This window comes from Carettochelys insculpta, chromosome 28, assembly GCF_033958435.1.
Source record: "Carettochelys insculpta isolate YL-2023 chromosome 28, ASM3395843v1, whole genome shotgun sequence".
Taxonomy (NCBI): Eukaryota; Metazoa; Chordata; order Testudines; family Carettochelyidae; genus Carettochelys; species Carettochelys insculpta.
In genome coordinates this window covers 16,717,746-16,856,177 of record NC_134164.1, presented here as the reverse complement: position 1 = coordinate 16,856,177, position 138,432 = coordinate 16,717,746, and the positions used below count along the sequence as shown (strand labels likewise).

General features: G+C 53.3%; 2 protein-coding genes across 6 annotated transcripts; both read right to left on the bottom strand.

Annotated features, from left to right (window-relative positions):
• Window positions 1-24,481: 24,481 nt before the first annotated feature.
• On the bottom strand, window positions 24,482-47,325 carry TMEM98 (transmembrane protein 98). 2 transcript variants are annotated; one of them, XM_074978998.1, is made up of 7 exons: window positions 46,793-47,325; window positions 35,416-35,616; window positions 33,942-34,073; window positions 28,802-28,835; window positions 27,378-27,493; window positions 26,734-26,793; window positions 24,482-24,918 (listed from the first exon to the last, which is right to left on the bottom strand). In XM_074978998.1, the coding sequence occupies exons 2-7, from the start codon at window positions 35,544-35,546 to the stop codon at window positions 24,708-24,710; spliced, it is 684 nt and encodes a 227-aa protein (XP_074835099.1). In that variant the 5' UTR covers window positions 35,547-35,616; window positions 46,793-47,325; the 3' UTR covers window positions 24,482-24,707. The 2 variants fall into 2 exon arrangements, with proteins under 2 accessions (XP_074835099.1, XP_074835100.1); XM_074978999.1 differs by lacking the exon at window positions 46,793-47,325 and adding an exon at window positions 40,810-40,882.
• Window positions 47,326-54,075: 6,750 nt separating this feature from the next.
• Window positions 54,076-135,467, bottom strand: ARHGAP27 (Rho GTPase activating protein 27). 4 transcript variants are annotated; one of them, XM_074978860.1, is made up of 16 exons: window positions 135,028-135,467; window positions 114,796-115,659; window positions 78,810-79,241; window positions 78,278-78,505; window positions 77,241-77,354; window positions 76,096-76,163; window positions 72,499-72,586; window positions 67,897-68,001; window positions 65,337-65,435; window positions 64,518-64,623; window positions 63,799-63,924; window positions 63,520-63,618; window positions 62,742-62,819; window positions 60,196-60,330; window positions 59,519-59,624; window positions 54,076-58,618 (listed from the first exon to the last, which is right to left on the bottom strand). In XM_074978860.1, exons 2-16 carry the CDS (start codon window positions 115,597-115,599, stop codon window positions 58,441-58,443), a joined length of 2,766 nt encoding a protein of 921 aa, XP_074834961.1. In that variant the 5' UTR covers window positions 115,600-115,659; window positions 135,028-135,467; the 3' UTR covers window positions 54,076-58,440. The 4 variants fall into 4 exon arrangements, with proteins under 4 accessions (XP_074834961.1, XP_074834964.1, XP_074834963.1 ...); XM_074978863.1 differs by lacking the exons at window positions 114,796-115,659; window positions 135,028-135,467 and adding an exon at window positions 89,438-89,526 and having other exon boundaries at window positions 78,810-78,904; window positions 79,020-79,241; XM_074978862.1 differs by lacking the exons at window positions 114,796-115,659; window positions 135,028-135,467 and adding an exon at window positions 114,134-114,646.
• Between the last annotated feature and the right edge of the window lie 2,965 nt (window positions 135,468-138,432).

The window sequence follows — 138,432 nt, the reverse complement described above, 5'->3', positions numbered from 1 at the left end:
TGTGGCACCTTATAGACTAATAGATATTTTGGAGTATAAGGTTTCGCGGGCAAAGACCCACTTCATCAGATGCGTGAGACATGCATCTGATGAAGCGGGTCTTTGCCCAGGAAAGCTTATGTTCCAAAATATCTGTTAGTCTATAAAATGCCACAGGACTTCTTGTTGTTCCAGAATAATAGGGCTGGAAGGGACCTCAGCAGGTCATCCAGTCCAGCCCTCTGCTCCAAGCAGGATCAACCCCCCACTGCCTCATCCCAACCAGGACCCTGTCAAGCCAGGACTTAAAAACCTCTAGGGACAGAGAATCCACCACCCGTCTAGGCAACTCATTCCAGTGTTTCAACGCCTCCATCCAACCTACACCTCTCCCTCTTCAACTTCAGACCATTGCTCCTTGTTCTGCCATCTGACACCACTGAGAACAGTTTCTCACCATCCTCTTTAGAGCTCCCTTTCAGAAAGTTGAAGGCTGCTATTAAATCACCCCTAAGTCTTCTTTTCTGTAAACTAAACAAGACCAAATCCCTCAGCCGCTCCTCATAGGTCATGTGCTCTAGCCTCTTAATCATTTTTGTTGCCCTCTGCTGAACCTGCTCCAGCACATCCACATCCTTTTTATACTGCGGGGCCCAAAACTGGACACAATATTCCAGATGTGGCCTCACCAGTGGCGAACAGAGGAGAACAACCACTTCTCTAGATCTGCTCCAAATGCTCCTCCTAATGCACTCTAGTATGCCATTAGCCTTCTTGGCTACAAGGACACACTGTTTACTCATATCCAGCCTTTCATCCACCATAATCCTGCTTGAAACCAACCACCATTCAGATATTGAGCCACTCACCACCACCTCTTGGGCCAGACAGTTAAGCCAGCTTTCTATCCGTCTTACAGTTCAAGGAGCCAAACCATATTTCCTTAACTTATGGACAAGAATGTTGTGGGAGACTGTATCAAAAGCTCTGCTGAAGTCAAGGTATATCACATCCACTGACTTCCCCATGTCCACAGAGCTTGTTTCTTCATCACAGAAGCTAATCAGATTGGTCAGGCAGGACTTGCCCTTGGTGAATCCATGTTGGCTACTTTTGATCACTTTCCCCTCTTCCAAGTGCTTCAAAATGTATTCCTTGGTGATTCCCTCCATGATTTTCCCAGGGACTGAGGTAAGGGTGACTGTAAGGTAAGGCTGAGATAAGGTCAGAGCACATGGATGGAGAGAAGGGAAATCAGCGCTAGTGCCATGCCCGCCCTGAGGCCAGCCCCTCCCTCCACAGCCCAGGCACCCACAGCTCTGGTGGGAGAAACTGGGAGACACCTCCGCCTCCAGCCTGCCCCTGCCAGCCTGGTCTGTGCCCCTGGGCTGCCCTATTCCCCAGCCCCACAGAGCCTCACCCCTGATGGTTGTGGGGGGGTGCATCCACCTGCCTGATCACAGGTCTGAGCTCTGCCCACCTGACTCCTGATCCTTGGTCATGGGGCTGTGACTATGTGCTGTCTGACCCGCAGGCAAGGGCATGGTGCCCACCTGCTGCACCACCCACAGCCATGCTGAGAGGCAGCTGCCTCGATAAACAGGACCTACCTGACACACCCATGGACTTTGTCCAGTGTGATGCACTGAATCCACCCCCAGGCTGCCCATTGGCAGACAGCACACTCTGGTTCACAGGCCCTGTTAAACCCTCCGCCAGCTGAACCCCTCCCACCACCCCCACACCCATGGCCCCAGATCACCCTCCTGCATGACCCAGCTCTCCTCCCCCAGCAGGGGTCTCCAGCCGCACACCTGGTGTTCACCTCCAACCCCAGCAGACCCAGCTCCTACTCCCATGCCTCCCCTGTGGCCCCAACTCAGTGCACACGGGGCTCCAACCCTCCCCCACTCAAACACCCCATCCCACTGCACCCCGTTCAACCCCTCCCCCTCCTGGCTCAAGCCCCGCCCCTGTGGACCCAGCTCACCCCCTTGCATGGTGGCTTTGGCTTCAGCCCACACACAGGGCTCCAGCTTGAGCCCCCGGCATGCTGCATGGGGCTCCAACCCCCCACCACTCAGCCATCCCACCCCAGTGCACCCTCCTGTTCAACTCCCCCGCCTAGCTCAACCCCTTCACCCTGTGCCCCAGCTCATCCCCTCCTTCACACAAGGGGCTCCAGCTGCTGGTATGTGCACGTGCTGTAAGCCCCATTGCCACGTCAACCCATCCCCCGCCCTGGTTCACCCCCATTCAATCCCTTTCCACCTGGCTCAACCCCACCCTGGTCCCCAGGTAACATCCCTGGTACACATGGGACTGTGGCTGTCAGCCACTGCAGGCGCATAAGGCTCTATCCCCCCCAGCTAAGTCTCCTTGCCCCGGTTCACCCCATTCAACACCCCCCATGGCCCACAGCTGATTGTGTCCAGTATTTTTGTGGAGGACATCTGCAACCCTAGGCTGCAGCAGCAGAGACAAAACAAAATCCCAGTACAGTGCAGTGCAGCGCAGCACTGTGTTAAATGCAAAGTACTAAAAAAAAGGTTGGGGGTTGAAAGGAAACTGGCTCCATGTCTGTTTCATTTACATTATTGATGGTTTACAGCTGCTTTTTCCTTCCAGGCAGTGTCTTGTGGAGGGCTCTGAACACTTCCCCATTGGTTTCAGCCCACCTTCCAGAGGGCTTGGCCGCTCAAGCTCCATTGCAATCAGGAAGGAACCAGCTCTGCTGTTGCTAACTCCTGCCAATTTACCACCAGGGATGCAGTTTGGGGAGCCAGATTCTTCTGTTTCCATGTGACCAGAGAACAGGCTGGGAACCTGGCATTGCTCCTGCCCTGATGGAGAGCCCTGGAGCTCCAGTTACTGCTGTCACAAGGCTCCTCTGGCTGGGATGGGGGGTGGGGCAGGGGCCGACTATCAGTATCTTGCAAACAGCTAAGATGCCGCATTGGCTCATTGCAGGTATGGCTAGGAACAGAGCCCAGTTTGCTAATATAGTCAAGCTGAACAGTGCTGGTGCAGTGCCCCTGTGCTCCCATTGTTGGTGTCATTCCCCCACACCCCTAGTGCTGGCAGTCCCTCTCCCTGCCTCCTGCCCAGCAGCCCCTCAACCTGGCAGCAACGCTTCCCTCCACCTCCAGGCTCCCCACCTGGCAGCATGCCCCCCAGCTCCCTGCCTAGCAGCCCTCCTTCCCCTCCCCACACCCTGGCAGTGTCCAGCCTGGCAGCAGTCCCTTCCTCTCTTGCCAGACACCCAGCCCAGCAGCGCTCACCCACACCTGAGGCCACACTTCCTGATTCTGGCCTGACAGCTCTCAACCAGCTGTAGCACAAAGGCCACTCCAGCCTCCCTCCAATCTCCAGCCCCATCCACCTAGTGGTGCCCCCCCACCCCCACTGCTGGTGCCCTCTGCCCCTGCAAGATGCCTCCATTCACCTCCCATGTGCTCCCCACCCTGACAGTTGCCTGATTTGAACCTTTTCTCTCCCCAGAGAGCTGATAAGTTGGGTGCTGAACCTTCAGAGATCTAGCCTGGGGTCTGGCCCCCGCATGGCATTTCCCACAATCTGACACCCTCAGGTCCATTCCAATGGCCTGGTCCCCTTTGGGCCATCCCCATGGTCTGGCCACCTTGGGGCCTACTCTTTTGCTTGCTCAGCCTTCTCTACATGCATTAGAACTGAAAGGCTCTCCTGCTTCCACAAACACACACCCCTACCAGAAACCTACGGGCACCAGCCACAGGGCAGGGGCTGCAATCTCTGTGGGTGCATCTACGCGAGCCTCATGTTTCAAAAGCAATTTCAAAAGAGGGTCCAATTTCGAAAGAACCTGTGGAGCATCTACACACACAACGGCCTCTTTTGAAATTATTGTTGGTGAAAAGGGACACAAATTTTGAAACCGCTCTTCCTATCTGTGTTCAGGAAGAATGGCCCCTTTCAAAACCAAATTTTGAAATAGGACATGCTGACGCTCCGGGCCCGCTATTTCAAAATAGCAGGTCCACCATGGCGGTGGCCGCAGGGAGTGCAGATTCACCCTAGTAAGCCCCACCAGGGCTCTCTGGTCCCCGGGTCCAGCCCCTTAAAGTCACACAGCCCCCGAAACCCTGTGCAGGAAGCTGAGAGCATGCCCAGGGCCTCATGAATACAAGCTCTGCCTAGCAAACACTTCAGCAGCCCAGACAGATGTGCCACACAGCCCGCCAGCTGGAGGGTGAGCCGCCCACACCCAGGGACCCCCAGGAGGCCTCCACCTCCCAATCTAAGGGGTCACTGGGGGAGAGCCAGGGCCAGAAGAGGAGGGCCCCGTCCTGGACAGAGGCCGTGGTTAAAGACCTCCTTGGCCTCTGGGCGGAGGAGGAGGTGCTGCTGCACAGCACCAGCTGGCCCTGCGATGCAGCAGCCTTCGAAAAGCTGTTACTGGGGCTGCGGAAGCAGGGACACCCCCAGCATACAGCTGATCAGGTCAGATCAAAGGTGAAGGAGCTGAGGCAGGCCTATAGCTGGGCCAGGGACGCCCGCAGGCGATCGGGGGCAGGGTCTGCCCCAAGGTACTAGCATTACCGGGCACTGGAACAGCTCCTTGGCCCGAAGGATGCCCCCAAGCCAGCAGCGGTGGTTGACACAGCCAGGTCCAACACTGAAAGGGATATGGACCCACATGACCAGCCAGGACCACTGAGCCCAGACCACACCAGTGGAGCTAGGGACGACTCGGAGGGGGAGGGCCCCCTCGTAATCGCTGTCAGCTCTGGTGCCTCCAACCAGGCCCCCTCAAGGCTGGTGTCCCTGGACCTGTTCTCCAGAGCCCCAGGTAGGTAACGGGTGGATTGGGCAGCCAGGGGAGGGGCCTGTTCCATGTTTCCCCATCCTGTCCCAGACCCAGGCACAGTGCCATCCAGCACCCATGCCTGACTTGAAAGGGATGCGGGGGCTGGACCGCAGCCAGCGGTTGCCCCACAGATGCAGTCCTAGTGGGCACACAGGAGCCACAAAGGGGCGTTAGCATAAGAACATAAGAATGGTCATACTGTGTCAGACCAAAGGTCCATCTAGCCCAGCCTCCCGTCTGCCGACAGTGGTCAATGCCAGGTGCCCCAGAGGAGGAGAACAGAAGACAATGATCAAGTGATTTATCTCCTGCCATCCATCTCCTGCCCTTGTACTGAAGGTGAGGGCAACATACTTTACCCCTGGCTAATAGCCATTTATGGACCTAACCTGCAAAAATTTATCGAGCTCTTTTTTAAACCCTAATAGAGTCCTGGCCTTCACAGCCTCCTCCGGCAAGGAGTTCCACAGGTTGACTGTGCGCTGTGTGAAGAAAAATTTCCTTTTATTAGTTTTGAACCTACTACCCATCAATTTCATTTGGTGTCCCCTAGTTCTTGTATTATGGGAAAAGGTAAATAATTTTTCTATATTCACTTTCTCCACACCAGTCATGATTTTATATACCTCTATCATATCACCCCTCAATCGCCTCTTTTCCAGACTGAAAAGTCCCAGTCTCTCTAGCCTCTCCCCATATGGGACCCGTTCCAAACCCCTAATCATCTTAGTCGCCCTTTTCTGAACCTTTTCTAATGCCAATATATCTTTTTTGAGGTGAGGAGACCACATCTGCATGCAGTACTCAAGATGTGGTCATACCATAGTTTTCTTTAGGGGAAGTATGATATCTTTTGTCTTATTATCTATCCCTTTTTTAATAATTCCTAACATCCTATTTTTTTTACTAACTGCCGCTGCACACTGCGTGGGTGTCTTCAGAGAACTATCCACTATAACTCCAAGATCCCTTTCCTGATCTGTCGTAGCTAAATTTGACCCCATCATGTTGTACGTGTAATTTGGGTTATTTTTTCCAATGTGCATTACCTTACACTTACCCACATTAAATTTCATTTGCCATTTTGCTGCTCAATCACTCAGTTTGCTGAGATCTTTTTGTAGTTCTTCACAATCCCTTTTGGTTTCGACTGTCCTGAACAATTTGGTGTCATCTGCAAACTTTGCCACCTCACTGCTTACCTCATTTTCTAGATCATTGATGAACAAGTTGAACAGGATTGGTCCAAGGACTGACCCCTGGGGAACACCACTAGTTACCCCCCTCCATTGTGAAAATTTACCATTTATTCCAACCCTTTGTTCTCTGTCTTTTAACCTATTCCCGATCCATGAAAGGATCTTTCCTCCTATCCCATGACCGCCTAATTTACATAAAAGCCTTTGGTGTGGGACTGTGTCAAAGGCTTTCTGGAAATCTAGGTATATTATGTCCACTGGGTGCCCCTTGTCCGCATGTTTATTAACCCCTTCAAATAATTCTAATAGATTAGTTAGACACGACTTCCCTCTGCAGAAACCATGCTGACTTTTGCCCAACAATTCGTGCTCTTCTACGTGCCTTGCAATTTTATTCTTTACTATTGTTTCTACTAATTTGCCTGGTACTGATGTTAGACTTATCGGTCTATAATTGCCAGGGTCTCCTCTAGAGCCTTTTTTAAATATTGGTGTTATATTGGCCGTCTTCCAGTCATTGGGTACCGAAGCGGATTTAAAGGATAGGTTACAAACCACTGTTAATAACTCCGCAATTTCACATTTGAGTTCTTTCAGAACCCCTGGGTGAATACCATCTGGTCCTGGAGACTTGTTACTATGCAGCTTATCAATTAACTCCAAAACCTCCTCTAATGTCACTTCAATCTGGGAGAGTTCCTCAGATTTGTCACCTAAAAAGGCTGGCTCAGATTTAGGAACCTCTGTAACATCCTCAGCCGTGAAGACTGAAGCAAAAGACTGAAGCAAAGGAGGCATCATCTCGGGGGATGGTCGGGGGATAGTGGGGGTGGTGCGGGTGGAGCCCCCAGGCACAGGCGACAGCACTGACTGGTGGCCTCTCTCCCCCTTGAGTCTCCATAGCATTATCCTCTGAGGGCCAGACCAGTCCTGTGTCAGCCGCCAGCACACCTGCTCCGCCATCCAACAAGACCAGGGAAACCTCCTCCTTGCCGCTCAGGCTGCTGTCCACCCAACCCCAGAGGGCCCAATGGCTCCAGTGTTATGACCCTCAGGAGGCAGCCGAGGCCCACACTGCAGCCATCCGAGAGCAGATGGCCGTGCTCCGGGAGTGGCTGCAAAAGGAGCGGGAGGGTAGGGCCTGATGGAGGAAGGACAGGGACGAGGCGGCCATGGCCCTCAGATGGCTGGCCCCCCTGCCCGCCCTCCCTGCTGCCTCCTCCACTCTCATCGCACCTCCCGCCACCCCTGAACCCGCTCCTGCCACCCCCGAACTCACCACCCTTATCCCACCCACCATCACCCCATCCATCCGTCTTGCCCCGGGCCACTGGCTGATTGCCAGTGCAAGCCAGGAGGAGGTTCTCCTGCTGCCCCTCCCAGCACTCCATCCCCCCCACCTCATCCAGTCCACCATGTCAGGCTCCCCTAGGCCCTGCCTGATCCTACCTCCCCGTCCTGCCAGCACCCTCCCAGCCCTGACAGGGCCCCTGCAATCAGGGGCAGCAGGAGCCCCCGTACCCACCAAGGGTCTCGCCCCCTCCACCCCCGTGGGGAACTAGGCCCGCCCATGCCTGTGGCCCCAGCTACAGAGGCATGCCCCCACCGCTTTGTATATAGCTCTCCCCCATTCTCCTCCATATTTAGCTCCTGGTCAGGAAGACCCCACACCATTATGTTTTCCAGTGCTGTTTATTTATATGTGTATCGCTGGCTCCCAGTTATTAACCCCTTTGTTCTGCACCTCAGTGTCCCCTGTGTGGGGTGGGGGACATGATGCAGGGTGGGTGTGAGCCAGAAGGTGCCAGGTGGAGGTCAGCGTGGCTCCCACTCAAAGGCCTCCCAGAGGGCTTCCCAGACCCTACACCCATTGGGATGTGATTGGTGGCACGGGGCCATGGGCGGCTGCTCATAGCCAGAGACACAGTCCACATTCCACCCTGGCATTTAGCACTCATGCTTGCCCTCCACTATATTGTGCAGAGCACATCAGGCTGTGACCACCCCAGGGATGTTGGGCAGGCTGACGTCCAGCCATGCATTCAGGCATCGGAAACACCCCTTGAGGTGTCCAAAGGCCCGCTCTACAGTGTTGCAGGAGTGGTTCAGTTGGTTGTTAAAAGTGTCCTGGCTGGCGGTGGTGTGCCCTGTGTAGGGGCACATCAGCCATAGCTGCAAAGGTTACGCAGCATCAGCCACTATACATGGTGGCATCGTTGTGTCCCACACAGGCAGCTCCCGAACAGGGATGTAGGTGCCCTCCTCCATGCGCTGCCCCAGCCAGGAGTTGCATAGTACTCGGGCATTGTGGGCTCACCTGAGCCAGCCCATGAAAATGTCAGAGAACCGGCCCCGGGCATCAACAAGCACTTGGAGCACCACTGAGTGGTACCCCTTGTGGTTTATGTAGCGTCCCGCGCTGTGGTCTGGGGCACAGATAGCTATACAGGTGCCATCGAGTGCACCTAAGCAGTTTGCGAAACCGAGGGCTGCAAACCCCACAATGGCATCGTCCAAGTCGCTGAGGCAGACGGCTTTCTGCAGGATGGTGCGATTGATGGCCTGGACCACCTGTGGATGGGGGCACCCATGTGGGGCCTGCACATCAGGGAGCCCTCCTCCCTTCTCCTGCAGGCCCCCCACCCAGGGTCCCCCCACCCCTCGCTTCCCCTTCCCCTGCAGGCTCCCCACCCAGGGGCCTGCCCCCTCATTCCCGGGGTGGGTTTGGGGCCCTGGTCTGACTTACCTCCATGAGGACGGCTCCAACGGTGGCCTTGGCCACCCCAAGTTGGTGCCCCACTGAACGGTGGCTGTCCAGGGTGGCCAGCTTCCAGAGGGCGATCCCCACATACTTCTCAACTGAGAGCATGGGCCACATGCAGGTGTTCACATGCTGCAGGGTGGGTGTGAGCCACTGACACAGCTCCATGAATGTCTGCTTTGTCATTCTAAAGTTCTGGAGCCACCTTTCATCATCCCACAGGCCCAATACCAGCCTCTCCCTCCAGTCGCCACTGCTTGGGTGGCTCCAGAGGCGCCGTGGGGGACGGGGAATGGGGAGCGGTGGGTGCCCTGTTGCCATGGCCTGCAGGACCCTGGTGGCGGGAGGTGCACCCCAGGGCATCCACCACACCCGGAATGGCAATCACCACCTGGGTCCTGGTGTGGGTGGGGACATCGGCCTCAGGCAGCTGTTGTTACTCCATTCTCTCCTCCTGTGCTCAGAGCACAGTCCACACAGTGCTGTGTGCTGCTCTGCAGTGCTCTGTGTGTGCAGAGTGAGTTTGTTTGGGAGGGGGCCTTTAAGGGAGCTGCTGGCTGTGGGACCCGGAAGGGTCTGTCGGCCATGTGACCCCATGCGTGGTGTTTTCTGGCTGGTTATTTTGAAAGAGCTCGCATTCCCATGTGGATGCTCCTTTTCAAAGCATGGGGGGTTTCTTTTGAAATAGCAGATCAGTGCAGCAATCTGCTTTGTGTGTGTAGCTGCACTACTTCGAATTCCCTTATCTTGATTTTGATTTTCAATATTCTCCCTTTCAAAGTTTCTTTGTAGTGTGGACACAGCCTCTAAGAGAAAGCAGAAGTGCAGGAGGTGACAGCAGTGGCTGGCCTGGGACGCTCCTGGCCGCTCTGCTGCTGGGAACAGACTGAAGGACCAGAGAGAACCAGAGCTCATCAGGACCCTGCTCTGAGCCTCAGCCAAACCTCCCTGCAGCACGGCTCTGGGAAGACAGGTGGGAAGTAGTGAGGTGTGGTGCTCCCCTATGGCAAGGTGTGGAAGAGGGCACCTCACCTAGAGGGATTTCCAAGGCGGAGTATTCATGTCCTGAGTTTCCAGCAAGAGCTCTTTGTGTAACTAACATAATGGGGGCCAAGGGATCACATGTAACCAGCATGATGTGGGGGGGCAGGGGTCACATGTAACTAGCGTGCCGTGAGATATTGGTGTGACATATCATGTTGTTCCAAGTGGCCTGTAAGCATCTGCCTCAGAAAACAGGACAGATGTCTCCAGCTGGTTGTAATTAGTAACAGAGAGAAAGCTGTGCTAGTCTATATAATATGAAAACAAAAAGGCAGCCCAGTAGCACTTTAAAGACTAATAAAATAATTTATTAGGTGATGAGCTTTTGTGGGACAGACCCACTTCTTCAGATCATAGCCATACCAGAACAGGCTCAATATTTAAGGCACAGAGAACCAAAAATAGTAATCAAGGTTGACAAATCAGAAAAATATTATTAAGGTAAGCAAATCAGAGAGTAGTGGGGCAGAAGGTGGGGGGGTCAAGAATTAGATTAAGCCAAGCATGCAAAAGACCCCCTATAATGACCTAATAAAATCCCATCCCGGTTCAAACCATGTGTTAATGTGTTGAATTTGAATATAAAAGAGAGTTCAGCAGCCTCTCTTTCCAATCTGTTGTGAAGATTCCTTTTCAGTAAGATGCAAACCTTCAGGTCATTAACAGAATGGCCCACTCCATTAAAATGTTGGCTGACCGGTTTGTGGATCAGGAGTGTTTTCATGTCTGTTTTGTGCCCATTAATTCTTTGTCTAAGAGAGTTTGAAGTCTGTCCAATATACAAAGCATCTGGGCATTGTTGTCACATGATGGCATATATGATGTTAGTTGAAGAACATGAGAATGTGTCTGTGGTTCTGTGAATAACCTGGTTAGGTCCAGTGATGGTATCTCCAGAATAGATATGTGGACAAAGCGGGCAACGGGCTTTGTTGCAAGGAAGAGTTCCAGGACTGGTGCTCCTGCGGTATAGACTGGGATTGTTGGTGAGAATCCTCATAAGGTTGGGAGGTTGTCTGTAGGAGAGAACAGGCCTGTCACTTAGGGCCTTCTGGAGTGTGGCATCCTGATTACAGATAGGTTGTAGGTCTTTAATAATGCATTGCAGTGGTTTGAGTTGGGGGCTGTAGGTAATGACCAGTGGTGTTCTGTTCCTGGCATTTTTGGGCCTATCTTGGAGTAGCTGGTCTCTGGGTATTCATATGGCCCTGTCGATTTGTTTTTTTATTTCTCCTGGTGGGTAATTCAGGTTTATGAATATTTGATAAAGATCTTGTAGTTTTTGGTCTCTGTTAGTTGGATCAGAGCAAATGCAATTGTACCTAAGGGCTTGACAGTAAACAATGGATCTAGTTACGTGTGCAGGATGGAAGCTAGAAGCATGTAGGTAAGTATAGCGATCAGTGGGTTTCCAGTTGAGTGTAGTACCAATCAGGCCATCCTTGATTTGTACTGTAGTGTCCAGGAAATGTATCTCTCGTGTGGAGTAGTCGAGGCATAAGTTGATGGTGGGGTGCAGATTGTTAAAGTCTCTGGGGAATTCTTCCAGAGTCTCTATATCATGGGTCCAAATCATCAAGATGTCATCAATGTATTGTAAGTAGAGGAGGGGTAATAGGGGACGAGAGCTGAGGAATCATTGTTCCAGGTCAGCCATAAATATATTAGCATATTGTGGGGCCATTTGGGTGCCTATAGCAGTTCCACTAATCTGGAGGTATAAGATGTCTCCAAATCAGAAATAATTGTGAGTGAAGACAAAGTTACAGAGGTCAGACACCGGACTGGCTGTGGTGACATCAGGGATGGTATTCCCGATTGCTTGTAATCTGTCTTCATGTGGAATATTAGTGTACAGAGGCTCTACATCCAAGGTGGCAAGGATGGCGTTGTCAGGAACTTTTCTAATGTTTTGTAATTTCCTCAGAAAGTCAGTGGTATCTCGTAGATAGCTGGGAGTGTGGGCGGCATAGGGTATGATGAGGGAGTCCACATAACTGGATAGTCCGGTGGTGAGGTTTCCAATACCTGAAATAATAGGACATCTGGGGTTTCCAGGTTTGTGGATTTTGGGAAGTAAATGGAATAAGCCAGGTTGGGGCTCAGATGGTGTGTCTGAGTGAATAAGGTCCTGGGTAGCAGCAAGGAGTTCCTAAAGTAGTAGTTGTAATTACTTTTGGAATTCCAAAGTGGGATCAGCGAAGAGAGGTCTATAAAATTTGGGCTACGTCTACACGTGCAGCCAACATCGAAATAGCTTATTTCGATGTTGCGACATCGAAATAGTCTATTTCGATGAATAACGTCTACACGTCCTCCAGGGCCAGCAACGTCGATGTTCAACTTCGACGTTGCTCAGCCCAACATCGAAATAGGCGCAGCGAGGGAACGTCTACACGTCAAAGTAGCACACATCGAAATAGGGATGCCAGGCACAGCTGCAGACAGGGTCACAGGGCGGACTCAACAGCAAGCTGCTCCCTTAAAGGGCCCCTCCCAGACACAGTTGCACTAAACAACACAAGATACACAGAGCTGACAACTGGTTGCAGACCCTGTGCCTGCAGCATAGATCCCCAGCTGCCGCAGAAGCAGCCAGAAGCCCTGGGCTAAGGGCTGCTGCCCACGGTGACCATAGAGCACCGCAGGGGCTGGAGAGAGAGCATCTCTCAACCCCCCAGCTGATGGCCGCCATGGAGGACCCAGCAATTTCGACGTTGCGGGACGCGGATCGTCTACACGGTCCCTACTTCGACGTTGAACGTCGAAGTAGGGCGCTATTCCTATCTCCTCATGAGGTTAGCGACTTCGACGTCTCGCCGCCTAACGTCGAAGTTGGTGCCGCTACTTCGAAGTAGCGTGCACGTGTAGACGCAGCTTTGGTGTTGGAGAGTTGTCTGGCTGCCTCCTGTTCATAGTCTGACTTATTCATGACGACAACAGCACCCCCTTTGTCAGCTGGTATGATTATGACGTCTGGGTTATTTTTGAGACTCTGGACAGCATAGCATTGTCATGAAAGGGTACAAATTGTTCAGGAACAACAGGCAAGGGAGAAAAGGAGGAGGACTTGCACTGTATGTAAGACAGCACTATGATTGCTTGGAACTCCAGTACATAAAGGGAAAAAAGCCTATTGAGAATCTATGGGTCAAGCTTAGTGGTCTAGGCAGCACTGGAGATGTGGCGGTTAGTGTCTGCTACAGGCCACCAAATTAGTATAATGAGGTAGATGAGGCTTTTTTTGGACAACTGAGACAAGTTTCTGGATCGCAGGCTATTAGCCATGTCTACACGTGCACGCTACTTCGAAGTAGCAGCAATAACTTCAAAATAGCGCCCGTCATGGCTACACGTGTTGGGCACTATTTCGATGTTAATATCGACATTAGGCGGCGAGACGTCGAAGCCGCTAACCCCATGAGGGGATGGGAATAGCGCCCTACTTCAACGTTCAATGTCGAAGTAGGGACCGTGTAGTCGTTGCGTGTCCCACAACATCAAAATTGCGGGGTCCTCCATGGCGGCCATCAGCTGAGGGGTTGAGAGACACTCTCTCCAGCCCCTCAGCTCAATGGTGGCCGCGTGGAGCGGCCCCTTAAAGGTCCCCACCCCCTCCCTTCCTGTGCAGGAAGCTGAGAGAACATGCAGGCAGCAGCCCAGACATGTGGCCAGCCTGCACGTCTCTGAGTGCCACAGGCACGCACCCCAGCTGTGATGGCCGCACGGCAGCCCCCCCAGCACCCCAGGGGACCCCCCCACAAGGGGAGCCAGGGCAGCCAGCGCTCCCAGGCTGGCAGCCAGGCCGGGAAACAGCAGCGGGGCCCCTCCTGGACGGGGGCCGAGCTTCATGACCTGCTGGGGCTCTGGAGCGAGGAGGATGTGCTCCAGGTAATGGGGAGCAAGAGGCAGAACGCGGATGCGTTCGCTTGTCTGGCCGAGGGCCTGGCTGCCCGGGGTCACCCTGCCTGCACTCCGGGTCATGTACGCAGTAAAGTGAAGGAGCTGCAGCAGGGTTACACTCGGGCCCGGGATGCAGCCAGCCGATCTGGGGCCGCCCCCGTCACTTGCCCCTTTTACAGGGAGCTCAGGGACATCCTGGGCCCCCGGCACACCTCCTCCCCTCCGGCCACGCTTGATACCTCGGCTGAGGAGCCTCAGCAGGCACCGGAGCCAGAGTCCGCCCCGGAGGTAAGCCCCGCACCCCAGGGGCCCCCCCTGGAGCCCACCCCCAGGGCACCGGAGCAGGAGGAGGAGGAGGAGGGGGACTCCTCCTCTACTGACACCGGCCTGCACATCCTCCTGCCATCCCGGAGCAGCAGCCAGGCGTCCGCCCCCCGGGTGTCCCCCAACCGTGGGAGTGGACCTACAGGTATGTACCCCCCCCGGTGTACACCCCCGGTGTTGAGGTGCGGGGGTAATAGATATGTGGCCAGGGCCCTCCACATGTCCAGATGGCCATGGCCCCAAGGACAGCAGTGCCATGTCCCTCACAGGAGTGCATCAGCCCCTGCCGCCCACCCCCCAGCACGACAGTGCCATGCCCCATCCCTGGGGCTGGGGGGAGCGGAACCTCTAGGGTCCCCCGGGAGGAGGGGGTGGGACACCCCGCAGCAGCAGCAGCAGCAGCAGCAGCAGCATGTGATGGAGTGGGGGGGAGTGCAAATACGAGTCTCAGGCTAGATATGAGCAACCAGCTGAATAGCTCCCAGTGGCTAAGGATGATCCTGGGGCTACACCTGGCAGGTTACACCTCTGCCCTGGACAACGAGGAGGGAGGAGCCGAGCTGGCTTTGAATCAGGGGCCGCAGGTAGAGGCTAGGGGAAGGGAGAGCTGGAAGGCAGCCAGCCTGAGGAGGGGGAAAGCTACACCCCAGAGGGGCATCCCTTAGGGTCTTCTCCCCAGGACGGGTTGGAAGGACTGTCTCTGACTGCTGTACTGTCACTTCTGGGAGAAACTGGGCATCTGTTGCCTAAGAAACCTCTCCTGTCAGAGACCCTGCTGAGTGAAGTGAGAGTCACTCCCGCCGGGGGACGGGGTGCAGTGCAGGGGGACTCTTGAACCCCATCACAGCAGCATCTCCCGGGGACGGGGATGGGGAACCTGCAGCACAGGGGTGGGGGGACAAGGGCCACGGCTCGGGGCCCACACTAACGCCTGTCTCCACTCTTCTTCCCCCCCTCCTGTGTTCTGCAGCTGCACCATTGGAAGGACTGGAGAGCGCCGGCGAGGCTTCAGTGGTCCCGGAATCCCCTCCGGGGCCATCGCTCCAGGCCAGCCCCTTGGCGCAGGACCGACTGGCCCCATGGCAGGCAAGACGGCGGACCCAGCACCAGCCGCCGGCGACGGACCCCCAGCTGCTGGCCCTCCGCCGCCGGCAGGTGGAGGTCGCAGAGCAGCACCTGCGGGTGGAGCAATGCCGCCTCCACCTCCAGGAGCGGGCGCTGGCCTGGCGCCAAGAGGCATGGGGGGCCTACATGGAGACATTCAACCGCAGAGCGGACTACCTGGCCCCCCCGTGCCGCGCCAGCCGCCGCTGCGCCCGTCCTGACTGCTCCACCCGCTGCGCCACCCGCTGCTCCGCTCGTCGCCGTGCCATCCGCCGTCACCCCGCCACCAAGGGCCGTTCCGCCGAGGGAGACCTGAGGCCAGCTGACACTTGCCGGACGTATCTGCCGGTCCGCCCGGCCCCCAGCCAGCCCCGGACAGGGCTGCGGCCGAGGCAGGGCTCCCGGACGCCCACCCCCAGTGCCGGACTATAGGCGCGTGGGGCCCAGGACGTGCCCCCCCCTTGTATATAGCTGGTATTTATTTACTTGTGCCCCCCGTTTGCCCAGTCCCTCCCCATGTAAATAGTTCTCCCCTTCCTTGTTATCCCTGTTTTTTTTTGTTAATATATACGTACACTTTTCATATTTAAGTTAGTTAGAAGTTCCTGTATATAGTTTGTATTAGTTCGTTATAGAACAGAGTTGAAAGTAAACCAGTTTGATTTCACAAACAAGTGTCTGCTTTTATTTGTGCAGGAAAAGTGGCGGGGGGGGTGTGCTGTTGGGTGTTCCGTGGTGTGGGCGTAGGGGCAGGGAGTGTTGTGGAGGATGGGGGGGGGGCGCAGTGGGGGGCCTGGCAGCGTTCACCCCGCGGCCTCATCGAAGTGGGCCCGCAGGGCCTCCCGGACCCGGGTCCCTTCGGGGTCCACCTGGCAACTGGGGGCAGCGGGTGGCTGCACGTTGGCCCTGCCGGCCTCCACAGCCCAGCCCCAAAAAAAGGTCTCCCCCTTGCTCTCCACGAGATTGTGTAGGGTGCTGCACGCACCCACAATCTGGGGGATGTTGGTGGGGCCTGCATCCAGGCGGGTGAGGAGACATCTCCAGTGCCCTTTGAGGCGGCCAAATGAGCACTCCACCACCTGGCGTGCATGGTTCAGGTGCTGGTTGAAGTGCTCCTGACTGGCAGACAGATGGCCCGTGTACGGGTGCATGAGCCAGGGCCGGAGGGGGTATGCCGCATCTGCGATGACGCAGAGGGTCATGGTGGTGTCCCCCACAGGGATCTCCCGCTGGGGGATGTAGGTCCCCGCCTCCAGCCGGCGGCACAGGCCCAAGTTCCGGAAAACCCGGGCGTCGTGGGTGCTGCCAGGCCAGCCCACATAAATGTCCTGGAAACGGCCCTGGCTGTCCACCAAGGCCTGGAGGACCACTGAGTGGTAGCCCTTCCGGTTTATGTAGCGTCCTCCACTGTGCACCGGGGCGCAGATGGGGATGTGAGTCCCATCCAGAGCCCCAAAGCAATTGGGGAAGCCCAGGGTGGCAAAGCCCGCGATGGTGGCATCCGGGTCCCCCAGCCTCACGAGCCTGTGAAGGAGCATGGCATTGATGGCATGCACGACCTGCAGGGGAAGCACATGAGAGAGCACCAATGAGGGGTGAGCAGGGTGTGTGTGGCCCTCCCCTGCCAGGGCCCCCCTGCCTTCCCCTGCCCTCCCCTGCCCTGCCCGGGCCCCCCTGCCCTGCCAGGGCTGCCTCCCCCCCCTCCCCCTGTGGGTCCTCTTACCTCCATGAGGACAGCCCCGACGGTGGCCTTGCCGACGCCAAAATGCTGTCCCACGGATCGGTAGCTGTCTGGAGTGGCCAGCTTCCAGACAGCGATGCCGACCCATTTCTCCACAGGGAGGGCATGCCACATGGCCTTGTCCTGGTGCCTGAGTGCGGGGGTGAGCCACTGGCATAGCTCCATAAATGTCTGCTGGCTCATTCTAAAGTTCCTGAGCCAGCGGTCGTCGTCCCGCTCCCCAAGCACCAGCCGCTCCCACCAGTCGGTGCTGGTGGGGTAGCTCCACAGCCGCCAGCATGTGAGGCGGGGGGTGGGGAGTCGGGGTGCTGCAGGGTTGGGGGTTGAGTCCTCCTCCCCTGCGGGCCACTCCTCCTCCTGTGTGGCAAGGAGGTGCTCAGCTGCCTCCCACATGGCATGAAGCAGGGCAAGCCCTGCTCCTGCAGGGGCGGCTGGGTGGACCTCTGGCTGCTGCTGCTGCTGCTGCTGCTGGGGGTCCATGACTGGGTCGCCCAAGGTCTGTGTGCCTATGGCTCTGCAGACCGCGTGCTGTCTAGACTGAGTGTGTCTGGGAGGGGCCCTTTAAGGGAGCGGCTAGCTGTTGCCCCGGAAGCGCTAGCCCGCCCTGTGACCCTGTCTGCAGCTCTGCCTGGCACCCCTATTTCGATGCGTGCTACTTTGGCGTGTAGACATTCCCTCGCTGCGCCTATTTCGATGTGGTGCTGCGCAACGTCAATGTTGAACATCGACGTTGCCAGCCCTGGAGGACGTGTAGACGTTATTCATCAAAATAGCCTATTTCGATGTCGCCACATCAAAACAGTCTACTTCGATGTAGGCTTCACGTGTAGACGTACCTATTGTTATCATGGGGGACTTTAATTACCCTGACATCTGTTGGGAGGCCAATACGGTGGTACGCAAGCAGTCCAGGAAATTTCTGGAGAATGTTGAGGATCACTTCTTGGTACAAGTGCTGAAAGACCCAACCAGAGGACGTGCATGGCTCGACCTGCTGCTTACAAACTGGGAGGAGTTAATAGGGAAGGTAAAGGTGGGTGACAACCTGGGAAGCAGTGATCGTGAGATAGTAACAGACAGTACGCCGTGCTAGTCTATACACTATCAAAACAAAAAGCAGTCAAGTAGCACTTTAAAGACTAGCAAAATAGTTTATTAGGTGAGCTTTCGTGGGACAGACCCACTTCTTCAGACCATATGGTCTGAAGAAGTGGGTCTGTCCCGCGAAAGCTCACCTAATAAACTATTTTGCTAGTCTTTAAAGTGCTACCTGACTGCTTTTTGTTTTGATTGTGAGATGTTAGACTTCAGGATCCTGACCAAAGGAAGGAAAGAGAGCAGTAAAATACACACCTTGGACTTCAGAAAAGTAGACTTTGACTCCTTTGGGAACCTGATGGGCAGAAGCCTGTGGAATGTTATCATGAAGGGAAAAGGAGTCCAGGAAAACTGGCAGTATTTTAAGGAAGCCCTATTGAAGGTGCAGAAAGAAACCATCCCGATGCACAGCAAGAGAAGTAAATATGGTAGGAGACCAGACTGGCTTAGTGAGGAAATCCTTGGAAAACTTAGGCACAAAAAGGGAGCTTACAAAAAGTGGAAACTTGGACAGATGTCTAAGGAGGGATATAAAGTATAGCTCGAGAATGTAGGGCAGTTATCAGGAAGGTGAAAGCGCAACTGGAATTGCGACTCACGAGAAATGTGAAGGATAACAAGAAAAGTTTCTACAGGCATGTTAGCAAGAAGGTGATCAGAAAGGGTGTGGGGCCCCTACTGGATGAGGGAGGTAACCCAGTGATAGATGATGTAGGGAAAGCTGAAGTACTTAATGCTTTCTTTGCCTCTGTCTTCACGCACAAGAACAGCTCCCGGACTAATGTGATAGGTGACGCACTGTGGGATGAAGGTGGACAGCCTTTGGTGGGGAAAGAACAGGCTAGGAGCTATCTAAAAAAGTTAAACGTACATAAATCCATGGGCCCGCACCTAATTCATCCGAGGGTTCTGTGTGAGTCGGCAAATGTCGTTGACAAGCCCTTCGCTGCTATCTTTGAAAAGTCATGGAGATTGGGAGAGATCCTGGATGATTGGAAAAAGGCAAATGTAGTGCCCATCTTTAAAAAAGGGAAGAAGGATGATCCTGGGAACTATAGGCTGGTCAGTCTTACATCAGTTCCTGGAAAAATCATGGGGGGGCTCCTCAAGGAAGTTATTGTGAGGCACTTGGAGGAGGGGAAAGTGATCAGGGATAGTCAGCATGGATTCATGAAGGGCAAGTCATGCCTGACCCATCTGATTCGTTTCTACAATGAGATAACTGGCTCTGTGGATAGGGGAAAATCAATGGATGTGATTTATCTTGACTTTAGCAAAGCTTTTGATACAGTCTCCCACAATATTCTTGTCAGCTAGTTAAAGGAATTTGGATTGGATAATGAATGGTAAGATGGATAGAAAGCTGGCTAGAAGGTTGGGCCCAGCAGGTAGTGATCAAAGGCTCGACGTCAGGATGGCGGTCAGTTTCTAGTTGAGTGCCCCAAGGCTCGGTTCTGGGTCCTGTTCTGTTCAACATATTTATCAATGACTTGGATAAGGGGTTGTATTGCACCCTCAGCAAGTTTGTGGATTGACACTAAGCTGGCGGAGAGGTAGATACGCTGGAGGGTAGGGACAGGGTCCAGAGTGACTTAGACAAATTGGAAGACTGAGCTGCAAGAAATCTGATGAGGTTCAATAAGGATACGTGCAGAGTCCTACACTTGGGCTGGAAGAATCCCAATCATTGTTACAGGCTGGGGTCCGACTGGCTCGGTAGTAGTTCTGCAGAAAAGGACCTGGAAGTTGTAGTGGACGAGAAGCTGGCCATGAGTCAACAGTGTGCCGTTGGAGCCAAGAAGGCTAATGGCATATTAGGTTGCATCAAGAGGAGCGTTGCCAGTAGATCCAAAGAAGTGATTGTTCCTCTTTATTCGGCTTTGGTGAGGCTGCATCTGGAGTACTGTGTCCAGTTCTGGGCCCCCAATTATAGGAAGGATGTGGATACACTGGATTGGGTCCAGCGGAGGGCAACCAAAATAATTAGGGGGCTGGAGCATATGACTTATGAAGAAAGGTTGAGGGAACTGAGACTGTTTAGTCTGCAGAAGAGAAGACTGAGGGGGGACTTGATAACAGCCTTCAACTTAGTGGAGGGAGGTTGCAAAGAGGCTGGAGAGAGGCTGTTCACAGTGGTCACAGATGGCAGAACACGGAACAATGGTGTCAAGTTGCAGTTAGGAAGGTCCAGGTTGAACATTAGGAAAAACTTTTTCACTAGGAGGGTGGTGAAGCATTCGAATGGTCCGCCCAGGGAAGTAGTGGAGTCTCCATCCCTGCAGGTGTTTAAGTCTCACCTCAGCAAAGCCCTGCCTGGGCTGATCTGATGGGTTTGGTCCTGCGTAGGGCCAGGGGCTGGACTTGATGGCTTTTTTAGGTCTCTTCCAGCTCTGTTGTTCTATGATCCTATGATAGCATTCAGCATAGTTGAGATTGTGTCTCATTTGGTATTGTTTGTGTATAATGTCAGTCTGAGCATGGTTGTGGAATCATTGTACGTAGAAATCTCCAGAAGTCCTGAGGTGACAGGTCTGTTCTCTCCTGCAGACAACCTCCCAACCTTATGAGGATTCTCACCAACAACCACAGACTATACCGCAAGAATACCAGTCCTGGAACTTTTCCTTGAAACAAGCCCCGTTGCCAACTTTGTCCACCTATCTATTCTGGAGATACCATCACTGGACCTAACCAGGTTATTCACAGAATCACAGGCACATTCTCATATTCCTCAACCAACATCATTTATGCCATCATGTGCCAACAATGCCCACACGCTTTGTATATTGGACAGACTTCAAACTCTCTTAGACAAAGAATTAATGGGCATAAAACAGACATGAAAACACTCCTGATTCACAAACCTGTCAGCCAGCACTTTAATGGAGTGGGACATTCTGTTAATGACCTGAAAGTCTGTGTTTTACTGAAAAGGAACTTTAACAGCCATTTGGAAAGAGAGGCTGTTGAACTCTCTTTTATATTCAAATTCGACACATTAACAAACTGAGATGGCAATTATCTGTGTCATTATATGGACTCTTTTACGTACTTTGGTTTATCTAATTCTTGACTTCCTTCCCTCCTTCTGTCCTTCTGCTCTCTGATTTGCTCACCTTGATAATAATTTTTCTGATTTGTCAACCTTGATTACTATTTTTGGTTCTCCATGCCTTAAATATTGAGTCTCTTCTGGTATGGGTATAATCTGAAGAAGCGTGTCTGTCCCATGACAGCTCATCACCTAATAAATTATTTTGTTAGTCTTTAAAGTGCTACTGAACTGCTAGTGGGAAAGGGTTACTACTGCAGTGAATCAGTATTTGACAGATAAATGGCCTTAATAGGTGCCAATCCACATCTGAGGAACTTTGCTGCGAACATTGAGACCAGCAGATAGGCAATAGCCAATTGCGTAAAAGGACACAGACTGGTGACCTGCTCATGTGACACAGCAAGACCAATGGAATCCCCTCCGCAGGGGCCAGGGTATAAAGAGAGTGCTGGGGTTCCTCCATCTTTGTCTTCACTCAAGCTCATTGCTTCAGAAGTATCTTTGTGGTAAACTCGGGCCTGGAAGGATTGATGGCCCATTCTACCAAAGGATGATTTCCAGAGACTTTTAAGCTAGCCGTCTGTCCCACCTCTGCTGCAAGCCAGCACCAAGAACCTGGTAATGGGTGTAAATCGATTGCTTTAACAATTGTACTCCCAATGTAGTTTTCCTTCTTCTTGTATTAATAATCCTCTAGATTTTCAGTTCTAAAGGACTGGCCCAGCATGCTCTTTTGGGTTAAATCTGAGGTATGAACTGACCTGGAAATGTGGCTGATCCTTTGGGTCAGAAGACCCTGTTTGGATTTCGTGAGACTGGTTTTCATATCCTCTCATCTGTGTGAGAAGGGGACTGGTTGTGGCACAAGGGAAGCTGGAGTGTGCAAGGGAATTGCTTGTGTGACTGCTTGCTGTACAGTGCAGCAAAAGAAGAGCTCTGTGTGCTAGGGCTGGTGCCTTACAAAGGAGGGCCCCCAGCCCTGGGCAGGCGTTAGCCTTGTTTTAAGCAATTGACCCTGGTGAGGCCCTCTCAGCGGTGCCCCAGAACACCTCTAGTATTGCACAGGGCAGTGAGCAGGCTGGGGAGAGTGTATGTCTGCTGCCTCTTAGTGGACTCAGTGGTGAACACACACACACACACACACACACACACACACACACACACACACACACACACACGCCTGGAGGTCCTCGCTGAAAGGATTTCCTCCCTACTGTGCACAGACAGCGGGTTGCCTGCTCCCTTCCGCCCCAGAAATGGCCACATTCCCACATGGGCTTTGGAAGGGAAGGAGCGCACTGCGCCGAGGGGAGCCTTCTGAACACCCTGCTGTTGCTGTCCCAGCCCTTTGACACCTGGGCTGTCATGAACGGCACCTGGCACATCCCCCCATCTGATGGAAATCCCTAGCCCCAGAGATGAGCGCAGGCGATGGAAAGCAGACCCTCATTACCTCTCTTTGTGTGGGCCGGGGCTGGTCACTTGGCAACAGACTGACGGCATCGCTGGGCCATGTACAGCCAGTGTGAGGCTGCATCCCCATGGTGTTTGCACATGGCATGCCCCAGCCCACGCCCCCCCGGCGCAGGCAGCACACAGCCCAGCAGGAGCACTGCACTTGGGCCTGAGGAGCACAGCTGAGCCAGAGCAGGGTCAGATTTACTGGGGCTCTGCGCACAAAGACCCCTTCCCTCGGACTTTTAACATGGGCATCGTAGCCTCAGGCAGGCAGCAGGTGCTGCACTGCCCCCATCTCTGAGCACCACCAGTATCTGCATGGGGGGGTGAGGTGGGCCTGGGGGTACCTATCCCCTGCTCTGCCTCCTCCCCAAAGCCCCCCCAGCCAGGCCAGAAGTGGGCTGTGGTAAGAGCCACAGAGGCGGGGGGGTGGTCTGGGCCACCACGATGGGGCCCTGGACTCTCCAGCTGCCCTTTGGGCCACTCCTCTGGTCCAGCTGGGGGTGGGTCGCTGGGGAGAAGAGGAGCTGGGGGCGGCACCACAGCTCTGGCAGCAGTGGATCCTACAGAGGTCCAGGTGCTCCTGTGAGGTGCCCACATGGAACAGAGTCCCGTGGGCCTATGCATTAACTTGACACCAGCCTTCCCCAGTCGGCAGGGAGTCGTGCTGGGCTTTCCCAGGCCCTGGCTCATGCAGAGGGTCCTAGCCCGCCCCAGGCCTGGGGCGCATCACTGCTGCCCCACTGTCCTCCCCACACCTGTGCGAGGGCCCAGCACTCCAGCCCTGTGAGTCATTCATCGCATTGCTCCCCCCAGGGGCAGGGGCCATGCACTGGCTGAGATGGAGCCAAAGAGCTGTGGCTGGAGCTGCACCAGAGTTCCCATCCCAGGGCTAGACATGGGGGGTTTGTTTCATGCTTTTGGGGAGTGGCTGGATCTCAGGAGCCAGGTGCTCAAAGAACCTCAAATGTGGCCCCTCCACTGCCTGGCATCTCCTTTCAGCATAGCAAATTTCCAGCCCATCCAGACCTGCCTGTGGGCTCAGAGTACCTTGAAATGGAGAGGGGCACTCGCCGCAGACCTGGCACATGGCTAGAATCCCGCCTACTCCTTTGTCTGGGTCTGATCCCCGCCTGCTTGGCACCCACTCAGCCAAGCTGCCCTGCCTAGCCACAGTCCCAAGCATGTGCACACCTTGCCCTTGGCTGGAGAGAAGGGGCTCCTGGGCAAGGCCTGGCTCTTGGCGTTTGGTGGCTGCTGGAGGCATCTCACGGGCTCCCCCTGCAGAGAGGAATTTGCCCTTGCAGGGCTGTGCCCGGCGCTCACTTGTGACTCATTTCTGTGTCTGGTCTGGGCCTGGGCCTGGCTGGCTGGGCCCCCTGTGGCTGCTGGCTGGGTCTGTCTCTAAAGACACAGCACATGGTTGCAATGTGCATTTTCTTGCACTAAAGGGCAGCCCCCTGCTGCCCCCCCCTTGCTCCCAGGTTCCAGTGGGAGAGTGCCACCAACGTGCCAGGCCCCAGGGACGCTGCCCTGGGCTGAGAGGCAGCTCTGTGTTTCCCAGAAAGGGGGTGGGGGGGCTGCATTATTCCACCCCACCCGCTCCAGGATAGCAGGGCTGGCTGGGGCCCTGCCTGACCCGCCCCCACCCCCAAGGGTAAGGACAGATCCAGGGGCTCCTGTGGTGCCTCTGAACAGACTCTCCTGGGCTGTAGCATTGCCTCAGACTAGTAGGGGCCCAGCCGCCTGCTCCCTCCCCTCACACCTCTTTGGGTCCCGCGCAGCCATACGCTGGGGCTGCACAGAGGAGGGGGGCAGGTACAGTGCCAGCCCAACTCCTGGGGAACCCACTGGTGCCAGGCAGAACATTGTGCTTGGAGATCCCTGACACCAGCTTTGCTGCGACTCCCCAGCAGCCAAGGGTCGGCAGAGGTCAGTGAGCCCGGAGCGTTTAGAGAGCCCCACCACAGCCTGGTTTCTGGGGGTTTATTCATCAGAGCCCTGGTTTCATGCATGGGGCACTTCAGCCACACTACAAAGCAGCATGGGACAGCAGGAGCACAGCGCATGGCTCCCAGCTGGGCACAGTTCTGAGGCGAGGTACTACAGCTGATCTTGGCCCCAGCAGACACTCGAGCACATGGTACCAAGGGCAGGGGCTCTGGTGCCCTTGCCCAGAGGTTGCACCACCTTCCTCAGATGGCTGACTGCTCCTGCAGGAAGCTCTCCGCGCCCCCCGCCAGGCTCCTCTCAGGCTCAGTGGCCAGGGCAGCCTCGCGCAGCACTGCCACGTGCTCCTCCGCAGCAGACAGTGACTGGTCGACCCAGTCCATGCCGCTGGTCAGGTGGCAGGCATTCCGGGTCACCAGCACCAGGTGGCTGACAGACAGCAGCAGGGCTGTCGTCCTGCAAGGAAACCGGGGGCATGGTTACAGCCATTGGAGGACAACGACCAGCCTAAGCAGCAGGGGGCCTGGACAGGATGTCTGTCAGCTGCAGCCTCCTGGGTGATCCTGCTCGGGGACGGGCAGAACACTGCCAACCAGCAGCTTTATCAATCTCTCAGCAGGAGGTAGTGTTGCCTAATGGCCAGTGCAGTGGACTGGAACTCAGGGCCTGACCTTGCCCAAGCCGCTGCCCTGATCTGTGCTTCAGTTTCCCCTGGGATAGCTAAGGGATAACTGTACAGCTTTACTTTGTAACATGTCCTGGGAGTGACACAGGTGCTAGGCGGTGGTGTTAGTACAGTTGTTACTCCTGGCGTTGTGGAGCCCCAGGCACAGACCTGGCCCCATGTAAACCCAGCCATCCCATGTCGGATGCCAGTGGCCCATGGGCACCAACTGGCAAAGTGTTCGCTGTGTCGTAAGAGCAGCTCCTGGCAGACCTGGCCCACTCACTGCCCCTGCAGGGCCCCTCGGTGATGCCATGGGAGTCTGGGCACTACGCTTGGTGTTGCCAGCCAGAGAGGAAGGCAGGAGGGGTCTGGACAGTTCAGTGGCTGATCAGCCTCATTAACGCACCCACAGGAGGCCCAGTCACAAAGGAAGGGCACGTGGGCAGAGGAAGGTGAGACAGCAGGTGACAAACAGCGACTGTTGGGGCAGCCAGCAGCCGGCAGAGAGACACTCATTCCCATTCGTGAAACCACAAAAGCCGAAAGGCCATTGCGTGCGATGAAGCCAGAGCCCCAGTGCAGCCTGAGAAGCTTGGCTCTAGCCATTGCGCTCCAATTTGGTGTTAGAGGGAACCCCTTGCTTGCCAGCCCCTTTGCTTGCCAGTGCTGGACGATCACACCCTGCCCATCTGCCAGTGCTGGGTGGTCTCCATGGTGAGGGCCCTGACTTGAATCACTCTTGCATTCATGCCCTGTTCCCTGCTGTTCTGGGAGAGCTCACGGGGAATGGGTAGTGCTGCAGGACTCTGAGGCCGGGGGTATGGCTTGCTAACAGACAGGCAAAGGGGAGGTGGCATGGCCCTGGGGGCTGACTGGGGGGCTGACAAGCTGGAGGGGTTGGGGGTTGCCACCCACTTAAGCTTGAGGGAGTTTTGCTCTCGCTGATGGCAGAGTAACAAGGTGACTCACAGGCCAGACGCCCTGAGAACTGTCATCTTTATGGAGCTGGGGTTGTGTTTTCACACATCACTGGGACTGTTTGCAAAGAGTCCTGTCCTCAGCCCTGGGCACACACATTATGCATGTTGTCCTTCATCACCTCGGTGCCGGAAGCAGGATCTCACATGCCCTCTCCCCATGCAGCTAGCGTCGCCAGACATCCTGCAATCTGTGGGACAGGCCTGAATGTCCATGAAAAGCCCCGTGTCCCACAGGGACATTTGTGCATAAATGCAGGACACAGGAGTTGTCGTGGAAATTCCCAGGCTCTGGCCAGGGAGTCTTTGCCTGGAGCTGCAGGTGGGGCTCTGCGCTCCAGCTGGCTCCCAGCAGTGGGAACCCCAGATGGAGGGATGAGGGGATCCCAGCAGCCTCAAGGCTGGGAGCCAGCTGGGGCGCGGGGTCCCCGTCTCCCACGCAGAGACCCCAGTGAGAGTCCTGCTCCAGCTGCTGGGAAGTGCCACCTCCCAGGGCAGGACCCACCCCACTGTGCGTGGGGCCCTCCCACTAGTTCTGGGCCCCTGCGACTACAGAGTGTCACAGTGGCTCCCCATGGTTCCAGGCTCCAAGGAGCCGTGTCTTCAGGCATGTGGGCCAGGGCTTACCGTGCGTCCAGAAGCTTGGGATCCAGAGGAGGGTACATGGACCTCACCACGTCATCCACCCTAGGGGGAAAATGAGAGCTTCACTCACTGTGATTTGCTGGCCTGGGCCATGGTTATCTTTTCTCCCTCAGCCAACACGGTTCAGAGCCCAGCTGCTCAGACGCTCACTGCCAGCCCAGCCGCACAGGCATCCAGCCAGGGCCATGCACACCAGGGCTGAGCTCCGTAAGAGCCCTCCGCTCACTTGGCAATGCCCGGCAGTAGTGCCCTGACGCCTGGTGCCTAGCAGCCCTGCTGACAGCCAAGAGTGGCAACTGCAAGTGTCTAAGTGACTTAGGAGCACAACGCCCATGGGACACCAGTGTGAGCTTGGCACTTAGACATGTGACATCCCCCAGCCAAGATGTCTCTTTTGAGGATCTGTCCCCAATGCCTCAAAGACCCATAAAATCAGGCACAGAAAAAGCTGTTGATTATTTGTGAAATCTCCGAGACTTAGGACATGATTTGGGGGCTGGGGTGGGGGAGCAGCAGTGAACCTGAGCTCACCCGCTCAGCTCACACATGTCTGGTGCCCCCATGAGGGGCTCCCTTTGGCATGGGTGAGCCCCAGCCCATGCGGCCTACCCACGCCCTCCACTCACCTGGGGCTGATCCGCTTCGCCACCACGATAATGTCACTCAGGCTGGCAGGGGACTTCATTCGGGCCCCAGAGCCCATGGTCATGGCAACCAGCTTCTCTGTCAATGTGTGACAAATCTGGCCAAAGAGAGAATGGAACCAGCGTGTCTCTTTAGGGCCAGTTAGAGAAGGGGGGGCTGATAGCCTAGTGGTTACAGCACTCTGCTCCAAAACCCGGCGCCCAAGCCAATGTCTGTTTCAGGATTTCATCCACCGCAGGCGACCATATGCAGAAGAGCTGGTAAGACCCCACTGCAGAACACCCCATAGCCTAGGACACCCCCTTGGGCAGCAGAGACATGGGGTGAAGTCACTCCTCCCCACCATGCAAGCAGGGACTGCAGCCTGGATTTGCTACATGCCACGGGAGAGCGGGAACCTGCAGGCACTACAGGGACCATGCCGAGCCAAACTGGCGCCAGCAGAGAGTTCCCAGCTAAGAGTCCCATGCAGGGAAATAGGAACCCAGCCAACGGGGCTGACAGCCACCCGGGGTCCTGCAGCAAGGTGGAAGGGCAGGGCCCAGCTCAGTAACCCCAGAATGGGTGGGGCCAAGGACACTGAGTGCTTAGCACCACGTGGACCATGGTGCTGGGCCCCTATCCCTCAGAGGCACCCACTGCAGCGCTGCTGCGGCACTTCAGAGGGGCCCAGAGCTCTGGCCACTGACAAAGTAGTAGCAGTGGTGGCTGGAGCAGGGGGCCCCTTTGAAATGCTGGGCCCTGGGGCAACTGCTCCCTTTGTGTACACCCCCATCTGTGGGCCTGCACCTAACTCCCTGGACAGTGGGCGAACCTAGGGCTGGGGGAGGAAATAGCCTGCCCCCCTGCAACCTGAGGCCACTGCTGCCCAGGGCCCCATGGGAACCAAGTGCCTCCACACTGTCAGGGCAGGCCACCCCTCCACAGCACATGTCCCAGCCTCTCCAACCCCAGCAGGAGCATGGGGGGATGGGGAGCAGGTGGCACACAGCCCCAGCTTTCCCGGGAGCACAGAGAGGGCGGTCCCCGGCTCTGGAGCATGTACCGCACCCAGCTCCTGTCTCCCAGGCCCAGGAAGGCTGGCAGCACAGCCTCAAGCCTCAGGGGGCTGAAGCCCAGACAGGCCAGGGATACTGTGGGCGGATACACTGAAGGGGCATGGACTGGAGGCAGAGTGGGGCAGGGCAAGCTGGCCATTTGGCAGCTCCCTCCTCCTCTTGCTGGCCTCTGAGAGGCCCATTCATAGGCCCCCGTGCTGTCCATGCATTGTCCAGGGATCTGGGGCTGGGCCAGACTTCCCTAAGAGCCACCTCAGCGGAGTGCAGCTCTCCTTGGTGGGACGACTCTTCCAGCCCTCTCACTGTTTCTTGGGGCCAGGACCCTAGACAGGGAGGCCAGGGCTTACCTTGAGAATAGCGATGCAATGAGAGACCAGGCCCCTGTGGAGAAAGGGAACGCCAGTGCTTAGAAAAGAAGACAGTCTCATTCGTGCCTCACCTGGCACCAACCTGCATGAAGGTGGCATGGCCAGTGTGTGCCATGGGCTTCACAGAGCATAGGGCAGTGCAGACCTGCACACTGAAGCCCTCAGTGCTCCAGCTGGCGTTGGGCATGCTCCTCTAACAGGGAGGGGAAGGCCTGGGCCTCGCCTGGCTGAGAGAGGAGGTGGGTCTCCACCATGTGAGTCTTTCACCCAGGGCCGGTTCCATCTCTCCAGCAGAGGGGCTCTGAGCTTGGGGGCCCTTGGGTGCTGCTCTGCTGAGCATTGGCGAGCTGGCCAGAGGCAGAAGCCCAGCTCCAAGTGAGATGCCCACGTGCCCATGCAATGCACTGGGAGGGCTCAGCACCCACCATGGGGATTCTGCATGGCTAACCAAGGAGCAGGGAGTGGGATGCCAAGGAAAGGGGCAGGGCCTAAGTGTACTTGGGTGCCTGATCCCTATAGTTCCAGCATCTGCCGCACGTGCCAGCTGGGGCTCACCTGTCAGAGCCCCTTCCTTTGAATAGTTAACTAAATACCTGGAGAGGTGCACCACGGATCCCAGCCCGACACTGAGGGCACCGGCGGAGTCAAGTGGGTTCTGCCCCCTCTGCACGGCCTGCACATTGAGAGCACACACAGGGCCTCCCTCTCCCCCGGGCTGGGTTCGCAGGACACCTTTTCCCCCTCAGTTCTTCCCCAGCGGTCAGTGTGGGGTCTGGCATGTCCAAGTACGCGTGGCACCTGGCACCTGGCACCAGGAGGGAGGAGGGAGGGAAGGCTCATCCGCGAATCACGTGGAGGGTTCGGCATGGGGTGCTGTCAGTCACGAGCGGCAGCTCAGACAATGCAGTGCACGCTGGCAGCAAGACCTCAGGCCTCGTCCAGAGCTAACATCTCCGCCACTGCACTAGGGTGGGGGACAGATTCCCCCCAGCGCTGCAGCCCCCAGAGTCAACCAGTGACTGCCAGCCTCAGCTGAGAGGTGAGCAGAGAAGCCCTTGCAGAGCTGGTGCCGGCACTACAGGGTTGGTGGCAGGGCTGGGGGGCCCAACCACACTGAGACTCCCTTGAGGAGCTGGTGCCCCCAGGGCGAGGCAGCCACCCAGCAGCAATTCTGAGCCTCCACAGCACCCGATGTCGGCTGCTTAAAGGTACAGCTTGGAGCACCCCCTGGGGGAGAGTCTGCACTGGACACAGGATGCACATGCTCTGGCAGCTTGCCCTGGCCATAACCTCCATGACTGTGCTGTGCAGGATACTGGGCTAGAGACGGCCCTTTCTGCCCTTCCAGCCTCTGAACCTTTACTAGTCAGTTACACCCCCACTCCAGGTCTGCGCCTCTAAGTAGAATCAGCCCATGTTGAGGGACGTTACTCATACTGAACTCTGCCAGCCCTGATGAGCATGGCTCAGAGCCTCAGAACTGCCGTAGGGCTGCAGCGGGGCCAGCGTTTTGGAGTGTTGTATCCTGGTGCTCACAGCAGGTGTGGCTTTGCCCCACACAGGTCTGGAGTTGCGATGAAGGCCCTACGCAGGCTGGGTTTGCACCACTGTCTAGTGGCCTTGCATGGTTACACAGGTGGTGTCAGAGAGAGGGCTTTGGATTCTTCGATCATGGGATGCTGGTCTGGGCACAAGGATTATTGGGAAAAGATGGGGTCCACCTAACCAAGAGAGGAAGGAGCATTTTCACAAGTAGGCTTGCAAACTTAGTGAGGAGAGCTTTAAACTAGGTTTGCAAGGGGACAGTGACCAAAACCCTGTGGGTAGAAAGGAAGTTGGAGGCTGGGAAGAAATGCAAAGAGGAATGTACAACAAAAGTGGACGCCTGGTTCGAGTAGAGAGGGCGGGGAGATCGACTGGTTATCTAAGGTGTTTGTACACCAATGCCAGAAGCCTGGGTAACAAGCAGGAGGAATTAGAAGCTCTGGCCCAGTCCAAGAACCATGACTTGATTGGGATAACAGAGACTTGGTGGGATGACTCGCATGACTGGAGCGCTGTCATGAAAGGGTACAAACTGTTCAGGAAGAGCAGGGAAGGAAGAAAAGAAGGAGGAGTTGCACTGTATGTAAGAGAGCACTATGATTGCTTGGAACTCCAGTACATAGAGGGAGAAAAGCCTGTTGAGAATCTATGGGTCAAGCTTAGTGGTGTAGGCAGCACTGGAGATGTGGTGGTTGGTGTCTGCTACAGGCTGCCAAATTAGGATGATGAGGTAGATGAGGCTTTTTTTTGTACAACTGAGAGAAATTTCCAGATCGCGGGCTCTCGTTATCTTGGGGGACTTCAATTACCCTGACATCTGTTCGGAGACTAATATGGTGGTACACAAGCAGTCAAGGAAATTTCTGGAGAATGTTGCGGATCACTTCTTGGTACAAGTGCTGAAGGAACCAACCAGATGTCGTGCATGGCTCGACCTGCTGATTACAAACAGGGAAGAACTAATAGGGAAGGTAGAGGTGGGTGACAACCTGGGAAGCAGTGATCATGAGATGGTAGACTTCAGGATCCTGACCAAAGGAAGGAAAGAGAGCAGCAAATTACACACCTTGAACTTCAGAAAAGCAGACTTTGACTCCTTCAGGAACCTGATGGGCAGAATCCTGTGGGATGCTACCATGAAGGGAAAAGGAGTCCAGGAAAACTGGCAGTATTTTAGAGAAGCTCTATTGAAGGCACAAAAAGAAACCGTCCCGATGCACACTAACAGAAGTAAATATGGTAGGAGACCAGACTGGTTAACTGGGGAAATCTGTGAAAAACTTAGGCACAAAAAGGGAGCTTACAAAATGTGGAAACTTGGACAGATGTCTTGGGAGGGATATAAAGGTATAGCTCAAGAATGTAGGGCAGTTATCAGGAAGGCGAAAGCACAACTGGAGTTTCGACTCGCGAGGAATGTGAAGGATAACAAGAAAAGTTTCTACAGGCATGTTAGCAAGAAGAAGGTGATCAGAGAGGGCGTGGGGCCTACTGGATGAGGGAGGTAACCCAGTGACAGATGATGTAGGGAAAGCTGAAGTACTTAATGCTTTCTTTGCCTCTGTCTTCATGGAAAAGGACATGGACTAATGCAATAAATGATGCATTTTGGGATGAAGATGGACAGCCTTTGGTGGGGAAAGAACAGGTTAGGAGCTATCTAAAAAAGCTGAACATACATAAATCCATGGGCCCGGACCTAATTCATCCGAGGGTTCTGAGGGAGTTGGCGAATGTCATTGAAGAGCCCTTGGCCATTATCTTTGAAAAGTCATGGAGATCAGGAGAGATCCCGGATGATTGGAAAAAGGCAAATGTAGTGCCCATCTTTAAAAAAGGGAAGAAGGATGATCCTGGGAACTATAGGCTGGTCACTCTTACATCAGTTCCTGGAAAAATCATGGAGGGGTTCCTCAAGGAAGTCATTTTGAGACACTGGGAGGAGGGGAAAGGGATCAGGAACAGTCAGCATGGATTCATGAAAGGCAAGTCATGCCTGACCCATCTGATTAGTTTCTACAATGAGATAACTGGCTCTGTGGATAGGGGAAAATCAATGGATGTGGTTTATCTTGACTTTAGCAAAGCTTTTGATACGGTCTCCCACAATATTCTTGTCAGCAAGTTAAAGGAATTTGGATTGGATAAACGGACAGTAAGATGGATAGAAAGCTGGCTAGAAGGTTGGGCCCAGCAGGTAGTGATCAAAGGCTCGACGTCGGGATGGCGGTCGGTTTCTAGTGGAGTGCCTCAAGGTTCGGTTCTGGGTCCTGTTCTGTTCAACATATTTATCAATGACCTGGATGAGGGGTTGGATTGCACCCTCAGCAAGTTTGCGGATGACACTAAGCTGGGGGAGAGGTAGATACGCTGGAGGGTAGGGACAGCGTCCAGAGTGACTTAGACAAATTGGAAGACTGAGCTGCAAGAAATCTGATGAGGTTCAATAAGGACAAGTGCAGAGTCCTGCACTTGGGCTGGAAGAATCCCAATCATTGTTACAGGCTGGGGTCCGACTGGCTCGGTAGTACTTCTGCAGAAAAGGACCTGGGAGTTGTAGTGGACGAGAAGCTGGCCATGAGTCAACAGTGTGCCGTTGGAGCCAAGAAGGCTAATGGCATATTAGGTTGCATCAAGAGGAGCGTTGCCAGTAGATCCAAAGAAGTGATTGTTCCTCTTTATTCGGCTTTGGTGAGGCTGCATCTGGAGTACTGTGTCCAATTCTGGGCCCCCAATTATAGGAAGGATGTGGATACACTGGAGTGGGTCCAGCAGAGGGCGACCAGAATAATTAGGGGGCATATGACTTATGAAGAAAGGTGGAGGGAACTGAGACTGTTTAGTCTGCAGAAGAGAAGACTAATAACAGCCTTCAAATTACTGAAGGGAGGTTGCAAAGAGGCTGAAGAGAGGCTGTTCACAGTGGTCATGGATGGCAGGACATGGAACAATGGTGTCAAGTTGCGGTTGGGAAGGTCCAGGTTGAACATTAGGAAAAACTTTTGCACTAGGAGGGTGGTGAAGCATTGGAATGGCCTGCCCAGGGAAGTAGTGGAGTCTCCATCCCTGGAGGTGTTTAAGTCTCGCCTTGACAAAGCCCTGGCTGGGCTGATCTGATGGGTTTGGTCCTGCTTAGAGCAGGGGGCTGGACTCAATGGCTTTTTTAGGTCTCTTCCAGCTCCATTTTCTATGATTCTATGAGCATCGGCTGCACTCGTAGATCAGCAGATGGGCAGGCGCCAGGGCTCTGCCATTAGGCAATGGGGCCCTGAACAAGTGTAGTTTGTATTGAACAGTGGCCGGGAGCCACACTCTGCCCCAAGCAGTTTACACTCTGCTCAGCTGGGGCAGGAGGCGACAGACATGCCCACAGTCACCAGGAGAGCTAGGCTAGGAGCTGGGGCTAGGGCTGCTCCCCTGGACCATCCTGCCTGCTGACCATAGGGGATTCTGCTCTAGTGAAGAGCATGCCCCACGGCAGGCTCTGGGCCCAGGGGCAGGCAGCTGACCTGGAGCCAAGACATGGAACCAGGCAGCAACTGGTTCACGCGAGACGCAGCTCCGGAACTCTTACGAAGCATCTTCGATCCACTCCTCATTCTCCAGAATGGCCTCTATGTGGGGGTTTGTGATCACAACATCGTCCAGCTCCAGCTCCGAAGGCTCCGACTGTGTCTCCATCGCCCCCATCAGGTCCACTATCGGTCTGGAAGAAACAGGGAGGGGTCAGCCAGCCCCTGGCGGGACACAGGGGGGTGGCTGTGACAGCAATAGCCAAGGGCCTGGTTTCTAAGCCCCCAACTGCCAGACTCCCAAAGGGGGAGGTGGGTGCTTAGGGGCGGTCATTGATCTTAGTGCTTTGGAAAATCCTGCTCAGCTCCTGGCTCCAGTTGTGGATCTGCGTGAGCCTGGGCCCCGGGGATCCAAGAGCCAGGGGGACAGGATCCAAAGATGCCAAAGGCCCTGTCCCTCCACTCCCGCTGCCCCCAGGACCTGTCTGAAGATGGGACCTAGCATCCAAGTCACTTCTTAGCTCTGCAGTTTGCTCTGTCTGAGCCCTCTGCTGCCTACGGGCAAGATTTCCCAGTGGCTTGTGACATGTGTGGCCCTGCAGGGCACACAGCGCACAGCCCTTGGGGTCTGCGGGAAGTTCCCTCTTGGGAACTTTGGAAACCCTGTTCCTGATGTGCCTGGATTTGGTATTCCATTACCACGGGGAGAGCCCTGGCTGGGGCACTTGGAAGTGATGGCACGTCCCTGAGCCGCACAGGCTAGGTTGGGCTGGCCGAACAGGCGTCCGGGGCAGGTCAGAGCCCTTCCCTGGTGTGTGGTCAGCACTGGTGACGGCCCATTCTCAGCATGCACCCAAACTTGTCCCCTACCCCCGCACCAATGCCAGTCTACGCTAGTAGGTGTCTTTCGCCCAGTAGCTGAGCACAAAGTGCCGTGGCTGCATGTCTGTCTTGTGTGCTCAGCTCCTCCCCCACCTCCTCCCACTATGTCCCTGCTGGCTGGAGGTGGTGGGGCAGGAAATGCAAAGACATCATCTCTGCCTGGTTTCAATGGGTATGAGCATCCATCTCCCTTGGGCCTGGCCGCCCCTCAGCCCTGGCTGTGTTAGACAGGGATCAAGGGGCCTTGGAGCTGGTCCCCTTCCTGCCTTGTTGAGCCCTTACACCTGCAAGCGGCCACGTCCTACCAGGCAGCTCTGCTTGAGGCCAGCGGAGCAGTCCTGGCCGCCCAGGCTAACAAGGACAAGGCACCTCTCTGCCACCTCGCTCTCAGCCTGGGGTCCCTTGACACTTCTGTGGCAGTCCTCAGCTGCCAATGCTCCCCACAGGCCATGGAGGCTCTGTCTGGATGGGACTGTTGAGCTGGGCAGACCCACCGACCCGGCAGTGCATCTCTGGGCATCAAGTGCTGTATGGGCTCATCAGCACAGCAGCTCTGAGATCCGCGCACGCGTTGCCCTCCATTCCACTTTTCTGTTGGTCTCTCACTCCCTCTCTGTGGCTGTGGGGTGAATGCAGAAGGGGTTGGACACTTACTTGGTATCATAATGGTGCAGGAGGTCTTTGTGCCGGCAGTAGCGCTGACGGCAAACCACCACCAGCGCCACGAAGGAGGCCAGGAAGATGGTAGCCAGCACGCCAATGGCCACAATCACCACAGTTTCCATGTCTGCTGCACTGCTCCCCAGGGTCTGCTCAGAGGTGTAGGTCCATCCCACAAGGCCCCTCTGGAAACACCTGAGCAAAGGACAAACAAAGGAGTGAAGAGCCACTGCCAGTGTGGAGGAACACGGCTGCTCAGATCACGTGGGGAGCTCTAGGGAAGCAAATCTCACCTGAGCAAGAACTGGGCAGGGAAACCCCGGGAACCCCTCACAGTGGGCCAAAGAAATCCTGGGGAGGGGGGCCAAAGCAGAGAGGATTTTGCACCCAAATTTCCCATTTATTTTCCAAGGCTTCAAAATTCCAACCACCTCAGAAATGTCAAAACTGGGAACATTTCCAGGAGAGCCCCTGTGTCAGGTCAAGCTACCCAGTGAGACGAGCAGATGGCCTTCCTCATTACAAACTTTGTGTCCCCCACAGACAATATGGTCTAGTGTGTAGCGCCCCAGTGCGAGATAGGGTTTTATGCATAACTCTGCCAGTGACCTCAGAGAAGTCCCTGCACTTTCACTTGCCAGTTCTTTGGAGCAGAGGCTGTCTCAGGGAGTGTTTGTACAGCGCCAGCCGAATGGTGCCCTGTGCTCTGGGGGAGGTCTGCTGGTGCCACCGTAACCTAAGCAACAGCTGTGTTTGTGGATGCTGTTCCCTGCAAGCTGAGCATTTGGGTGGATGCCCAGGAGAGATTCAGGTGCTGCCTAGCTTATTAGCAGAGAGTCCACAGCTGGCAGCCTGTGTGGCTACTGGTGGTGCACATCCACACATGCATTGGTGCATGTAACAAAATTTATTCCACCCATGGATTAAAAAAATGAGAGGTGACCGTGCTTGTGGATTAGTGTCCTGGCATGGGGGTTGGCCCCAGTCATTCTGGCTTTGATCAGAGCTCATGGGTCACTGGGCAGTTCAACCCAGTTAGTCGTAGAGTTTAAGGCCAGCAGGGGCCCTCAGAGCCTGCTTCTGAGCCTCAGTGCAGCACCTGCCAGCAAACTGCACCCAGCTGCCTCTGCTGTAAGCCCACAGAGATGCTCCAGTCTGATACACTGCAGCCCTCGGCATCTGAGTGATTGTGTGTCAGTCAGAGAACAGAACACCAAGGTGCCACCATGTCCCAGGCCCCCGCAGTGGCAGTACATTGGTCAGTGGGGTGGGAACAGATGGTCCCAGCTGGGGAATGATGCCTCATGCTGCTGAGGAAATCAAATCCCCGCCCACCCCACCCCACCAAAGTCCCACCTCTACCAGTCTGACCGGGGGGGGGGGGGGGGGCGGAATTCATTCGCAACTGCCGAAACGGGGATCAGTTATTCCCCGAGCATGTGAGCTGGACCCACCAGCCAGGAAGCCGGGGGGGGGGGGCGGTGGTTCCTGTACAACACCTGTACACCCCCTGCCTGTGTCCCATCTATAGCAGAAAGAGATCTAGGGGTTAGAGTGGACCACAAGCTAAATATGAGTCAACTGTGTGATGCTGTTGCAAAAAAAAGCAAACATGATTCTGGGATGCATTAACAGATGTGTTGTGAACAAGACACGAGAAGTCATTCTTCCGCTCTACTCTGCACTGGTTAGGCCTCAGTTGAAGTATTGTATCCAGTTCTGGGCACCGCAGTTCAAGAAAGATGTGGAGAAATTAGAGAGGGTCCAGAAAAGAGCGACAAGAAAGATTAAAGGTGTAGAGAATGTGACCTATGAAGAAAGGCTGAAAGAATTGGGCTTGTTTAGTTTGGAAAAGAGAAGACTGAGGGGAGACATGATAGCGGTTTTCAGGTATCTAAAAGGGTGTCATAAGGAGGAGGGAGAAAACTTGTTGTTCTTGGCCTCTGAGGACAGAACAAGAGATAATGGACTTAAGCTGCAGCAAGGGAGGTTTAGGTTGGACATTAGGAAAAAGTTCCTAACTGTCAGGGTGGTCAAACAGTGGAATAAATTGCAAAGGGAGGTTGTGGAATCTCCATCACTGGAGATATTTAAGAACAGGTTAGATAGATGTCTATCAGGGATGGTTTAGACAGTACTTGGCCCTGCCATTGGGGCAGGGGGCTGGACTTGATGGCCTCTCCAGGTCCCTTCCAGTCCTAGTGTTCTATGATTCTGTGAAAACAGCCTTCAGCTTCCTGAAGGAGGGGCTCTAAAAAGGATGGAGAGAGGCTGTTCTCGGTAGTTATGGATGACAGAACAAGGACCAGTGGTCTGAAGTTACAGAGGGGGAGGTGTAGGTTGGATATTAGGAAAAACCATTTCACCAGGAGGGTAGTGAAACACTGGAACGTGTTACTGAGAGAAGTGGTGGAATCTCCATCCCTAGAGGTTTTTTGAAGTCCCAGCTTGACATAGTCCTGGCTGGGATGATGTAGTTGGGGTGGTGCTGCTTTAAGCTGGGGGCTGGACTCGATGACCTCCTGAGGTCCCTTCTAGCCCTAGGATTCTATGATTCTATGACTGGAGTGGCAGGAAGAGAACCAGTAAAGGACAGAGCCTTGACAGCGTAGGAGGGCGAGATGTGGTAACAAAGGACATAGTCCATGTTGGCAAAGGCAGCTCAAAGAGGGTGAGGACGGAGTATGGGGTCTGAGCTTTGTCTTGAAAGAGGTCACTAGAAACCTCGGTATAATGGTCTCAGTGGTGTGCAAGGGTCAGCAGTCAGGCTGCAGAAGGTCTTGGATGGGTCTGGAGGAGGAATGCCAGCCAGCGCTTTAATGAGTATAGAGATGGGACAGAGACGGGGATAGGTGGAGAGCAAACAGGGCTCAGGTGGGGTCTTTGATGCGGGGGAGACCAGCCCATGCTGCATTGTGAGGGAACCAGCCAGAAGAGAGAGAAACTCTGGAGAAGAGTAGGAGATAAGGCCAGAGGTGGTGATGGTGCTCAACTCCTGGGGAGCCCTTGGCTGCCCAGGTCACATGCTGTTATTTTCACTTGGTCATCAGCAGCCTAATGAGTTGCCAGTGGGCTGTGCACAGCTGCTGCATTGGTGTAAGCAGATGTCTGACACTGCAGGCCATTCTGGCAGGTGGGGGAGTTGGCCAGAGTTTGTTACTTTTGAAAATCTGAGGATTTGAAGCCAAGCTCGTAATTTTAGCACTTCAAACTCATGATTTCTGAGCACTTGGGGAGCTGCCCCATCCATCCCCAGTCTTGGCTGCCCCCTGCAACCTCTCCTAGAACATAAGAACAGCCACACTGAGTCGAACCACGGTCTCTCTAGCCCAGTGTCCTGGCTTCTGAAAGCAGCCAATGGCACATGGCCCAGAGGGATGAACAGAACAGGTAATCACCAAGTGATCCCTCCCCTGTCACCCTTCCAGTCTCTGACAAACAGAGGCTGAAGACACCCATGTGCCCAGCCAGCCTGACAGCCATTTATGGACCTGTCATCCAAGAACTTATCTAGATATTTCTGCTAAAGTTTTGATCGTCCTCTGTCTGTTCCCACTTGCAGTTCAGTTCTGTCTGTCCACAGCCCCACCCCAGTTATCTGAGACTCCCAGAGCAACTGCAAGAATCGTAGACTCTGAGGGCTGGATGGGACCTCAGGAGGTCATCGAGTCCAGCAAGACAGCTGCTTCTTACCCGTCAATGTGTTTTCAGCTTCTTTTCAGAAATCTTGGTTTAGTATCTGCTACGGGGATGGAATTGCCTTTGCCTGGGGATGATCCCGGAGCCCTCAGCCCAGGTAAATTGGCACTGTGTTATTGAACCTTTGTTGTCTCCGTCTCCCACCCCTCGTTCCCACCCAGAGCAGGGCCTATTAAACAGAGCTCCTGGAGCACCCAGACCCAGTCTGTGCTGGGCCAGTGGAAGCCAGGCTGCACCATGATCTGAGACAGTGTCCCGCTTTCCCTCTTCCATACCCCATAGGACCATGGGAACACTGGCGCTGGGCCCCATATAGCACACGACCCCATGTGCACATGGCATCCCTGAGCAACTAGCTGGTGGGGGCAGGACAGACATGGGCTAGGACTTTTCAGGTACAGAAAATGCCATGGGGCTCTTGGGCCGTGAATGCAGATGGAGGAACAGCCCTGCTCATATGCTAACAGCTTCCTGTGCAGGATGAGAAAATCATGTACACAGCGGCCTGGACTGCTCAGGGACCAGCAGTGTCCAGACCCAGGCCAGGGCCAGACAGCTCAGAGACCAGCAGTGCCTGGACACAGGCTAGGCCCAAACAGCCCAGAGACCAGTAGTACCTGGATCCAGGCCAGGCCCAGAAGGCCCAGAGACCGGCAGTGCCCAGACCCAGGCCAGGCACAGACGGCCCAGAGACCAGCAGCCCCCAGAGCCAGGCCTGGCCTGGACAGCCCAGAGACCAGCAGTGCCTGGACCCAAGCCAGGCCCCGACAGCTCAGGGTCTGGCAGTGCCCAGAGCCAGGCCAGGCCTGGATGGCCCAGGGACAAGCAGTGGCTGGACCCAGGCCTGGCCCAGACGGCCCAGAGACCAGCAGTGGATGGACCTAAGCCACTCCCGGACAGCTCAGGCACCGGCAGTGCCGAGACCCAGGCCAGGCTCAGATGGCCCAGAGGCCAGCAGTGCCTGGACTCAGGCCAGGCCCGGACGGCCCAGGGACCAGCAGTGCGCAGACCCAGGCCAGGCGCAGACAGCTCAGGGTCCGGCAGTGCCCAGAGCCAGGCCAGGCCCAGACGCCCCAGGAACCAGCAGTGCCTGGACCCAGGCCAGGCCCGGACAGCTCAGGGACCGGCAGTTCCCAGACCCAGGCCAGGCCTGGACGGCTCAGAGACCAGCAGTGCCTGGACTCAGGCCAGGCCTGGACGGCCCAGAGACCGGCAGTGCCTGGACCCAAGCCAGGCCCAGACGGCCCAGAGACCAGCAGTGCCTGGACTCAGGCCAGGCCCGGATGGCCCAGGGACCAGCAGTGCCCAGATCTAGGCCTGGCCCGGATAGCCTAGAGACTGGCAGAAGCAGGCCAGGCCTGGATGGTCAGAGTGCTGGGGATGCCAAGGCCTTCCCAGGAGTGCCAGGCCCAAGCGCACCAAGATGCGGGGTCTGTCCAAGCTGCACAGAGACTGAGGAGTGCTGCTCTCCTGACACAAGCCCCACAAGATGGGCGGGGAGCTCAGCCAGTGGTGCCGAGCTGAGTCGGGACAATCTGCTTTGCAAGCCCAGAGCCCCTGAGCACAGCAGGTGCCAGCTGTCCTGGGGGTCCCAGGCTGGCTGGGGTGGGGGAGCAGGCAGAGCCATGGGGTGAACTCAGGGGAACGGACTGACCCTACTAACTGCAGCAGAGCTCCATGCTTCCCTACCTGCTTGCCGAGGAGCACAGCCAGGCACCAGCACTTCCGCAGGGCCAGGAACGGAGCAAACACTCCCGGCTCCACCTGACCTTTGCTCCAGCGACTCACGGCTCGGCTGCCGCAAACCCAGCAGGGAGAGCAGGGCTGCAGCTCACGCCTCCGCCAGCCTAGCCCCTGCACCGCAGTGAAGGGGGCAACGCTGCTGAAACTAGGGGTGCTGCATACCCAGCTCAACGGGGTCTTCGTATATGCCAGGTTTGCCGTTTGGTTCAGTGTCTCCTGGCACCCTCCTATCTGCATTGCTCAGGTACTCTGATGCTGGGGGGAGCACTACTCAGAAAACAAAGCCAGGCCCCTGAGCTAGCTGTGTCAGCCCCCCACTGCTCCCTCTGACCTGTCGGTAGGCCAGACCCATACCCCCACTTCCTCCCTTGAAGTGCTGCTTCCCCCTGGCTGCGTTGGGCTCACAGGCTCAGATCCCAGCTGCCGGAGTCAGGTTGTCCTGGGAGATGCTTTCCTTGAGCAGAAAGGAAGGGGCTAGCTCTCTTGGGTGTGCAGAAAAGGGGAGCCCCTGGCCCCTCCCCACATGCTCCAACACCAGAGGCCAAATCCCCCCTCCCCCAAAGGCCCCCATTATTTTAAAAAAATCTTATGATTTCACACACCTAATTCATTGTTTTGACCCTTGTGGGCCCATCGGTCTGCTCTTCCCCAGTAGGGCCCCGTCAGATCCAAGCCCCAGTGCAATAGCCACTGTCACCGCTCACTTGGCAGCTGCTACCCTGATTGCCATCGTCCCCCCCATGTGGTCACTGATTTGGGGGACAACCCCCCAACAGAAGAACACAGAGCCCGGTTAGCACTGCCTGCATGTGAGCAGCTATGGTGACAGGAAATCCAGCAGACCATCTCCAAGGAAGAAACACACAAGGGAGAAAAACCTTCTGCAGTGGCCGATCCCAACACATGCCAATTCCGACCTGAAGCCCTGGGCTCTGCCTTGCTCACAAGCACTGTAGGGAGAGGCCCAATTGCTTGTTTAGTTAAAGCCAGCTCAGCATTACAGCTGTGGGAATCAATGTGGCTATTCAGCATGGGAAGTTAAGAGGGTGAGCTGCAGGGTAATGCTGGCACATAAAGGCACTTATCTGAGCTTGCAGGCAGTGCAGTCTGGTGACTTTCAGAAATCTATGTTCTAACGTGGGCTCCTCCTTAGCTTAGTCACTCACCCTTGTGTGCCTCGATTTCCCCTCCCAGTCTTAAGCTATTTCATGTGCAATACTGTCCTGCACTGTCACCTGCTGTGTGTTTGTTCAGTGCCCAGCCCCATGAGGCGCTCGGCTGAGCTGAGATTTCTGCCTATGATACATAAAACCAAGACCTTCCACCTCTTTGATGTCCCATCTGCTTAAATACACAGTGTTCACTTTGAATGTGTGATTTTTTTGCCTGGAGTTATATTGTGTGACTTGCCATGTCCTAATGCCAAGTACTGACTCGTCATCCCCCATGCCATGTAACATGTCAGGGTAAAAAGGAGTACAGACAGGGTCCTCTGCCTGGCGCTATCCCTAGTCCCACCTCCCGTCCTTGGGGAAAAGGCAGGCCCCATCTTAATGTTGCCTCTGCATAGTCTTTTGTGGTCTAGTTTCGCTTTTGGAACCATGTTTCTTGTCTGTTGGCCTGAATAAATCACTGCACACAGTACCTGGGGCTCAGTATGCTCATTTCAGGCCGCATCCTGTAAATACAGCAGGGGTGAGGGTCCCCCTCGGGAGGGTGGGTGGCATACAATTTCCTAAGGGGGGGCGCACAGCATGATCAGCTGCTGGGTCCCAGGCTCATCCATCTCTCTAAAAATGTGGAAATATCTTACTGATTTTATGTAGGTAGACGCACATTTATAGACCAATTAATATAGCTATTACTCCTTACATACAGGGTGAACCTTTCTAGTCCAGCACTCTTTTGTCCAACAACATCCATAATCCAGCATGATTTTAGTTAGCTGGATGTCTATTTATCATGGGTGTGGCCAAGTTTCTCGTGGTCCAATAAAATTTGTTTCCAGGCACCCGTCCTGGCTCTCCATGTTAGCCGTGTCTACACGTGCACGCTACTTCGAAGTAGCGGCATTAACTTCGAAATAGCGCCCGTCACGGCTACACGCGTCGGGCGCTATTTCGAAGTTAACTTCTACGTTAGGTGGCGAGACGTCGAAGTCACTAGCCTCATCAGGAGATGGGGATAGTGCCCTACTTCGACGTTCAACGTCGAAGTAGGGACTGTGTAGTCATTGCGCGTCCCGCAACTTCGAAATAGCGGGGTCCGCCATGGCGGCCATCAGCTGAGGGGTTGAGAGACGCTCTCTCTCCAGCCCCTGCGGGGCTCTATGGTCACTGTGGGCAGCAGCCCTTAGCCCAGGGCTTCTGGCTGCTGCTGCTGCAGCTGGTGATCCATGCTGCGTGCACAGGGTCTGCAACCAGTTGTCGGCTCTGTGGATCTTGTGTTGTTTAGCACAACTGCGTCTAGGAGGGGCCCTTTAAGGGAGCGGCTTGCTGTTGAGTCCGCCCTGTGACCCTATCTGCAGCTGTGCCTGGCACCCTTATTTCGATGTGTGCTACTTTGGCGTGTAGACATTCCCTCGCAGCGCCTATTTCAATGTGGTGCCGCGCAACGTCGAAGTTGAACATCGACGTTGCCAGCCCTGGAGGACGTGAAGACGTTATTCATCGAAATAGCCTATTTCGATGTTGCTACATCAAAATAAGCTATTTCGATGTAGGCTTCACGTGTAGACGTAGCCGTTCTGTGCTTTTATTTATCTGTAATGTACTCCTACATGTCTTCTCAGAGCCCAGTAAGCAGTGGCAGTGTTGGTAATGCTGCTAGACAATATTGACCTCCCATGGTCTTTCTCTCGTTCGTCACTGATCAGGTCTCAAGGGTGCCAGACTAGATAGATTTAACCCAGACTTATTTTCTTACATGTGCCATTTTTTTTCATGTGAACTTAACCAAAGTTTCTGCCAGTTTGAATGATGTTAGACTGGTTGGGGGGCCCTGCTAATTGCAGGGTGGAAAAGTGTGGCCTGATGTAAAAAGTTTGCTCCCCCCCGAACCACAGAACGCAGTTACTATTGGTTTTCCAGGATGGGGCCCACCTCCAAGAAATTCCAAAGCAAATTCTACCTCCAGACTGCAAAGAAAGCGGAGGGAAGAGTTATCCTTCTGGTGTTTTATCATAGCTGAGCTCTTAGCTTCAAACATACTGGACCAGACCCTCAGCTGGTGGCAACTAACAGGGTCTACAGGGCAACGGTGCTGCTTTACATGGAACATAAGAACATAAGAATGGCCATACTGGGTCAGACCAAAGGTCCATCCAGCCCAGTATCCCATCTGCCGACAGTGGCCAATGCCAGGTGCCCCAGAGAAGGAGAACAGAAGACAATGATCAAGTGATTTATCTCCTGCCATCCATCTCCTGCCCTTGTACTGAAGGCTAGGGCACCATACTTTACCCCCGGCTAATAGCCATTTTTGGACCTAACCTGCAAAAATTTATCGAGCTCTTTTTTAAACTCCAATAGAGTCCTGGCCTTTACAGCCTCCTCCGGCAAGGAGTTCCACAGGTTGACTGTGCTCTGTGTGAAGAAAAATTTCCTTTTATTAGTTTTGAACCTACTACCCATCAATTTCATTTGGTGTCCCCTAGTTCTTGTATTATGGGAAAAGGTAAATAATTTTTCTATATTCACTTTCTCCACACCATTCATGATTTTATATACCTCTATCATATCACCCCTCAATCGCCTCTTTTCCAGACTGAAAAGTCCCAGTCTCTCTAGCCTCTCCCCATATGGGACCCGTTCCAAACCCCTAATCATCTTAGTCACCCTTTTCTGAACCTTTTCTAATGCCAATATATCTTTTTTGAGGTGAAGAGACCACATCTGCATGCAGTACTCAAGATGTGGGCATACCATAGTTTTATACAGGGGAAGTATGATATCTTTTGTCTTATTATTTATCCCTTTTTTAATAATTCCTAACATCCTATTTGCTTTACTAACTGCCGCTGCACACTGCGTGCGTGTCTTCAGAGAACTATCCACTATAACTCCAAGATCCCTTTCCTGATCTGTCGTAGCTAAATTTGACCCCATCATGTTGTACGTGTAATTTGGGTTATTTTTTCCAATGTGCATTACCTTACACTTACCCACATTAAATTTCATTTGCCATTTTGCTGCCCAATCACTCAGTTTGCTGAGATCTTTTTGTAGTTCTTCACAATCCCTTTTGGTTTTGACTGTCCTGAACAACTTGGTGTCATCTGCAAACTTTGCCACCTCACTGCTTACCTCATTTTCTAGATCATTGATGAACAAGTTGAACAGGATTGGTCCCAGGACTGACCCCTGGGGAACACCACTAGTTACCCCACCTCCATTGTGGAAATTTACCATTTATTCCAACCCTTTGTCTTCTGTCTTTTAACCAATTCCTGATCCATGAAAGGATCTTTCCTCCTATCCCATGACCGCCTAATTTACATAAAAGCCTTTGGTGTGGGACTGTGTCAAAGGCTTTCTGGAAATCTAGGTATATTATGTCCACTGGGTGCCCCTTGTCTGCATGTTTATTAACTCCTTCAAAGAATTCTAATAGATTAGTTAGACACGACTTCCCTCTGCAGAAACCATGCTGACTTTTGCCCAACAATTTGTGCTCTTCTACATGCCTTGCAATTTTATTCTTTACTATTGTTTCTACTAATTTGCCTGGTACTGATGTTAGACTTATCGGTCCATAATTGCCAGGGTCTCCTCTAGAGCCTTTTTTAAATATTGGCGTTATATTGGCCATCTTCCAGTCATTGGGTACCGAAGCAGATTTAAAGGATAGGTTACAAACCACTGTTAATAACTCTGCAATTTCACATTTGAGTTCTTTCAGAACCCTTGGTGAATACCGTCTGGTCCTGGAGACTTGTTACTATTCAGCTTATCAATTAACTCCAAAACCTCCTCTAATGTTACTTCAATCTGGGAGAGTTCCTCAGATTTGTCACCTAAAATGGCTGGCTCAGATTTAGGAACCTCTGTAACATCCTCAGCTGTGAAGACTGAAGCAAAGAAATAATTTAATTGCTCCGCAATGGCACTGTCTTCCTTGATCACTCCTTTTACATCTTTATCGTCCAAGGGCCCCACTGCTTTTTTGGCGGGCTTCCTGCTTCTAATGTATTTAAAAAACATTTTACTATCATTTTTTGAATTTTTGGCTAGCTGTTCCTCAAAATCTTTTTTGGCTTTTCTTACTACATTATGATACTTAATTTGGGAGTGTTTGTGTTCCTTTCTATTTTCCTCACTGGAAAATCTGCAAATATTTCCCTCTCAGTGCATTGTGAAAACGACATCTCACAGCTTAAGGACATACTCTTCTCTCTTTATGGTTGAGAGAAACTCTCTCCCCCACGTACACCCTGGCAAAACCCAACTGTGACCACCAACAAAAACCCTCCTATAAAGTTGTGCCGGTGACCCGATGAGAAAGAAAAGTGCAGCCTGGGCTTTTGAGTGAATTCATAACTTATTGCTAAGGAACAGATTTCATGACAGCTTTTCTCATGTTTCCCAGGAGGAAAAATAGGGATCCAGGGAGTGCAGCCTCACCCATGAATGTCTGAATTCTTTAACAGGATTAATGAGACCACTTGAATATCTTTCTCTGTTCCCAAAGAGCTCAGAGCGAGCAGAAAGCTGTGCTCGGGGTTAGCCTTTTCCTTGCTGAAGGGTTGTCTTTTAAAAAAGGAAACTGAAGTTGCACAAGAGCTCCTTAAACTGTGTTTTCTCTTTTGCAAGCTTGACTCCACCACAGCCTGGGAAGAACAATGCAGATCAGGAATCACATCCCAACCTCACCTTTCCCCCTTGCAAGAGAGGCCGGAGGCTGCCCCAGTCCCAGATCACTGTGCAGTTACCTGGAGTGATTTCGGGTCAGACGGAAGGGTTCCACTTGCCAGCGTTGGTTAAACAATTTGTTTTCCTTTCGGCCAAGATGGACTCTCCCCAGCTGCTTCAATGAGAAGTGCCCACGCTGCTTGCTTCCCGTCTGCTCCAGCTGGTGTGCATTCCTGGCTGGCGGGCTTGGGAGTAAAACTGAACAGACTCAAATCTGACGGGGTAATGCCTGGCTGGGGGCTGAGAGTGCTCTGCTGGTCAGCTGCTCTCCCCCACTGCACAGGCATTCCCGCCAGAGACAAAGAACCACAGCAGAGCAGATGCCTTCCTGGCTCGCCTAGCAGGAGACTCTTAATCCAAACAATAAAGTCACCATTGAACCTCTACACCAAACTACCTCACTAGGGCTCTGCCCCCATGCATCTGTCCGCCTGGCCCCATCACCCTGGGTGCTGAGACCCTCAGCAGTGCTATTCAAGTCACAGGCATCTGAGAGACAGGGCAGGTCTCTGATCCCTAACATACCACTAGGAAACTGAGACCTGGGGAGACTAAGCAACTGGCCCAAGGGGATGGAGGGAGTCTATCAGCCATTCGTTGCACGCTCACACTAACTTCCAGTATTGCACGGCACCAGTTAACACCACTAGTGACAGCTGTCCTGGTATGACAAGATCCTCGCTGGCTCACCAGAATTGCAGTTAGGAAGGACATTAATTGGAACCAGAGGAGCTTGGCATCCTCAGGACACAGTCTCAAGGCTACAAACCCAGCATCTGACCTCAAATTCACCCTCTGCATCATGTGATGCAGATCTAGCAAAGGGCTGCAGGCACCTCCCAGCTCAGCGGCTAAGGAGCCTAGCAATGTAGGGCACACTAGAGAATGGCTGTAATAAAGTCAGACCCTGTCACTGAATGAGGGGGTCCCCAGGCTCTGCCCCCAATTTGCAGGCAGATGTGACTCTCATTCAGGAGGAAGAACAGAAGGTTTATTAGGTGACAGAGACACAGCGTAGAACAGACTTGTCAGCACAGAAGCCAGAAGCTGTTAGTACCATCCACTTGGGGAGAGGAGGTCCCTGACCCAGTGTCCTGGCTGTCCTTCCTCCCTCCCCAGCCAGACCAGACTGTCTCATGCAACTGCCCAGTTCCAATTCAAACCAGCCAGGCCCCTTTTTCCCGTTTCCTGGGGAAGAAAAGTGTCACCTGGTTGCTTAGATTACAAAGAGCAGGGAGGGCCACTGCCTATGTGTGAGAAGTCATCACACTAAAACTCCCAACCCCATTACGTCTTGATTCTGTGCCTGTGGAAACTGAGGCACACACCTCAAATTGCTACAGGACAGTAGGGAAACACATGCAACCTAATCAGGGGAATAAAATCCTCACCCTCTGCCCCCCTTCACTTCGTCACGGACCCACAAACCAGTTTGCAGGGAAAGAAGCTTATCCCAGGCCCGGCTTTGGCGCTTGGAAGGATATGAAAGCTGTGAAACTTGGCTAAACTAAGGGCGTATGTATGCCAATTTCCAAAGAGCTGTTGGTGACTTACTGGGCCTATGTCTCTTTACCCTCTTCGCAGCAGAACCCATGAATGCAGACCATGGTGTCAGAGTCCTTATGATGCCAAACCCCAGGAGCAAGATAAGCCTGACCCACTGTTCCCAAGCCTCTCCTGTGAGCTCATTTCGATGTCATCCCATCATCCTCTGTGCCATTTTCTGCCATAAGACCATTCAGCTGCACTCCCAGCCCGAGTCTCCCTTGCCTTGGACATCTTGAGAAGAGAGAACAAATGGCCACAGGGTGATGCTAGCCCTCTTTGTAGTCTGCTCTCCCTGGAGCAATGCACAGCCTGCCAGCCACTTGCAGCCCAACTAGCACATGGCTGAAGCTGCCTGTGACATCCTCAGGGCCATACAGGTAGTATGTGGATACACAATGCTAAATAAGTTGAGACCCACTGCTCTGGAGCATGGTAATCCTGCTACCAAAGTCAGACTATGAGGGGGAGTCTGCCCCAGTAGGGGTTGAACCCAGCCCTGGGGTAGGGCTGCGATGTGGAGCCACCAGCTGAGGCAATTAGCTGCCAACTGGGGTCCAGCTTGGGCTGTATAAATTGTGGCTGCGGGGAGCAATTCCTGTGGGAAAAGGGATTCCTATATCAGAAATGGGTTCCCACTGGGGAAGTGGAGCTGTGGGGGGTGCAAAGGCAGCTGGTAGTTCCCCAAAAGTACCCCTGCAGGCTGCTGTACCTGGTCCATGACGTCCCGCTAGCAGGACACCAAGGGCTCCAGTGCACCAAGCAGAGGTTTTTACAGAACTTTTTCTAGCTGGGAGTCTTTGCTGCTGTCCATTGGTATTGCCAGTCCTGCAACCCCTTGCAGAGGGTGGGGAAGGCAGCCCTGTAACCGCTGCCCACCATAGAGGAGCCTTTCCAGAAAGTGGCTATGGATGTAGTGGGTGCCTTCAATAAGGCAACCAGATCTGGGAAAAACATGTTCTCATAGTGGTAGATATTGCCACTTGCTACCCTGAGTTGGTGGCTCTGGCCTCTTTCCAGGCTGATACTGTGGCAGATGTGCTGCTGTCCATTTTCAGCAGGGTGGAGTTTCACAAGGAGGTCCTTGCTGACCAGGGGTCCAACTGCATGTCAGCCCTGCTGCAATGCTCGTGGAGAGGTTCAATGGGACCCTAAAGCAGATGCTGAAAACCTTTATGAACCAGCACCTGCAAGACTAGAACAAGGACTTACCCCACCTGCTGTTCACATACAGGGATGTGCCCAAGAAATCCACAGGGTTCTCCCATTTGAGCTGCTGTACAGGAGGAAAGTGCGGGGACCCCTGGACTTGCTCAGAGACAAGTGGGTGGAGAAGGCCACTCATGGAGGGGAATTGGTGGTGCAGTGTGTATTGGCCTTCTGCAAAAAGCTTGCTGAGTTCATGCACCTGGGCAGAGAGAACCCCAGAATCTGTCCAGGACCCAAGGAAAATGCCACTGGGGACCAGGTGATGGGTCTCCTACCCATGCAGCAGGACACGCTGCAAGCTACCTGGGACAGCCCCTTCTTGGTCATCAAATAGCTGAACTAGGTATCAACTATGTGGTGGAACTGTCAAACTGGGCTCAGCCACTGGGTGAACCACATCACCATGATGAAACCGCACTGGAACAGGGAGAATTTGGTGCCGGCTGTATGCAGGCACTGGGAGGGGCATAGGGGATGATCTCTTGGTGGATCTGTTCATTGGGACTGGAGCTGACACCTTGCTGGAATCTATTTCCTTCTCTGACGAGCTGACCCCTGCCCAGCAGACAGAGATCAGGGAGGTGCTGCGATCACAGCAATGGTTGTTCTCTGACTGACCTGGGTTCACTAATCTGGCTGTTCACTGAAAAGAGAGGTGCCCACCCTCCTGTAAAGCCTACACCATTCAGAGCCATAGGGAAAACAGCCCAGAACCTAAAACAGGAGGTCCAAGACATGCTGGCACTAGTGGTGATCCTCCAGTTCCTGGGCCTCTCCCATGGTGCTGGTCTTCAGAAAGGATGGGTCAATCCCGTTTTGTGTGGACTGTCGCAAGCTCAGTGCTATCACAGTGTCCAATGTCTCCCCTATGTCCAGGCCTGATGACCTCCTGGGCAAGCTGAGGGGAGTCCACTATCTCACCAAGGGGTATCGGCAAGTGCTGCTGGATCCAGGTGCCAAGCTAACATCTGCTTTTATCACCCTGGTCAGGCTCTACAAGTTCACATTGATGACATTTGTGTCTTCAGCCAAATGTGGGAGGACCATGTGTCCCAGATCAACCAGATGCTGGACCGACTTCAGAAGGCTGGGCTGACTATCAAGGCAGAGAAGTACAAGGTGGAAATGACTGCGGTGACCTACCTGGACCACAAGGTGGGTAATGGCTGCTTAAAGCCCGAACCAGCTAAAGTGGAGGCTGTCAGACATTGGCCAATACCCCAGACTAAGAAGCAGGTCCAGGCCTTCATTGGGATGGTGCGGCACTACTGGAGGTTTGAGCCCCACTTTAGCTCCATTGCAGCCCCCTCACGGAGCTGTGTAAGAAGGGAAAGCCTGAACAAGGTGGTCTGGACCGAGCAGTGACAAGAGGCCCTCTGTGTGCTGAAGGAGGTTCTGGCTAGGGCCCCAGTGCAGGCAAATCCAGACTTCGACAAGCCCTTCATGGTGTTCACCGTTGCCTCAGATGTGGGGTGGGCACTGTGCTAATGCAGGTGAATGACAAGGGGGAGAGACATCCCATCGAGTACCTGAGCAAGAAGCTGCTGCCCCCGGAGCAGAACTACATGGCCATACAAAAAGGAATGTCTGGCCATGGTGTGGGCTATGGGGAAGCTGCAGCCGGACATTTCTGGATTACGTTTCACCATGTACATCGATCACTCACACCTGACCTGGCTGCATCACATGAAAGGGGCCAACGCCAAGCTCCTGCAGCGGAGTCTCCTCCTGCAGGACTATGACATGGAGGTGGTCCATGTCAAGGGGAACAACAATACTGTAGCTGATGCCCTGTCACGCAGGGAAGGCCCCGAACTTCCCCAGGTCACCTGCTAAGTGACCCCGCTCAGTTTGGTCTGGAAGCGGGGAGAGATGTGATGGAGTGGGGGGGGCGGTGCATGTGAGAAAGTCAGGCTGGATGTGTGTGTGAGACAGACAAAGCAGCTTGCAGCGGCTAAGGATGACCCCCCACCTCCGGGGCTGTAACCTACGCTGGCAGGTAACATCTCTGTCCTGAACAAAGAACAGAGAGGAGCCAAGCTGAGGTTTGAAGCTGAGGCAGCAGTTAGAAGCTGTGGGGAGAGGGAGTTGGAAGAGGGCCAGCCTGGGTGGGGGAAAGCTAGACCCCAGATGGGACACCCCTTGGGCTCCTCTCCCCAGGAGGGGTTGGAATGACTGTCTCTGCCGACTGTACTGGCACCTCTGTACTGAGCTGTGCCTCTGTCGCCTAATAAACTTCTTGTTCTACCTGCTGAGTGAGAGTTACTCCTGCCTGTGGATGGGGTGCAGAGCTTGGGGATCCTGGAACCTCATCACAGCTGGCAGAGTGGGGCACTGCCCATCGCTCCAGCAGGCTTACTTGCAGTGCCACAGCCCCAGGAGCACAGCCAGCATACCAGAGCAGTCCTTGTTCCAGATGGTGTCCCCAGGAGTGGATTCAGCCCCCTCCAGCCCGGCTCCAGAAGGGACACAGTCCATGGGGCTGCGCCAGGCTCAAAGCATGCCAGCAGTACCCCAGGCCTCCCCAAGCTGCCTCATTACCCTGGCAACTGGCCTGCAATCTCTCATTGCTGTGGTAGCCGCAGCTTGGGGAAGCCACAGCAGGATGGCCAGGCTGTGGGGGCGTGGAGATGGGGCCGGTGCCTCCCTGGCCCCCCTCCCCGGGGAGAGGCTGTTGTGTGTGCTGGAAGCTGACAGCAGCCTGTAGTTCTTGGCGACCAGCCAGTTGTCTGGCCCTAGCCCATGCCAGGCCATGGAGCGATCTGGGCCTCGCCAGCCAGCAGGGCACTCGGCAGGGCAGGGGACAGATCACGGCCTGCGCCTAAGGGACACGCCTGTAACTGGGGGGCTCCTGAGGCTGTGTATGGGACCAAGGGCTGCCAACTTTCTAGCTGCAGACAATTTGCTCTGCCCTCTTCCACAAGACCACACCCCCTCCACAGACGTGCTGCCCCCAGCCCACTCCATCTCTTCTCCTTCTGCCACTCACTCTCCCTGACCTCTCATTTTCACTGGGCTTGGGTGTGGGGGAGTGTGGGAGGCAAGCTCTGGGCCTCAGATGGTGCCCAGAAGCAGCCAGCATGGCCCTCTGGCTCCTAGGCCTCATGCTTTGTGTGCTGCTCCTGCCTAAAGGCACCACCCTGCAGCGCCTATGGACTATAATTACCAGCCAATGGGAGCTGCAGAGATGGTACTTGGGGCAGACACACCATACAAAGCCCTTTGTGGTCCTTGGCCCTAATGGCCAGGCATGCCGGCAGCTTCCTGGGAGCCAGACAGAGCTGGCAGTGACCAGCCCTGCTCCAGGGTTCGGGGGGATGGGGACTAGTGGACTCTGGTAGCACCCTTGACCAGCACCAGGTCCCTTTTCTACCAGGCACTCTGGTCAAAAGCCGGAAGCCTGGCAGCCTAGCAGGAGTGCAGACCTGTGCTCCGGGCACCCTGTGGGCTGGGACTGGGCTGGGCAGGTCCTCCAGTTGGGTTACACAGCAGGAGTCCAACAAAACTGTCTGTGGACACTGGGCTCAGGAATGTCCCGAGGGGGGCACAGGGCCTGACACAACCCTGACCCCAGAGGCACAGGCCCTGCTCCACCATGTAACCCCTTCTCCCAGGCACTGGGGCCCAGGGGTTACCTGGAGCCGAGGGCTGGGCCTGGAGAAGACAGCAGGGGTTGCCTCCCTGCACCCAGCACTCTGCAATGGGGTGTCAGGAGCAGCAGACAACTGCACAGTGCCACACCACCCTTCTGGTCTGCTGAGCCCCACTTCTCTGCAAGTAACGCCCCATCCCCAGGTAACCCCCTGTCAATCCCAGACATCGGAGGGTTGGGGAGGCTGCTGTAGGGCAGCCACACCAGTTCCTCTTATAGACTGGACAGCTCAGTGTGGGCAAGAGCCATCAGGCAGCTACCTCAGAACATAGTCCGGGTAGTAACTCAGAGCCCTCTCCACCTAGTGTCCCACCTTGGGCTTTTGGCAGTTTTGCTACACACACTACTGGCTCAGAGTCATCCTGTGCTCAGCCAGTGCCCCCAGCTCTCATCTTCTCCTCCTTCTGCTCTGCCAGCTGGTCCAGCCCCACCTCCTACCAGAAAGTCTTCTTGTTAGGCCCCCATTCGCATGACATTGCACTTCACACTACCACTAAATATCAGCCCAGTCCTATTCCTTCAGTTTTCAGCCGGTGCCTCCTGGCTGATAGCCTGGTCCCCCTCCGTCTGGGCAATACCACCCCCCAGTCTTGGGTTGCCTGCAGCTGTGATTCGCCCAGGCCAACTATCTGCACGAAGGCCACTAAAAATGCTAATGAAGGTTGGGCCCAAGAAGGCCCCTGAGGAACACCACCAGTAACAGCATCATGTCACACACTAACAAGCAGGCCTGGGCAGCACGTTTTTTGTAAAAAGAGAAGTGCCAGTACTCCACCTGCCCTGTTCCACCCCCTCCCAGCCAATCCCATAGCTGGGGCTGCCGAGGTGCTGGTACTCAGTACCAGCAAGTACCAGCACCAAAAAAAAAAAAAAAAAGGCACTGGCCCTGTGGTGTTTTAGAGACTAACCCATTTATTAGGTCATGAGATTTCAACTTGTTAGAGGAAAAGCCCAGCCAAGCATCTAGTGGATAGGTCATCTTTCAGTCTTCCCTTCAGGAACCATTTCCTGATTCTCCTTTTGGGTCTCAGATTAATCCCATCTTCTCCAAGACTCACAGAATCCTAAGGCTGGAAGGGACTCAGGAGGTCATCAAGTCCAGACCCCTGCCCAAAGAAGGATCAATCCCAACTAAATCATCTCAGCCAGGACTATTGCAAGCTGAGACTCAAAAAATACCTCTAGGCAGGGAGATTCCACCACCTCTCTTGGTAATGCATTCCAGTGCTTCACCACCTTCCTGGTGAAGTAGTTTTTCCTAATATCCAACCTAATCCTCTCCTTCTGTTACTTCAGACCATTGCTCCTTGTTCTGCTGTTTGTCACCATGGAGGACCTGTGTCACATCCCTGCCTGACAGCTGGCTAGAGCAGACCTACCGCTGTTCCTTTGTGTGAACACTCAGTTGCCCTCTCACAGAGCACTGTTAATAACATCTTTGTTACCACCACCAGACTCCTGCAATTGAAACAACTGTGAAAACACGGACAATTACTCTCAGTTTTTTTCAGCCACTCACTTTGTGGAGTTCACCAAGCTGGGAACAGACCATTTCACTTCAGACACACAGGACTCGTTAATGGCTCTTTTTAGAAATCAAAGTAACTCCCCACCTCAGGGGCACTAGCTTGAGCAGTTTGTGTAGGCAGAAACACCTAAACTCTGCCTAGGAAGGTTGCTTCCTGGCAGGGCCTGAAGGGGCAGTGTCTGCCTCACCTCCCTGCCCTGCGCCTATCCAGCAGCAGACACAGAGGTGGGGAGGCTGAGCCCTGCAGCTGCTAATACTTGAGCCTGCTGGGCTCTGAGAGCTGCTTGCCTGTAACAGCCCCTCAAGGCAGAGCCAAAGCCTCCACCTTTGCAGCTGCTCCTCTAGAGCAGGGTGTGGTGGGACCCCAGGGCCAGGTCCCTCATCTCACAGCTCCTGCTCACCACCTTCCATTTCCAGGGCCCTCCACAGAGGCTAAATCACTCAACCTGAACACCTGGGTGAGGCTTCATGTGCTGTACAACGCAGGGGCTCAGACCAGATGAGCACAGGAGCCATTTCTGGCCTGGCACTGCTCTATATAATCAAGACCCCTTTCAGCCCATTCAGCATTCCCTGCAGAGCTCATCCCTCAGCCTAATCCCCGCTTGTGCCCTCAGTACGCCAGCAGGCAGTCGGTGATAGTCATGCTCGAATTGTGTTCCTTAGCATCTCTGACAGATGGGCAAGGGAAACTGAGGCACAGCAGTCACATGTTTTGCCCAAGATTGGAAGTGTAAGATCTGGGCAGGCAGGAGTGGGCTTGTGGTGTGGGGTCTGGCTGGCAGGGAGCAGGAGCAGGTGCAGGAGGGTGGAGGTGCAGGCCAATGGCAAAGTCAGATCACCCCACTCCCCCTATGGATCCTGTCCAGGGAGCTGCACTGCCATTTGGACAGGGAGCCTAGCCTTGGTTCTGTCTAAGCAGCAGAGGGCTGTAGGCCATCCACGTTGGTCTCAGCATCTCAAGATGTTCCTTCTGGGCATGTTGGGGGAGATGGGTGTGGTGCACAGTATCATTGGCAGTGCCAAGCTATTTGACTGGTCTCAGGTGGCACCTCCTCCTTGGTTTTATATTCTTGCGGTCTCTCCCTGCTCTTCAAAGGGCGCAGAGGGCAGCTCTCCTCTGTCTCACACCATTGTCTTGACTGGGTTGTGACTGCAGCTGGCTAATGGGTAAGACAGGACCATGCTCAGCCCAGGACCAACCAGAGAAACTAGTGACCAATTTCATTCATATGCAAACCCAGCCACTGAGAACCAGCAGGCCCCTGCTCAGACCGGAATTTGCCTTTCCACTGGAGCCAGTGGGCCATCCCAGCAGGGAGAGTTAGCCATGGTCAGGCCAGACAGGACCATCTAGTGCTGATCTGACCTTGGGCAGAGTTTGGACAAGTGACCATGTTATGGGCTGGGCACAGTGCAGATCCTGATGCCCACCTCAACTGGACCCTGTGTTGTGGCCCATGTGCCACCTAGCAGGAGTGGGCTCCCTGCTTCTACAACTAAACTGCTTATTTCTTAAGAGAACTAGTTGCTGCAGCCGGCATTCTAGTCACTTGCATACAGACTGACTTCTGGGTCCTCCTCCAAATGGTTCACTCCAACACCTTGGGCTCCTCCCCTTACATCCCACACAGGCTGGTTTCTCTTCCTGACCCTGCTAGTGACCTTGAGCAAATCTGCCATTTCTCTTCCTGTTTGCTGAGTGGACGGCTCTAGGGGCAGGGCCAGGCACAGACAACTGCAGCTGGGTGGAACCTTATTGGCATAGTATTTTCTCACTGACTGAAGCTCTGGGATCCTTTGATGCTGGCCCATGAAAACTCTACAGTTCAGCCCCCCGAAACCTGTCCTTGTTTAATTCAAATCAAACCCACACCTTGCCAGTGTTTCAGGGGTGTCCTCACCTCCCCCCACATCTTTCAGGTTTGGGGAGCCAGGCGTGCAAAAAAGGCCCCAATCAAACAACTTATATTTTGATTCCCAGGGAAACAAAATTTTGACCCAAACAAATTTTCATCACATTTTGAACTTCCCAGCAAAGAGTGGCATGCCCCGCTGGCCCCCACCCTGCACTGTGTTTGTGTAGGGCCTGGAGAATGGGGCACAACTGTGGCAAAAATAAATAAGACAGCACTGAAGGGCTGTGGGCATGGTCTGTGAATGGCCAAGATGCAGATGCTCCCATCATCCTCCACTGGCAATGGGGAAGCTTGTAGGGAAGAAGGCAGCTGTGCTGTGGGAGATGGGTGCTGAAGGGGAGCTCTGAACAGAGCAGATGTCAGGGTGATGGCAGGGTCTGAAGGGAAGGTAGAGGGCAGGAGGAGTGAGAGACAAGACCAGGTTTTGTCCTGGGGCAGCAGCTGGAGAGCCCAGCTCTATGGCAGACATGCTCTGGGCTCCAGAAGCAGAAGCAGGAGAAGCTGTACATTCAAGGCAGAGATGCTCACCTGACCCAGACCATGCAGAACCCAGCTCAGGTGGGACTCGGAGGCCCCTGGTCCCTGCCTTGTGCACAGCTTTGCTCTGCTCAACATTTGGCTGCCCTGTGGGGAGGCATCGCTGCTTTGGGCTGGCTGTGCTGGCCCCTTTTAGCCTAGTCCAGAGGTACCCTGCTGCGGGGAGACCCAGGCAGCTGAGCCAATGCACTAAAACAGGCTCTGGCTATTCCAACACCCAGCTCAGGGACTCTGCTGCCCCCAGCATGCAGACAGCCAGAGGAGTTTGCATTGAGCCCCACCCTGGCATGGGCAGGAGCATTTCCTGATGGATTCGAGCCCCTTCTTGGCAAGTGCTGTCTCAGTAACACAGCCTTGGCTGGGGGGAACACTAAAGTGGGACACCAGGGGATGATGGTGGACACTGGTGCAAGGTCCTTGCAGGCAGAGCATCAGCAGTATTTGGCAGCTCAGAAAGTGGGGCAGGGAAAGAGGCTCTTGCTACGCATGGGGCTCTTTGCAATCCACTGTCTCAGCCTCCCAGCAATAGAATGGTTTGGGCGGCATTGAGGGTTCATTTCCCAATGGCTGATGGGCGCTGCAGGGGTGGAAAGGACAGTGTGCCCCTCCAGGACCGAGCCCAGGAGGAAGGGCTACAGTGCAGCATGCATAACATGCTTCTCTAGGGGGAGGGGGATGGGGGAGCCCTGCCATGCTGCTTTGGCTGAGGGGCAGACATGCACACGGAGGTGGATGCTGCAGCAAGGCCATAAGGGACACATGGGGCTGAGAGGGGGTGGAAGTGGGGCCCCTGTGTGGCACTTGCTGGCAGTGCCAGCAGTGCAGGCATGGGGCAGACAGCTGATGGGAGACTGGCTAGCCCCTGCTCCGGTCCCTGCCTGGGCTGCTTTCACCAGCAGTGATGGACTGTGCACCTCCTGATGGAGAACCCTCCCCCTCAGCAGCCAGCCAGCTGAAAGCTCAGAGGCCCTGGGCTCGGCCTGGGACCAACCACAGTGCACGCGGGTTTGCAGAATGACTGGGCTGGGGTCTGTTGTCTCAGACTCCATTTGCCCGTCCCAGAAGGAGGCAACTGATCACCTGGCTCTGGTGGCCAAAGGTGCAGTCACCCCATGAGCTGCAGTCCAGCATCAGCGCTGCCACTGGAATAAAGGTTGTCACCATCATTGTCCATAGTCCAAGCTGTGACAATTTGGTGTCACGCACCAGCATCCTGTATGGTCTGTGCCAGGGACCGAATGTCGTATTCTCACCGCAGGCTCCAGCTTGCCATCAAGTTTAGCTGTTGGGGAAGATGTAGCTGCACTGGTTCAAGATGTGCTCCACAATCTGGTTCTGGAAGACCATGTGCATGGCCATGTTTCCCTCGTCAGTCTCCGGTCTCAAGAGTGTGGGCCCGAACACAATCGCTACGCTCTGCACTGACATCCGGTTCTGCTCCTTATAACTGATCACTCTGGAGGGAGAAAGGACAGACAGGTGCTGGGAACTGCCAGGGGCACACTGCTGCACCTGTGTGTTACTGACAGGAATGGGTGGAGACCAGAACCATGCCTGGCACGAATCCAGTGCAGCATGGCAGGGCCAGGGTGAGGGCTCAACCTGGCAGGGCCAAGGGGTGAGGGCTCAGCAAGCCAAAGAAGACAATGGCAGGAACCTAGACTCAGGACAAGATCTGAGATCTCTAGGTTGGCTATTAGAAAAAACTTTTTCACCAGGAGGATGGTGAAGCACTGGAAGGTGTTACTGAGAGAGGTGGTGGAATCTCCATCCCCAGAGGTTTTTAAGTCCTGGCTTGACAAAGCCCTTGCTGGGAGGATTTAGTTGGGGTTGATCCTGCTCTGAGCAAGGACTGAACTTGATGACCTCCTGAGGTCTCTTCTCCCTAGGAGTCTATGAGAGTTGTGAAAGGCCTGCCAGGAACTAAGGCTAAATCCTGGAGTGAAAGTCTTCCCCCAGAGGAGACTTGCTGGGAAAGGTGTGTGCACACAAAGGAACCCACCAGTCACTTGATTTCCTTCTCCCCTTCCAAGGTTCCACAATTTAGATTTGGCTTCCTCAGGCTGCACTGTGCCCTGGAAGAGCCTCCAAAGATAGTGCCAGATCCCTGGTGCTGTCAACACAGTACAGCCCAGCGGTGGTGCAGGCCAGGAAGAGCACCTCATAAGGGGGCCCCCCCCGAGAGCAAGGGGAGGGAGGAGGCACCAGCCTGCAGGCAGGAGCAGTGATCTCAGGCCCAACTTGCTCTGCAGCTGTGTTCGGATGCAGCAGAGAAACACGAGCAGCTGAGGGCTGTGCAGATCAAAGCCCAAAGGTCTGTGCCAGTGGAGGGCCCTGGGTTCTGGGGAGCACTCACCGGCAGAGGTGCTGAAAGAGAACCTTCATGGTGTCATGGTTGGCCTCAGGAAGGGAACACACCAGGTCCCGGATGCACTTGCTGCGCATTGCCTGGTCATATATTTCTACAACCAGAAGGAAACCCAGGTCACTGTCCAGCCGGGCAGGGCTGGGCGTCAGGCTCTGGTTGCCATCAGCAGGTTTGGGCTCCCAGCTGGCCCTGCCACCCACTGGCCTTGTGACCTCCAGGAGACACGTGGGGCTGGTGCAAATTGTCACAGCTCCACAGACGTTGCTGGAATGACAGCAGGTGCCACTGGCTGAGGCCCTGCCCCTACACTGTTTGCCCAGCTGTACCATGGGGACAGCACCACCTTGCAGAGACAAACCCGCTCCTGCCCTTGTGTGCTTGGCCTGGGACTCTGACAAGTGGCTAGGCCAAGGTGCCACAACTTCCTGCAAGGAGACGAAATAACTACATACCCAGGGGATCTGGCAGAGCTGCTAGCCCCAGCCTGGCTCAGGCTATGTAGCCATGCTGGAAATCATGCCTCCAGCTGCAATGTGGCTGCCCCTTGGAGCAGACAGGCAGCTGCGCAGGCTGTGGGACTGGGGACACCAAAGGAACACAGCAGATGGCTGGCTGCCTCCTGCCCTGCAGGGCTCCAGCAGGCCCTGGCTTCTCTCGCCCCATACTTATCGCCGTGATGAACTTGTCGAAGTAGCTGAAGGGGAAGAGTGGCTCGGGCAGCTCGCGGAAGAACAGCTTCAAAGCCCCCGTGATGACGTGGACGTCCTCCCACCGGCCATCCTCCAGATCCAGATGCTCATCTGCAGGAGGGAGGCAGGTTAGAAGCAGGGCCAGGCCACTAAGAATCTGTGTTAAGATAGGCAGCCCTGGGCCCCACTTCACATGCGTGTGCAGGGTCCAGGCATGGAGGTGAGTGCACAATTTGAGAGTCTGGAGTGGGATGGAGGTCTCAGGTACACCTTTGTACCAGCTGGGGGGACAGCCACTGGGACAAGCCACCAAAGGACGGGAAGAGTCACTGGCTCTTGATGGCTGCAGCTCCAGACTGGAGCCTTCTGGACTGATGCTTTACCCATACATGAGTAAAGGCTCAAGCCCAGTGATGGGGCCAGGGTCTCTAGCTGGAGTCAGGCAGGGGTCAGCCTGGATGACCTGACAGATTCACCAAGATGAAGGACAGAACGGGCACTCTTGTCTGCTCTCCAACATGGCCAGGCTGGGCCTGCTCAGCACTCACACAGGAAACTGATGGAGAAGCTCCAGGGGACGGTGGGGCTCTAGGAGCCAGCTGTGCTGTGCTTCATCTGTGGTGGGACTGCCTCACTGTTAAAGCTACACCGCCAGCTTTACGTGCATGACCACAGCTAAGACTAGCAGTGTGAACGTGCTGGCACAGGCTTCCCCAGAGACTAGCAGTCACCTCTATGCCTAGTGTCCCCATCTGTGCCCCAACACCTACCCTGCTGTGTTCACCAGCATGGCACTCACACCTTGGGCTGCAGTGTGGATGCAGCCTGAGCTGGCACTCCCGTGGGCTAAGGGGGCCATGCTACTGAAGTGCTACATTGTTCAAGGGAGATCTCAACCCAGTCTTCGGGTCACCTGAGAGCCCCCAGCTATGCTGGGGAAAGGAGGGGGTAGCAGACATTAGCAATGCGTGTAATCACACTGTCTCCAATGTCCAACTGGAGTCTGAATTGGAAAGTTTCTTGTTTGCTCCCTGCCCCTATCCTGTTAGGCAGCAGTACAATTAAGCAGTGACTAAATTCCACATGTTGAGGTGGCTTCACCTCAACACCAGCTTAAGTGATTCCAGCAAGTGCAGTGGGCAAAGTACATAAAATGTGCCTCTGTGTTTGTACAGCACCTAGGGCAGCCTGACGCCAGATGAGCAGAGGTAGGGAGTTACTAGCACTGCTGATTTCTCCCCCAGTTCTGAAAACTCCAAGGGTCCTGCTGGCTCCACAGTGCTCATGGGGTGCATCCACCTCTGCTGAGAGACAGCTAAGGGACCACCGCAAAGGCGTAACCCTTGGGCAGCTAACAGGGAGTAAGAGGAAAGGGGGCAGAGCCAGAACAAGCTGCTTCTCCCATAGTAGTTGGGCAAGAACCTTTAGTATCCAGTGGGCAGGATACTGCTGCAAGATCATTCCCAGCCCTGTGGAGACTGGCTCATGCTTGGGCCTCACTTTGTCTGTTCCAAGCACACACCGGCTCCAAAGGGTGGGGCCCAGAACGCTCTGCTAGGCATGTCTTACTACCCTCTTTCAGAGGCTGCTGGAGCAATGCCCTGCCCCCACTGAAGTCAATGACTAGCCTCCTGCTGGCTTCAATGGGTGCAGGACTTCAGCCACAGATTTTAAGACTAGAAGGAACCATGAGGATCTTGCCTGACCTCATGTGTAACGTGATCACAAACGCTTGGCAATTCCTGCACCACACCTGTAAACTCCTCCTTGGCAGGGAAGAAAGAGACACCGAGCCTCAGAGCTCCAAGCGAGGAGGAACCCATCACACCCCAGGCCAGCTATTCCAACCGTTAGTTGCCCATTAACTATGGGCAGCTATTTCCAGGTGGGGTCTTCTAGCTTTGGGTTCTGCTCACTGGGCCTTGCTGTGCTTTTAGCTGCTGGTTAAAGAGCCCTCAGCTGCCTGAACCACACTGTCCTTTGGGAGAAGGGCACTGGGCAAAGTTCTTCTAAAAGTGGGAGCTGGCCCTTGGAGGCTGTGACTAAATCCCCCTTTATCCTCCTGCTTCATAAGCTAGAGGCAGGGTCTCCAGATCTTGAATGTAGAGACATTGAAATGTTAAATTCTTACCCCTTAAAGCAAAGTTAATTCCAGCCCAGAAGGAAAACTCCCACGTTCAGAGTGTCCCTGGCAGGGATATGAATGGGAACAAGCGAACAGGAAGAGACTTCTGCAGGGGCTCTCCCATTTCACTGGAAAACTCCCAAAACAGCTGTACTGGAGCAATCCCTAGGACACTGCTCTGAACTCACTCCAGTTTGACAACACCCTTTGCATGGTGCAGACACACCATTCTCATGACAAATGACCACCAGGCTCTCAAAGCATTAAATTTGCCCCATTCTACGTTTCCATCTTTCTAAACTCAGAAGAAGGGTTCTAAAAGGGCCAGGGCAGGTCTGTGTGAAAGCCTCGGTGGACGGTAGGAGAGCAGCCGCTAGTGCCCTGACAGCAGGCCTACCGTGGTCCACTTTGTAGCGCAGTTTCTGGATGGTTGCCAGATTTCCACTTATTCGATAAAGTCCATCGATGTCCAAACCTGGGAGAGCAGGAACCGAAGTGCCCGTTAGTTGCCCCTGACGGGCAGACAGGAGCCTACTGGGAGGGTTGCACACAAAGCAAGCTGCATGCTCTGTAAGTGCCGGGAGGTCCAGCCTTCTCCAAAGGGCCTGACAGATTGGCACCTGTGCCCAGGGGCTGAGACCTGCTGCCACATTCCCAACGCTCAGCGCTCAAGCTGCTTGAGAAGCCTGGCCCAGAACTGCAAGTCTGGCCCCAACTCTTCAGGACTTCTGTGCCCTCCCCCACTCCCTTACACAGCAGAATGCAGTGGGGCACTGAGCAGTGAGTTGCAGGGCCCACCAGGCTCATGCCTGCAGCTTGCCTTGGAGGCAGCGATCAGGGCAGGCCCAGTGTCTCCACACATCCGCAGAGGCAGTGGTGGCAGAACACAGGAGGGAGCAAGGCTGGGCAGATTTGGAGGAGATGAGAAAAGCAGTTTAGAAACTTCTGGGCTGCTTTCTCTGAGGGAGTATTCTGCACGACAGAGGGGCTTGTGCAGGGTGGAGGGGTGCTCTGCAGGGCGGAGGGGCACGTGCAGAGGCAGAGGGGTGTTCTGCAGGGTGGAGGGGCTTGCGCAGGGTGGAAGGGCACATGCAGAGGTAGAGGGGTGCTCTGCAGGGCAGAGGGGCAGGCCCAGGGGTGGGGGTACTCTGTACTGTAGGAGTGAGTGAAGGTACCTCTGTGTTCCACCACCTGGATGCACTGCTGCACAAACTGCGGCACCGTGTCCCGCTCCCGTTCACACAGCACTTGCAAGGAACAGCCGAACACTTGGTCTGCAAAACAAGCCAACAAGCCCAGGCTTTAGGCAGGTGACTCAGGACTCTGCCAGGGGGTCAGGATGCCCCTTTCTCCAGCTCACCCTGGGTTGCAGCCCTCAAACCTCTGTGCTGGGGGATTGCTTGTAACTGCAGACGAGGAAGAAGGGGTGTTCTCCCCCCTACCCCTCGCCGTACCTTTGATGTACCCTCGCTCCCGCAGGAACTGCAGTGGGGGCCGTTTCTGGAGCAGCTTCCGCAGCCTGTTCCGCACTTTGCTGGTGTCGCTCTCACTGCCCAGGCTACCAGCCGCTGACCCGGAGGCTGCAGGAAGCAAGGGAAAGTGTTTCCCAGTGAGCGCCAGAGAGGCCCAGACCTGACCCTGAGCACACAAGCTGGGGGAGGGGAGAACACAGCTTGTGTGGGGGCTGCTGGCTGTGCCCTGCAGGCCACTTGCCCTAGTGTAGCACAGGCTGTGCTACAGTCCTGATGCTGCAGCCTGCCCTAACAGCCCAGACAGGCTGTACGGAAGCCACCAAGCAGGGAAAGAACTTCCCAAGTTATAGCCACACTGCTCCACTGCAAGGGGGCTGGGAACAGTCACATAACGTGGTGTTCTGGGAGCTGCAGAGCCATGCCTCGGAGGCTGCCCAGCTCAGACTCTATGCACTGAGCACTCCCGTGCCGTTTCCTGGCACAGAACCCGGTCCACCACCTTGGCGGTGTGCTAGGAGTGGATCTTCACCGGTGCTCGGCTCTGCCTGAGCAGGAGCCATTGGGTCATTACCCAGCTCTGCCTGGCCCCAGCTGAGCAGATGAGCTCATCTGCAGCACAGCCAATAGCTCCCAGGCAGAGGCACAGTGGCTTCCTGGGGTGCTCCGGAGCTGGCTGACCTGCTCAGCTCTTGCCCACTCACCTGGGCTCCTTTTCTCCTCATCTCGCTCTTTGCTGGTTCCCAGTCTCTCCTTGGCTCCCAAGTCCCCAGCGTTTCCGTTCTCCTCATGCAGAGGGAGCTCTGGGGGCTGCGGGAGACATGGCATCAGGAGGTATGGAGATTTCCCAGCTGTGGCTGGGGAGGTTAGGAGGGAAACAGCGGATAACACAAGGCTCTTCCTCCCAACACAAGTGATGGGCCACAAGCAGGCTGGACACAACAGATGCTTGGTCTGCCAGCACCTCAGGGCAGGGACAGGGTCTGTGTTCTGTGATTGTACAGCCCCTGGCATGCTGGGGCTCCTGCAAGGCAGAGGAAGCACCAGCAGCTAGAGGCAACTTTCAGCTTTGCTCAAAATGCCTGTTTTCTCAAGGGCTGGGGTCAGAAAAGCCCCATCCCGCTGTGCTGAGCTGGCTGGGGTCTCTAGCAGCCAAAGTACTGTAAATTGCCAGAGAAAGCACCAGACAGTCCCAATGGGTAAAGTGAGAGCCAAAAGACATGACCTGGGTGTGGCTGAGGAGGAGACAGAGCTGAGCAGGAGATGGACCAGGAAGGGAAACTGAGGCTGGGCAAAGAGCTGGGCTGCAGAAGAGGGATGGGCACCTACACTGACAATGAGAGTGGGGTGTATAACTCATCTATGTGGGTCTCTGTCCCACCTGGGGCTGGGCCACATGATAGGTCCTCAGAACAAGGGGTTTTGCTGCAGGGCCTCTGCCCCAGAGACTTCTGCTGGTTGGCCCCGAGGTCCTAGGCCCAGGCCCCCCATGGCATGAAAGCTCCAGGGCAGCCCCTCCTCACCAGCTTGCTGATGCTGTCGGCAATGGCTTTCTGCCACGTGGCTGCAATGGGCTCAGAGTCGTGCTGGATCAGGAACTCCGAGCCGTCGCGAGTCTTCAGCTGAAAGCAGCAGAGTGGGCATTACTGGGGGAATGGACACTGTGTGTGTGAGGGGCCAGAAATTCACCACCAGCCATGAGGTGCGTGTGTGTGTGCACACATGCGTGTGGGTGTGTCAGCTTCGGAGTGCAAACTCCAGCCTGCACAGGGCTCTGCTCCCTGCAAAGCCCCAGGATGCTCCTTGGGGCCTGTCTCATGGAGACTCAAACCTCTTCAGTCCCAGGTGTGCCCTGAAACCTGGTCAGTTCAACCCCCACTGGCCCATCAGGATGCTCCAGCACCACTCAAGGTTAGCTCAGCGCTGGAGGATGAGAGCAGATGACTTCCCAAGAGCATTTCCTTTGTTCCACGGCCTGGCCTACATGACAGCCTCTCGCTGGCATGGCCCTGTCCCCTGAGAGGGTTAAATGATCACGCCCGGCCAGCCCCCATGGCTGACACAGCCAAGTCAGCAGAGGAGGCTTTGGTCGCCAGTGCTAAGGGTGCTGGGGAAGTGGTGCAGCCATGTGGGAAAGGAACTGCTGGAGAAACCAAAGTAAACCCCCTTAAACAGGGTTAACAGCTGTTTCCTACCAAAGAGCCATGCCCTGCCCATGTTCCATCCCTTCTCTCCAGGCTCCGCCCCTTCCACAAGGGCATGGTCCCATACCACTCCTTCTTGTTAGGCAACACCTCACTCACTCCAGCCCCTCTGCTTCCACCACTTGCTATTCCCCATCCTCACTCACTTTCACCAGGCAGGGGAGCACGCTCTGGGCTGGGGCAGGTAGCATGGGGGCATTGGCTCTGGGAGGCACAGGCTGGGAGTGGGTCGCAGGCTCTGGGAGGGAGTTTGGGTGTGGGATGCGGGCTGGGACGGAGGAGGCGGGGTGGGCTCCGGGAAGGGGTTGGGGTGTGGGCTGGGACAGAGGAGGTGGGGTGGGCTGCGGGAAGGGGTTGGGGTGCGGGCTGGGCTCTGGGAAGGTGTTGGGGTGCGGGGTGCCGGCTGGGATGGAGGAGGCAGGGTGGGCTCTGGGAAGGGGTTGGGGTGTGGGCTGGGACAGAGGAGGCGGGGTAGGCTCCGGGAAGGGGTTGGGGTGTGGGCCAGGACGGAAGAGGTGGGGTGGGCTGCGGGAAGGGGCTGGGGTGTGGGGTGCGGGGTGCGGGCTGGGCTCCGGGAAGGTGTTGGGGTGTGGGGTGCCGGCTGGGATGGAGGAGGCAGGGTGGGCTCTGGGAAGGGGTTGGGGTGTGGGCTGGGACAGAGGAGGCAGGGTAGGCTCCGGGAAGGGGTTGGGGTGTGGGCCAGGACGGAAGAGGTGGGGTGGGCTGCGGGAAGGGGCTGGGGTGTGGGCTGGGACAGAGGAGGCGGGGTGGGCTGCGGGAAGGGGTTGGGGTGCGGGCTGGGCTCTGGGAAGGTGTTGGGGTGCGGGGTGCCGGCTGGGATGGAGGAGGCAGGGTGGGCTCTGGGAAGGGGTTGGGGTGTGGGCTGGGACAGAGGAGGCGGGGTAGGCTCCGGGAAGGGGTTGGGGTGTGGGCCAGGACGGAAGAGGTGGGGTGGGCTGCGGGAAGGGGCTGGGGTGTGGGGTGCGGGCTGGGCTCCGGGAAGGTGTTGGGGTGTGGGGTGCCGGCTGGGATGGAGGAGGCAGGGTGGGCTCTGGGAAGGGGTTGGGGTGTGGGCTGGGACGGAGGAGGCGGGGTGGGCTCCGGGAAGGGGTTGGGGTGCGGGCCGGGACGGAGGAGGCGGGGTGGGATCCGGGAAGGGGTTGGGGTGTGGGCTGGGACAGAGGAGGCGGGGTGGGCTCCGGGAAGGGGTTGGGGTGCGGGGTGCGGGCTGGGATGGAGGAGGCAGGGTGGGCTCTGGGAAGCGGTTGGGGGGTTAGCTGCGGGCTGTAGCAGATGGTTGGGGTGCAGGAAAGGGTGTGGTGTGCAGACTCTGGCAGGGATTTTGGGTGCAGGAGGGTCCCGGGGGTTGATGCTTCCCTACGGTGGCTCTTGAAAGGTGACTAGCACACCCGTCAGGCAGTAGCTGTGTGCACATTGCTGCACACAGGCACCACCCCTACAGGTCGCTTTGGTTGCGGTGCCTGGCCAAATGGGAGCCGTGGGGTCAGTGCTCTAGGTGGGGGCAGTGTGCAGAGAGGCTGCTGGCTGCTTCCAGGAGCTGTGTGGAGCCCAGGCAGGTAAGGGAGCCTGTCTCAGCTCCACTGCCACCACAGACCATTAGCACTGAATCTTCCGACTTGGCTGAGGCAGCCACCGGTAGCCTGGGCATGATTCTAGGAGCATCTTGGTGTGAGCAGGAGGCCTGGCAGCCCGAACCTCCCCCAAAGCGAGTGGCTACGTATGGCCTGCTGGGCCTCAACTCACCCAGTGTGCATGGGGACCAGGCCTTGGGGTTTCCAATGGTTTTAGCCTCTTTGCCAAAGCAACATCCCACCCCTGGCTCTGGGGACACCTCCCAAGCCACACTACACACACTCACCTCCAGAACGTTCTTCTTGCTGGATTTCTCCTTGGGTGCCCAGGCCACGACAGCCCCCTGCAGGTCCACGGTGTGCTCAGGCGTGGTCAGCATGGCAGGGAGTTTCTGGGGAGGGAAGGCAAACAGTCATCCCCAGGGATGCATGGGGCTTGGCTGACAGGGGCAGAGCAGCAAGTTGCTTACAGGGTGGAGCGACTGTCTGCTCTATGTGGGCATGGCGCCCATGTCAGCTCAGGGCATTTCTGCTGGCTGCAGAGCTGGGCATGGGGGGCAGAGGCAGGTACAGCCCAGGCTGTCCTGCCTTCCTGCTACCACACCGTGGGGTGGTTTGGCCAGGCTCTCTACAGGCTTGGGAGCTGAAGTGTCTCTTGCAGAGCTCCCTCTAATGTCTTCCCTCTGTGGGCAGAATAAATGGTGTTGTGTGCAGCCAGGCTTGTGCAGATGTGCACCACCCACAGAACCACGCGCTGCCGGCCACGGGTGGCTGTGGGGGCTCTGAGTCGCTCCCAAGCAGCTGCCCAAGTGCTCAGCTCACAGGGATCTCTGGTCCCCAGCCCGGTACCTGACCCAGCACAAGGTGGATGGAACCCTGGATGACAGGATGCTGCTGGCCTCTATTGCCGTAGGAGCCCCAAGTCAGGTGACCAGGGGGACAGGCCCAGGCCATGCTGAGGGAACGCAGGGGCAGGGCAGGGATTAGAATGGAGGGCTGTGGCTGGCAGCTCTTGCAGGGCCCCTCAGTGGTTCATAGGGGGCACAGACTGGAGGTGCAGTGCCCTACCCTGGTGGCTCAGAGTGCTGATCTGGCCAGCGGCACATCACTGGCATCCCTGAGCCCAAAGTGGGCACAGCTCACAAGTCAGGCTACAAACCACCAACCTGGCTGGCGTACAGCGTCCGGAGGTTAAAAAAAAAAAAAAGGTTGTGCAGCTGTGGGAGGAGCACATTGTCTTGGGGTGCTGGAGCTGGCTGGGTTGGGTTCCCATCCCTTTCTCCACAACCACCAGGGAAACTGAAAGCTGAAATTCTTCCCTAGTCCCATTGAGAGGAGCTGGGGCTTTCAGAGAGCCTGGATACGAGGCTGGCACTCTCCCACATCCTGCAGCAGCTCAACTTCCTCCAACACCAAACCCACCATACTTCTGCCCCTCAGGGCTGCAGAGGGAGCTGAAGCAGAGACCTTTGCAGCCATGGACTCTGCCATGCCCCAGCAATCCAGTAGCACAGGAGGGGACAGAACAGTGTGGGCAACCTGCAGGCTGCATGTGGCCCACTGGGGCTCCATCTGTGGCCTGCAGACCCCCGGCTGTTCCCCTCCTCCATGCACCTCTTGCACATGGGGGGCACCAGAGCGCTGCACTTCTTATGCGTCCCCCTCCCTCCCAGCTCTTTCAGAGCATCACAAATCACCTGAGTCACTCTCTATCCTCCCTCTCCTTTCCAGAGCTGAAACAGTGCAAATCAGCTGTTTGCAACAGGCGGAACCAAACCAGGGCCCTCTGGTGCTCAGCGCAGGAGCCTCTATGCTCCAGCTATCAGCCTGCTGACTCACATTGCTTATTGCTGCTCTCTGGGAGTGAGCCAGGTGTGACCACCTGGGACAGCAAACCACACCCACTAGGCATGTTGGTTACCGAGACCCAATTATACCAGCCAATAAGACCTTGAGCTGGGAGAGCTTACTCTGAAATGGGGGGAGCTGTAACTGCAAACACGCCATTGCCCACTCAAACCATGCCAGCAGATGTTTTCTCAAGTAGCCTAGCATTGAACACCCCTTACACCTGAAGCAAGCCGGGTGTGGAGCAGGTCACCAGGCTAGCAACCCACCCAGAATTCACTCGTACAGGTGAAGCATATGCCTTCCTGGATCCTCCATTTGGTCAGTAATACCAGCAGTGGACCCTTTCCTGAGCTAGCCTAACCTACCTCCCAAGTACGTTTCTAGTCGCAATCACTCTTCTGCTCCCTTCCCAGGCTGACAAGCCCTAAGGAAGTTAGGGGCCAATTCAGTGTTCCCTTGACTATTCTGTCCATGGGCAGAATAAATTTTGTCACATGCACCTAGGCATGTTCACCACCAACAGAAACACATGCTGCCCTCTGTGGGTACCCTGCTAATTAGCTGGGCAGCACCTAACTCTCCTATGGGCGGCTGCCCAAGCACTCAGCTTACAGGTGTAATGCTGCTAGACCCAGCTCCTCGGCAGGAGGAAATGAACCTGTGACCTCTGGGGCAAAAGCCCTGTGTTCTACCAAATGAGCTAAAGTCCAGGTAGCTCTCAGCCAAGGCTGAAGAGCAGAGATTTCACTCTCCCTGGTCTCAGTGCCTCTGGGGTTACAGAGGGAACACTGCTCATGTTGGATTTCAGTGGGGACTTGGCACCTAATTCCCTGAGGTTCCTTTGAAACCCCAGCCTCCCACGTGGTCACTGGTCAGGAAATTGCACCAGGCACTTCAGCAGGCTCCAGGGCTCCCCGCATATGCACAGCCCTCAACCCTGACCAAGCCTCAGTGACAGAGTTTATGGGAATTGGAGCAGGGGCCCCACAGAGCTCCCTGCACTGTGCCTGGCCTTTTCCTGCATCTGGCTTGGGGCAGACAAACACGGTTAGTTCTCCTCTCACCCCCAGGCTCTTCCTTTGCTGCAATATGCTGCCCAAAGTGTTGCAAGCCCACATCAGCCCCGAGCGGCGTGACAACGCCCACCTGCACTGTGAGCTGCCTTCCCTATTTTGAACAGCTCTGACCGCAGCCCAGAGGCCTAGCAAGGGAGTTCTGGGTTTCCTCTGCCGCTGGTGGTAACATACTCACACCTCTTATTATAAACACTAACCCTGGCGGGCAGGTTGGGGGGAGAACAGCCCTTGCAGACATAGGAAGCAGGTTGTATGGGCTCCAGGTGGGTGTACAGGCACTAGTCAAGCCTGGACCCTCAGCTCCAGCAATACAAACTGCAACACAGCCTGAGTGGGACTGGGGTGAAGTCAGTAGCAGCACAGCCTTTGAGGCAGGGAGTCTGTGTGAGTTTGTTTATTCTGGATTCAGAGGCAGCGCAATTAACGTAACCAAAGTTTGGTCATTAAAGTGAACGAAGGGTCATTCCATTATCCCCAAAGCACTGTCCAGCTAGTCAAGATAGGAAAACAGGTGGGAGAAGGGGAGTTTTGTGGCAGAGTTTGAGGGGAAGTTGGTGGAATGAGGATAATCAATGGGACATGATAATACTAGAGTACAAGATATTGTGGAAGGACAGAACTGGTCATGCTGGCTGGGGAGTGGCACTATACATGTAAGACAGAGCAGAATCAAAGGAAGTCAAAATCTGAAATGAATCTAATTGTGCCCCAAAATTTCTGTGGGCAGTAATTCCAAGTTCTAGCAATAATATAGCAGTAGGGATATACTGCCGACCGTCTGACAAGGATGGCAACAGTGACTGTGAAATCCTAATGGAGACTTGGGAGAGACTATACAATAAAAACTCAATAATAAGGGACTCCAGCTATCCCCACGTTGAGCGGGTACCTGTGACCCCAGGACAGGGTGCAGAATTAAAGTTTGACATATTAAATGTCTGCTTCTTGGAGCAGCTAGTCCTAGAACCCACAAGGGAAGAGACAATTTTTCATTTAGTAAATGGTGCATAGGATGTGGTCCAGGGTGAATACACGGGCTGCTCCTTGCTCAGCCTACCTGGATTTAATTAAATTTAACATCCCCATGGTGGGAAAAAACACCCTGGCAGTACAACACATGGCATTTAATTTCAAAAAGGTGAACTACATAAAATGAGGAGGTTGGTTAAACAGAAATGAAAAAAGTACAGTGCCAAAAGTGCATGCTGCATGGCTACTTTTCAGAGGCCCTAGCAGAGGCTCCACTTAAATGTGTGTCCCAAATTAACCCCTCCCCCCAGTAAAAGAACCAAAAAAGTGTCACTGGAGCTTAACAGCCAAGTAAAAGAAGCAATGAGAGATAAAAGGCATAATTTAAAAAGTGGAAGTTCAGTCTCAGGAAGGAATATAGCAAGGAGCATAAACGCTATCCAATGAAGTGTAAAAATATCATTAGGAAGGCCAAAAACCACGTGGAAGACCAGCTAGCCAAAACCTCTACAAGTAATAGCAACATTTTTAAGTTCATCAGAAGTAGGACACCTGCTAAACAAACCCTTTCCCAGAGCGGCTGGGTCTGTGTGTGTGGGGTGGTGGTGGGAGGTATGAACAAGGGGCTTGGGTTCTGGGCACAACCACAATTCCTACCAACCTACTACCTCTGCCTGCAGAGCAACTGCAGTGCCCTGCCTTGCACTCCGCTAGCATCCAGAGCAAGAAGGAGCTGGGGAGCCATCAGAACAGGGGCTTTGGATGCCCTGCTCTGGTCAGGGTAGATCTGGAGAGAGGAAATGGGCCAGGTCCATGAACAGCCCCTTGCTTGAGATACTGGGGAGCAGCGCCTGATGGGAGACAGAGGAGGGAGGGCACAAGACAGAGTCTGGGAAACAGGGAACCATGCAAGAAAGGTCAGGAAGGGCTGTGCTGGTGAGCAGCCAGTCAGCAGCTTAGGGCTGGGCCCATCTAAGATTGTGTGCAACTCACCAAGCTGCCAGAGGACAAATGCTTCGACTCCTTAAAGAAGGTCAGGACGCCACCCTCCAGGACAGTCCAGGATGAGCTCCAGTTCTTCCTGTGGGAGAAACAGAGAGGTCAGAATTAAACCCAGGTGCTGGCCATGCTGGCAGGACCCTGCTCTCATGCTGCTGGGCTGGGGGTGGGAAGCTGCCGTGTACACAAGCCCCTTCCTTCAGGGGCCTCCTCCCTTCCCAAGTAGGCACCAGTCCTCTCAGTGCCTAGCAGTCCCACACCCTCCTGCTCGCATGCAGAGCCACACACAGGGAGAAATAAAAATGTTACTGGGGTGCAGTGGGGAGCCCTTTGCTTTCTGGGATGCTGGGCAGCTAGCCCCACATGCACATTGTCTGCAGAACCCTGCACCCTACTGCAAGCTCCTGGCAAGTTTTGCTCCAAACACGAATGCTTGTAGCAGAGACGCACGGATCTCAAAGCAGGAAGGAACCACTCTCATCTCATGTGACCTCCTGCTGAACAGCCTGGGGCTGCACTAGGGTCTGGCACCCCACCCCCCAGGTCTGCCCAGAGCACTCACTTCAGCCAGCAGTGAGTCCCCAGAGCAGCACTGGGACAGACACTGTATATTGCAGAGCAAGCCTGGGGGACTGGCACAGCCTCTGGGCACCTGCCACCATCACTGGGTCCTCAGCAGGTGTGCTCCCCACTGCAAGTTGCCAGTATGCCTGGGGGGCAGCCCCCAGTTCTGTGTTTTGCTGAACCCTTCCACGATTCTGTGTCCTGGACGCATGGGGGAATGCATTGGAGGGCTGCCAGCTTAGCCTCTGTCCTCACCGCTGCAAGGCAGGTTACCAGCCTCAGGGTAGCAGAGCCATGGCTCTAACCAAGCACAGTTTAGCAGCCTGCCACACCCCATTGGGGCAGGATACATAGGGGCTGAAGCAGCACTGGGATATGTGCCCAGGAGAACAGCAGTGACAACAACCACCTGCACAGAGCTTGTCCCAGGGAATTGGCCCTAGGCAGCCCCAGGGATGCTTTGACCTGTGGGGGCTGGGACAGTAGTGTATTAGGGCCAGAGCAGGAGAGCAAATCCCCCCTCAGTGCCTTCTTGGATGGCAGCTGGACCTTGCTGGGGCAGAGAGATTTGCAGAATGCATCAAAATTGTGGCAGCAACACAGGGCAAAGCTGGTTGAGGCTTTCTTAGTGTGGCCTGCCCTAGCATAGGGTCTTCTCAGTCCCCCTCACTTGAAAACTGAACATTCCCAGGGGGGCAGAGAGACCCAGCTAGCTCAGCGCAGCCTGGAGCAGAACAGCCCACACTGGCAGTATGCCACAGCTGGGATCTTGAGTGCTGGCATGAGGGGCCAGCCAGCACTGGAGAACACACTGCCACAGCATCACTGCTAGCTGGATCTGTGTCCACCTGATTGCAACACGAGTCATCCTGAGTGACTAGCCCGATATCACACAGGTCATCTGACAGGGTGAATGCCTTCCCCTCCAGCCTCAGTAGCATGAACACAAACAGCTTGTTAGGGACACAGCTCCCTTTAACAACTGATCAAGATGCAGCTGGATACCCCTGAGCCATCCCAGACATAAAATAGAATCACAGAATCCTAGGGCTGGAAGGGACCTCAGGTCATCTAGTCCAGCCCCCAGCCCAAAGCAGGACCAATCCCAACTAAATCATCACAGCCAGGGCTTTGTCAATCTGGGACTTAAAAACCTCTAGGGATGGAGATTCCACCACCTGTCTAGGCAACCCATTCCAGTGCTTCGCCACCCTCCTGGTGAAATAGTTTTTCCTAATATCCAGGCTACACCTCCTGTTCCTTGTTCTGCCATCTGGCACCACTGAGAACAGCCTCTTTCCATCCTCTTTAGAGCTCCCCTTCTGGAAGGGGAAGGCTGCTATCAGACTGACTCTCACTCTTCTTTTCTGCAAACTAAATAAGCCCAAGTCCCTCAGCTTCTCCTCTTAAGTCATGTGCTCCAGCCTCTTAATCATTTTCGTTGCCCTTCCCTGGACCTGCTCCAGTGCATCCAAATCCTTTCTACACTGGGGAGCAGAATGGGACGCAATACTCCACATGTGACGTCAGCAGTACAGAGTTGAGGGGAATAATAAATTCTCCAGATCTGCTGGAAATGGTTCTCCTAATGCACCCCAATATGCCACCAGCCTTCTTGGCTACAAGGGCACACCGTTGACTCATATTCAACCTCCCATCCACTGTAATCTCCAAGTCCTTTTCTGCTGCACTGCTAATTAGCCAGTCGGTCCCCAGCCTGTAACAACGCTTGGTATTCTTCTGTCCCAAGTGCAGAACTCTGCACTTCTTTGTTGAACCTCATCAGATTTCTTTTGGTCCAGTCCTCCAGTCAGCCCTGCCCTGCACAAGCCTGGGGGAAAGCAATGTTCTCTCAGGCCACAGCAACATCACAAGCTCCCTCCAGAGGAGCAGACGGCCCAGCGCGCATGCACTACATCCCTCACTGGCAGAGTTATTCTTTTGCTTCCTAAGTATCAGCGGCTAATGCCAGCTCCCTCCCCTCCCTACCCCCAAACAGATTTGATCGGCTGTTTCTCAGACACTTGGAGTGGAACAGATGCCAGTGTGTGTGGGGTCAGAATGGGGCTGAGCACCTGGCTACAGACCAGTGTTCCCTGGTAGTTGAGTGCTTGGGCAGCTGCGAGGAGAGATTCCAACACACCCAACCAATAAGCAGAGCACCCACAACACCCTCAGCCAGCAGCATGCTCCTATAGGGGGTCGTGCACACCCACACATGCCTGGGTGCACATAAAATGTATTCTGCCCAGATGGAAAAGAATTAGCGGGACCCCTGCTGCAGACATCTCATTCCTGGGCAGCAGTGTCATGTGATAGGGAGCTGGTGGAAATCTTGGGCTGGAGTTATGCCAGAAGTCAGACCAGGTGATCCCAAAGTTTCATTTGGCTTTCGAGAGCTCTGGCTGAACAATGCACTGCCAGGAAGACGAGAGGCAGGGGCTTACAACCAGCCTGTGGCTCTGTGCTGGGGGGGGGGTCCATCACCAGGGATGAGAGCTCGGGGTTTAGCCTTATTATAGGCTCCAGAAACTCCATTTATGCAGCTGAACAAGGAGAAGGTTAAAGCAGAGGGTGTTGATCAGGGTCTGTCAGTGCCTATGTGGGGAGCATGTAATTAACAACAGGCTTTCAGTCCAGGAGGGAATCCAGCATTGTGTGCTGAGGTTAGACGGAATCATAAGAACATAAGGAGTCTGACTGGAAATAGGTGTAACTGTTTAACAGAGAGGGTAATTAACCATCAGAACAAGTCACCAAGGGCTGTCCATGATGGAGAAGCCACCAGACTGCTGGGATCCAAGTTGGCTGTTTCTCGAGCAGCTCTGCTCAGCGATTTATCATGAAGCCAGTCTCTGGCCTAGGCTACCCAGGGTCAGATGGGATCACCATAGTGATCCCCTCTGCCCTGGGGATCTGGAGCAGACCCAGTGGGTTAGACCATGAATTCCCCAGCATTGAGTCTGTGGAACGCCAGCGCATCAGGGACCTGCCCAGGTGCTTCTCGCCACACAGAGATTCTCTTACCGTAATCGCTTCCCTTTATCAACTGTTTTTGTCCGGTACAGAACTCCAGCCTTCTCCAGGCTTTTCAGCTGAGAGACAAAGACAGGTCGGGGTTTAACTCCATCCTGCGAGCATTTCCCCAGGGAAATCGCCTTTCACACAGCTTGTCTTCGGCACCCCTGCTGGAGCGGCCCCAGCACACCATCCTAGGGGGGACCAGGACGCCATCCTCCCACCTAGCCCAGATTAATGCAGGAGCCTTATGTGCTGCAGCACAGGGCCTCCAGCTAAGGGGACCCTGCAAAAGATCTCCAGGCTGACAGTAGTCCAGATCTTTTTGCAGGGCCCCCTTACCCATTGGAGTGTGGGGCCCACAGGTGAGCACAGAGCAGCACGGGCTGTGCTGAGCCACCTGATCCCCACAGATGGGAGCTGCCCCAGGCAAGTGCTATGCCCCAGCCCCGAGGCCAATCAGTACCCCATCCCCCTCCCAGACCCTGCTTTTGGCCCTGAGCTCCCTCCAGCACCCCCACCCCACCCTGCTGTCCTGAGCCCCCTCCCACACTACAAACCCCTTGGCTCCAGCCTGGAGCTGTCTCCTGCACCCCAAAGGCCTCATCCCTGCCCCCCGCCCCAGAGCCTCCACTTCCAGTCGGTGCCCTCGACCCCTCCCATTCCTACCCTCTTGCCTCAATACCCAGGCCCACCCACACTCAGAACCCCTCAGTTTTGGCCCCATGCCAGAGTCTTGGGACACCCACAAAATCTAACAGCCCCAACCCCCAGAAGCAGTTCAGCCCTGAGCCCAATAAGCACCCAGGACATTCCTATGAATTTCCAGCCGGGCATCTAGATCACAACTCATCAGGCAAACAGCTCGCCCCCAAGCCTGTCCCAGGAAGGTCTAAGCCCATGGGCATGCCCCCTACACCCACCATGGGGCCCACGTGCATCAGGTCAGGCACAGGCTGCAGCACCTGCCACTTCCCCACACCTCCCCACCCGGGACCCTGGCAGGTGAACAGCCCCTGCTTGGGACGGTGCCAAAGGGCAGAGCTGAGGGTAGATCTGCTGCTGGAACCAAAGGCGCGAGCACAGGTGCACACTCTGCTCGGGACCCAGCGGAGGTCACCCACCAGCCAAATGAGTCCAGGCCTCTCCCTCACCTTCTCCTCTCTCTGGAGGAGCAGCACCGGGATGTTGCTCTGCCAGCTGGCAAAGGAGCTGCTGTCCTGGCTGGACCCACTGCTGGCTCGCCGGTGGCCACCTGGCACAGAGAGCTGAGAGCAGACACCAGCCAGTTACACACCGTACTTACCACAAGCGCCCAGTGCCAGCCAGCAAAGCCTGTCGCACTAGGAGCTGTACGCACTAAGGGGCAGCAGAGAACTTCCTCTGAACACGAGACTTGTGGGGACAGGGGACAGAGCAGCTGGGGGCAGAGCTGGGAACAAAGCCCAGGTCTGCTGCATGCCAGGCCAGTGCCCTGCCTGTAGGACCATGCTATCTTCCATTTCCCTGGCACCTCCTGTGTATCCTCTGGCCTTGCTCTGCTGCCTGCAGCAAATCGCTCTCTGCTCCCTCACTGAGTGCAGGAGCTGACAAGCAAACCTGATAAGAGCTGCCCTAGGTATGCAGCACTGACTGGTTGCCCTGGGGTGAACCAGGGTTTGTGCAGGGGTGTGTGCTGGGGTGCAGAACCCCTGGTCAGTGGAGCCCAACACCTGGCGCTCCGCTCCCTAGGGCAGGGCCCACATTTGGTTCGTACACCCCCAGTGCAGGGGCCCCCAGCGCCAGGGCATCGCCACTGCTCTTGCACCATCGGGAAGCCAGGGAAGGCTCTCTGAGCTGGGCTGGCCGTGCAGGCCACAGGGGAGGCTTAGCATGGTCCTTTGTGGCCTCAAAGTCCACAAACACATTCCTGGCAGCTCCTTGCCATGCTCCTAGGCCAGGGATGTGTGGAGGGGCTGGCTCTGGGTTCCCTGGAAGGGTGGGGCCCCAGACAGGAGGGGCGGGGCAAGGGCAGCCAACCTGAGCACCCCCAGACCTTAGTGTGCTGCACTATCACCTGCAGCCCTCAGAGCCCCCAGAGTGGTGCCCAGGGCTCCAGCTCTCACTGCTCCTGCAGTAGCAGAAGCAGCAGGAGCTTCAGGCCCTTTTGAATCACTGGGGCAGGTGAACCCCCGCTTCGCGGACAGCATACCGCGTCTGAGCCATAGGGGTCAGGGTAGAAGGCTTGTCCCTCGAAGCTGTTCTGGCTGTACCAGCCTGGAGAGGGGCTCAACTCCCCCGAGTGCCTGGGCGATCTCCCTGGTGGGCGGTAAGAGGAGGCACCCTGCTCGTAGGAGCCCACCGGGGAATAGTCCTCCTCTGGGTAACTGTCCAGCTCCTCGGGGAACAGGTCCGGATAGTCCGTTTCTGGAGTGGGTGGCTGACAAGAGAGACATCAGCTCCATTCACAGCTCCACCTCCGCTGAAGCCCTCCTAGGTGCGCTTCCCTGACACCCTCCCCCCACCATGGAGAGGAGAGGACACAGCAGGAGTCTCCCATGCACCCCTGGATCCCCAACACTGCCCCATTCCCCAGCCCGCTGCAGAGAACCCACCCTGCCTGGTCAGCCCTTTTCCTTGCTGCCCCTCCCCAAACCCAGCTCCCTGCCTCTTCCCAGAGCAACCGGATCCCCCTCCTGGGCCATCCAGCTGGTGGACTGCCTCCTGCTCCTCCAGCCACTCACCCTCTGGTCCATGGGTCTGTACGGTGCAACTGCAGGCTGCATCTCCTGGGCACAAGGCTCATCCGCAGCCAGGGGTGGCTCCCACGATGTCTCACCTGTTACCGAATTATAGAAGAACACCTGGCCGCTGGCTTCGTCCACATACTGGCCCCACTCTGCTGCTGCGGGGCTGGGGGCGAGAGCCGGCGAGGGAGAGGGAGCCGGACTCACTCCATCTGCCAGGCGCTCAAATGGGGAGTCCCAGGTGGTCTCGCCCGTCAGAGGGTTGTAGTAGAACAAGTGCCCACTGCCCTGGTCCGTGTGGGTCTCCCAGTCTGCCAGGACACTGCTGGGGCAGCGTTGGGAAAGGGATGGGTCAGTGGCTGCCACCTGCTGCCGGAGTTCCTGTACATTCACATACACTGGGACAGGGCTCGGCTCCTCCGTGCAGACCTGGGAGAGAGCAGGACCACAGGTGTTAGGCAGCCAGCAGTGTCAGCCTGGAGGTGGGATGGCAGAGGTGGGCGGGGGGGTCACGGGTGCGGGTGGGGGAGTGACAGCTCAGCATTCCGGTGGCACCATCAGACACTGCCGGCCGCATTGGGGAAAAGGGCCAAAGGAACTCACAGTGGGATTCTGGCTACCAGGCCAGGCTCCCTCCCAGAGCTTCTAGCTCCACATGTCCCAGAGTCACAAGGCACACCCCAAGGGTCCTGAGTTTAGAAAGTAAATACTGGGACCCAGGGCCCTTCTGGGCTTCGAGCCCACCCACAGGGCAGTGCCACATGTTCTAGCTTTCGTCTGCCACCACCAGGGCTAGACGTGATGTCAACAGAACTGAGATCTCACGGGACTCCTGGAAATCAGGGTTTGAAAAGCATCCTCGTCTCCATAAAACACGCCTGGGGAGCATGCCAGGTTTTGCTCTCCTCCCCACATTATACCAGGTGCCTTCTAGGATAGCCCCACCCACACAGCTCAGGAGCCCTCCCTCACAGCCCCTGTTCTCTGGTAAGATCTAGGTGCCACTCAGCTGATTAGCCCACAGCCGGCAGCCTGAGTGTCTATTGCTGGTGTACTGCCACACATGCTTCAGTGCACATAACATTTATTTTGCTGACAGATGGAAAAAGAGAGCTGGAGACCGGTGCACTGCCAAGGCATTCGTCCACCCCCGCCCCCATGCCAAGCAACCAGCCCTCCACCTGACCCGTCCCATGGGCACTACTAGATCCATGCCCACTTTGCCTGCCCCCCAGGCTGGAGATGCACTGCCAGAGCACGCTGCAGTCTGGCTACCCCAGCTCAGCACAGCCGTCCTCATGGGCTTGAGCCAGGAGAGCTGCTCAGAACACCCGGAAGAGGGGTCTGGAGGAGGGGAAAGTGGCTGGGAGCCAGCAGCGTGGCTGGTGAGGAAGCCCTTCGCTTTGTCTGGCCGACCCCTCCACCTGACGGGGCCATTGTTGCGGCAGCATGTTTCATACGTCTCGGGACAAAAATGGCCATACCCCACCCTGCTGTGGGCACAGAGAAAGCCATCAGCGAACCACTCCTGTCAGCATCCAGGCAAAAACTTCAGGGCACACTTGCCCCTGAGCTACAGCTGTGTACAAGCAGTGCATTGCCCACAACAAACACCCTGGTCCAGCTCCTAGAACCAGGTTTATCCTCAGCAAGGAAATGAGGGGCAGCACAGACAGAGGTGAAGGCAGTTCCCTTCCCTGCCACAGACTGTGGGACCTTGGGCAAGCCACTTAATCTCTCTCAGCTCCCAGCCGCACGAGGGGGGAAGCAGCCCTGCCTCGCCTCATGGAGGAGAGAGAGTATTGTGAGGTGTTCACGCAACAGACTGGGCATTGCCAGCATCCTCTTGTATTTGTACAGGCTTCAACCAAACTGAATTAGAAAACCTGGCCAACCAACACGCACAACTGCAGTTAAACCAGGATAACCTTTCTGGAGCCAGCTGGCCTAACAAAGATGCTTCCTTCAATAGCTAGATTTAGCCACCCAAGTTTAGACATCCTGGCCCAATGGAATGGAACATGAACATGGTCTGGTTCCCTCTGGGAAGTCAGGTAAGGCACAAGCTCAGGACACTAACAAAGCTTTCAAAAAGCTGAGATCTGATCAAGTCCCATTGAAATCGCAGGACATTTTAAACTTTCCCACCAAAGAAAGACCAAACTGCCCCCTGCCACCTCATGACATTTCTAAGGGTTGCCTGAGCGAAGGGCAGACAAGCTCACTGGCTGCACCAGGAAACTAACCGGCTCAGGCAATGCACCGTCACAAGCCCAAAGGAACCATGCCATTGAGGCACAAATCATTGTTTTCACCTTTCAATCTCGGCAAGTGTAAGACTGTCTGTGTTATTGGTGCTGTCATGAGGACAAAGATTCACACAGAGCCCCCTGACCGCTGTTCTGACTGCCTCACCTCACCCCACGCCCATCTCCCCAGTATGCACCACTCTCGAGAAAGAGGAGGCCAGCCATGAGGCCACTGCATTCTGGGGTCACTGCACAGCAAGTGGCCTTGCAAGTCCACACCAGGCAGGGCTGCTCTCAGGAAGGGTCAGCTTAGGTACAGGTGTCTGCATGGACAAGTCCAAATAGAGCACCAAGTCCCTAGTCATTATCTCCTTTGTATGGCAGGGCATGGGAAGGCCCTGGCCAGGATCAGGGCCCTGCTGGGAGAGTGCAGGAGGATGCCTACCCTACAGAGCCAGCCACAGGCCAGGCAAGGCCCCTGAGGCACTGAGCATGGAGGTGACTGGCTCAGACTCAGCCAGACAGAGCCAGGAACAGAAACCAAGTCCTCTCCCAACCCCCAGACCTCTGTCCTCATCTTCTACAGCACACTCAGCCTGCCACTCTAGGCAGAATACTCCCTGGGGCTGGAATCTTCACCCCACGTATGAGAACCTGAACTCAGCAGTGCGGGGCAGCGGGGGTGGGGTGTTAGGGCTCTGGGGGTCTCAGGTGCCCCCCTTGGCACCTGACTCAGGCATAATGCCATGGCCCCTTCCCTTGGCTCAGCCCCTCCTCCTGTGTGACTGAACGGCAGCTGGGCCAAACCGGAACTGAGCACTGCCAGTCAGCCCGGGTTGGCCTGGTGGCCCCTCTGATCTGAGAGAGGTGTCCAGTGTCCCGCAGGGGTTCCAGCGGCTCTGCAAATGTCACCAATCCAGCGCTCAGTGTCACCCACCTGCAACTCTGCAGCCCGTGGCAGCTGCCTCATTTCCCCACCGGCAGAGCAGCTCCTGAGCAGACAGGACCCCACCGCAGTCACTGCTGCCCGCCCCTCCTCCCTTGGCGCTCTGTACCTTGGGCTGAAGCTGCCCAGTTGAAGCTCATTTTACAACGCAGACAATACTTCTCTCTGGGCCCCATTTGCACAGCGCCCGCCTCAGTGCCGCTGGCTATATTTACCAACATGCTGCCTGCTTCTTCTTTCTCCCCCTATTCGGTGGTGGAGACAAACTACACCAGCACCTGGGGTTAGTTGCTGAGCCCACTGCTATGCCACCCGAGTCCCATGGCCCAGACCTAGGGCCATTTCCTGAACATGACCCCCAGAGCCCCACACCAGGGCACCATGCCCACCTGAGTAGCAGGATGCTGCGCCCAGCCCTCAGCCCCTACACAACAGTTACTCTCCCCGGCTGGCGAGGATTACACTTCCGCACCTGGGACGAGCTGAACAAACGCAAGACCCTGTTCCGAGACCTGGGCAGCGCTTTAGGGGCCCGGGAAGCCATCTGGTGGGCCCCAGGCCCACGGAGAGGCACGAGCAGGGTGTTCCAGCAGGCAGGAGTGTCACAGCAGCAGAGCAGAGGCAACTGGACCGTAGCAAGAGGCCAATCGAGAGAAGAAAGAGACTTCCCCAAACCTGTCCTGATATGGGCCTGAGCCTTTCATCGGTTTCCTGTTGGGGTTTGGGGGCGGAAGGGTTGCCGTAGTTACACAAAGTTCAAGAGATGCAGAATTAGCTATTTGTTGACACTGTCTTGCAGTCTGGCAGCAGAACGCTCGCTCGCCTTGCGGGGGGCCAAGATGGGCGCAGGAACTTCTTAGACCAGGGCAAGCTGAGGGGAGGAACCAGCCCTCAGCCTCCCTTAAAGGGTTGCTGTCCTCAGGACTCAGGCTTTCGTCTCAGGGTGGGGAGGCAGTTAAATTCCCACCTCCAGGGAGGGAGGGGATGATGAACACCACACAAAGGACTGGCAAAGAACGGAGCAAAAACCGTGGCCACAAAGCACCCGAAGGGGCTTGGCTCAGCTGCAGGGGAAGATGCAGCCCATCAAGGTCAGCATCCAGCCTGGAGTCCCCACAGTAGTGGTGCCCAACCTGGAGTCCATGGATCCCTGGGGGTCTGCAAGGGTAATGTAGGGGCACCATGAAAAATATAAAAGATAAATAAAATAAGTTTTAGATAAATTGCAAATTTGAAAGCTTTGTCAGCCAGGATTAAAGATGAACCCTTCCTTAAACATTAGGTCCTGTGAGGAGCAACACATCCAGCTACAATGGACAAACCAACTGCAGAGGGGTGGCAGCAAGCCTGCAGCCCAAAGACACAGCCCTGCCTGGTCTGCAGGGCAGGGCGTGCACACTGCCATTGTGTCTGGTGAGGAGCGGCCCTAGTACTGTGTGTGAGGAGATTCACAGAGCAGTTACCCCTGAACGCTTCATGGCGTTGCAGCTGCCCTAGGGGCTGGGTTAGAAACAGGGGTGGCGTTGGCCAGCTTTTGCAGTCCTGGTTCCCACAGGGGTGGCAGCTTGTTCCTGGCAGCCCTCCTGAGGGAATCCACCAGCACCTGGAAATGCATGTGGTCACAGAAGTTCACCAGTACCCAGAACACCTGCAGTGCTCACCTCCCTTCCTGATTGTGCCAGAACACTAGCCAATCTCCCTGGAGCCTGGACCTACTGCACTCCTAGCTCTGTGCACCAGGAGGCCGGGTTACAGTGAACAAAGTTCCCATTGGAAACTAACGGCCTGTCTACACAGCCACTTGCCACACGGTAACTTTTTCACTCACCATTGTGAGAAATACGTCCCCCCCCAAACACATCAAGTGAAATCATAGTAAAACACCAGCGTAAACAGGTTCCCAGCACTGTCAGCTGCTCCCCTTGTGGAGGGTGTTTAGCTGGAGCCCTGGAAGAGCTTGCCCAGTGTTGGTGCTGTGACCACACTGCCATGCCGCAGCTGCCTTTTAAACTCCCAAGTGTAGACAAAGCCTCAATGCGGTTGTTTGGTTAAAGAGAAACCAGACAGTATTACCTCTTGGAGAGGCTCTGGCCATGCAAGGGTGTGACTTCACTCCCGCTCTCTGCTTTAGCAGTGAGCAACCACTGGCTGAAAATGCTGAACAGATTCTCAAGAGCCAGCAAAGCTCTCAGACTTTCAGAAAGCCACATCTCCCTGAGCACAGCACCCCAGCAGGAGACCTGGGTAACCCACACAGCTCGGGTGGCTCACTGTCCCATGGAGACAAGTACCAGACAGGGAGCCAAGTTAGTCTATCTTCAAAAACAACAAGAAGGCCTGTGGTACCTTACAGACTAACAGATATTTTGGAGCAAAAGTTTTCATGGGCAAAGCTGTAATTTATCCCTGCATGTCTTCTCAGAGCCCAGTAAGCAGTAGAAGTGTCAGTAATTCTGTTAGATGATACTGAACTGTGGTTACCTGGCCCTGAGTCAGCCCAGCCCCAGAGCATGTGCCTAACCTGAAACACTAGTCCTCTTGAATGTAGTGGGGCTGTTCCCATGCTTAACACTGTGCAGATGCTTAATATTGGGCTCGAGAAAAGTTCTTTGCCCACAAAAGTTTATGCTCCAAAATATCTGTTGGTCTATAAGGTGCCACAGGACTTCTTGTTGTACCATGCAGTGGCTCCTGTACCACTTACATAAAAATGGCCACACTGGGTCAGACCAAAAGTCCATCTAGCCCAGTGTCCTGTCTTCCGACAGCAGCTAATGCCAGGTGCCCCAGAGAGTGAACAGAACAGATAATTATCAACTGATCCCTCCCCTGTCACCCATTTCCAGCCACTGGCAAACATCAGCCAGGGACTCCATCCCTTCCTATCCTGGCTAATAGCCATTGATGGACCTAACCTAACCTCCACCCCCTCTGCATCCCTCATTTCGAACCTCTGACCTGTCCCCCTTTCCTGTTTTTTCCCCTCACTAGTTGTTCCATGTATTCAGCTCCTCCCACGAGGCTCCAAAGTAAATCCTAGGGAGCACAATAGCTGCAGAAAAATTCCAATAAGAATGTGGACACGACCCTGTAGGAAATGACGTGGGGGATGGAACAACCCACATGACTGAAAGTTCTCGCTTTTGCAGAACTTTTCTCAAGCCCAATATTAAGTACCTGCACAGTGTTAAGCAGAGGAACAGCCCCGCTACATTCAAGAGGGCTCACGCTTCAGGTTAGGCACATGCTTTTGGGTTGAGCTGATTCTGGGCCAGGTAACTACAGAATTTCAATATCATCTAGCAACATTACAGACACTGCCACTGCTTAGCAGGCACTTAGGAGATATTGAGGGATAAATTACAGCTAAATAACAGCACAGAATACAGACAGCCAGGACTGGTGGCTGTAAACAAACTTTACAGGACTGTGAGAAACTTGGCCACACCCATGATGAGTGGTCGTCCGGCTAACTGAAATCACACCAAATTGCAGATGTTGCCGGATAAAAAAGGTTCAAACTCTTATCTTCTATTTTAATCCCCTTAGAGAGGGCTGGCAGCTAAGGCCTATTTTTTTAAGGGTTTGGTATGATCCCACAGCTGTTTCACAGGTTTTGCTCCCCACAGTGTGTAAGGAATCAGTGCAAAAGCAGCACACAAGGTCCTTGGGGTCAGGCCACATAAATACACAGGTCACTTCAGAGGTTCAGACAGCACAGGGCTCATTTTGTCAGCAATTGTGAATGCAGATTTCCGAGCCGCTGCATTGTCTCGCTGGCATGCGGAATCACAGCACTGACAGCCAGGATTAGCAGAAGCAGCCATTGGGTCTAAGCAGCAAAGACAGGGAAACCAGATTTAAGCCAAAGCCATCCCTGGCTGCAGGAGAGACTTTACAAACACACAGTACAGTGAGGAGCATGGCAGATGAACTGAACTTAAGATGCAGGCATGGGAAAGCTGATCTATGCTTGCAGACAAGCCAGACTTCCTGAGAAGCATCTGAAACCATTCTATTCCTGCACAGTGTATGGCACTGAAATTGCAAAGAAGCCACACATAGCCGGGTTAGAGTACAAAGGGAAATCAACGTTCAAGTTGCACAGTTGCTTCAACGACAGGAAATGCCAGAGTTCAGGTGACCTGCGCTTCCTTAATTTGGGCTCATGTTCTTCAGGGTACAGTTCCTAATCCCAGACGGTTCTTTGCCCCATGGGACTCTGACCTCATTCAGGCCCCAGTGGATTAGAGAGTAAACGGTTAGTTCTTCTTAGCCTCCTCATTCCCTACGCAGCTCCAGGCCTTGTTTACTGCATGCCCCTGAATGCTGTATGCACTCTCCCCGCTTTTCTGCAGTGCTCCTGGCCACAGGAACCAAGGACTGTGCAATCCCTCTGGAGCTCCCCCGCTGGCCCCTGGGGAGGTCATGCTCCCCCACTGCATGCCGAGGCACAAGGCGAGCCAAGGCAACACAGCCACAGATTGCAGGGGCCTCTACTCCCAGTGCCCACCACAGCCACCCAGCGCCTGTTTTCCAAGCAGTGCTGAGCCCTCCCAGCAAACACCACTTTCAGCTACCGCTGTGAGCACTCAGCCCTCCTGCGGCAAGGCCCAGCTGTCTCCAGTCAGGGAGGAGGCACAACCAGGAGCCTGGAGCTCTTAGGACAAACAGCCCTGCCTGCCTCAGTGGGCAGGGCTGGAGGGAAGCAGGAAAGGTGACCCAGGATAATGCCTGGTCCCGGTGCTGCCACCCCCTAAGGAACAGGGCCTGGCTTTTCATGCTGGAGGGGGACAGCTGTGCTCTCCCCCCCACCCCACTCCCAGCCAAACTTCCCCTGGTCACATATGCTCTGCGTTTGGCCCTATAAAACAGTCACAAGAGCACAGCCACCCCACAGCCCCTCACCTGGGGAGGAGCAGCTGCCGGTTGGAGCTTCACGCCAGCCAATGTGGGCTTGGTGCGGTGCTCTCACAAGGCAGGCCCAGGCCCGGGCCTGGCAGCCAGTTTAGAAGGCTGATCTGGCCGTGGTGTGCTGGATCCCAGGGCCCTTTATAGTGCAGATGGAGCAGCAGAGTTGGGGAGCAAGAGGACTAGGTGGCACCCAGCAGGGTGCAGGGACTGTCCAGAGCTGGTACACACCCATGGGGTGCAGCATGTGTTCTCACAAGGGTGTCGTGGTCTTGGTTCCCTAGCCCGGCTCTTTGCTCTGAGCTGTGCCCGTGAGCTGGGAGACCGGCGAGAACAGTTGAGCCACATAGGCTTTCCACACAAGCCCTGCCAGGGTCATCTGACTGGACTCTGGACTCCCAAGAGACAAGCGCCGGGGGGATTGTACCAAACGCCCCGCTAGCTGAGCCCTGCTGCCCAACCCCCCAACCTCCCTCCTATGCAAGCTGACCCCACTGAGCCCATGGGGGACGGCTTCCCTGACCTGGGTAAAGGCAGAATTGCTCAGCTTGTGCCTGAATCTCATGGTGCCCAGCCGCAAGCACCAGGCCCTACAGCCACTAGCAGAGGGTGGTGTTGGCTCTGGGGTGCTCCCTGAGCCCAGCAAAGCATCCCGGTGCCCAGCCTGCTCTACAGGAGGGAGCCAGAGCATGAAGGTTTTGGGGTGACATGAAAACAGGGCCCTGGCAAGTAGCCCAGTGAACCCGAACCCCACTCGAGCCACAGGCCTTTCACTACTGCCATGGGTGAGACACGTCTGCCTTCCTCTGCTGTCACTGCTCCTCCAGACTGGGGGGGCCCAGGGACCTCTTCCAGCCAGGCTGATGCTGCTCCACCTGGTCCTGGAGGAAATGGGGGCTCCAGGGGTCCCCCTTCCCTGCAGCCCATGCTGCTTCTCCTGGCAGGGTGGCTCCAGAGCTACCTCTCTCCTCCAGTGCTGGTTACCCTCCCTGCAGTTCCTGAGACTGCCAAGGCCCCTCCCAGGTTATGGGAGTGGGCCTTCTCCAACCCCCTTTCCTAGAAGCAGCAGCAAGTGCAGGAGGCTGGGTAACAGGGGACTGTAATTAGCAGGTGAGTCAGCCCCTGTCCCCCCCCCCCCCCCCCCGCAGTGACTGTGGTGCCAGCTGTGGAGGCTGGGTGCCCCCAACAGGTCTGGGCCATTTTGAGATCCCACATCTAGATTCCAAACAAACCCGGAGTTCCCCTGGCCTTCCGGCTAACATAGAACCACACAGGGGACACAAGCAACAACCAGGGGGCTCCCAAGCCCACTGGATGAACCTACTTGACACACTTGGTGAGTGTCCCTGACATGTCCTTGACTCAGGCTGCTGCTGCTGAGAGTCAGAGCTCCATTGGATGCCTCAGATCCTTCTTCAGCCCCACTATGGGAGCCTCTTTTTAGTGAGCACAAAGCCACATCTGGATCTGTCTCCTCTTACCACTATTGAGCCGGCAGCAACGCCCATTCCCAGCCCTCGATATGGCTGACAGAGGGACCCTCACCTAAATAGCAGCATTCTCCTTAGAGCATTTTGTTGCAACCGCATCAAGGCATGAGAGAAGAGAATCAGGCTGAGTTTCCACCCATTAAAAAATGTGCAACACATGGGAACAGGGTGCATACAAGGACACATGCAAGAGAGCTGTTCTTACATCTATGCCTTTAAGTGAACAAATCCCTGTATCCTGGGCTTTCAGCAGCAGAGCCACTGTTTTGGCAGTACACACAGCCAGAGGGAAGAGGGCATTTCAACCCTTACTGCTCTGCCACTGGGCCAGGCATTCTGGATTGCCCCTTAGAATGAGCGACAGCAATGAAGGGTCCTGTGGCACCTTACAGACTAACAGAAAAGTTTTGAGCATGAGCTTTTGTGAGCACAGACTCACTTCATCAGATATGAAGCGAGTCTGTGCTCACAAAAGCTCATGCTCAAAACTTTTCTGTTAGTCTATAAGGTGCCACAGGACCCTTCATTGCTGTTACAGATCCAGACTAACACGGCTACACCTTCGATACGTAGAATGAGTGGTGGCTTGTGACATCCCCAGGTGCTAGGCTGGAACACACCTCCCCTTTCCACAGGCCTGTCCCAGTGTGTAGCAGTGTACCCGGGCACCTCTACTCCAGCCCCAGCAGGGCCAGTGTGTGGCACCTGGACATGCCTGCCTGACAGCAGAGGGGCTGGGCTGGGCCGGGCTGGGCCGGGCCGGCATTTCTCACAGCTGCTCTTCCTCCTTCAAGGCTACAGAGAAGCTGAGAAGGGAGAACACTGCTTCCTTCATGCCCAGCCTGGGCCAAGGGGGCAAATGAGTCAGGAGCCAGCTGCACACACCCCGCCAGGCCACCTGCTGCGTGCCACACTGTTCACTTCCCAGCAGCCCCATAGCCAACACAAAGCCAATGCCTCTGCACCTGTGCCCCACTCTGAGAAGCTCTCCTATGGGGCAGCAGTAAGAAGAGGCCTGTTATTACATACCCAAGGCGAGTGAATCTGGCGGAGGCTCCTAGCAGCTCAGAGCTCTGACTCTCACCTGCACAGCACAGGTGAAAAGATCACAACCACCCTCCATCCCACTTACAGTGGCTTCCGCTTACTCACACATCCTGGGTCAGGTAAGACACATGCCCTCATTTGCATAGGGAGGGGTCAGGGCTCCTTGGGTTTAACCCTTTGTTCGCCCCATCCCAGCTGGCAGGGAGGGTTCTGAGTAATCACAAAGGGGTGGCTTTGCACATATCTCTTCTGACAACAAATATTAAAGAAGGCCCCAGGAGAAGGGGACTGACCCCTGAACCCTCTCTTGGCCCACAGCCTCTTCAAGTCTAGGCCAGCTTTGGTGACCCCATTAACATGGAGGAGTGACCCACTGTAGGGTGCTGAAATCCAGCCCACTTACTCCTCCTGCACACTCTGCCCCCTGGGCTAAGGTCAGAAGCAAAGCCCCAGTGTGTGGGGCCAGCAGCCCAGACCCTGGCATGTGGGGCTGGCAGCTGGGACCCCCGGCACATGGGGCTGGCAGCAGAACCCCCGGTATGCATGGCCAGCAGTGTGTGGGGCTGGCAGCAGAACCCCCAGTGTGCAGGGCCGGCAGCCCAGACTATGGCATGTGGGGCCAGCAGCAGAGCCCCTGGCATGGGGGAATGGCAGCAGAGCCCCTGGTGTGCACAGCCATCAGCCTAGACCCTGTTACATGGGGCTGACAGCAGAGCCCCTGGCGTGCAGGACTGGCAGCAGAGCCCCTGGTATGCACAGCCAGCAGGACCAGCAGCTGAGCCCCTGGGACTCTGGTACGTGGGGCTGGCAGCTGTGACCCCAGATGTGCAGGACTGGCAGCAGAACCCCCAGCGTGCAGGGCCAGCAGCTGGGACCCCAGGCACGCAGGGCTGGCAGCTGGGATTCAGGGCATTAGAGCGGGAGCCCAAGGGTGCTGCAGCATCCCCTGCATCACTAGTTCCCACACCCAAGCCTGTGTGGGGAGCATTACACGACTCTGTCCCTGCAAATGGGGGTCTCAGCACAGCCACACTGCTAGTGGAGTCTGGGTCCTCATGCCAAGCCTTCTCCTGTGAAGTGCAACCTGGCTTGCAGGGGCTCAAAGCTTTGCAGAAGTGACTTGGGGCTCCCAAGGTGAGGTGCAAATGGGGACCCGCTAGGGGTTCTCTGGGGGGAACCCCCAAACCTGAGGTTCCGCAGAGCTTAGCTGCGGGCTCTGAGTCCTGTTTTCACATTTCCTTACGTGACACCTGCGCACAGTGCGGAGCAGGCAGGTGCCAAGGGAAACCCACGTGAAGGGGCAATACAGCAGAATATGGCTGCGGCCGGAATGTGGGTCAGTGCAGGGGAGGCCAAGACCTTCTGGTTGTCAACATGTGTTAATTGTGACTAGATGCAGCAGAGCACAGGTGGGATGCTGGTGCCGGGGGAGGGTTATGGGGCGCCTCATTTCCTAAGGGGAGAGCTGCTAGGGACCAAACTCAGCCTCAGCCTTGCCCTCTCCATTCAGCTGTCAGCCCTGCAGAGATCCCCTGCTATATCCCTGCCTGCCTGCCCACTGTACCCCGCTGCCTGGGAGCCAGTGTGGCTTGGGAGAGGGCGAGGGCAAGGAACTCCCAGCAGGGCAGGGACAGGACTTTGCCCAAGGTCCCAGCAGCTAAGAACTGACACCCTGCTCTCAGCTCAACACAGCCCCAACTCCCTGAAATACAGGTGAATTAACTACTCCCAGGCTGCATGCAAAGGTCTACCCCATTGCAAAGGTGCTTGGTGGGTCTGACACCCCTTTACCTGCTTGCGGCAAGCAGGCACTTCCTATCCCAGCCTTGCCTCAGGGGTTCCCCAGAGTGCTGGGGCGCTGCCACATAGGGTGTGTTCTTTCCTTAACCCGTCAGCTGGGAACATTCAAAACAAACACAGCCTCGGATGTCACAGACGCTGTAGTGTCTGCATCACACACAGAACACAGCACACCCATGTACAGGCACCTACCATGCATCTTCCAACCCCCAAGGGCAGACTTGCAATAGCAGGTGCCAGCTGGGCTCCTCTGAAAGCCCAGCCCCGGCTGTGAGTGCAGCCTCCCACCCACCTCCCTCCTGCCCCTTGTGCACAGAGACAGTTCTGCTGCTGGCTCTGCTAGGCCCTTAGCTGGGCCCCCTGGGTGCAGGGCCTGAAGGTGGCATAGCCTGCAGGGCCACAGACCCACAGCCTCAGGGACATCTAGGCACCAAGTGTCCCTGACATCACGGAAGTCAGGAGCCCAAATGGCTCTGTGGCTGTAGGTTTAAGGCCAGAAGGAGCCCCCAGCTCACCGGCTCTCACCCCTGTGCAATATTACTGGATTCTGATGTGACCAGGCTGAAAATCCATTACTCTCTTTGCACCAAATCTACTCTAAAGTGGGCCAAGGAAGGATCTGTCAAAAGCAGGCAATTCGCTCGCTCTGTTTGTGCTGCTCATGGGTGTGTATCATTGCTGTGTTTGAAGTGTACTTCAGCTCTGTACTTGTATCTCAAATGTTTGCTTCTGGGAGACATCAAGAGGAGGTGTGGCAGCCTACAGCAGGAGGGTTTCTAGTCCGGTGAACCAGAGCACCGAGGAGTCCTGTAACACCTTAAAGACAGAGAATTTTATGTATTCACTGATGAGCTTTCATAGGTAAAACCCACATCGTCTGTGTTTTTTGTGAAGCCACACACAAACACGGCTACCCCTGGAGACTATCAACTGACGGTGGGCCTTCAGTGGCGCCAATCCACATCTAAGGAACTTAGTGACCCTTCAGACCAGCATATAGGCCCTGGGTACAGCCCTGAAAAAGGGATTGAGTCAGGCACAGACTGGTGACAATCTCCATTTTGGGAGGTACTTTCACACGGAAAGAACAATGGAATCCTCTCCACGTAAAAAAAGCCCTACAGGCAGAGCCATCCTGTTCATAGGACAAAGTGGGGAGGCTGCCTCAGGCCCCATGCTTTTGGGGGAGGATTATCTGGGGCAGGGTGGAGGCAGTGTAGCAACCCTAAATGGCTAGGTATATTTTAATAGAACTTTGTATTACTATGTACCTTGGTATCACCCTGTATCTTTTGTATTACTCTTTAGATTTGTTATTTTATACTACCTTCTACCTTTGTATTATCCTTTATATTGGTTATTATATATTCATAAGACGCTTTGTACCAGATTCCATATTGTACCTAAAACTCCATTTTATGCTTGTAAGAGCCTGTAACATTTGTGCTGGCTGTGTGTGTGACAGCCACCTGGAAGTGTGAATTTGGATGCTTATAGAGTTACCCTCTGGAGCCAGCCTGTCTGGACAACAAAGACTTGGTGGCTGAAGAACAATAAGAACTAGACTCTGCAGCAGTGACCCACCCAGAGATGAAGATTACGTCCCATCTGTAGGTGATGAGTCACACAGAAACCTGGGCAGTGGGAAAGGATCAAACTCACTGCCATTGACTGTAACAGCAAAGAAGGGTCCTGTGGCACCTTATAGACTAACAGAAAAGTTTTGAGCATGAGCTAAAGGTATGTGTGTTACTGAAGAGGAATTATTGCACCGTTTTGGAAAGAGAAGTGGATGAGCTGACTTTTATATTCAAATTCGGCACATTCACACATGGTTTAAATCGTGATGGGAACTTTCTGAGTCACTATAGGGGCTCGTCTGCATACTTGGCTCAATCTAATTCTTGACCTTTCCCCCAACCCCTCCACTCTCTGATTTGCTCACCTTGATTATCTTTTTCTGATTTGCCCTCCTTGCTTACTGTTTTTGGTTCTCTGTCCTAAATATGGAGTCTGTTCTGGTCTGAAGAAGTGGGTCTGTCCCATGAAAGCTCACCTAATAAACTATTTTGCTAGTCTTTAAAGTGCTACTTGACTGCTTTTTGTTTTGATAGTGTATAGACTAGCACAGCTTCCTCTCTGTTACTATAGAAGTTGTGTGCACCACTACAGGGTTGGGTTCCTCTTCTCATCTTGTCAACATGGGGGCATTGATCCGGATCAACAGAACCTGGCTCCACACTCCTCTACTCTAATCCATCTGGCCAATGGATTGGAGTGAGCAACCTTAGGTAACTATAAGCAACCACAAGATGGTGTGTGCATGCGTGCGTGCATCTGAGCAAACGATGTATATTATGTACATATAATATAATGGTGCTGTCCTTAAAGGGTCCTGCACTTCCAGGCAGCTCCTTGTGTGCCTCAGAGACTCAGGGAGGCTCCCCTGGTTGCCCTTGGGCTTCCCAAAGATAAGGGTATCCCTCTACTAAGCCAAGTTCATCATAGGCCAGTCCAAATTTGTGGTGGCTGCTAGTGGCTGTAGGGCCAGGTTCTCTCTTCCTCCTCCTGCCTCAAGCTGTTCCGGTCCTACCCCAGTTGGTCAGTCCTACCAGGGAGAGTGGTGTGGGGGAGTCCAGTCCCACCCACTGCCCTGGGCTGTGGCCCAGGGACCCTAGGCATGGACGGAGCCAGTGGAGCTTTTTGCCCCACCCCATGACAGCTCTCTCTCCCTGGCCTTTTCACCCACCACCACCTTCCTCCAGTGCTGGTCTGGTCTGGTCTGGTCTGGTCTGGTCTGGTCTGGTCTGGTCTGGTCTGGTCTGGTCTGGTCTGGTCTGGTCTGGTCTGGTCTGGTCTGGTCTGCACACCTCCAGCCTTGTTCTCTCTGGGCACCATACCACTCCCCTGCTGCTGCCTGGGGAAAGCCTTTTATAGAAAAGCTGGAAGGACTTCATTGGTCCCAGGTGCTTCCACTCCAGCCTGATGCTGGCTTCCCCTGATCAGCCCCAGCTGCCTATGCAGCCTGCAGGACTGCGCTCTCTGGGAACTGACCAGGGGAACAGAAAGGGGTTCCTCCAATGCCCAAAATGTCCCCCTTCCCCAGACACCTGTCGGCTGCAGACTGATCTGCCACAATTCTACATAAACGCAGCGTTCTTGCCTTGTCACTCTAAAAAGATCCTGTGTGCTTCTTATAAGCATAACAGCAGGCGGCAGGCTTGCCAACTGTCAGTACATTTACAGACAGTCCATAAAAAATTAGCAGAAATTGGATGTATCCATAAAGTCCATAAAAAAATTGGTGTCCATAAATTTAATAAAAATGCAATAAAATTTCAAAAAACGGCAATTATTCCATAGCAATTAACTTTATTCTGTGCTGCTTCAGCCATTTTACTGCAGAGCAGCAGAAGTTGGATGTTTTAGTTGTTTATTTAACTCAATGGTTGAGGTGATGTTACATGAATCACGTGATCCACGTACATAAGAACATAAGAACGGCCATACTGGGTCAGACCAAAGGTCCATCTGTCCCAGTATCCTGTCTGCCGACTGTAGCCAGTGGCAGGTGCCCCAGAGGAGGTGAACCGAAGACAATGGTCAAGCGATTTGTCTCCTGCCATCCATCTCCCACCTTGGACAAAAGGCGAGGCACCATACCTTACCCCTTGCTATTAGCCATCTATGGACCTAACCTCCAAATATTTGTTGAGCTCTTTTTTAAACTCTGTTAGAGTCCTGGCCTTCACAGCATCCTCTGGTAAGGAGTTCCACAGGTTGACTGTGCACTGTGTGAAGAAAAACTTTCTTTTATTAGTTTTGAACCTGCTACCCATTAATTTCATTTGGTGTCCTCTAGTTCTTATATTATGGGAAAAAGTAAATAACTTTTCTGTATTCACTTTCTCCACACCATTCATGATTTTATATACCTCTATCATATCGCCCCTCAGTCTCCTCTTTTCTAGACTGAAAAGTCCCAGTCTCTCTAGCCTTTCCCCATATGGGACCCGTTCCAAACCCTTAATCATTTTAGTTGCCCTTTTCTGAACCTTTTCTAATGCCAATATATCTTTTCTGAGGTGAGGAGACCACATCCGCATGCAGTACTCAAGATATGGGCGTACCATAGTTTTATATAGGGGAAGTAAGATATTCTTCGTCTTATTTTCTATCCCTTTTTTAATTATTCCTAACATCCTATTTGCTTTACTGACTGCCGCTGCACACTGTGTGGATGTTTTCAGAGAACTATCCACTATAATTCCAAGATCCCTTTCCTGATCTGTTGTAGCTAAATTTGCCCCCATCATATTGTATGTATAATTGGGGTTATTTTTCCCAATGTGCATTACCTTACACTTACCCACATTAAATTTCATTTGCCATTTTGCTGCCCAATCACTCAGTTTGCTGAGATCTTTTTGAAGTTCTTCACAGTCTGCTTTGCTTTTGACTATCCTGAACAGTTTGGTGTCATCTGCAAACTTTGCCACCTCACTGCTTACCCTTTCTCTAGATCATTGATGAATAAGTTGAACAAGATTGGTCCCAGGACTGACCCTTGGGGAACACCACTAGTTACCTCCTTCCATTGTGAAAGTTTACCATTTATTCCTATCCCTTGTTTCCTGTCTTTTAACCAGTTCCCAATCCATGAAAGGATCTTTCCTCCTATCCCATGACCACCTAATTTACATAAGAGCCTTTGGTGAGGGACCGTGTCAAAGGCTTTCTGGAAAGCTAAGTAAACTACGTCTACTGGGTCCCCCCTGTCCGCATTCTTGTTAACCCCTTCAAAGAACCCTAATACATTAGTAAGACACAACTTCCCTTTACAGAAACCATGTTGACTTTTGCTCAACAAATCATGTTTGTCTACATGTCTGACAATTTTATTCTGTACTATTGTTTCCACTAATTTGCCCAGTACTGACATTAGACTTACCGGTCTATAATTGCTAGGGTCTCCTTTAGAGCCCTTTTTAAATGTTGATGTTATATTAGCTGTCTTCCAATCATTGGGTACTGAAGCTGATTTAAAGGATAGGTTACAAACCACCGTTAATAGTTCTGCAATTTCACATTTGAGTTTTTTCAGAACCCTTGCATGAATACCATCCAGTCCCGGAGACTTGTGACTGTTTAGCTTATCATTTAGTTCCAAAACCTCCTCTAATGACACTTCAGTCTGGGAGAGTTCCTCAGATTTGTCACCTGTAAAGGACGGCTCAGATTTGGGAATCTCTCTCACATCCTCAGCCATGAAGACTGAAGCAAAGAAATCATCTAGTTTTTCCGCAATGGCATTATCTTCCTTGATTGCTCCTTTTATGTCTCTATCGTCCAGAGGCCCCACTGCTTTTTTAGCAGGCTTCCTGCTTCTAATGTACTTAAAAAACATTTTACTCTTGTTTTTTGAATTTATGGCAAACTGTTCCTCAAAATCTTTTTTGGCTTTTCTTATTGCATTTTTACATTTAATTTGGCAGTGTTTATGTTCCTTTCTAATTTGATCACTAGGATGTGACTTCCACTTTTTAAAAGATGCCTTTTTATCTCTCACTGCCTCTTTTACATGGTTGTTAAGCCATGGTGGCTCTTTTTTAGGTCTCTTACTGTGTTTTAAATTTGGGGTATACATTTAAGTTGGGCCTCTAATATGGTATCTTTGAAAAGTTTCCACGCAGCTTGCAGGGATTTTACTCTAGTTACTCTACCTTTTAATTTCTGCTTAACTAACCTCCTCATTTTTGTGTAATTCCCCTTTTTGAAATTAAATACCAGAGTATTGGACTGTTGCGGTGTTCTTCCCAATACAGGAATATTAAATGTTATTATGTTATGGTCACTATTTCCAAGCGGTCCTGTAATAGTTACCTCATGGGCCAGATCCTGTGTTCCACTCAGTACTAAATCAAGAATTGCCTCTCCCCTTGTGGGTTCCTGTACCAGCTGCTCCAAGAAGCAGTCATTTAAGGCATCAAGAAATTTTCTCTGTGAATCCCTTCCTGAGGTGACATGTACATGTTATCATCTATGTTATCCTGCCAAGTTAGTATCAGCACGTTGGCAACATGACTAACTAAATGAAAGTGAGTTAAGTAGCATATTGTTCATGTGCTGTACGAATGACAGTGATTACTTTTTACTTTTGGCCATTTATGTTGTCTTTATAGAGTATAAAATTATGTCCGTAAAAAAATTTGTCTGTCTGTAAATTTTTCCCATTTTGTCTGTAAATGAAATTTCTGTGGGTTGGCAAACCTGGCAGGTGATGATAGCAGCAGGGGGTCACCTTCTTTTGCCCCCGTTTCCCTGCACTTACCACATAACGCAAGTAGCACCCTGCTCCACTCCGCCACAGCCTCCTGGCCCACGGCTACCCCTCTCCCCACCACTGCAGTGCAGTGGAGCTCAGTGGGCTGGGAGGGAGGCAGAGCAGACTATTGCGTGCAAGTGCTGTGTGGTGAGTGTGGCAGACGGAGGTAACCCCCTGCTGCTGCTGCCTTCTATCATCTTGCCTAGGCTGGTTGGGGAGAGAGTCAGGAGGTGGGACGGGAAAGATGAACAGGGAAGGGGCGGAGCCTGCAGCACAGGGGAGGGGGTAACTTAGGACCCCACACCTAAGGCACTGAGGGGGTTGCCCCAGCCCACCCCGCAAGATGGCCCTGCTTAGAAGTTCCTCCATTGCCTTCATTCCATCTCTTAGTTTCAGGAGCATCTTTGCTATGAACTGGGCCCAGAAGGAACCATGACCATCCAAACAAAGATGTGTTCCTGAGACTTTTAGCACAGCGGTTTATTCCAACTCTGCTACAAGCCTGCACCAAGGATTTTGCATTCATCAACAACAACCACCATGGGCTCAGCATCCATTGGTGTCTGATGTCTCCCTTACTATTTCCTTCCTTCTTTCCCTGTCAAGTGTGGACTGGCTTAGTTTCTGTAGACTAGCTAGCTAGTAGTGTCCAGGAAATGTCTCTCTCGCATGGAGTAATTGAAACATAAGTTGCTGGATACTACAGTACAAATCAAGGATGGTCTGACCGGTACCACACTCTACCAGAAGCCCACTGATCGCTATACTTACCTACACGCGTCTAGTTTCCATCCTGCACACACAACTAGATCCATTGTTTACAGTCAAGCCCTTAGGTACAATCACATTTGCTCTGATCCTACTGACAGAGACCAAAAACTAGAAGACCTTTACCAAATATTCATACACTTGAATTACCCACCAGGAGAAATAAAAAAAACAAATCGACAGGGCCAGACGAATACCCAGCGACCAGCTACTCCAAGATAGGTCCAAAAAAGCCAAGAACAGAACACCACTGGTCATTACCTACATCCCCCAACTTAAACCACTGCAACGCATTATTAAAGACCTATAACCTACCCTTAATCAGGATGCCACACTCCAGAAGGCCCTAGGTGCCAGGTCTGTTCTCTCCTATAGACAACCTCCCAACCTTATGAGGATTCTCACCAACAGCCACAGTCTATACTGCAGGAACACCAGTCCTGGAACTTTTCCTTGCAACAAAGCCTGCTGCCAGGTTTGTCCACATATCTTTTCTGGAGATACCATTACTGGACCTAACCAGGTTAGTCATAGAATCACGGGCACATTCTCATGTTCTTCAACTAACATCATATATGCCATCATGTGACAACAATGCCCAGATGCCTTGTATATTGGACAGACTTCAAACTCTTAGACAAAGAGTTAATGGGCACAAAACAGACATAAAAACACTCCTGATCCACAAACCGGTCAGCCAATATTTTAATGGAGTGGGCCATTCTGTTAATGACTTAAAAGTCTGCGTCTTACTGAAGAAGAATTTTCACAACAGTCTTGAAAGAGAGGCTGCTGAACTCTCTTTCATATTCAAATTTGACACATTAATAGGTGGTTTGAACCGGGATGCGAATTTTTTTGGTCATTATAGGGGGTCTTTTGCATACTTGGCTCAATCTAATTCTTGACACCCCCCCCCACACCTCTACTCTCTGATTTGCTCACCTTGATAATTTTTTTTCTGATTTGTCAACCTTGATTACTATTTTTGGTTCTCTGTGCCTTAAATATTGAGTCTGTTCTGGTACGGCTATGGTCTGAAGAAGTGGGTCTGTCCCACAAAAGCTCACCTAATAAATTATTTTGTTAGTCTTTAAAGTGCTACTTTACTGTTTTTTTGTTTTGATAGTATATAGACTAGCACGGCTTTCTCTGTTATTTCTGTAGTAGGTTCTCTTTTGGCTGTATCTTCCTATAGAATTCCTCACTGGCGACCTTCTGCATCCATCCTATTTTCAGGCTCTTTCTATAACAACTCCTCTCAAACGCCAATATTCTTCTCTTGGAATCTTTCATTATCACCCATCTCTCACATCCATACCACAAGCTGCTCAATACACACATTTTCAAGACGTTCAGCTTCATTCCTAAAGTAATCATTTTGCTTTTCCAGATCTTATACATCGCCTTCAAACTCACACTTGCTTTTGCTATTCTAGTCGTTATTTCCTTCTTACAGTCTTGATTATATGTTATGTTGCTCCGCAGATGCATGAACTTCTCTGTGTTCTCTAGTTCGATCCTGTCTACCTGGCTCTTCCTTCCTATTTCCTTATCTACAAATACCATTGTCTTTGGTTTATCGATGTTCATAATCAGTCCATACAGCTTTCCTTCCTCATTTAGCACCTGCACCATTCTCACTAGCTTCTCTTCATCTTCCTCAATGATAATGATATCATCTGCAAACCTCAAGTTGTTTATTCTCATCCCATACAGACATATCCCTTCTACCTCTTCCTTGATCTTGTCTCTCACTCTCTCTAGGTTTGTGACGAAGGTACTCTGTGATATCGGATCTCCTTGTCTTGTATCTCTATTCGTTCCAAACCAACTTCCCAACTCTCTGCAAGTTTTCACCGCTGCCTCTGCATTGTCGTTGATATCCTTCAACAACCATATCAGTCTGCTATCCACTCTGTATGATGCCAATGCCGCCCAAGTCACTTTGTGATCTATACTGTCAAATGCTTTCTGAAAATCGATGAAATAATAGTAGATGTTCTTTTATTAAACTTTCTCTGCTATTAATCTTAGTGCCAATATCTGCTGTATGGTACTTCTATCTTTCCTTAATCCCAGTTGCTCATCTGCTAGATGTTCTATCTTCAATCTCAGTCTCTCCATCAGTATCATCATCGGGACCTTATGTAGATGATTCATTAGGGCAATTGTTTTGTAGTTCTTGCACTCCAATGCACTTCCTTTCTTCTGTATTGTCACTATCATGGATCTTGTCCATTCCTTAGGTGCCTTCCCTTCTTTCCATGCTATATTACATAGTCAGTGTAGTCTCTGAATCATACTTTCTCTGCCATTTTCGATCATCTCTCCTGTGATCTTATCAACCTTTCTCCTTTATCCACGCTTGGGACTGGCATGGAACCCCCACAGACTTCATGGCAGAGTTGATTTTGCATTGGGCTTATGTAATGTAATTTGCTTGAATATTTTACTCTCAACTGACTTTTTCTTTCTTTTTCCTTACTAAACCTTTAGATTTTAGATTCTAAAGGACTGGCCCAACACACTCTTTTGGGTAAGCGCCAAGGTATACATTGAGCTGGGAATGCGGCTAGTCTTTTGGGATGGAAGAACCTGTTTGGATTTGGTGAGAGTGGTTTTTGTAATGTCTCATCTGTGTAAGGAGGGGACTGGTTGTGGCACAAGGGAATTGCTTGTGTGACTTCTTGCTGGCCTTCATGGCAATAGAAGTGCCATGATGTGACTGGGTTGGTGCCTTATATGGGAGGACCCTCAGTCTTGGGCTGGAAGTAGCCCTGTCTCTGAGCAATCTGGCCTAATCTCACCATCTCAGCAGTGCCCCCAGAAAACCTGTAACATTACACACTGTAGGTCCCAGGCCACCAGAGAGCCAGTACTCCCACCTAGCCCACAGCAACTGAAAGGAGCCTCGATGCTAGACAAGAGCGTGCCGTAGGCAGAGACCAGACGGCATGAAGGGACCGGGAAACGATGACGTGAGATACACCTGAACAAACCTGGATAGTGACCCCTCACCCAGGCGTGCTGCCAATCTGACCTGTAGCCCCCTCTCCCCACACAGTGACAGACACCAGGTTACCCCTTGGCCCTGGGCTTGGAGTTTTTACAGCATATTGAGGAGGCCTCAGGTAGCAGGTTGAGGCCCCTCCGCCTGCACATGAAACAGGCTCTGCAGAGCGCTCATGCAGTTCACCCACACCGGCTGAGAGGGGGCATCCATGAGAGTCCAGCTTTCCAGTTGCTCACACAGGGGCCATGCTATGGAGCCTTCACACAGGTCCCACAGTTAAAAGTAGTGCCCCAGCTCTCGGGTGAGTGGAATGGCTGAGTGGGTCTCTCCCTAGCACCACAGGGGGCCAAGGATGCTGCTCTGTGCTCCGTGGGTAGTGTGGAAGGAGGCTGGCTTGCTGGCTCTGGGTTGCTGCCAGGTCTGCAGCAGCCCATCATCTTGGCGGGGCGAGGCTCTGGCATGCGGCACATACCACTCCTGCTGCTATTTATAGCTCTGCATGCGGCACACCTGGAGCCTTTGCACCAGAGTGCAGTCAGTGGGGTGATTACAGGAATTAACCAGCCTTGACTGATGAGGTCCAGGGGGTAGGGCGACAGCCTGGGAGGCAAGAGTGCTGGCTCCCAGTCTCAGCTCTGCCACGGACCTCCTGAGTGGCCTTGGGCAAGTTGCTTATCCCCCCCGCCCACAACCTCCCTGAGTCATTTGCCCCTCCTGCTCTTCTCTGAAATCAGATTATAAACTCCTGAGGGCAGGGATAGTCATACTCAGCACCCAGCACCACAGAGTATAGGACCAGCCAGACCACTGCTTTGCCCTCAGACCCTCCTGCAGACTGTTATGAGGTCCCCCTCAATTGTCTTTTGTTGGGAGAAAACATGCCCAGTTGTAACCTCTGGTTTTCTGAGCCTGCGATCACTTGTGTTCCTTTCTTCTGAACTCTCTCCAGTTTCTCAGTGTCTCTCCTGAGGTGTGGAACTTACCCTTGTGTAGCAACCCTAAATAGATAGGTATATTTTAATAGAACCTTTGCTTTACTATGTATCTTAGTATTTCCCTGTATTATCCTTTATCTTTTAATAAAAGCTTTGTACCACTTTGTATCTAACTCCATATTGTACCTAAGACACCATTTTAAGGGATATGCACTTCTGTACTAGCCTGTAAACCTTGTGCTGTCTCTGTGTGAGGATGGGGGTGTATTGCATCCACCTGGATATGTGAATGCAGATGCTTAGAGAGTTACCCTCTAGAGCCAGACTGTCTGGACAACAAAGACTTGGTGGTTGAAGAACAATGAGAACTGGACTCTACAGCAGTGACCCACCTGGGGAAGAAGATTAAGTCTCATCTCTAGATGATGAGTCACACAGAAACCTGGGCAGTGGGAAAGGATCAAACCCATCTGCCACTGACTGGTGACTCATAGTGCCTGGGGCAGTCGGACAGAAGCAGGACTGTGGACTAAACACTATAGAAGATGTGTCACCACTACAGAGTTGGGTTCCTCTTCTTGTCTTGTCAGCATCAGAGCATAGATCCAGATAAACAGAACCCGGCTCCACACTCACATCTAATCCATCTGGCCAATGGACTAGAGTGAGCAACCTTGGGTAACTATAAGCAACCACAAGATGGGGTGTGTGTGTGTGTAAACTAAGTATATTATGTGCGTATAATATCATGATACTGTATTCTCAATAAATGCGATGTTCTTGCATTATCCCTTTGACAAGATCCCGTGTGTGCTTCTTATAAGCATAACACTGGGACACAGGGTCCAGCTGAGGCCACTCCTGTGCCAAGGAGAGCAGGACATTTACTTCCCACCTCTTACACACAACACATCTCTTAATACACCCCAGCAGACAGGGCTGTTATCCCCATTGTACAGTTAGGAACCTGAGGCACAGAGTGGCTTACAGGCACGTTAACAATAAGTGGGTTATCAGAGAAGGTGTGGGGCTGTTACTGGATGAGAGAGAGATAACCTAGTGACAGATGATGTAAGGAAAGCTGAAGTACTCAATGCTTTTTTTGCCTCAGTCTTCACGAACAGAATCAACTCCCACAGTACGGTGCTAGACAATGCAGTATGGGAAGGTGGAGGGCAGCCATTTGTGGGGAAGGAACAAGTAATGCGCTATCTAGAAAACTAGATATACACAAAGCCATGGGTCTGGATTTAATCCACCCAAGGGTACTGAGGGAATTGGCAGATGTCATTACCAAGGCTTTGGCCATTATCTTTGAAGACTCTTGGAGGTCAGGAGAGGTGCCGGATGAGTGGAAAAAGGCAAACGTAGTGCCCATCTTTAAAAAAGGAAAGAAGGACAATCCAGGGAACTACAGACCAGTCAGCTTTACCTCAGTCCCTGGGAAAATAATGGAGGGGATCCCCAAAGAATCCATTTTGGAGCACTTGGAAGAGTGGAAAGTGATCCAAAGTAGCCAACACGGATTCACCAAAGGCAAGTCCTGCCTGACCACTCTGATTAGCTTCTATGATGAGGTAACAGGTTCTGTGGACATGTGGAAGTCAGTGGACGTGATATACCTTGACTTCAGCAAAGCTCTTGATACGGTCTTCCTCAACATTCTTGTCCATAAGTTAAGGAAATATGGATTGGATCCTTGGACTATAAGATGGATAGAAAGCTGGCTTGGCGGTCGGGCCCAATGGGTAGTGGGCAATGGCTCAATATCTAGATAGTGGTCAGTTTCAAGTGGAGTACCCCAAGGCTCGGTTCTGGGGCTGGTGTTGTTCAACATCTTTATTAACGACCTGGATAGGGGACTGGATTGCACAAAACTAGGGGGAGAGGTCGGTATGTTGGAGGGTAGAAATAGAATCCAGAGTGACCTGGATAAATTGGAAGATTGGGCCAAAAGAAATCTGATGTGGTTCAACAAGGAGAAGTGTAGAGTCTTGCACCTGGGGCAGAAGAATCCCAAGCATTGTTATAAATTTGAGACCGACTGGCTCAGCAGCAGTACAATGGAAAGGGACCTAAGGGTTATGGTGGATGAAAGGCTGGATATGAGTAAACAGTGTGCCCTTGTAGCCAAGAAGGCTAACGGCATATGAGTGTGCATTAGGAGGAGCATTTTGAGCACATCCAGAGAAGTGGTTTTTCCCCTCTGTTCAGCACTGGTGAGGCCACATCTGGAATATCATGTCCAGTTTTGGGCCCCCTAGTATAAAAAGGGTGTGGATTTGCTGGATCAGGTTCAGCGGAGGGCAACAAAAATTATTAAGGGGCTGGCGCACAAGACCTATGAGGAGAGGCTGAGGGATCTGGGCTTGTTTAGTTTACAGAAGAGAAGACTGAGGGGTGATTTAATAGCAGCCTTCAACTTCCTGAAGGGGAGCTCTAACGAGGAGGGTGAGAAGCTGTTCTCAGTAGTGTCAGATGGCAGAACGAGGTGTAATGGTCTGCAGTTAAAGAGGGAGAAGTGTAGGTTGGATATGAGAAAAAACTACTTTACTAGGAGTGTGGTGAAGCACTGGAATGCGTTGCCTAGAGAGGTGGTGGATTCTCCATCCCTCGAGGTTTTTAAGTCCTGGTTTGACAAGGTCCTGGCTGGGATGACTTAGTGGGGATTGATCCTGCATGAAGCAGGCTAGACTGGATGACCTCCTGAGGTCCCTTCCAGTCCTATGATACTATGAAGTGCCTGGCCCAGGATCACACAGGATTTATGGGGAGCAGAGCTGTAATCCCAAGTTTCCTGGGCCTTTGGTTAGTGCTCTGACCACTGGGACATCCTTCCCCTCTGGGATGTTAATAATAATAATATTGAAAATGATAGTATCATGTTTGTATGGAACTCAGGCATTTTGGCCAACCCTGAGAAATCGGGTCAGGGCCCCACGTCTTGAGCTTTGGTTGAAAGTCAGGAGATGCTTTTAAAAATATGGTCGAGTTTGGGTTCCCATTTCTGAGCCATCAGGGTTACACACAAGTCGCGTTTCCAAGCTGGAAACTTGCTTGAGACCATTGGTGGAAAGGTGGGAGTCTGATGTGCTAACATGGCGCCAGGAGCTGGGACTTTAATAGCACTGCCAAATACTCTGAGGCTCGCAGCATGTCGCGAGAGCTGGCCATGGCAGGAGGCTTTCCCATGCTTGCAGGCTGGTGTCTCTGCCCTCTGAAGCCAAGCAGTGGGAGTTCTTCTGGGGCCCAGCTGGATGCATTCAGTGGCCACTGGCAAGGTGTGCTGGAAGCGATTCCCCTGGAGCACAGGAGAGGGCAGCTCCCAGGAGGAGCAGCAGACATACTCTTGGGGCAGGTAGCAGCCCCCCAGACAAGCAGAGCGGGGAGACAGGCAGAGATATCAGGCACAGTAGCAGTCAGGTCTCACTGATGGGCTGCCAGGGCAGTGGCCAACAGATCCCATGCCCAGGGCCAGGGTTACTTTAGGAGATGGGCTGGGAGAGGAGAGAGGTGGCCTGGGTCTGACCTGAGGCCCGGGGAGCAGGCATCAGAGGGCAGTAATGGGGGCTTTTCAGCTACAATCCATAGAAAAATCAGCCTAAAAGCACCAGCTTATCCATGGGCATCGCCACCCCACAGCCCCTCTGCTGCTGGGCCGCACAGCCTCTCCTGCAGCCCAGCCGCAGTGAGAGAGCCCAGCCCCAGTCTGGGGTTCCCTGCAGTCAGCTGCTGCAGCATCAGCACAAATATTCGCCAGCTCCACAAGGCCCAGGCCTCAGAATGCATCGCATGGGGCTGCCCCAACACCGAGCTCTTCCCACTTCCCTTCTGTTTGTACCCAGAAGGGAGGGGTGGGGGGCCTCTGAGCCTCCAGAAGGCCACAGCCAGCCCCAGAGAGCTCACCTTAAGGCTTTGGAATCAGTTACACCAGAGCGACGGCTCCCCTGCAAACCCTGTAGGAGTTTAGAAACTGGCTTTGTCACAGAAATTGCTAAGTGGCTCGGGACAAGTGTTCCATCCATGTGCAGAATACATTTCGTTATGTGCACCAAGGCCTGCCTGGATGTGCACCACCAGTAGAAACACAAAGCCCAAGCCGTGGGTGTTCTGCTAAACAGCTGGGCAGCACTGGAATCTCTCCGGAGTGGCTACAGAATTGCACAGTTTACAGGGAACATTGCTTGAGACCCACCCATCTGAACAACACCTCTCTCCGCAGCTGTAACAGAGCAGAGATAGAGCACTTGCACAGTAATAGCCGGCCCTTAATGCGTAGGGCAAGGCCAGGGAAGACCTGCAAGAGGGCCTTTGCTTCCAAGATACTGTTGCTTGTGGCAGCTGTGTGGAGGCGTGGTTGTGCGAAGTTGGAGAACAGTGTGGTTTCAGGGGGTGGGGGGATTATAAACTATGTTTACACAATAGCTGGAGGGTCATTCCCTGCTCAGGGATATTTAGCACATTAGCTACATCAGAGCCAGGAGTGGTAGATGTGCCGTGGCAACGTCCGTGTCCGGCCAGGGACGGGTGCTACTGGCTATGTGTTATGCATAGAAACCGAAGGAAGACATAATAAAGCACAAAAGGACATACTTGTCTGCAGAAAGGAGTGTGGTGTGGAATTGCCCTGGGAAATAGCAGGCACCAGTGTAACTAGACAGAGTGAATATGGCACAACTAGCCTTTTCTTCACCATTTGTGATGAAGTTGGGGGGGGTGTGAAATCAATGAGAAGACCTGTGGCACCTTATAGACCAATGGATTTATTGGAGTGTAAAGACCCACTTTATCTGGGCTGTGTGAGGATTTTTTTCTCCTGGTTGGGTTGTATGTGTTTCCTGGTGCTTTGTAGTAACCCAAGGTGAGTGCATCAGTTTCCCCAGGCACGGCACCAGTGCATAGTGGGGATGGGAGTTTTGGTGTGATGACTTCTCACACAGACATTGGCCCTCATGCCTTTTGTAACCTAGGCAACCAGGTGACAGCTTTCTTCTCTAGAAACAGGACAAAGGAGAGCAGAGGGGCCTGGCTGGTTTGAATTGGAACTGGGCAGTTGGGGAGGGAGGCAGTCTTAGTTGATCGCAGAGGGAGGAAGGAGGCCAGAGCCTGGCTTGGGGACCCCCTCTGTGCAAGATGGATTGTACTGATGGCTTCTGGCTTCTGACAAGTCTGTTCTACACTATGTCCCTGTCGCCTTGTAACTCGTCTGTTCTGTCTGCTGGATAAGAGTCACATCTGGCTGTGGGCGGAGTGCAGGGCCGCCCCCCCCCCCCCCCCCCCCCCCCCGCACTCCATGACACTATTCCTCCAGACCTCAGAGTCCATCTGCTGGCAACCAGATCGTTCACTGAGCCCAGGGTTTTGTTTATAGCATTACATGCCTGGGACTGTCCCACATTGCCTGTAAGACAGACTTGCTAGTTGGGGCTTGGGGCCTTTGACTTGTGGGCACTTCAGGCTGGCCACAGTGGCCAAAGGCAGTCAGCCAGCCCTTGGCGGGATGCAGTGCCCTGAGCACTGACCCTGCATGCACACCAAAGGAAGGGGGGGGATCCTGGCACTTCTTGGCTTTCACCGCTAAGTGTCACCGACACTGAAGTTATGAGGCTGCCAGACTCATGCCAGCCTGTTGGCACTGAAGAATGCCCACTTGCACCAGTCTTACCTCTTGTCCAGCACTGTTCCTCTTCAGGGCTGTTATTCGGGCAAGGCCCCAGTGGAGACATGTAGGTCGCCACTGAGCTGGGGGGCTCGGAACTGCTCTTGGAATGGTTTTGTATTCTAGTCGCAGAGGGGGAGCCATGTTCGTCTGTAGCCTCACAAAAACAGGCGCTCCGGTCACGCCTTAGAGAATAACAATTTTATTTATTAGGTAAGGAGCTTTCGTGGTTCTTCAGCTGTGGATATAATCCACTGAAGTGAGTCTCACCCAGGAAACTTCATTACCTAGCAGATAAAATTGTTCATTTTTAAGGTACTCCAGGACGGCTTGTTTCTATATTCTCGTGATTTGTTTAGGGGGTATAAGCTACCTTGGGTGAGGCTAGTCTGGTATAACAGCCATAGTTGTACTGGGTCTGCGTCTACCCTAAACTCAGTCTGGTAAAATTCCCTCTTGGCCTCACCTGCCAGCGGGCAGCACCACTCAATGCTCTGCCCTCTGCTGGCTTTGCTCTGTGCCATAGTCAGTCCAGGACATGCCCATCTTGCTGACCCAGTGGTTCCCACTGGCAGAGGAAAAGGTGCCACCTAGCGTGGATCAGTGTTTAAGGAACCATAGCTGCGTCTACACGTGCACGCTACTTCGAAGTAGCGGCACCAACTTCGAAATAGCGCCCGTCGCGTCTACACGCATCAGGCGCTATTTCGAAGTTAACTTCGACGTTAGGCGGCAAGACGTCGAAGTCGCTAACCTCATGAGGAGATAGGAATAGCGCCCTACTTCGACGTTCAACGTCGAAGTAGGGACTGTGTAGACGATCCGCGTCCCGCAACGTCGAAATTGCTGGGTCCTCCATGGCGGCCATCAGCTGGGGGGTTGAGAGATGCTCTCTCTCCAGCCCCTGCGGGGCTCTATGGTCACCGTGGGCAGCAGCCCTTAGCCCAGGGCTTCTGGCTGCTTCTGCAGCAGCTGGGGATCTATGCTGCAGGCACAGGGTCTGCAACCAGTTGTCAGCTCTGTGTATCTTGTGTTGTTTAGTGCAACTGTGTCTGGGAGGGGCCCTTTAAGGGAGCGGCTTGCTGTTGAGTCCGCCCTGTGACCCTGTCTGCAGCTGTGCCTGGCATCCCTATTTCGATGTGTGCTACTTTGACGTGTAGACGTTCCCTCGCAGCGCCTATTTCGATGTGGTGCCGCGCAACGTCGAAGTTGAACGTCGACGTTGCCAGCCCTGGAGGACGTGTAGACGTTATTCATCGAAATAGCCTATTTCGATGTTGCTACATCGAAATAAGCTATTTCGATGTTGGCTTCACGTGTAGACGTAGCCCATTTGTCCCAGGGAAGAGGGGGTGTTCATGGGTAGGGTTTTGCTTGTTCAAATTTTCCTTTGGCATTAGAACAAAAAGCCTTGCAGGAACGTTATCTAACCCATGCACCTATGTGTGTTTAACTGTTCTGCATAGTGGGACCCACACCACATCACAGCAAAAGAATGTATCCTTTATAGCCTAAGTTCAGCAGACCCTGGCCTTTAACACAAACTGTAGAGGTGCCTGACCTAAGCTCTAGAGGGTCCAGGTTCAAGTCCCCCAGGAAGAGATTACGTACAGCCTTGGGAAGCCCCCAGAATCTCCTAGCTAGGGCCCCTGTTGGCTCTGGGGTAGCGTACAAGGGAAGTGGGTGTATACTTGTTCTTCAATTTGGGCACATCAGTTCAGTGTGTGTTTTTGTTTTGTTGTTTGTTTTTCATAGAATCATAAAATAGTAGGACTGGAAGGGACCTGGAGAGGCCATCGAGTCCAGCCCCCTGCCCCCACGGCAGGACCAAGCACTTTCTAGACCATCCCTGAAAGCCATCTATCTAACCTCTTCTTAAATAGCTCCAGTGATGGAGATTCTACCACCTCCCTTGGCAATTCGTTCCAGTGTTTGATCACCCTGACAGTAAGGAACTTTTTCCTAATGTCCAACCTGAACCTCCTCTGCTGCAATTTAAGTCCATTACCTCTTGTTCTATCCTCAGAGGCAAGGAAGAACAAGTTCCCTCCCTCTGCCTTATGACACCCTTTTAGATACCTGAAAACTGCTATCATGTCCCCCCTCAATCTTCTCCTTTCCAAACTAAACAAGCCCAATTCTCTCAGCCTTCCCTCATAGGTCATGTTCTCTAGACCATTGATCATTCTCGTTGCTCTCCGCTGGACCCTCTCCAATTTCTCCACATCCTTCCTGAACTGCGGTGCCCAGAACTGGACACAATACTCCAGCTGAGGCCTAACCAGCGCAGAGTAGAGCAGGAGAATGACTTCTCGTGTTTTGTTCACAACACACCTGTTAATGCATCCGAAAATCATGTTTGCTTTTTTTGCAACAGCATCACACTGTTGACTCATATTTAACTTGTGGTCCACTATAACCCCTAGATCCCTTTCTGCTGTACTCATTCCTAGGCAGTCCTTTCCCATTCTGTATGTGTGACACTGATTGTTCCTTCCTAAGTGCAGCACTTTGCATTTGTCCTTATTAAACTTCATCCTGTTTACCTCAGCCCATTTCTCCAGTTTATCCAGATCCTTTTGAATTATGACCCTATCCTCCAAAGAAGTTGTAACCCCTCCCAGCTTGGTGTCAACTGCAAACTTAATAAGTGTACTTTCTATGTCAATACCTAAATCGTTAATGAAGATATTGAACAGAACCGGTCCTAAAACAGACCCCTGCGGAACCTCACTAGTTATGCTTTTCCAGCAAGATTGAAAGCCATTAATAACTACTCTCTGGGTACGGTTACCCAGCCAGTTGTTCACCCACCTTATAGTAGCCCCATCTAAGTTGTATTTGCGTAGTTTATTGATAAGTATATTATGTGAGACCGTGTCAAATGCTTTACTGAAGTCTAGGTATAGCACATCCACCGCTTCTCCCTTATCCACAAGGCTCGTTATTCTATCAAAGAAAGCTATTAGATTGGTTTGACATGATCTGTTTTTAACAAAACCATGCTGGCTGTTCCCTATCACCTCACCACCTTCCAATTGCTTGCCGATGATTTCTTTAATGACCTGCTCCATTATCTTTCCTGGCACAGAAGTTAAGCTGACTGGCCTGTAGTTTCCTGGGTTATTCTTGTTCCCCTTTTTATAAATGGGTACTATATTTGCCCTTTTCTAGTCTTCTGGAATCTCTCCCGTCTCCGATGATTTTCCAAAAATGATTGCTAAAGGCTCAGATACCTCTTCTATCAGCTCCTTGAGGATTCTAGGATGCATTTCATCAGGCCCTGGTGATTTGCAGGCATCTAATTTTTCTAAGTAAATTTTAATTTGTTCTTTTTGTTTCGGTTGGAGGGAGTTGGGTGTGTTTTTGTGTCTCACTTATGTGGGTCCTGCCATCCAGAAAGGGTCCCCACCCACCACTGTAAGAAACATAAGTTGCTTTTACTTCTGAGTCCAAAGCACACGTGTAAAGTACAAAAACACTGAAATGTTGTCGAGTGGGATTTTCAAAAGCTCAGAAATGTCTATGTCTGCTTGGCTGTCCACAGGCAGACTTGTGGTCCTAAATCGCTGAGGAAATTGAAAACAACTTCCCTGTATTGCATCTTTACAAAGAGGAGGAAGATAGTTTTGTGGGTAAGGCAGTGGACTAGGAGTCAAAAGACCTGGTTTGATTCCTGACTCTGCCACAGACTTCCTGCATGGCTCTGGGAAAATCACTTAATCTTCCTGTGCCTTTATTCCTACTCCATTACATTCCCAATACACTCATCCCTTGCTGCATGAGCACAATTGGTTCCCAAATTTCCCATTAAAATATGTGTAAAAGTCTCTGATTTGTTCCAAGTGCTTGTAACGTTACATAAACCAGTTGAGTTTAGGTACGTTCCTGATGTATTTGAATAGTTTGGCACCAGAAATCAGATGCCCTGTATGTATGTAGAGCAAGGATTCCCAGCCTATGGGTCAGGACCCAAACATGGGTCACCATTAGATTTGTTAAGGGTTGCCAGCCAGAGCAGCCAGGCTGGACTAGTGCAGCTGTCAGACAGCTCCATGCGGCTGAAAACAGGGCATGGATGGGAACGGCCTGGCAGCCGAGGGGTGCCTGCCTCAGTCAGCTCCTGTACAACACGCCCCGCTCCAGCTGCTCTGCTCAGGACGACATGGTTGATCCCGGGATTGTCTTTAGGGCCTGCCACATGCCGCAGATCCTGTCCGAAGCTGTGAGCCATGCACTGGGCGGCCAGCCCAATGGGGGGGCGGATGCACAAGCTTTGGATCGTGTTCAGGTGAACAGTAGGAATGATAGTCTGACCTGTTACAGCTCATTGATTTGCAGGCCAGAGGGGACTCCAATGGGCAGGACTTCCTGCCCAGGGCAGAGGGGCACCTGCTTGTGGGCCAGGCAGCAGGCAGGTCGAGTGGAGCAGGAAGGAGCTGTGCCCCCATCACTGGCTGGAATGGCTCTGCGTCTCTCCATTCATCAGAGCCTCAGTGACAGGCAGGGCTGTCCTGGGGCAGGAGGGTGGGGGGAGGGCAAGGCAAAAGCCCCAAGTGCCCAGGTGTGAGGCCCAGAGCAACCCCCTACCCATGCTCTGCCCCTGCCCTCCAAGCAATGCCGCCGGGGGGTGTTATGGAGCTTGGCTCCACAGCAGCAGGGTCGCCCCCCATTCATCACCCTGCCCCACTGCACCCCACTCTGCCCAACTGTGCCTCGCTTCTCTGTGGTGGCCCTGGGGCCAGGGAAGCAGGAGACGCAAAGTGCAGTAGCCTTGCAGGGTGGTGCGGGTGCTGAGCTCTTGCCACTCAAGTAGTGAGTGGGGGGCGACCCCACCGCTGCCGTGCCAGGCCTCACAGTCCCCAGCCCCTCCCATCCATAGGACGGTTGAGGCGGTTGCTGCAGAGCCATGGGCGCCCATCCCACTTCATCCTATGGATGGGCCAGCTCTGAGGCCAGGCACTGTCCTGGAGCATCTCAGGGCAGGGTGAAGGTGAATGGCACCAGTGCTGACCTCTAGCAGGTTCCACCACCCCCCAGCCTGCAACCAGCAGAGACAAACGGAGCACCACGGTCAGCCAGCGTGTGAACAGCTGCCTCCTCTGGCCTGCCTGTCCTGTACAGGGCAGTGCTGGAGCCCTTCATGGGGGCCCAGCAGGGGCTGCAATGCTACTCATGCAGGTCTCGATCTTGGCCAGTGAAACAGGGTCTGACTCTGCAAAGCAAGCACCCGGCAGCATCAAGGCAACCTCAGTCCTGGAACCAGAGCTCAACTTGTGCCAGAGCTGAGCCCGAGCACCTCTAGGCCTGGCAGCTCCAAGCCCTGGCACCTCTCTGGGCCTGGCAGTTCACAGCCCCAGCACTTCTCTGGGCCTGGCAGTTCACAGCCCCAACACCTCTCTGGGCCTGGCAGGTCTGAGCCTTGGCACCTCCCTGGGCTTTTAAAAGTGATGGTGCCATGGCTCCTGGCCCCCCATTCCGCCACTCTGGCTGCAGTGAGAAGGCACCAGAGTGACTGGAAGGCTGGAGAAGACACCTCCCAGAAGAGCCATAAAGAGCTGGCGCGGTCTGAGCTGCCCCAGACCCTCCACCGGCTGTGGGTGGCTCACCCTGGAGAGTAGAGACACAGGCCAGGGGCCCCCAGCTGCTCATCCTAGGTAGGTGGAGGGTCTGAGGCTCGTCTCAGCAGCCTGGGCTCCCTGTGCCTCTCTTACTACAGCCCAGCTCCAGTTTAGCCTGGGCCAATGGCAGAGCCCACAGTGAAAAGGAGCAGGGCAGGGGATGGCCATTGTGGGATCAGGGTTCTTGCAGAGAAGGGCTGGCCAGCAATGGGAAATGGGGCCGGGGGCGGGTAACTCAGTGAAGAAGGCAGCGAGGGGTCCGGGAAGTGATGAGAATTGGGGGGGAACATGGGGAGGGTAACTCCGTGAAGGATGCCAAGGGGGGGCCAGCCAGTGATGGGAACTGAGGGTAACTCCATTAAGGTGGGGGAGGGGCTGCCAGTGTAGAACACACGTTTTGGGAGGAAGGAAGACTTCAGGAGGGGGAATGTGTTGGAGTCCCCCTGCGCCTCATAACCAAAGGCATCTGGCAGTGGCTGGGGTTTGCTGGTGGGCTGCAGAGGCTGGAGCTGCTTGAGCAGGGCAGTGGCTACAGACACTCAGGGGTGACCTACCCTGTTTGGCTGGTTGTGAGTGTCCAGGCTGCCGGGCAGGCTTGAGCGCTTCCCGCTGGCCCAGTTCATGCCCCACAAGGGCAGGGCACTCCTCGGGGTTCTGAAGGGACATACAGGGTATTGTGCCAGCGCAGCAGGTGCAAATGTAACTGCCAACAGGTGGACTTCAACATGTGACCTCTGGAGCTTAGCGCATGAGCTTCTAAAGCCTTAGCTCAAACTGTAAAGGCTCATGCACTGAGATCTCTGGCTTGAGTCTGTCTCTGGGCAGATACACAAGCTCTGCAGGCAGAACAAGTCGAGCTTGTAATGTGCCAGGTGGTGCACTGCCTGGAGCAGGGGAGCTGACTGCAGGGCCCAGCAGCAGACCAGACCGACACAGGGCTGAAGAAATAAGTAAGGGATGCCCCATAGGAAGCCCAGAGCAGCCGTCTCAGGGTGTCCTCCCGGGCTTGGCAGAAGACAAAGGCTGGGTGGTTCTTTTCCTGAGGGCTTCAGGACCTATGTCATGACATAAGCAGCACAGTCCTCATCCCCTGATGCTGGTGAGCCCGCATGGCGAGACACACCCAAGGTGGCCAAGTCAGCCCAGGGACCCCCAAGTCCTGACTCCCAGTCTGATCCGCCAACCTGCGTTCCCCTTCGTGAGCTGTGTCACTCACCTGGGCTGACTGGCTGGACTCTGCCCGCGTAGCTGCCTGCTCCTGTCTCTCCAGGTTCTTGATGGAGTCGTAAATGTTCTCAGAGCAGCTCTTGCTGAGAGAGTGAGGGAAAAGCCCAGCTCCCGCTGCAGCCCCAGTCCTACGTGATCCCATGTGACTGACGCTGAGTTGGTGGGCGGGGGGGAACCTGGCCAGGTCATCCAGGGACAGCGTGGGGTGCACGTTCACCATGGGAGAGATGCACAGTGCCGGAGAGCAGCTGCTCCTCTTGGCACAGTAAGGGCTTTGGAACGAGCTCAGCACCGGCCGGGAGCCTTTACCCTGTCCCACGGCTCGAGTCGGGGGCTCGCTGCCAAAGCCATTGTCTTTGACCATGGGCTGCAAAGTTCCCGAGCCCGACCACAAGCCCTTATCCCCCATGGGAATGTCAGGGTCCCTGGGATCCCCTGTGTACAGCTCTTCTGGCTGCGTGTAGGCCAAAGGCTGCTCTTGGCCAGCTCCAGCAGGCTGTAGGCCAGTTCTGTCCAAGGTGTCCCTAGAGATAGGCTCGGGGGCCTCTGGGAGCAGCTCCCACACAGGCCTGGGCTGGCCAATCGGGGGCAGCTCCTTCACATACTTTGCCGGGATGTAGAAGGGCCGGGTGTCCTTCCTCTTCTGAACATGCCACCAGTGGCTGTTTGTTCTCCTCAGCAGGATGTACCGCTCGTTGGGCTTTATGGAAATGAGTGTCCCATCCTTGGTCACGTACTCAAACTCATACTCCACAAGGACATACACCTCGTCTGGTGTGCCTGCCAGCTCCATGTCTGGCCAAGGACAGCTGCACTGGGCAGCCACGGCTTGGGAAGGGCTCGATTCCTCTGCCTGAAAGACACAAATCAGAGGACAAGGTGACACCAGGCCATCCCTGCCAGCACCTGCTTCCCCTGGGGCTTTGGGGCAGCTCTTTCAGCCACCAGCTGTACTCCAGAAGACCTGGTTTCAGCTGAACCTAAATGTCACCTTTTCATGGGGTAGGGAATTAAAGAGCAAATATAGTCTGAGGGCTGTATTTCGGTGGTGGCTCCAGTCAGACCAACAGGGCCATGCATGGAAAGTGGGCTGCAGCTTTAACCATGACCCAGCAAGCTGCATGTAGCTAAGAAATCCCTGGCAGAAGCCCTGTATCCATTTCTTACAGCCAAAAACAAAATTAAATAACCTTTAGCCCCACTCACCCTCATATTAACATCTTCTGATAGCTGGTGGTAAGTCCTTTGAGGGCCCAGTACCCCATAACACACCAGTTATGCAGCATCTCACTCAAGTAAGAGACCATCAGAAACACCTCACCTGACCTCCTGCATGCTGCAGGCCACAGAATCTCACCCGCCCACTCCCGCGAGAGACTCCGAGCCTTGGGCTGAGTTACCAAAGTCCTCAAATCATGGGTTAAACACTTCACGTTACAGAGAATTCCCTTCTTCCTCTAGTTTAAACCTGCAAGTGACTCATGGCCCATGTTGCAGCAGAGCATTAGCACCAGCCCCACACATACATACTGTCGCTACCAATCTGACCTAGGGGGCAAATGCCTTCCCTCCCCCAAATAGAGCAATCAGCTAGACCCTGAGTATGCGAACAGGACCCACCAACAGCTATCTGGGACCAATTAATTCCCTGTAGTGACTCAGAGCCCTCCCCATCTAGTGTCCTGCCTCCAGCTGTAGGGAGACAGGCTGAAGGGCCATGTGCCATGATAGGCATCGCATCAGACCTTCCCTCTCGGAACTTCTCAAGGTCAGCAATAAAAAGTTAAATTAAGTTGTTCAGATGGTCATCAACGGGGCATTCAGTGGACACTTTTCAAACAGCTGAAGGACATGGATTTTGCTGATGCTGGCACTCTCTTTTCACACCAACATGAAAGCATGGAAGAAAAGGTCACAACAATACCTAAAACTGCCTCAGTGACTGGACTGAGCATTAACATGGGAATGGATAAGACAATGAGGATCAACCAGGCAGAAAACATTACCACACTGGGGCCGTGTCTACACTAGCCCAAAACTTCGAAATGGCCATGCAAATGGCCATTTCGAAGTTTACTAATGAAGCACTGAAATACATATTCAGCAATTCATTAGAATGCCGGCAGCCACGGCACTTTGAAATTGACACAGCTCGCCACCACGCGGCTCTTACAGACGGGGCTCCTTTGTCTGTAAGGACAAAGAAAGGACCCTGGCAACTTCGAAATCCCCTTATTCCTAACAGCAGATAGGAATAAGGGGATTTCCAAGTTGCAGGGGGCCTGTCGAAAAGGAACCCTGTTTGGACGAGCTGCACGGCGGCAAGCTGCTTCAATTTCAAAGTGCCACGGCCGCCGGCATTCTAATGAGGTGCTGAATATGTATTTCAGTGCTTCATTAGTAAACTTCAAAATGGCCATTTGCATGGCCATTTCGAAGTTTTGGGCTAGTATAGACGTAGCCTGGGAGGGGATGAGCTGGAAGATGCGGAGCAGTTCACCTACTTGGGGAGTACTATGGGCAGAGATGGAGGAACAGAAAAGGCTATCAGTGCCAGCATAAGGAAAGCAAAAGCTGCATTCAAGACTCTGCATCCCATATGAAGTTCACAAATAATATCTGCGAAGATGAAACTGTGGCTCTTCAACACAAATGTGATGATCGTGCTCTTGTATGAATGTGAGACCTGGCACACAAAAAAGTCTTCAGCTCACAAGCTACAGACATTCATGCACAGATGCCTGAGGTACTTCCTTCACATCATATGGCAAGACGTGGTCACAAATGAGAAGCTTTGGAACAGAGCAGGACAAGGACCTATTGACATTGAAATCAAGAGAAGAAAGTGGGGGTGGCTAGGACACACTCTCAGAAAACCATCGTTCAGCATAGACAACAAGAAGTCCTGTAGCACCTTATAGACTAACAGATATTTTGGAGCATAAGCTTTCATGGGCAAAAACCCGCTTCATCAGATGCATGAGTTGGGGGTGGATTTCAGAGGGGTATTTAAAGAGTGGGGTCCCAGTAAAAGGGGGGGAGGCAGAACTGACAAGGTCTATTCAGCAAGGTGGAAATAGCCCCTTATCAGAAGTGTGTACCAAAAGAGTTAAAAAAACAAGTCAGATCAGACAGGAGGATATGGGCCCATTGTCAGAATCTAATGGGGAAATATTAACATCCTGGGCAGAGAAGATGTTTTTGTAAGGGGCAAGCCGCTCCCAGTCTCTGTTTAATCCTTGGCTGATGAAGTCAAATTTGCAAATAAATTGCAGTCCAGAGATTTCTCTCTCCATTTGATTTTTGAAATGTCTTTGTTTTAGGACTGCTACTTTTAAATCTGTTACTGAGTGTCCAGGGAGATTGAAGTGCTCTCCCACAGATTTCTGTACATTACCATTCCTCATGTCTGATTTATGTCAGCTGGGGCTCCCACTTTTACTGGGACCCCAGTCTTTAAATACCCCTCTGAAACCCTCCCCCCATGCATCTGAGGAAGCAGGTCTTTGCCCACAAAAGCTTATGCTCCAAAATATCTGTTAGTCTATCAGGTGCCACAGGACTTCTTGTTGTTCTTGAAGATACAGACTAACATGGCCATCTCTCTGATACTTATCATCCAGCATAGTCCATCAAGCTCTCACATGGAATCCGCAAGGAAGACGCAAAAGAGGAAGACCTCGGCCAATGTGGAAAAGGTCTAGTGGGATTGAAGGACAACAACAGGGTACTCCTGGAGCCAGCTAGAAGTTTTGTCCCATGACAGAATGAAGTGGAGGAGACTTGCAGATGACCTGTGCTCCACCCAGAGTACAAGGGTTTAAATCAAGTCAAGAGTGATTCCTGAGAACTCTACTAGTAACAGCGTCTCGCCTGAAATTCACCTTTCTGTCTGACATGAGGTAGGCTTTCCTCTAACCACTTCATTTTTCTCCTTTCAGTGCTCATATTAATCCCCATCTTCTCCAATGGAGCCAATAGCTTCTCCTGTGGACCTATGTCACATCCCTCACTGACAGCCAGCTAGAGTTGAACAAGGAGCAATGGTCTGAAGTTACAGAAGGAGAGGTGTAGGTGGGACATTAGGAAAAACTATTTCCTGAGGAGGGTGGTGAAGCACTGTTATACCGAGACAGGTGGTGGAATCTCCATCCTAGAGGTTTTTAAGTCCCGGATTGACCAAGTCCTGGCTGGGATGATTTAGTTGGGGTTGATCCTGCTTTAGGCAGGGGGCTGGACTCGATGACCTCCTGAGGTCCCTTCCAGCCCTAGGATTCTATTATTCTATTCTATAACAGCAACGAAGGGTCCTGTGGCAGCTTATAGACTAACAGAAAAGTTTTGAGCATGAGCTTTCGTGAGCACAGACTCACTTCTTCAGATGCTGGTCTATTCTATTCTATGATTCCTTTTCTATTCTATTCTATTATGATTCTATTCTATTCTATGATTCCTTTGTGTGAAAGTGCAGTTACCCTCTCGCAGAATGCTGTTAATAACATCTTACTTACCACCACTGGAATCCTACAATTGAAACAAATGCGGAAACTTGTACAGTTACTCTGTCATTTCAGCCACTTACTTTGTGAAGTTCACCAAACTCTGAATGGACCGTTTCACTTCAGAAACACGGGAACAGCCCTTTCTTACCTTATCCCTGTGAATCGCTCTGTTTATAAGCTAAATTCTGACTCCTTGACTAAAGACACAAACTGGGGGCAGGCTCAGTCTCATATGGAGAACTCTGCATTGCACACGCAGGTTGCCTACCCAAAGTTTGCAGTTTTGGGGCTAAGGGGCAATGAGCTCCCCTGCCCCTCCTCCAGCTGCACCCACATTACCCAGGGGAACAGTTCATGGAAGCATCTGGTGGATTCTCCATCACTGGCTGCTTCTCTAGCAGCTTTGCTCTAGGTATGATTGAGTGACTGGTCTCTGGCCTGGGATATCCAGGAGGTCCAACTGGGTGATCACAATGGTCCACAACAGGGAAATGAACTCAGCTGTCTTGGGTCCAACTTCATACTCAGACCTCTGGGCCACCCACAACTCTGCTAAGCTCCTGAGGTACAACTCCCTTCCCATTGGCATCACCCGGAGTCAGGTGAACTCCGCCATGAAGCCACTGCAAGCTCCATGCCAGTCCCAAGCCTGGATGATGGAGGAGGGTTGGTCAGATGTGTGTCGATGCGCTGACCATTGAACAACAATACAAATGAAATCTGATGCCAGTACAACTAAATGTTAAAAGATGCCAGCTCAGATGTCGCCCGGATAAACAAGGTCCACGATACCTATCGAGTGATCGGGGCTGGGTCAATAATTTGGCTATTGAAAGAAAATTACAGCTAATACATATGCTATCCATTGGAATATGGAACGTTCGAACACTATGGGCAACTGGAAAATTAGAGCTGCTTCGGAAGGAGATGGAGAGATACCAATGTGATATACTTGGACTGGCAGGGTGCATCTACACTTCCATTCCTCTTGTGAAGGAGATATACAAATGAGGTAAATCAAAAATGCAAATGATGTATAAATGTGCGTATTTGGCACCTCATTTGCATATTCACATTTCAAAAGAGCTTCTTTCAAAAGAAGAAAGCCAGTGTAGACGCTGTTCTTTCAAAAGTAAACCCATCTTCGAAAGAATCCTTCTTTGCTTTATTTAATGGGAAGAAGGATACTTTTGAAGATGTGACTTACTTTCTAAAGAGCAGCGTCTGCACTGGCCTTCTTCTTTCAAAAGAAGCTCATTTGAAATTAGAATATGCAAATGAGGTGCCAAATATGCACATTTATACAAGGAGCTGATAGAAGAGGTAGCTGAGCCGTTAGCTCTCATTTTTGGAAAGTCATGGGAGACAGGAGAGATTCCAGAAGACTGGAAGAGGGCAAATATAGTGCCCATCTACAAAAAGGGGAACAAGAACAACCCAGGAAATTACAGGCCAGTCAGATTAACTTCTGTGCCAGGAAATGTAATGGAGCAGGTAGTTAAGGAAGTCATCTGCAAGCACTTGGAAGGTAGTAAAGTGATAGGGAACAGCCAGCATGGTTTTGTAAAAAACAAATCATGTCAAACCAACCTGACAGCTTTTTCTGACACGATAATGAGACTCGTAGATAAGGGAGAAGCAGTGGATGTGGTATACCTAGACTTTAGTAAAGCATTTGATATGGTCTCGCATAATATTCTTATCGACAAACTAGGCAAGTCCAACTTAAATGGGGCTGCAATAAGGTGGGTGCATAACTGGCTGGCTAATCGTATCCAGAGAGTAGTTGTTAACGGTGCTCAATCCCGCTGGAAAAGCATAACAAGTGGGGTTCCGCAGGGGTCTGTTTTGGGACCAGTTCTGTTCAATATCTTCATTAATGATTTGGATATTGGCATAGAAAGTACGCTTATTAAGTTTGCAGATGATACCAAGCCGGGAGGGGTTGCAACTACCTTGGAGGATAGGGTCATAATTCAGAATGATCTAGATAAATTGGAGAAATGGTCTGAAGTAAACAGGATGAAGTTTAATAAAGATAAATGTAAGGTGCTGCACTTAGGAAGGAATAATCTGTTTCACACATACAGAACGGGAAAAGAATGTCTAGGAAGGAGTACAGCAGAAAGGGATCTAGGGGTTCTAGTAGATCACAAGTTAAATATGAGTCAACAGTGTGATGCTGTTGCAAAAAAAGCAAACATGATTCTGGGATGCATTAGCAGGTGTGTTGTGAACAAGACACGAGAAATCATTCTTCCGCTCTACTCTGCGCTGGTTAGGCCTCAGCTGGAATATTGTGTCCAGTTCTGGGCACCCCAATTCAAGAAAGATGTGGAGAAATTAGAGAAGGTCCAGAGGAGAGCAACTAGAATGATAAAAGGTCTGGAGAACATGACTTATGAAGAAAGGCTGAAAGAATTGGGCTTGTTTAGCTTGGAAAAGAGAAGATTGAGGGGGGACATGATAGCGGTTTTCAGCTATCTTAAAGGGTGTCATAAGGAGGTGGGAGAAAACTTGTTCTTCTTGGCCTCTGAGGAGAGAACAAGAGGCAATGGACTTAAGCTGCAGCAAGGGAAGTTTAGGTTGGACATTAGGAAAAAGTTCCTAACTGTCAGGGTGGTCAAGTACTGGAATAAGTTGCCAAGGGAAGTTGTGGAATCTCCCTCGCTGGAGATATTTAAGAACAGATTAGATAAATGTCTATCAGGGATGGTGTAGATAGTGGTCGGTCCTGCCGTCGGGGCACGCGACTGGACTCGATGGCCTCTCGAGGCCCCTTCCGGTCCTAGTGTTCTATGATTCTATGATTCTATATGCAAATGTATACATCATTTGCATTTTCAAATTACCTCATTTGCATACCTCTTTTGAAAGAGGAGTGCAAGTGTAGATGCACCCCCAGAGATGCATAGGACAGCATCAGGAGAGATATGCGGTTGTGAAGTAATTTGGTCAGGAAACAAAATGAAGCATGAGGCGGGAGTTGGATTCCTTCTTAGCAAAATAGCTAGCAGAACATTATTAGGATACAAACCGATGAGTGCAAGAATACAAACCGGTGAGTGCAAGAATGATGGTAGTGAGATTCGAAGTAAAACCGTTCAACATCTCAGTCATTCAGGGGTATGCACCCATGTCGGACCGTATGGAGGAAGAGATTCTATAAAGGCTTGACAAAGACGGTGGAGGAGATACTAAAGAAAGATGTGTTGATCATCGGAGGAGATTGGAATGTGAAGGTTGGAACAGATAACGAAGGTTGGGTGAGAGTCATGGGCATGTTTGGATATGGAGAAAGAAACGAATGAGGTGAGAAACTGCTAGAGTTTGCTACAGAGCATGAGATGGTGATCTGCAACACGAGATTCCAACAAAAGGACTGTAGGAAGTAGATGTGATGATCAAATAACGGGAAGTCCAAGAACATGATAGATATGATTTTGATAAGAAGATGGATAACATCAGTACAGCACTGCCGAACTTTCCAAAGAGCGGATACAGACCACAGTCTCGTGGTTGCAAACATCAAGATAAAACTCAAAAGAAAATGTAAGACACAGTTTAAAAAAAGGAGAGACGGGGCGAGGCTATGTGAGGAAGAAACAGGGAATGCATACAGAGCAGCACTCAAAGAGAAGATAAAGAATATTGCCACAGAAAAAGACCTAAATAAAAGAGTCGCAGGGATAGCCATTGCTATAGAAAAGGCAATTGAGCAAAATGCTCCAGAAGAAGAAAAGATCAATAAGAAGTGGTTTACCCAGGAGACACTGAAGTTGGTTCAAGAGAACATAAGAACATAAGAACATAAGAATGGCCATACTGGGTCAGACCAAAGGTCCATCCAGCCCAGCATCCCGTCTGCCGACGGTGGCCAATGCCAGGTGCCCCAGAGAAGGAGAACAGAAGACAATGATCAAGTGATTTATCTCCTGCCATCCATCTCCTGCCCTTGTTCTGAAGGCTAGGGCACCATACTTTATCCCTGGCTAATAGCCATTTATGGACCTAACCTGCAAAAATTTATCAAGCTCTTTTTTAAACCCTAATAGAGTCCTGGCCTTCACAGCCTCCTCGGGCAAGGAGTTCCACAGGTTGACTGTGCGCTGTGTGAAGAAAAATTTCCTTTTATTAGTTTTGAACCTACTACCCATCAATTTCATTTGGTGTCCCCTAGTTCTTGTACTATGGGAAAAGGTAAATAATTTTTCTATATTCACTTTCTCCACACCAGTCATGATTTTATATACCTCTATCAGTGTTGAAGAGAGTGTTGAAGATCAGAAGAGATGTTTCTGAGATGGCAGAACAGCAATATAGGATGAAATGCAATGAGGTAAGGAAAGTAGCCAGAAAGGAGAAGGAGAAATGGTTAGAGGAGCAAAGTGAAGATATTGAGAGGTATTACGGCAAATGTAGGACCAGGGAGTTGTATAAAACAATTAGGAATATTAATAGGAAATGGCAACCAAAGCAGATGGCGATCAGAGATGAGAACGAAGTGCTCATGAACAGGGAGAAGATTGTGCAGCGATGGACAAGATAATGCACCGATCTATACAAATCACAGTTGGACCCGAGTGTCTCAGAGAGACTGATTGAAGAACTGAAGGACAGATCCCCCCGAGCATCGAGAGCAAGACCGATATTTCAAAGGAGGAAATAGAAAAAGCAGTGAAACGACTAAAGAACAACAAGAGCCCTGGAAAAGATAAGATCACTGGAAAGATGATCAAATACAGCAGAGAAAACATGATTCAGGAAATACACTGACTGTAATATAGCATGGAAAGAAGGGAAGGCACCTAAGGAATGGACAAGATCTGTGCTAGTGACAATACCCAAGGAAGGAAGTACATTGGAGTGCAAGAACTACAGAATGATTACCCTAACGAGTCATCTAGGTAAGGTGCTGATGATGATACTGACTGAGAGATTTAGATCGCAGATAGAAGAATACATAGCAGACGAGCAAGCGGGCTTCAGAAAAGATAGAAGTACCAGACAGCGGATATTGGCACTAAGACTGATAGAGGAGAAAGCTCGATGAAAGAATAAAAATGTATACACTTGCTTTGTTGATTTTCAGAAGGCATTTGACAGCATAGAGCATAAAGTGACTTGGGCAGTATTGGAATTATATGGAGTGCATAGAAGACTGATATGGTTGTTGAAGGATATCAGCGATAATGCGGAGGCAGCGGTGAGAACATAAGGGGAGTTGGGAAGTTGGTTTAAAACAAGTAGAGGTACGAGACAAGGAGATCCAACATCGTCAAGTATCTTCATTGCACATCTGGAGAAAGCGAGGGACAAGATCAAGGAAGAGATAGAAAGGATATCTGTGCATGGGGAAAGAATTAACAACTTGAGGTTTGCGGATAATATAGTTATCATTGAGGAAGATGAGGAGAAGCTAGCGAAAATGGTGTAGGTGTTAACTGATTATGAACATTGATAAAAACAATGGTATTTGGAGATAAGGAAATAGGAAGGAAGATCAGTGTTGAAGGCATTGAACTAGAAAATGTAGAGAAGTTCAGATATCTGGGGAGCAACGTATGATCTACTGTAAGAAGGAAATAGCGACTAGAATAGTGAAAGCAAGAGCCAGTTTGAAAGCAATGGATAAGATCTGGAAAAGCAAAGCAATTAGCTTAAGAACAAAGCTGAATGTCTTGAAACGTGTGTTTTCAGCAGCATGTTGTACAGATGTGAGACATGGGTGATAATGAAAGATTCAAAAAGAAGAATATTGGTGTTCAAAAGGTGTTGTTATAGAAAGATTCTGAGAATAGGATGGATGCAGAAGATCACCAATGAGGAAGATACAGCCAAAAGAGAACCTGCTGCAGAAAGTTATAAAATGGCAGCTTGAACTATTTGGGCATAACTGCAGAATGAACAATGAACGAAAAGTCAAGACCCTCATATCTGGCATAATGGATGGTTCGAATAGGAGAGGCAGACCCCACAGAGAATGGATAGATGATGTAGTAGATTGGTGCAGAGCTAGTCTACAGAAACTAAAGCACTCTGGACTGGACAGGGAAAGATGGAAGGAAATAGTGAGAGAGGCATCAGACACCAACGGGCGCTGAGCCCACGATTATTGATGATGATGCAGTCAGGTGGAGACCTGGGCTGAGTTTGGCCCCATTGCTGTATGGTTCTGTTCAGCCCCTGGTGGCCTCCTGACCCAGCTGCTAGGCTTGACCCGCTGACCTGTCTGTGGTACCTAGGGAAACACAGAGCCCTGATGCACCAGCATCTGACACTCACCAGCTCTGACGGACAAAAAGTGGAACTTGATCTCCCCTTGGAAAGTCAGTGGGGACTTCGGAGCCTGTCTGGTGGCTGGTACTCCTGAGAGCAGCGCTCTAGAAATCAGTGCCATTTAACTTGAGAGGTGAGCCCTGCAGCTCAGACCTTAACAACCACCTCCTCCAAGTCCTGCCCAGAGGGCAGACTGCTCGTCCCCTGGGCAGCCACTCTCAACTGCTGAGAGCACTGCACAGCTTTTGGCATGACCGCCCCCCCCCGCCTGGTGTTTGCACACTTGGGCTCAGACGGAAATTCAGGTACTAAAAGCTGAGCTAGTTGCCCTTTGAGATTCTGGGACAGCTCCATAGTTGGGGTAACTGATCATCGGCCAGTGACTGCAACCTGCAGCCTGGCCTCCCACACCGGCTGTACTAGCGCACTGCTGCGCTGCCCAGGAGTCACAGCTAGCTCGTCCCCTGCAGCTGCAGCACAGCATGTAACCTGCAGTGCTCCTGCAAGCACGACCCCACATATGCACTAGTTCGAATACAGCCCAGCACCTCAGGCATCACAGAACAGAGGTGCAAGAGCATCTCCAGAAAAGGATGTAGACGCATTGGAGTGGGTCCAGTGGAGGGCAAATGAAAATGATTAAGGGGCTGGAGCACATGACCTATGAGGAGCAGCTGAGGGACTTGGGCTTATTTAGTTTGCACAAGAGAAGACTGAGGGGTGATTTGATAGCGTCCTTCAACTTCCTGAAGGGGGGCTCTAAAAAGGATGGCGAGAGGCTGTCCTCAGTGGTGACAGATGGCAGAACAAGGAGCAATGGTCTCAAGTGACAGAGGGAGAGGTGTAGGTTTGATATTAGGGAAAACTATTTCACCAGGAGGGTGATGAAGCACTGGAATGCATTACCGAGACAAGTGGTGGAATCTCCATCCCCAGATGTTTTTAAGCCCCAGATTGACCAAGTCCTGGCTGGGATGATTTTAATTAGGGTTGATCCTGCTTTAGGCAGGGGGCTGGACTCAATGACCTCCTGAGGCCCCATCCAGCCCTATGATTCTATGAAATGTTATAAGGGTTTGGTTTGAACACAGGCCACACAATGCATATTTACCCTATCCTCTTTTTGAGAAACAACTGAAACTTTCCAAAAAAAAAACTCAGCCTCAAACTGAGACCCAGCCTGGAAGTGTTCAGCCTGAATTTGGGTGAAGTTATAAGCAACCCAAACCACGGCCTTAGGATGAAAAGTATTAAGCAACCTTAACTAACGGGACTGTTACTAGTACCGCCCAGGAGCATTTTCTTCTCCATGAACACAAACTGACTGAGCGGCAAACCCAGGGCAGAAAAACAAGCAGAAACCAGGCCACACAACTCACAGCTTCCACGCCAAGTCCCAGAATGTCACTGTGCAAGTGAAAAGGCAGCACACGCACACAACACAGCCTGTGGTAGCTGCACAGGCTGACGTGTGGGCCTCACAGGGCGGGGTACATGATACTGTGGTTTTCCTTGCTGTCCCTCAACCTACATGGTAGGGGCACTGCTGTAGCCTGTGGCGCCTCATAGTATCACAGAATCCTAGGTCTGGAAGGGACCTCAGGAAGTCATCTAGTCCAGCCCCCTGCTTTAAGCAAGATCAACCCCATCTAAGTCCTCCCAGCCAGGACCTTGTCAAGCCAGGACTTAGAAACCTCCAGGGATGGAGAATCCACCACCTCTCTAGGCAAAACATTCCAGTGCTTCACCACCCTCCTGGTGAAGTATTTTTTCCTAATATCCAACTTACACCTCTTCCTGTTCAACTTCAGACCATTGCTCCTTGTTCTGCCATCTGACACCACTGAGAACAACTTCCCTCTATCCTCTTTAGCACACCCCTTCAGGAAATTGAAGGCTGCTATTAAATCACCGCTCAGCCTTCTGTTCTGTAAACTAAATAAGCCAAAAATCCCTCAGCCTCTCCTCATAGGTCATGTGCTCCAGCCCCTTAATCATTTTTGTTGCCTTCCGCTGAATCTGCTCCAGCAAGTCCACATCCTTTTCATACTGGGGGGCCCAAAACTGGACACAATATTCCAGATGTGGCCTCATCAGTGATGAAGAGAGGGGACCAACCACTTCTCTAGATCTGCTCGAAGTGCTCCTCCTAATGCACCCCAAATATGCCGTTAGCCTTCTTGGCTACAAGGGCACACTGTTTACTCATATCCAGTATGGGGGTGCAGGGAGTGTGGCAGGGTGGAGAACCAGGGAGCTGCTACCCCACAGCTCTCCAAGGACTGCAGAGAGGCAAGCATCCTGGATTTTTGGACCTGCAAATCAGTAGGGGGTCTTCCAGACTTGGCTGCCTTCCCCAGAAGCCCCATTGTGGACAGGTGCAGCCTCTGCTTCTTGTTCTTCTGGGACCTCCGCCTTTCTCCTCCCTGCACGTCCCTTCTCCATTGGATGGAGAGACTGCCCCACTCGGCCCTTTGTCCTCCCCAGGCCTCTTCCTCCTCCTCAGGCACAGGTCTTCCGCAGGCAGGGAGGGGGATCCCTCAAGGCCTCGCTGGCAGACGCTACAGAGAAAACACTCAGGCAGCTCCCTGGATTTACTGGCACACTGGAATGGGGCATTTCCCAACTTCCTGACTTTACCCCTGACAAAATGTCTATATTGACCCTTTGGATTGGGGCATCTCCCCAGCCCCAGACATGGAGCGACTGGCCCATGGCAGGGAGAGTTTGGATGCATGAAACTAGGACATGTCAGTGACAATAACCCGGGTAGAGGTGCAGCCCTGGCCCCAAATGCTGGCACTGTGTCCATGGGTGGGTGTGGTTTTACCTCAGCTCTTGCTCCTGAGAGAAGTGAAGGGACTGAGCCCAGCTGCTGCCACCATCACACAGCGTCTGGGCCTCTGGTCTCCGCAGGGGTGCCAGTGGAGCTCGTCGCACATGGCAGTGTCCCATCACAAAAGAGGAGCTAGTGTCGCCATCTCTACAGCCCTTCTGACAAGGACGTCCGGCTCCTGTCCCTGCACTGTGGAGCTCTGTGTGCAGGGCATGTTGGCAGGGCCAGGTCTCTGCATTGCACCACAGAGGCAGTGTTGGCGATGCCTCTCAAATGATGTGTGTAGGCTGTCCAGGTTTCAGATTCACACAACAATGTTGGGAGAATAACGGCTTCATAAAGAAGCTCGGTGTCTGTTCGAATGTTGCGATCTTCAAAAACGCTGTGCTGTACGGCTGCACCAGCATGGCTTAGACAGTGTTAGATTTCTGCATTGTTACCTGCCTCAGATGAGAGATGACTTCCAAGGCAGATGAAATGGTCAACATTCTCCAGTACTTCTCTATTGATTTTAATAGACAGAACGTGTGGTACCTCATTTGGAGAGGGCCGATGGAGCGCTTTGGTCTTCCTGATGTTGAGTTTGAAACTAAGACACGTGTAAACGTCAGCAAACATGCTCAGGATAGTTTGAAGAACTTTCCAGAGTGGGCAAAAACTGTGTTGTCATCAGCTTACTGAAGTTCGATGACAGATGTGGTGGAAACCTTAATCTTAGCTTTTAGTCTGTGAAGCATGAACAGCTTTCCATCCAGTCTCTAAATGATTTCAACACCAGCTGAGTGCTCCCCAGCAATTAAATAAAAAATGATGGCAATAAAAGCCACAAACATAGCTAAGATGATGATGCAGCCCTGTTTGACTCCTGTTTGTATTTTGAAAGAGGCACTCTTGGAGCCAGTACTGCTCAGAACAGTCGGTTTCATGTTGTCATGAAGCAACTTTAGGACATTGATATATTTATCAGCACATCCACTCTTTGAAAGTACAATCCAGAGGCCATGGCAATTCAATGAATCAAAGGCTCTAGTTAGAGCAGTGAAAGCTGTGTACAATGGTTGGTTTTTCTCCTGACACGTTTCTTGTAGCTGCCATGCTGTGACAATCATTTCCACAATGTCAGCGGAAAGCACTCCGTGGCTCTGGTAGAACTTCTTTTGACAAGGACAGAAGCTGAGTTGCAAGGGTTCATGCAACAACTTTGCCTACTATGGCAAAGAGAGAAACGCCACAATAGTTTTCACAGTCTGTTTTACATCCTTTCTCAAAGAAGGTGGCAATAAGGGTGCCCCTCATTTCACTGGGTATCTCCTCAATTATCCAGATTTCAAGGATGAGCAGGTAAAGCTACAAAATTAGCTCCGGTCCACTATCTTTAAAGATTTCATCTGGGATCCCATCTGGACCTACTGCCTTGTTCATCTGCTTAATGGTGTTGTGTACCTCATGCACATTGGGAGGGTCTCCAAGCTCAAACCCAGGAGGTTGGTGGGATATTCACTCAATGACTTCATTCACAACCATGGAGTTACAGTTAAGAAGATCTTCAATATGTTCTTTCCAGTGAGAATTATTGGCTTTCCTGCCTTTCAGAAGCGTGGTTCCATCTTTATCATGAAGGTGATTCATGTCATAACAAGCTGGCCCATAGATAGCCTTATAGCGCTTAAGAAACCATATGTGTTGTGGATGTCTGTGAGATGTTGGAGTTCTTGCACTTTCTCAGTCCACCATTTGTTCTTGAGTTCCCTGGTTTTACGCTGGATGTCCGTCCTCACAAGGGCATGAGCTTCTCTCTTTGTATTACAATTTAGATTGTTCTGCCAAGTTCAAAATGCCATTCTCGTCTTACTGATGAGTTTGATTTCAGCATCATTCTCGTCAAACCAGTCCTGATGTTTTCTGGTTTGGCAGCCTGTGGTTTCCTCACAGGCACTGATGATTACAGCTTGCAGCTGGCTCCCGTGTTCCTCGATTTCTTCTCAAAATGCTGATGGAAACTTTTCTTCTAAGATTGCTTGGAAGTGGTCATGTTTAATGAGTCCTTCAGATCTTGAACCTACAGCTTCTGTCTGACCTGCTTCTTTTGCAGCTTCCATTTGGAGGTGATCTTAATTTTCATTGTGGCTCTTATAAAGTGATGATCAGTCCAGAAATCATCAGCACTTGTCATTGCTCTTGTGCGAAGTACATCATTGAGATCTCAAGCACAAACTATGATCCAATCAAGAAAATGCCAGTGCTTTGACCATGGGTGTCCCCCAAGATGTTTTCAACTTGCTCTTTTGTCAGTAAAGGGTGTTCATGATAAGTTCATGTTCACCACAGTTGGTCAAGAGCAGAATTCCATTTGAGTTACTTTTGCCATCTCCTTTCCCAATTGTTCCTTTCCACAGGTCTGAGCCTCGCCCAACACATGCATTGAAATCCCCCAGAAGAATGATCTTACCTTCTCCAGGGGTCTCCAATAAAATGGTTTCCATGTGAGAGTAGAAATCTTGCTTTACATCCTCATCAGCGTCCATTGTTCATGCATAGGCACTCACAGTAGTTGCCTGTTGGTTTTTAGAGTGTCACAGTGGGAGTGTCATGAGCGGCTTATTGATGCCAGCTGGTACCTCGGAGAGGCACCTGAGGAGCTTGTACTTTATAGCAAAGTCCACTCCATGCAATGGAGGTTCATCCAAAGATTTTCCCTTCCAGAAGTAGGTGTATCCTCCTCTCTCCTCCTTCACCTTTCCTTCACCAGCTCTTCTAGCTTAGGACAAGACAGCGATTTTGATGTTAAACTGACTCAATTCACGAGCAGTGATAACTGCAGGTTGCTCTGGCTGGTCACTGTGCAAGTTCTCCACTGGGACCAGGGTACGTATGTTTCAAAATTAAAAGGTTTCTTACATTTTCATCAGTTGTGATGGTGACCCTGCTGAATGCAGCTGTCTACCCAAGAGAAACAGTGGCACCACCTCCTTTTCGGCCACCTTTTCTAGCCCCCTCATGTGGAGTGAGCAGAAAGGGTCTTAAAAAGCACTGCTAAGTTATGGGTGCAGCTGCCAAAATGCTCAACCTGCCTCAGTCCTCAAGCAAGACAACTGCATCACACACCCAGCACCAGTGTGTCACTCTGTGACTAGGAACTTCTCACTGTCCTGTTCCCCACACCACTCACAAATTGCCGCTGGATGTCTGCCTTGTGCAGGTGTTGTTTTCCCAAAACAGGAGGTTGCTGGTGTGGGACTTTTAAAGTGGGGAGACTGGTGCACTATAGTCACCACGCCGCTCTTGACAGATAGAGGACTTGTAACCAATGGCACGGCCACCACGATGATTGGATATCCTCTATCAGCTGCAGCCTTCGTTGGCCAATATTGCACAACAGTTTCACCTCCATCATGCAGTTATCCTCCATCTGCTTTGTCACTGAGGACTTCTTGGATCTCACTTTGTCCAGAACCTTGCCCATGACTTTCTGCCATGGGTGACCCCACAGGAGTACATGACTCCCGGCAGCATTGCTCTGAGTGTCACTGAATATGCAAGCCTCCCTGTCACTATGAGGGGGTGATCCATGGAGAGGTGTGTGAGGGTAACAGGCAGACCATTACAGGCTACAGCCCAGCACTTCCTGCACCATGGGCCCTAAGCACGGCACCCCATACCTTGTTACTGCCCCTTAGCCATGACAGGGAGGAGCCCAGCCCTGCTGCAGCCCCGGCTGCTGGCTCAGCAGTGTACAGGACCTGGCTGGGAGCTTGGTGGTTCCCGAATGGCACAGATCTGGCCAACCCTCCCTGCTCTCGCTGCACCAGCAGAAGGATGGGCCAGCAGGGTCGGGGAGAGCACTGTCAAAGCACAGCCACAATCATGGAATCCTAGGGCTGGAAGGGACATTTGGAGGTCATCAACCCCCTGGCTGCAGTGGGGCAGCCCATGGCCAGGGGCCCTCGGGAGTGCAGGACCTCAGAGATCCTACACAGCTACCTTTGCACAGGGCCAGGCCTGGGGACGGGGCACAACTGCAATGGTGACACGGGTGGGCATGTGAGCCCTATCCTGGCACAGGACCTGGGGTGCATGGCCTGAAGGTTGCCTCAATTCCTGGGACTCGGGGTTTGATTTGCAAAAGTGCACAGAGCTCTTGGTTGCTCTATTACTGCCCTGCCTGGAAGGCAGCCAGCCCTAGGGGCACTTGGCACCCGTCAATCAGCTAGGCCTGGGGATGCATGGCCCCACCCCCTGTCAATCATCCAGGAGTGGGGGTGCTTGGCCATGCCCCCCATCAATCAGCCTGGCCTGGGGCACTCTCCCTGGCCCCACCTGTCAGACTGATGCTGCATTCCCCAAAGTGGAGGCACCCCAAGGGCCCTCACTTGGCATCTGCACCTGGCCCTCTCCAAGAGCCGGGCCCGGTGAGCGTTCAGTACTGACAGGCTCGGTCCCTGCTGAGCCCATCCGGAACTGGGGGAATGTGGCTCGGTGCCAGTTCCTACCCCCACCTCCCCGGCTGGGTCAGTACCAGAGGGACCCATGTGCGCAGAGCAGCATGTGCCTCTGGCATCACTCAGGGGAGAGGGAGCCCCATGGGTCAGCCCATCTCTCGTGGGGCTCAGAGACGAACGCAGCGCCTCCCTGCACAGAGACGGAAATGCCGGGGCTGTCAGCAAGGAGGGGCTGTGCCACATGTCTGGCCGTAGTGCTGGGTTGAGATGGGCGCATCTGGTCGCCCCGTCTCCTCACACGAGCGCCAGGGACAAGGCTCTCACAGTTCAACTGCCCCACCCCAGCAAAGGACAGACTCCAGCGTGTGGGGAGCCTGTGGCACTGTCTGCCACAGGAAGTCATTGAGACTGAAAGCTTAACGTGATTGAACAAGCGATTGGACAGAAGATAATGCTGAGGTCAAAGGGGTGGGGAGATTCAATCTCCTGGGGTGCAGCCTCTGCCGACTGGAGCCCGAATGCATGGGGGCAGCCCTGGGCAGAGGCAGGATGCAGGTGGACGGCCCAGCCAGGCCGGGCTTGTGCAACACACCCAGTGTCTGCCAGAGGAATTTCCAAGCCAGCCCTCACCCTGTTTGTCCCTCTGTCCAGGGGGAGCCTGCTAATGGCAGTCAGGCAAGCGGGGCCCAGGTTAATGCCCCCTTCCAACCCAGGGGTTCAAGGAAACCTGCCTGAGAGAGACATGATGCCCCAGGACGGGCAGCCTCCTGCTCCCTTCTCCTTCCACATCCACCCTGCCCCAGATACTGCAGGAGGTGGGAATATGGCCTACCCCAGGCACGGGGCTTCTTGGTCAATAGGCGCCCCAACCACCATGGGAGGGGGCCCCAGCTCCCCCCCACCCCCGGAAGGCAGGGGCCAAGGCAAGAAGAGGCAGGACTTAGGGCAGTCAGCCCTGGGGGTCCCCCAGGCTCCCTCAGAGCCGCGTGTGGAGCCAGGGCACAGTGCTGCCGAGGTGTTTCAAAGGCCTGCCCGTTGCCCCTCCCGCTCAGCAGGCCTGGGTGACCCACAGAGCATGGATCCAAGGAGTGGGGCAGGCATGACTGCTCACTCACTTTGTCAGAGCTCTGAATCCATCCCCCAGCCACCAGACAGGCAGAACACCGGTTGCTGTGAGCCCAGGAGATGAAGCGCTTCTCCAAACCAGGGAACAGCTCCACATGGCTTTGGGCCTTTCAGAAGTGACTAGCAGGGGCCGTGGCAGCTAGTCACACCTGGCGCCTTGGAAACCCCCACGCCTAGGGCCTGACATGAAGCCCCCAGCCCAGCCCAGGACTGCTCATTAATTGCCCTGAGAGGTGAGGAGCTGACTACAAGCATCACCCCTTTAATAATGCTAAGAGCTGAGCCAGACCAGGGAGTGCTCTGATGGTTTCTGTCCATATGCAGAATAAATTTTGCTATGTGCATCCAGGCATGTGCAGATGTGCACCACCACTAGAAACACAGGCTGCCAGCTGCTTCGCCAATCAGCTGGGCGGCACCTGACTCCCTCCTGGTCAGCTGCCCAAGTGCTCAGCTCACAAGGAGTGCTGCAGCACAGATCCCAAAACAGTTTGCTGCAACACTTGCCAGCCACTCAAGCCTCTAGACTCCAGAGACATCCGCAGATGAGATCAACCCCAACGTGCTAACCTTACATGCCTCAGTGCACAGCAAAGCTGGCCCCTGAATGACAGAGCAATGTAGACAGGAGCAACGGATGCCCCAGTGGAGAGCCAGCCTGAGGCCCGGGACACCATCAGAACTGCAACTGCATTAGCCGTACTGCAGCTCTCTGATCCAACAGTGGCTCACGCCTGCCGACCTGCAGAAACATTCAGCCTTCAGTGGGTTCCTGTGGTCACACTCTTTCCTCACGGGAGCTGCCAGGCGACAGGGGAACCTGCCCGCCAGGCCTGGGAGTAACACCAACAGACACGCACCCCTAGATGGGCTCAGCTGCCCACACAGCGGTGGGCCACTGCAAGCCGCCGTCCTGCATTCTCGTTCCCTGGCAGCAGCCCGTGGGAAATCTAGGTCTGTCAAAGCGCTTCCCGCCCCGAGAACTTTCTGCTCATCTACGGCGTGGCTGGTCATTGCTCAGTAGCACACGGGGTGGTTACCTGCAGGTCACATCTTGACAGCGCCTTGCCGGCAGGTCACTCCAGAGACATCATACCCATCATCCCTAGTGCATCCCCCAGTGCTCTGAGGCCTGCTTTGTGTTGCTGTAGAGCAGCTGCCGCCGCCCCACAAGGCCGGCAGTGCTAGAACCTGCTTCTGGCGGCGCAGGCTGGTGACTGAAACTGGTCTCGACTTGCCTCCAGCTCAGTGCCTCGCTTCCTGTTGAACAATCCTGAGAGCAAATTCGCAGAACTGAGATTCTCACCCACTTCCTCCCAGCCAGAGGCTCCGGTGAGCAGAGCAGTGCAGGCAACAGCTGTGCAGAAAACTTTCTGCGACCCCCAGGCGAGCCAATCCCAGCCCAGGGCCAGCTCTTCCTATGGGGCTTGAAACTGGCCAGTCCCAAGAGTGCCGCTTTCCTCCGGCTCCCCTACCAGCTCCCAACAAGACTGGGTGGGATCGGATCACGCCACGTTAGGAATGAGGGCTGGGGGCAGCGCCCAGCCCCAGGGAGGAAGGCTTTGATGCGCCTGCGTTTACCGGGGAACTGGGAGGAAACAGAAGCCCTTTGCAGCCAGTCCCAGAATGTCCCTTCCTGTTTCCCCTCTGGCATTTTGAGGGCATCCTGCAGCTTCTCCCTTCTTCCTGGGGGAAGCCAGTCAGAAAGGGAGGGAGTCAGCCCAGGCGAGCAAGTGGCTTCCCATGTTCCCAGGATTTGTGCCAAGCTAAACTGAGGGGGGGCTGGGGGGCGGGCACTGGTGCCTCTTTCTCTTCCCACCTCCAGGAGCAGAGGCTGTAGTCAGGAAGCTCCCCCCCCTCGCCCCCAGGAGATGGGGGTGGGGACAGGCCAGCGCAAGGCTGCATTGGCTTGTTCAGTATCATTTGACTCAGACCCCAACTGCCCAGTCAGGCCCTGCCCTGAATTCAGGCCAGCAGGCACCTTTCTGCCTGCCCCTTTGCTCAAGACCACCCCCCAAGCAGGGTTCCCAGTGATTTTTAGCCATCTGTGGGCAGAATAAACTTTGTTATGTGCACCAAGTCATGTGCAGCTGTGCACCACCAATAGACGCCCACACTGCCAGCTGTGGGCACTCTGCTAATCAGCTGGGTGGGAACTGACTCTTTCCTGGGCTCAGCTTGCGGCGAACACTGCTTCCCCCCCGGCCCTGGCCTCACAGGCACCAGTGCTGGCCAACGTCAGGGCCACCTGAAAGCCCAGCTTTGTGCTGCGCCACTCATGCAGTTCATTTGCCCTCTGCCTCATCTGAGCACGGGCAACTGGGCCAGTGCTTGGCCCATGCAGGATGGATGTGGACAGGTCTGAGCTGCCACTGCTGCAAGGGGCAGCCAGGCTGATTCTGGGGGAGTTTGACAACCAAGGGGTTAAGTCTGCTTTGCTGCAGCTGAGCCCCTTTCCCACCCAGCCAGGAAGCAGCCTGGGGAGGACCGGAGGAAGCACCTTCATTCCAGGGAAGAGAGGTTCCGGCTGCAGGAAGCCTGTGGCTGGGAGGTGGGGCTGCCTGTGCAGCAGCAGGCTCCAGGCAGGTCCATTGCTCCAGCCATCAGCATTCACTTCCCTCGTTCCATCCTGGTCTGGGGCCCCATATGCGACCCAAGCGCAGCATCCCCAGAGCCAGGAGCCATCTCCCTCCTCCACCAGCCTCCATTGCCACCTCAGTCCCCTGGGCACTCCTCAACAGGCCAGAGCTCTTGCTGCCACCAGCCAGGTAGGCCCAGACTGGGGCCATCTGACGGAACCATTTGAACAAGGGGGTCTGAGCCAGTGAAAGGAGGCTGTGCAAAGCAGTGCCCGGCCAGGGCCAGTCACACACTGCTCTGCTCTCCCCCTCGCTGACAGGGCCATTAACAGGGGCAAGTTGCCCAAACTCCCAGGGCTCCTGAGAGGCAGCCAAGGCTGCCCTCCAACACACCCCACATCTCTGATCCTCCACGGGGAGCAGAGCACAGAGCTGCAACAGGGCAGCCCAGAGGTGGTGGGGGCGATCAGACCAGGCACCGAGGCAGCAGGTCATGGGGAGAAAAGCAGCAGGGCGCTTGTCCCCAGTCGAGTTGTTTTTTTTCAAAACTAAATTTAAAGAAAAAAAATGGGCGGGCCAGCCACCTCTGCTGGGCATTGTTCTCCCTTTGGGTTCGAGACATGCTGGGCATTGTTCCCCCTTGGGTTCAAGACAGCTCCCGGGACAGTCCAGTGGCGATTTTCAAAGCTGACTGAATAGCAGTCCCAGGTGCCAGAAATTCTGGAGCAGAAACTAGCCCTCTGGCAGGAGACCATCTCAGAGAGGCAGACATCAGGGGAGAGCATGACACTCTGTATCTCAAGCAGCACCATGGACCCCCCAAATCACCACGATGAGAGGGCTGTAATTTAGGTTGTCAAGTGAATAAAAAGTTAATTGTGATGGACCACACCACTGTAACGGAAAACCATTTATTTTAAATATTTTGGATGTTTCTACATTTTCAGTTGCAACACAGAATATAAAGAGAACAGGGCTTGCTTACTCACGATTTATTTTTGATTACAGGTATTTTCACTAAAGAACAAAAAATTTTTTTCAGTTCATTTTTCGATTCATGATGTGGGTCTCTTCCACAAAAGCTCATCACCAAATAAATCATTATGTTAGTCTTTAAAGTGATACATTTCTGCTGTTTTGTTTTGTTGAAGTACACACTAACATGGCTACCTCTCTGTTAGTATTCATATAAGCACTGTCATGTAACCTCTTTATCATGAAAGTTGAATTTACAAGTATAGAACTATGTACAAAAACCCCATCTGCATTCAAATATAAACAAAGCAAAACTTTAGAGGAGGGGTCAGCAACCCCCAGCTATCAAGGGGTATCAAGAGCGGCATGTGAGCTGTTTTTCATCAGCATGCGAAGAAGGGGGCTCAGCTCCCCCTCTCATCCCCCATGCAGCTGGGAGCTTGCTCCAAGCCAAGCTGCCTGGGGTTTAACAAAAGACCAGCGAATGCCACCAACCACCACCTAAACAGTAAAGGTCTGCGTCTGAATTTATTTATTAATGAAGCTGTTGTAATTAGAACTATTAGTGATTTTAAAAAGTGTCACCGGCACTTGGGCCTACAGGTCAAAAGGTCAAATTTCAACACTTCACCTCAGAAAGGTTGCTGACCCCTGATTTAAAGCCTACAGGTCCACTCAGTCCTACTTCTTGTTCAGCCAATTGCACAGACAAACAAGTGTGGTTACATTTGCAGGAGATGTTGCTGTCTTGCTTGTTTACAATGCCACCTGAAAGTAAGAACAGGCCTTTACATGGCACTGTTTTAAGCACTGCTGCAAGAAATTTACATGCCAGATACACTAAAGATTCATATGTCTTTTTATGCTTCAACCACCTTTCCAGAGGACATG

Coding starts and splice junctions, on each gene's coding strand:
- TMEM98 (XM_074978998.1), bottom strand. CDS start 35,546: ATGGAAACTGTGGTGATTGTGGCCATTGGCGTGCTGGCTACCATCTTC. Junction 34,074..35,415: donor CTGCACCATTATGATACCAA/GTAAGTGTCCAA, acceptor TGTTTCTTCCAG/ACCGATAGTGGACCTGATGG. Junction 28,836..33,941: donor GAGTGGATCGAAGATGCTTC/GTAAGAGTTCCG, acceptor CTTTCTCCACAG/GGGCCTGGTCTCTCATTGCA.
- ARHGAP27 (XM_074978860.1), bottom strand. CDS start 115,599: ATGGAGCTGGCAGGCACACCAGACGAGGTGTATGTCCTTGTGGAGTAT. Junction 76,164..77,240: donor TCCTCCAGAGAGAGGAGAAG/GTGAGGGAGAGG, acceptor TTTGTCTCTCAG/CTGAAAAGCCTGGAGAAGGC. Junction 63,619..63,798: donor GGAGCGAGGGTACATCAAAG/GTACGGCGAGGG, acceptor CTTGTTTTGCAG/ACCAAGTGTTCGGCTGTTCC.